A 111,790-nucleotide genomic window follows, 5' to 3' on the forward strand; every position below is an offset into this window, starting at 1 on the left:
GCCGCAATCAGGAATATTCTAGTTACATGACGGCGGCCTGTAAAATAATCAAATCAGGACCAGACAATCTAGTGATTGACATCATGAACATTACCTACGCAATTATCATACATATCAATTGACATCTTGACATGCATCAACCATCGAAAAAAGAATAGTCCCCGAAAATTCTTGAAAAGAAAAATTATTCTGCGGACTGTCGAAAAAAGTGACTTCAACAACATCAAATTGTTGCAAGATATTCTTCTTTTTTATAAATTCATGCTCATAGTTTCAAACAGCTTTGTTTGTAGCTGTAGCTGACAAAAATATTTAATCTCGATAAAAAATCACAGCGACCCTTCCCCCCCCCCCCCCCCCCCCCCCACCCCCGAAAAAAAAATATCAAGTTTCTCTTTACCGCAAATATATGTTGCTCAAGTGCTCAAGACCAATTATAACCCGGATGTTCACGATGATTTGTCAGTGTGGCGTCCTGCAAGGATATCACAGAATTTATGTTCAATGTAGATTTGTTCCATAGATTTGAATTGTTTTCTATTAGTAACATCGCAGAGGGAATGCTTGAATACTATTACACAAGCCTGTCACGTGTTATCAGGGACAGACAAACACCGACCAAATCTACGTCTTATCGGGGTACGATGACACACTAGGTCGGTCAGCTAGTGGTTACTCATCCAATTTATAACCTTCTATGCTGCCTCCGCTTCAACAACCCTTATACCTGGGGCCATCTTTATTACTTTGTGAATGAATGAGTTGGGTGTAACGCCGCTTTTAACAGTATTCCAGTTATATCACGGCGTGTCAGCTTAATGTGGGAGGAAAGCCCGAAGTGATGCAGGTGCCCCCTTTTACTTTGTGTGTTTGGGAGTCTACAATCCAACGAAAAAGCCAACACTTATTTGATGTGTGTTTGTTTATTTGTTGTCTAAAGCCGCACTCAGCAATATTTCAGCTATATGACAAGGGTCTGTAAATAATAATAATCGAGCCTGGACCAGACAATCCAATGATTGATATCATGAGCATCGATCGACGCAATTGAGATACGATGACATGCATCAAACAACTAAGCGAGCCTGACCACCCAATCCCTTTAGTTGCCTCTTACGACAAGCATGGCCGACGTGAGAAGAGAAACAAACTAAATCATACGTACGGCCCTTGCAACAAGTATGCGTTGCTAGAGTTGACACAAGAGCCCCAACACATACGGCTTAATAGTTATGCCTCATAGATGGATGACACACCACGTGTTCTGGTTCGTTAGTACGAGTCTACGGTACCCCATGCAACTCGTAAGAGTCATCTGAAGGATCGGATAGCGACAATAGTTGACTAGTGCCCTTGTCCACGCGGGACCCTCAGCGGTATAGCTGTTGTAAGTATCTGTTAAGTCCTGATCGTCTTAGAGCTTTAACTGTTTAACATATCTAATGTGTCTAAGAGTCAAAATCGTCTGAGCGCTTTAACTGACGTAAATATCTGTTGTTAAAGAGTTACGATCGCTTAAGTGCTGTAGATGTTGGAACTTGTTAAAGGGCCCTGTTCCACGAAGCGATCTCTGTGCTAAGACGACCGTAACTCCCACACAAAAACATAGTGAGTGAGTGAGTGAGTTGGGTTTAACGCCGCTTTTAACAGTATTCCAGTTATATCACGGCGTGTCAGCTTAATGTGGGAGGAAAGCTCAAAGTGATGCAGGTCTCAGACGTTTACCACTTCGTTGAAACCCACGAGCACGGGTATGGTGCTGACAAACCTAGAAACATAATTGGGGCGAACCGGGATTCGAATCTACAATCATAGGTTTCTGGCGTGCCCAAGGGACGCAACTCTGCACAGCGAACATAAACATAACGACAATCGTAGGGCTTAGATCGCTTTGCAGAACTTCTGTCTTAGCGCCGCAAGTATATGTGAAGTCTGGGCCCACTTGCACAAAGCGATCTTAGCGCTAAGATAATCGTAACTCCCATACTTTAACATAGGCTTACACTAGTCGATCGTAACTCCCATACTTTAACATAGGCTTACACTAGTCGATCGTAACTCCCATACTTTAACATAGGCTTACACAAGTCGTAGCACTAAGATCGCTTTGTGCCATTGGGAGTTATGATCGTCTTAGCGCTAAATGTGTTGCAAGTATCTGTACGTCCGGTATCAGACTGCGGATGGCACACTGTTCTTTTTTCTATCAACCATTATATATCCGTTATTAACATGGATTGTTTATGTATTATTAAACAAAAAGACGATTTTGAACAGTCATCTTTATTGGTTAGGGAACATGGCTGGGATATTGCTCGATGTGACGTAAAACAACATTCGCTAACGATCCACAGAGATTCGACTTAGTTGGAACAGACCTCATAGACGGTAATGAACTAAGCCTTGTTCGTATCAAGCGACACAGCGACATAACGGCGACCCTCAACTTGCCCTACATCCATACCTCGACCTGTAATACTGAGTACATTAAACAACGGTTATAGCGAACACGCTTATAACGAACTGACGGATATAACGAACTTACTAATTTGGTCCCGACTATTTGCTGTAGTTATTCTGTATATATGCTTATAACGAACTACGGTTATAACGAACTGACGGATATAACGAACTACGGTTATAACGAACTGAAATTAGTAGTCCCCACGAGTTCGTTACAACCGTAGTTTACTGTATTTCAGGGAACCAGCACCTCCTGTAGATCGTGGGATTAACGTCGTGTAAAAGAGCCTCATTCATCATACGTAGGTCGCGTTCATTGCTGTCATCAACCAGATGCTTGTAAACAATAACGGGACAAGCAAGGTAATTTGAACTGCAGACTCATTAATACTATTTAGGCAAATGGTTTATAATGCCCCGTCAAGGTGATCTACTTTCCCCCGAGTTATTCCTGTCCAAGTAACGACGCTGATGTTAGGTTTGGCGCTGTTGTTTGATAAGTCGATAAGGCCTCCTAAGGTCATACATCCAGCTAATAATTCTGTAACAAGCATTACTTTATTTCTGACAGCAACGTTAGATGCAGCTTGTTAACTGCATACACAGGCGGGATTGGTGGAATGACACGCAGTCCCATGGCCACGCTTTCGTGATGGTTGTTATTGTCAGGATACCCATCTCCATGACAACCACTCGTGATAGATGTTGCTACCAGGAAATCCTTCTCCGTGACAACCGCTAGAGATAGATGTTGCTGGCAGGAAATCCATCTCCACGACAAGCACTCGAGATAGATGTTGCTGGCAGGAATTCCATCTCCAAAACAACCGCTCGTGATAGATGTTGCTGGCAGGAAACCCATCTTCATGACAACCACTCGTGATAGATGTTGTTGGTAGGAAACCCATCTCCACGACAAGCACTCGAGATAGATGTTGCTGGCAGGAATTCCATCTCCAAAACAACCGCTCGTGATAGATGTTGCTGGCAGGAAACCCATCTTCATGACAACCACTCGTGATAGATGTTGTTGGTAGGAAACCCATCTCCACGACAAGCACTCGAGATAGATGTTGCTGGCAGAAATTCCATCTCCAAGACAACCGCTCGAGATAGATGTTGCTGGCAGGAAACCCATCTTCATGACAACCACTCGTGATAGATGTTGTTGGTAGGAAACCCATCTTCATGACAACCACTCGTGATAGATATTTAAGGCAGGAAACCCATCTCCATGACAACCACTCGTGATAGATATTTCAGGCAGGGAACACATCTCCAACTATTTGTGTCAGTGTTACTGATAGGATGTTGCCGGTTGAAATGGTAGTGAGTGTATGTTGTGATATGCCACAGTAAATGTTGGTTGGATGTCCATCTATAGGGCTTTCTTCCCGTGTGTTGACGTTTGTTTGAAATAGACAAACGTATGGAAGCCTTTAAGGGCCATTTTGTATTTTGGGTTTTTATTTCAACATAATGAGCAGCCTCGGAATGAGTTAGTATCTTGAAATTTCAAGATCATTATCTTGAAATTTCAACTTATTATCTTGAAATTGCAACAAAGCATCTTGAAATTTCAAGAGAAAATTTTAAAAAAACAAATGGCCCTAAAAGGCTTCCGTACAAATGAGTTTTCGAAGCTTGACTCTTGTGACAAACTATGTTTAATCCGAATTTTTGAAGTTCAACTGATAATGTCAACTGATAATGTCGGAAACATATGTTTAGACATGGTAAGTTTGCGCTAGTTCTTTCAATAACACACAGTCCATTACACTGGCAAAAAACTAAAACAACGGGTTCCAAGAATTGAAATAAATAATTTAAGTGTCTACGTGTTTTTGAAGCATACGTAATAGTTCTGTTCTCTTATTGCTGTGTCGAATGTGACAGTGTATTTCGTTTTGGAAACTGATCCGAGTACAAGCCTTGTACTGGTGACATTTCCAATGTTGGGTTACGTGTAGGGTCACCAGTGCGGGAAGCGGCGTGGACACGGGTATTATGTTTACCTAGAGCGCAATCCCTTAAAAGTGGAATGGTCAATACTGGGTTTCCGAAAAGGAAGATGAATAGTACCCTTCATTTTGATTATTAGCATTTTTGGTTCTAACACTGCAAAATTTTGAACTTCTGACTTTATGGGAATTAAAGCAGTGGTGAGCCGGCGTTATTCTGACACCATGTGCACCATACATAGGTGTCTCACAGTCCCTAAACCATATTATTTTCCTTCCGCGCAGCCCTTTTCTGTAATAATATAGCCCGAAATGTAAAGCAAATCTAGATTTTCCACAGGTTTAGGTTCTGAATCTCACTGTTGGCTCTTTTTCAATTTACTGAAGTTGTTTGTTTCTTTAATTATGATCTCTAAATTTTGAGAGACCAAGCTATAGCCTACACCGCACTACTACCAAAAAGCCTCTCTGTACAAGCACCGAATCGCACAGATCTCGATGTACAAAACCGATAGCTATCTTGTTCCTTGTAAGGATACCCCCAGCTCATCCCTGTTTAGTCAGAGAACTATTGGGCTGTTAAAGCTTTCTGCGTAAATTTCTAAAGTTTACAAAACTTGGTTTGCTATTTTTACACATCTATCAAGCAGACTTTGAAATGTGTTCTGATATCCCTTTTATTCTCGAATACAACTTTGAAACCTGAACAAAAGAACATTCTGGATTGGCTAAAAGATGGTCTAGACTGTATGGATTCTGTTGTTTAACCCGTAACTATAAAATACCCCGTGATAAGGTTTTCGAGGTTGCATGATTAGAAATCACATTCCTACTGTCACTTTCATAATCTGGTAAGCGAAGCTCTGATTAGTCGGATGAAAGCTCGTTCTGACGTGATCCCTAATGGGATGTCTTCAGATATTTGTTTAGTGTTCCCGATAACTAAGGTCTGATTTTAATGAGAGTGGAGACTGCCGAATGATCAACAACAATATTTTAGAGACGCTTCAACATATCAGTTGCCTCTCTTTGACCATGTACCGTTTTGATGCTTCGCCGTCAGCTGATTTTCGGTCAAGGGCATTCATTCAATATGATGAAACTTTTTAATATGAAACAGGTATAAGAAACGGGTTTTTGTATTTTGTTCCCAAGTGACATAACTGAATTTAGCCGATAAGGAATTATTATAATATTTGTGAGATTCAGCCAGTCATTTATCCACTGGAATAGCCACTACGCTCCACGGGGGTGGCGTGCAGAGTTGTGTCCCTGTGCACAGTTGCGACCCAGATCCGCTCTGATTATATTCCAAGGTTTGTCAGCACCATACCAATGCTCATAGGTTATACCAGCGTGGTAAACGTCTTAGACAAGCACAGAAGAAGAAGCTGCAGTGTTGGGGAGTCTTCACATTCTCCGAAAAGTTCTAGGAGAAGTTCCATTCGCTGTCTGGGCTGCGTGTAGGAGGGGGGGGGGGGGGGGGGGGGGGGGGGGCAAGGGCCCTGGGCTGATGATGAGCCTAACAAGCCCGACTGTGCCTGGATCACCCAAACCCTCTTTGCTGCATTTATTTCTTTTCATCATCATCATCAGCAGCAGCAGCAGCAGCAGCAGCAGCATCATAATAGCATTATACTGAGATCAACTGTGACTACTACTGTAGTATCGAATGGAATGTGTCAACGTACAAAGATATGAAAGTAGTGCTACGGAGATAGTAATTTTTACTGTTCATGATGCTATTGTCTGCTACATCCCCTGTCATAGCTGTATCATTACAAATACTGACATACATGTAGCTGTATGCTATGGTGACCTAATGGGAGATTATCGGCTTTTGTCATATTGTTTTACCGAGAAACACAATCAGGGCAAAAGGGGCGGTTTGGTAGCCTAGTGGTTAAAGCGTTCGTTCGTCACAACGAACACCCGGGATCGATTCCCCATATGGGTACAATTTGAAAAGCCCATTATTGGTGTACCCCGCCGTGATATTGCTGGAATTTTGCCAAAAGCGGTGTAAAACCATACTCACTCACCTACTTACTAAGGGCTATACATTTGATGAAAGAATTATGAGCATATGTGGCGATGAAGTAAAATGAAATCACTATTTCAATATCGAGTATTTTCCGAGGTATTAACTTTTGGATTTAAGCTTGGAAATATCTAAAATTCGATCATACGATTAATCACTAGATGATAGTGATGTGTTTCAAAGGTGCAGCCTCCAATGACATCATCGTTAGTGCATGCCCTTTTAGCATTTGTTTCAACCGTGGATAATCCGGGCCATCGTCTTTGCAATAAACTGTCCCGTCGTGAAATGCTGCCTACTCCTGCCTAATTTTGGATTTTTCTCATTAATTCATCTCAAACTACGTGATAGAATTAACATATTATTGAAAGCGTGGGTTAAGCTAACTTACGTCATTCATTTACAGCCCCTGTAGGAGGCCCAAGTCAACCCCCGGCACAGATCACTCCAGATTGATTTGGGCCTAGGCTGTGATCACTCCAGACTGACTTGGGCCAAGGCTTTGATCACTCCAGACTGACTTGGGCCTAGGCTGTGATCACTCCAGGCTGACTTGGGTCTAGGCTGTGATCACTCCTGACTGACTTGGGTCTAGGCTGTGATCACTCCAGACTGACTTGGGTCTAGGCTGTGATCACTCCAGACTGACTTGGGTCTAGGCTCTGATCACTCCAGACTGACTTGGGCCTAGGCTCTGATCACTCCAGACTGACTTTGGTCTAGGCTCTGATCACTCCTGACTGACTTGGGTCTAGGCTCTGACCACTCCTGACTGACTTGGGCCTAGGCTGTGATCACTCCAGACTGACTTGGGTCTAGGCTGTGAACACTACAGGCTGACTTGGGCCTAGGCTGTGAGCACTCCAGACTGACTTGGGTCTAGGCTCTGATCACTCCTGACTGACTTGGGTCTAGGCTCTGATCACTCCTGACTGACTTGGGCCTAGGCTCTGATCACTCCAGGCTGACTTGGGCCTAGGCTCTGATCACTCCAGACTGACTTGGGCCTAGGCTCTGATCACTCCAGGCTGACTTGGGCCTAGACTGGGATCACTCCAGACTGACTTGGGCCTAGGCTCTGATCACTCCAGACTGACTTGGGCCTACGCTCTGATCACTCCAGGCTGACTTGGGTCTAGGCTGGGATCACTCCAGACTGACTTGGGTCTAGGCTCTGATCACTCCAGACTGACTTTGGCCTACACTGTGATCACTCCAGACTGACTTGGGTCATCTCGTGTATCTATTACTGATAGGTGCCAATGGTCTGATAACAGATTCCAGGAGCCATTATTGTGTGTTTCCAAAGAGATCATCGAGACTCATCACAAGATCGTTCGTTGTCATGTAGTAAACCTTCTCAAAAAGCAGGTGCGGTGTTCTTAAAAATATATTCTTTCAGTGCTAAAGAGGTCTTAAGTCTGAGAAAATTCGGATAATGTTTATACCGCCCCATAAATACTGAAGTCAATTCGAGAACACACACACACACACACACACACACACACACACACACACACTCAAGGTCATCCAGACAGTGAAGAATATGTAGACGCTAGTGGCAAGGACAAGAATGGCGTGCTTGTCACAGTCAATGAGATCGTTGCTGTGGCGTCACTGTTGAACACACATGTTGATATTCACACAGAAGATCGTCGAGGACAGAGATGGATGAAATTTAGCCATGTGTGTTGTGCCACCTTTCAAGAAATGGAACTCTGTCTCACTGACTCTAGGTGTGGTGACTGACTGAAGTATTTGGGAATTTGAGGCACATGTTTCAACATTGAACGCTTGATCACTGAGTGGTAATTTTGTTGACAATGAGCGAATTGTTTTTAAGTATGCTGCCTAAAACTCCGTTGACAGACAGAACTCTGTCCTTCGTTATATTTTTTTGGATTGAAACATGTTTTTTTATATGATTGGATGTTTGGCATTGAAAAAAACAAAATGTCTTGCATGATATTCACATTGTCCCCCTTGTTTCCCATGCAAGTGAAAGTTATAGCGAACCAAACGCAATTGTCCATCGGATGATACGAGCGTACATTCCATGCATTTGCATAATTGGTTTGTTTGTTTGTTTGTTTGTTTGTTGATTAACGCCGCACTCCAGCAATACTCCAGCTATATGAAAATAATCGAGTCTGGACTAGACGATCCAATGATTGATGTCATGAGCATTGATCCACACACTTGACATGACATGCATCAACCAAGTCAGCGAGCCTGACCATCCGATCACGTTAGTCGCCTCTTACGACTCTTAAGACCATGTTAAGACAAGCATAGTCACCTTTTACGACAGGCATGGGTTGCTGAAGACCTATTCTAACCCGGATCTTCACGGGTATAATAACTGGTGTATCCATTGATGTGTGTGCACAAGAAGAATGTCCTCTTTTTTTAGATAGGTTTTAAAACTTTCTGCTGCTCACTTTTATTTACAGACCAAGCATCATTCTGTGTTAAATTAATACACAATAATCTGTGAACTATTACATAATATTTAGGGACAGTATTGCCGTTTTTATGACCAAATATCGAGATTTCATTTGTAACATGCCATACATTTAAAAACAATATGCAATAAAAGGTGTCACAGATCTTCTTAAGTTGACGACAAAATATAGTTTTAATGCGTGCACATTGTATTACCTTTAGAGACATCAGAAATTTTATATTTCATATAGAATAAAAACTTATATAAAAATCAATCAAATGACACTACAAGACACACTAATTACTTCATATGAAACTGTATTTAGATTATCTTATTTGAGTGAGTGAGAATGTTTTTTCGCCGCTTTTAGCAAAAATGAATATTCCAGCAATATCACGACCGTGGACCCCAGAAATGAGCTTCACACATTGTACCCATGTCGGGAATCGAACCCGGATCTTCGGCGCGACGAGGGAACGCTATAACCACTAGGCTACTCGACCGCCCCTACCTCATTTGAAACATGAATACTTTTGACAGATGATATTTGTAACCGTGAGACGGTGTTGGAAATAAGCGAAACGGGGATCAGCAGAAGATTGAAACTAGAGACGGTACTGGGTCTTGGGTAAGCAACGGAGGCAATAATATATTCACACATTTCATAAAATCATAGCTCCAATCTGGGAGAAGACAGCACAAGTAAGCACATCCTGCTGCAAGAGTTGGTTACAACGGTTATAGGGCGGTTATTATCTGTGTCCGGGCTAATCGTCTTTCAACGTACATCACACATGCCCATGCTATCAACCACTGGTTTGTTCGGTCAATACTTCATTGTTTAAAGGCCTCCACGACACACACCTGGCATTGTTTTCGCTGTCATATATTTAATGTAAGTAACGGAATAAGCCGAGTGGACCGGACAAATGGGGAGCATCGTAGATTTTCACCTCATCACTCAGCAGAAATGAGATTAAACTCGAACTATTAGATGTTGTGGCCTCTCCTTTATCGATATTGACCGAGTGAATGAGTGAGTGCAGTTTTACGCTACACTATTCCTGATATAGCAAGCGCGGGAACATTTTTGAAAGGGTGGAGATACAACGTCGTGAGGTGAAATGGGGTTTAACGTAGTGCTCAAGGTGAATATAATTATATCGCACTTATATAGCGACGTACTAGTTCGGACTTCACTTCACTTTATTCAGTACTTGTAGGCCACGAGCCTGTTTGTACAAACGAAATATAATTTTGGTGCAAGCATTATAGAATACAACACATTTCTTTGCTTTCTTTGTAGCAAAAGCAGTTTTAACATAATTGCATATTATCAAAGTTGGAGTATTTGTGTTCAATTCATTTTGCTGTATTCATTAGGATAATGACGTCTTGCCATGGTAGTAATGAATTAAACTTCAGAATATTTGGAAAGATGTAAAATTTATATTTTATGTAACTTTGCCTAAGATGGCCATAAGCTGGACAAATTAACAAAAAAGTAATATTTAGTTTCGATATGGTTTAAGTTACAAACTTCACATTTTCTAAATTCACGAGGAATATTAAAGGTCGTCCACGTTCAATTTCTAAATTGTGAGAACTAAGCCGAAAACAAGTCAATGTGGTCCGGCATTTATTGACAGTAAAACTACTCAAATAGTTCTCTCATGAAATGAAACTAATAAGCCAATTTGGGGCTTCCGATCAATCGCAAGGCCAAACGTGAAAAAAGCTTTTAACCGCTGACGTAACATATTTAAAAATACGGTTTTATCACCACAGTTTGAAAGTGCCAGGCATCAGCAAATCCTAATCTAAAACTACCAGTTTTAAGTTTCGTTACTCCGAGCCGAACAGTCCCTTTACCACCAGGTACACCCTTTTAACATCTTTTGGAGCAACGCAGCCTAGGATTGTACCTCGACCTTCCCATCTCCGGACAGACGCTCTACCCACTACACCATGGGGGGGGGGGGGGGGGGGGGGGCGGTCGGGTAGCCTAGTGGTTAAAGCGTTCACTCGTCACGCCGAAGACCCGGGTTCGATTCCCAACATGGGTACAATGTGTGCAGCCCATTTCTGGTGTCCCCCGCTGTGATATTGCTGGAATATTGCTAAAAGCGGCGTAAAACCATACTCACTCACTCACTCACTCACAAAGACATAAACTCACTCCACCATGGAGGCGGCTATCTTAATTTTTAAACAGCTAGATGAATGCAAATAATGTGAGAAACAATTCTCCTTTTCAGCCAATAATTGATCTATCAGTTATTTCTGTTGAAATATGTCACTAGCGGATTTACTTCTTGCTGTTGGGAGTCAACCTATTGGAGGACGTGCCCACCCATAATGTGCAGGCTTTGTTCTCAACAAAATTCCATTGAGCGTATTCAGAAAATCTGTGTAAACGTTTCATCATACGTGAACCTCGATGACTGTTTAGCGACCGTGCAGGTATCAATGGTCTGTATCAGCACGGTCTGGCCTACACTGAACAGCCTGTTACACACACGTCCACTTAGGCGTCTCCACGGTAAGGAACGAGAACAGACTCCATTCGGTCTGAATAGGACAAACAGGTAGGTTCCTTACTCTGTGTGATTTTAACGTGTTTTATGCAAAATACACGCAGGGCTGTTTTGTTTTTGTGTAGTTGTTTTTCGTATGCGTTTGCTGCAAAATCATAGTTATGATCTGCACAGCTGTTACTATCAGACATCCACTGGTCGCTATGTACTGCACCATTTTTAGTATCAGACATCCACTGGTCGCTATGTAATGCACCGCTTTTACTATCCGACATCCACTAGTCGCTATGTACTGCACCATTTTTAGTATCAGACATCCACTGGTCGCTATGTAATGCACCGCTTTTACTATCCGACATCCATTGGTCGCTATGTACTCTACCGCTTGTACTATCAGACATCCACTGGTCGCTATGTACTGCACTGCTTTTACTATCAGACATCCACTGGTCGCTATGTTCTGCACCGCTTTTACTATCAGACATCCACTGGTCGCTATGTACTGCATTGCTTTTACTATCAGACATCCTCTGGTCGCTATGTACTGCACCGCTTTTACTATCAGACATCCACTGGTCGTTATGTAATGCACCGCTTTTACTATCAGACATCCTCTGGTCGCTATGTACTGCACTGCTTTTGCTATCCGACATCCACTCGTCGCTATGTACTGCACCGCTTTTACTATCCGACATCCATTGGTCGCTATGTACTGCACCGCATTTTCTATCCGACATCCACTCGTCGCTATGTACTGCACCGCTTTTACTATCAGACATCCATTGGTCGCTATGTACTGCACCGCTTTTACTATCAGACATCCACTAGTCGCTATGTACTGCACCGCTTTTACTATCAGACATCCACTGGTCGCTATGTACTGCACCGCTTTTACTATCAGACATCCATTGGTCGCTATGTACTGCACCGCTTTTACTATCAGACATCCACTAGTCGCTATGTAATGCACCGCTTTTACTATCAGACATCCACTGGTCGCTATGTACTGCACTGCTTTTACTATCAGACATCCATTGGTCGCTATGTACTGCACCCCTTTTACTATCAGACATCCATTGGTCGCTATGTACTGCACTGCTTTTACTATCCGACATCCACTCGTCGCTATGTACTGCACCGCTTTTACTATCCGACATCCACTCGTCGCTATGTACTGCACCGCTTTTACTATCCGACATCCACTCGTCGCTATGTACTGCACTGCTTTTACTATTCGGCAGCCACTGGTCGCTATGTACTGCGTCATTTTTAGTATCAGACATCCACTGGTCACTATGTAATGCACCGCTTTTACTATCCGACATCCATTGGTCGCTATGTACTGCACCGCATTTTCTATCCGACATCCACTCGTCGCTATGTACTGCATCGCTTTTACTATCCGACATCCATTGATCGCTATGTACTGCACCGCATTTTCTATCCGACATCCACTCGTCGCTATGTAATGCACCGCTTTTACTATCAGACATCCATTGGTCGCTATGTACTGCACCGCTTTTACTATCAGACATCCACTTGTTGCTATGTACTGCACCGCTTTAACTATCAGACATCCACTGGTCACTATATACTCCACCGCTTTTACTATCAGACATCCACTGGTCGCTATGTACTGCACCGGTTTTACTATTCGACATCCATTGGTCGCTATGTACTGCACCGCTTTTACTATCCAACATCCATTCGTCGCTATGTACTGCACTGCTTTTACTATTCGACATCCACTCGCCGCTATGTACTGCACCGCTTTTACTATTCGACATCCATTGGTCGCTATGTACTTCATCGCTTTTACTATCCAACATCCACTGGTCGCTATGTACTGCACCGCTTTTACTATCAGACATCCACTGGTCGTTATGTAATGCACCGCTTTTACTATCAGACATCCACTGGTCGCTATGTACTGCACCGCTTTTACTATCAGACATCCACTGGTCGTTATGTAATGCACCGCTTTTACTATCAGACATCCACTGGTCGCTATGTACTGCACTGCTTTTACTATCAGACATCCACTAGTCGCTATGTAATGCACCGCTTTTACTATCCGACATCCATTGGTCGCTATGTACTGCACCGCATTTTGTATCCGACATCCACTCGTCGCTATGTAATGCACCGCTTTTACTATCCGACATCCATTGGTCGCTATGTACTGCACCGCATTTTCTATCCGACATCCACTCGTCGCTATGTACTGCACCGCTTTTACTATCAGACATCCATTGGTCGCTATGTACTGCACCGCTTTTACTATCAGACATCCACTTGTTGCTATGTACTGCACCGCTTTAACTATCAGACATCCACTGGTCACTATATACTCCACCGCTTTTACTATCAGACATCCACTGGTCGCTATGTACTGCACCGGTTTTACTATTCGACATCCATTGGTCGCTATGTACTTCACCGCTTTTACTATCCAACATCCGTTCGTCGCTATGTACTGCACTGCTTTTACTATTCGACATCCACTCGCCGCTATGTACTGCACCGCTTTTACTATCCAACATCCACTGGTCGCTATGTACTGCACCGCTTTTACTATCAGACATCCACTGGTCGTTATGTAATGCACCGCTTTTACTATCAGACATCCACTGGTCGCTATGTACTGCACCGCTTTTACTATCAGACATCCACTGGTCGTTATGTAATGCACCGCTTTTACTATCCGACATCAACTGGTCGCTATGTACTGCACCGCTTTTACTATCAGACATCCACTGGTCGCTATGTAATGCACCGCTTTTACTATCCGACATCCATTGGTCGCTATGTACTGCACCGCATTTTGTAGCCGACATCCACTAGTCGCTATGTACTGCACAGCTTTTACTATCAGACATCCACTGGTCGCTATGTACTGTGTCATTTTTAGTATCAGACACCCACTGGTCACTATGTACTGCACCGCTTTTACTATCAGACATCCACTTGTTGCTATGTACTGCACCGCTTTTACTATCAGACATCCACTTGTTGCTATGTACTGCACCGCTTTTACTATCAGACATCCACTGGTCGCTATGTACTGCACCGCTTTTACTATCAGACATCCACTGGTCGCTATGTACTGCACCCCTTTTACTATCAGACATCCATTGGTCGCTATGTACTGCACCGCATTTTCTATCCGACATCCACTGGTCGCTATGTACTGCACCACTTTTACTATCAGACATCCACTTGTTGCTATGTACTGCACCGCTTTTACTATCAGACATCCACTGGTCACTATGTACTCCACCGATTTTGATATCAGACATCCACTCGTCGCTATGTACTGCACCGCTTTTACTATCAGACATCCACTGGTCGCTATGTACTGCACCGCTTTTACTATCTGACATCCTTTGGTCGCTACATACTGCACCGCTTTTACTATCCGACATTCACTGGTCGCTATGTACTGCACCACTTTTACTATCAGACATCCATTGGTCGCTATGTACTCCACCGCTTTTACTATCAGACATCCATTGGTCGTTATGTACTCCACCGCTTTTACTATCAGACATCCATTGGTCGTTATGTACTGCACCGCATCCAGTGCTTATGTGTTAACGACAAGTGGACACTGGGTGGAAGAAGCGGAACTACCATTTCGCAGTAGAGTATACTAAAGAGTATAGAATTCATTCTTCCTTCACCTGGGACTTACAACAATCATTGGGACCTCATATATGACATGATATCATATATCAAATATATGACATCCGAACGAAAGCAATAAAGACATTAGTGATCCATATATGTGTTGAAAATTGGGAACGGATCATAATTAGAACATAGAAAAACCTCAAGTCTTGCGAATTTCAAAATAAAGCCAACTGTGCCAATTCGTCTGAACATCGCAAACTTATGTCAAAGGAATGTGTCATTGGAAGTTGACAGCTCCGGAAATACCATCATCATCAATTGTTTTAGAAATTGAAATCTGGTAACTAATGTTGCTATATGGCATATCTCTGTCAAACAATAGAGTGGTGCAATTCCCTATTTTGACTTGTACCATGTGTTCCCGGGATATCTCAGGTGAAAATTTGACTAGCCTTTGCAGGTGTTTGTGATCGGTGTCACAGGTGGGACAGGTTACGTTCACATTTTCGCGCACACCTGGTATCATCACCATTTGATAGTGATTCATAAACACAGTGGAATCTACTTTTAGCAGAGATTTCTTATCCTAATGTCGCTCATATTTAGATATATAGCTTTTTAAGGATCATAATTAAGATGAAATTGATATCAAACAGCCGCTTGTCCTCCCTTTCTTTTATATGGCAAACTGTGAAATATGAACATTATCTCAATATCGACAGTTGATATGATCATAATGTGCCAATCTACTTAATTCAGAAGATGAACATACTCTTGTCAGTACAAAAGTGTTATCTCTAGATTTGATTGCGCAAAATTGAATTTGAAACCGCTTATCGCTCAAGTGTAAATATCCCTTGTAATCTCTCTTATTAAATCCTGAAGCTGTGTTTATAAGGCAATTGCATGCTTTTCACTGTCCAACCCCCTTCCCCCCCCCCCCCTCTCTCTCTCTCTCTCTCTCTCTCTCTCTCTCTCTCTCTCTCTCTCTCTCTCTCTCTCTCTCTCTCTCTCTCTCTCTCGCTCTACCTCTCTCTCAAATTATATATATTTAGTCCCTTGGTGAGGGCGAAGAAGGGACTGCTAGTTTTATATCTTTAATAAAAAGTAAAATTCATATATCAGTCACTTTGTGAGGATGGAGAACAGATTGCTTTTTGATTCCATGAGATACCTTAAACAATAACGTAACTCTAGCTAACCTTGGTCATGATCACCCATTTTTGGTTTGTAGTTGCGCCTCTGAACCCGCAGATGGGTTATGCAGTACCCATTGCCCGGCATCGCCGGACAGTCATATATGCATGTTTGGCCGTCATCATCGTGTCCCTGCTGGTCGCCTTCTCACAGCAACGATGGGCTCTGGTGGACATATTTGACACGACCCCGAGAACCATGACGCCATCACTTGGAGTAACAGGCCCACAGAAACACAAACTCAGGGTCATTGCAACCTCCAAAGGTAAAACCGTGTCACTGTCGCCAATACAAGCAATTCAACCGGAGCCGACGCAGACGACACATTGCCTGGATGTTCTAGGTCACATGACCCAGGGAAGATGGCGGACGTCGGTTCTCACAAGGAAGGAGAGCATCGCGATTCTTGTGTTCCTCACCCACCCGGAAGCGCGGTATCGCTTTCCTCCCGAATATCAGCGGAGGGATGCCAAGTGTGGTAACGTGTCTCACGATAATCCAAAATATGTACCGTGGATCCGAGCTCTGTGTAACCCACTCGGTCAGACGCCATGTTGTTACAACAATCATTGTGAGGAGAGGCCTGTCCACGAGTGTTTCTGCCCCAACTGCATTGATGTACGACGGGAGAAACATGCCGAGTTTTCCACGTGGGTGCCCTCGGACACGCGGTGCAAGTACAAAACCTATTCCGCCAAGGAAGCTTGCCGTGTGTTGACAGGAACCGTCCTTCATTTTGTGGGCGACTCCTTCATCAGACATCTCCACACAGCGATGTTGTTGCTGCTGAGCGGGAACGTTCAGACTGGTGCTCTCAACGCAGGGGTACCAACAGGTACGTACACGACTTTATCTTATAATGATGAATGGTATTGCTGCTCTAAACCAATCCGATAAAAATGAAAATATGGTCAACTTGCAGGAAGTACTTTTAAGCTCCTTACATCAATGCAATGTCTGGTTGCGCAATAAACTATTGACTAACGTCCTCGATGAGTAAAGACACGGGTTTCCTCGTGTGTCGGTGTGAAATGTGTCTTTTCGTCATGGGTGAGTAAACGAGTTTGGTTTCTGTTGTTTAGTTGAACAATATTCCAGTTATCTCGCGAAACGGCAACTTGATATCGAAGGAAAGCACAATGTACCGATCTCCGACGTTTACCACTTTGTTGAAATCAAAATCGCAAAGTGTGCATTCAGGTTTATGCGTTTATACCCGCATACACGTAGGTCAATTCTTATAAATAGATTCGTGAAGAATAACTTAATAGACTGCGTTTTTAATCATTAGCACAGACGAAAGTGTTGTCAGCCAATCCGAAAACAGTGGTCCACTAGCTAGTGAACGTGCCCTTCTGGGTTCTTTTTAAATTTTTGGTTCATAAACGCAATAAACTGTGCTTGGTTAGCCAGTCAAATGTCATAAAATCCCCCGCTATTCATTCATTTCAGCATAAGCCTAAATTAAAAGAGACCCTGAAGATCCGTGTTACAAAAGGTCTTCACAGCAACCCATACTTGTCATGAGATGAGTCTAACAGGATCGGGTGGTCAGGGCTCGCTGACATGGTTGATGAATGTTATCGTATCCCCGTTGATCGATACTCATCACATCAATCACTGGATCGTCTGGTCCAGACTCGTTCATGTACAGGCCGCCGTCATATAGCTGGAATATTGCTGAGTGCGGCGTTAAACAAACAAACAATAAATCCAAAGAAATGCTCCCCACACATAGAGTTTAAATACGTTTCTCAAGTTACATAATTTAGGATCACTTTTACGGCGCCGATCATTTCCTTTACCGAAAGGAGGGCGATGTAGTTCTTTTTGCGGAACAGAATTTGCTGGAAAAATATAAAGGATTCAGGTTGTACAAAATCTTAATAATCGTTCACTGGACATCAGCTATTCCACTTCCCAGATATCCTTGGCAAGTGCTCGGGTTGGTACATGTTCACGGAGAAGACATGCCGACATCACCTCAACTACAACTACGTCGGCTGCGGCGGCAGTGTGCGCGTCGTCATGAAGTACTACTACAATAGCGGGACGGGCAGGCGGCTGAAGGAGGAGACGTTGCGGGAGCTGAAGACGCCGCGGACGATGTTAGTGATGGGAATAGCAACCCACGACGCCCATAGCTCCAAGAGGGTTAAAGGAGGGTTCCTAAGTCCCGTTTTGAATGCGATGAAGAATATGTCCCTGACATGGCCTAAGTTGCTGTGGGTGGATCAACACGCCCCGGGTTTAACGAAGACACCCTGGGATCTGGAAAAAAGCAGGGAAAAGGCAAAAACTTTTAATTCCGAGATGGAGCCGTATCTTAGAGAATGGTCTGTCCCGATACTTAAAACTTATAATTTAACAGACGGGATGTGTAGTTTTGATTCCGAACACTATGGGAGGGGGATTAACATGGCAAAGGCAAATCTTCTTTTGAACTACATTGAGGAGATACAACGGAAGGGGGAGTGGTCATAGCTTACGCAACTGACAGGGCAGTGTTAAATTATGACGATCTGTAAGTATTACATATTTTTTTGCAAAATGGGAGTGTTAAAGATCAGACCAATTAATATTCAGAGTGTGTGTATATGTGTGTTTGGGGCGGAGGTGTGTGTGTGTGTGTGTGGGGGGGGGGGGGGGGGGGGGGGGGGAGAGAGGAGAGAGAGTGGCTGGATGTGTGTGTTGGGGGGGGGGGGGGGGGGGGGGTCGGTCCGTGCAAACGCTAACCAGTAATTGTATGTTTGCACTGCTTTTAACTGTTGATCACAAGTCGTCTTTGATGTTTACCCAGTATAAGGTTGGTTCCACACCTATACGGTATTTGTTGGGAGCTCACCTTTTCGCAAACACTTGGTATTATCACAATTTGATAGGTATTTAGGGTTTTTAGTTGTTTGTTTTTTAAATTTCAGGTAGTCTAACTGTAGATTAGATACATCTTATTTTATTTTGACACAGAGCGCCTCAGCGCGAGGTTTCAAATGTGTACTTGTAAATAAGAGGTATCAAATCTAGTTAGATAACCACAAATTTAAAAACACAGACGGTTTATCTCCATTCTACCACGACGACAGGAGCTCTTTAAAATAGTGCTCTCTTGGAACCCGTATACGTACTGGCACATAGGCAAATAGGCCAGCTATCTTAGAATTTGCCGAAAAGGTAGCGACAAACGTAAACAATATAACTCAAGTTCAAGCTTCATCACTTATATTCTCGACTAGTTGGTTACAGCAGACATAGTTTTTAAAGAATTGATGAAATAGCCCCACAGATTTACATATTTCATTTCTTCGCAACCGTTTGCACACTTGCACCGCTGGGAATCAACCAAGTCAACAAGGCGTATTCCATTGTAGAAATTGACAAAAACGCTAAATGAATTTATTTCTCAAATTACTCAAATCACAATTTATTTTGAAGTTGTAATTATGTACCAGTTGCTTTATAATAACTCCCCTGTAGCACTCATACATATTCAGAATGACTATATCTCCACCCCGAACTTCGGACCGTGAAGATCCGGAGTAGAATAGGTCTTCAGCAACCCATGCTTGCCGTAAAAGGCGTCTATGCTTGTCGTAAAAGGCGACGAACGGGATCGGGTGGTCAGTCTCGCTGACTTGGTTGATGCATGTCATCGATCCCAATTGCGTGGATCAATGCTCATGACGTCAATCACTGGATGGTCTGGTTCAGACTCGATTATTTACAAACTGCATATAGCCGGAATATTGCCGAGTGCGGCCTTAAACAGCAAACAAACAAAACCCCGAACTTGAACTTCCAAATGGCTGGACTTCGCCCTTCATTGCTCTTGGTTGCTCCAATATTTCTACCCGGTGACAGTGCTAGCGGACAACCCCGCGCTGTAATTATGTTCACAATAAACGTGATGATTTACTGATGGAAGTGAGCCTGCAGGCCTGCAAATACTTTGAACTATGCCTGAATACCACCGGTTTTAGCTGCAGACGAATCGGCATTGTACGACGCGAGGTGACCGCCTCCGTGATCTAGTGGTAGAGCGTCCGCCAGGAGAGCAAAAAGGTCCGGGGTTTGATCACCGGCCGCGTCATACCAAAAGACGTTGAAAGATAGTATTTGTTGCTTCCCTGTATGGCGCTCGGCATTAAGGGGCTAAAACAAGAACTGGTCAACATACAAGAAATGTATATGAATTATATTTATGGTGTTAATAAATATTAAACATGTATCATGGCTATTGATCGGTTCATTAAGAAGCTCGTCACTGTGGAGGTGTCTTTACAGTTTTGTGAGTACGTTCCACCACAACACTTGTTAGTTTGTTATTTAACGTCGCACGCGTTGTTATTTAACGTCGCACGCGTTATTTTACGCCGCGCGCGTTGCTACCCAGCTAACGCATAACATTTTCAAAACATATTTCAAAGGTTTCATTGGAGTTATTCAAAATCGTTTTCGTCAAAACATCTTATTAACGTTTTAGAAATGTTATACAACTCATCAAAATGTTATTCAAGAACATCATGCCATAACATAGGCGATACTGTTTCATAACATGCTATTGCAATGTTTTCAACTCATTGTAGAAATGAACAAATGCTAGAACAAATTTCATGAACACTTATCACCATGTATTAAAGTGTGTACCGATTACGACCCCAACAGCCTATAGTTGAACACAAGTGCCCCAGCTAGCACACGCCGTTTTCATAATGTTGTGGAATGGTAATGCAGTAATATACCATTTTCACAACAGTTACAGTTTTATCTGAAGACTAAATGTCTAAAGAAAATATAGCAGATATGAGTATGATTTGTTTGTCGCTGATCACAGATAGTGTCACAGGCAATTACATATTTTGAGAGAGACCGTTGAGAAGTGAATAAATATAGATCTATGGTAAAGACGCATTCTCTCACATTTAACTATTTTTCATGACTAGTTATTAAAATGTCTTTGAACGTTTTTGAAAATTTATCACAAATATAAATGTTTTTGACATGCTCTTAAAACGTTTGTTGTTCGTTTTGAACATTGGCAGCAAATTAGCTTTTCCATCAAACTGGTTCGTTTTCAGAACATTTTGGAAACGTTATAACCAAATGTTCACAGAAAACGTTCTTAAACGTCTCCGGAACCATACAAATTCACGTGAATAAAACGTTTACAAAAGTATTTCTGGGATATTTTACATAAAAAAATCATTTTTGAAACATTATAACCAAATTTCTCCAAAACGCTTTTGGAACTATACAAAATTACCCGAAGAAAACATTTTTTAAAACATTTCCATAACGTTTCGTAAACTGTTTTAGGGATGTTTTATAACATTTTGGTGTTAGCTGGATAATTAACGCCGCATGCATTCTTATTTAACGCCGCACGCGTTGCTATCTAACGCCGCTAGCGTTGTTATTTAACGCCGCACGCGATGTTATTTAACGCTGACGGTTTTGTTAATGAAACAACATGGTGTATAGACTAATCACAGATATCACATGAAGCATATATCTCCGTCATAATTGTTTGGTTGCAGTCCACACAGTCGCCGAATCTCCATCTATATCACTGCCACCTGAATACGAAAACCGATGGCTGATAGCTTCAATAGCCGTTACAAATACACATAATCAGCACATTCCCGGAGTCTGATCATCCGATCAACACTTTAATTGTTAAACATTACGTTTTAGTTACATTTTCTGTCACGGATTCCCTACGAGGCTATCAATTTTATGACACAGGGCTATCTTCTTTTTCATGATCATTAGAAATGCTTCTTACATACGCTCGTACGTATCAGTTATGTCAAGGTCAGACCTAGTCTCTTATACTGCTCTGAAACAAATATACCCAATCATGCCCCTGCAAGTCTATACTATTTGGTAAGTCAAGAGGCAGTATCAGGTATCTGAAAATGAATAATGTCTGTTGGCTCTTTTTTATTATCTCCCGCCAAAACGAAGTTGGCGTCCCGAAATCGTTTCCGGAGCATACCTCAGAAGCAGTTAAATATTCCTATACGAAACTTTGCATGTCTATCAGACTTATGCTGAACTGGTGCCTTTTGCTGTTTAGGAATTTTAGAATTTTATATTTTTTTACGTTTCCATGGCAACAAGTTGGACTTAGTTTCTATAAGGGCGGTGTTCGTTTACGAAGCGAAACTAAAAAACTGTTAAATACTTTCTTACAAAACGTTGCATGACAACCAGGCACATACTGAACTGGTGCCTTTTGCTATTTAGGAATTTTATAAATTGTCATATTTTATGTTTCCATGGTTACAAGTTGGATTTAAGTTTTAATATAGGGGTTCACTTATGGAGCATAACAAATAAACTGTTAAATATTTCCTTGCAAAACATTGCATGTCTATATATAAAACACATACTGAACTGGTGCCATTTAATATTAAGGAATTTTAAAAATGTTTATTTTAGAATTTCCATTGCAGCTATTTTGACATGGGCTAAGAGAAATGTTTGGTCAGTTACCTGGTTTGGGACCATAACGTGTTAAATGGGCAGGGGATATAGATGACTTCGTCGACTATACGCTTGTTATATTTTATAACTTAGTTTAACAACTGTATGTTTTCTGTAAAATATGTTCATTTTATCTAGGTTAGACTAGGTTGGCCCCTAACGAAAAGTATTCGGAGACGGCAAAAGAAACGCGATTGTCATCAGTAAATGAAAAGCGCAATTTAATAAGGTCTTGAATGAGGTCCTTATCATATTGAATGAGGTCCTTATCATGTTGAATGAGGTCCTTATCGTGTTGTATGAGGTCCTTATCATGTTGAATGAGGTCCTTATCGTGTTGAATGAAGTCCTTATCATGTTGAATGAGGTCCTTATCGTGTTGAATGAAGTCCTTATCATGTTGAATGAGGTCCTTATCGTGTGGTATGAGGTCCTTATCGTGTTGAATGAGGTCCTTATCATGTTGAATGAGGTCCTTATCGTGTGGTATGAGGTCCTTATCGTGTTGTATGAGGTCCTTATCATGTTGAATGAAATCCTTATCATGTTGAATGAGGTCAAATGAAAGTCAGTAGTAAAGTGTGTGTGCACAGTTGTGTTACATGTTCTTTTCTTGTGGCCCAATTCGCTGTTCAGGGTTACGTCTCTCAGACGCGCCAGAAACCCAGAGACGACCCTGATTGTGCTTCTTGCCTTGTCGGATACCCATGCTCGTGCGTTTCACCAAAGTGATAAACGTCCGAGACCTGCATCCCTTCCGGTTTTCTTCCCTCAGTAAGCTGACACGCCGCGATATAACTGTAACAAGCGGCATTAAACACTCACACACTCATGTACTCACTCACTCACTGCGATGTAAGCGGAAGACAGATAGCATGTTGAATATAGAGGTGATATGCTTTGATGTCTATTGAATGATATCTTGGAGTTAAATGACTTAAGTACCCATATCCATTGGCATTACGTTTCAAATGACCCCTGAAGATCCGGGGTAGAATACGACTTCAGCAACACGTTTGCCGTAAAAGGCGACTGTGCTTGTAAGAGGCGACTAACGGGATCGGGTGGTCAGACTCGCTGGCTTGGTTGATGCACAAACAAACAAAAACAAAAATATTTTCCATTTGTATGCTTCGTTACACATGCCCTTTTATTAAACTCGTTTTAACACCACCGCATACACCGTAATCAGCTTTTACTGCTATATGCCATTAAGACAACTACACCCAAATACAGTAAAACTTCACTCACTCAAAGTCCATGGACAATCAAAGAGCTATCGATAAATCCATTTCTCGAGACAGACAGTGCATGAAGTTCGTCAATGAGGTTTCACTGTATTGCATATCAGAGTAACACCAACTACCTTTAATCCACCACGTCACACACATTTGGCTACATCGACAATAGGCACACGTTTGGACACACGGCGTTCATCCGTCATGGCGGAACGAAGTGTGTACACAGACAATAATGGGAACTATTGAAGATGAATTGCTGACAAAGAACAAAGTGCAAAGAAACTACACAGGATATGTCAGTGTTTTTCGATCATTTTCAAATTGTAGAAATAATGAATTTGAACTGTGCACAGGCTGATGCAGGCATTATCCATTCTTTTCTTGGGATAAAAAAACTGTCCATGACTGTTTTGTTTCTGTTTAATGTTCCTGTCTACACAAGCCAATTTCACCAGTCAAAATGGATATACTATGTTCTCATGTGCAGCAGTATGGAGAATTATATGCCCGTTAAATCAGTCAAAGAGTAAAATCAGTCAATGTATGAAACGACTGAAATTTTCACTTATGCAATTTACAAAACGACTAAATATTTCAGTAATTTTACAATTATTTTTCCATTGATGTTACTATTATAACAAATTCCAAACATTTTTATGCTGAAAAAATAGGATTAAACGAAAACGAAAGTCAGTGCATATTTATTTACTGTGGCTTCGGAATCCAGCACAAATAGTTTATTGTGTACGTTTTAGTCTATATGTCAAATAAATGAACAGATGTTTCAGTCAATTTGTAAAATAACTGAAATACTCAGGTACTTTGTAAATTGCCAAAGGGAATCACATTTTACACATTGATATATGTTTCCTACCTATTTTCATAAATGAATCTTTCCCACAGGTTACAGAATAATAATATACACCCCGAATGTGATAATTTACATTACATTAACACGGTGACCCTTTCATGGCATACTCGCGAAACTCCTTGCCTGGAATCGTTGTTGTCATGTGAGTACATGCGAGGTGAATAGTTGTGTCTACTCTATCAGCCAGTACTTTATGACATTGTAGTCAATACATTCATGGTTATACAATTGTACAATTGTATTTGGATCTTTAGGTTATTTACAGTAACCTCAATGACTTAAGGAAGAGGAAAATTTGCCTTATTTCTCGTAAATTGAGCGATCAAAGTGAAAATAACACATGTTAAAACATCCCTTTCGTCTCGAAAATGTTTAAAATGACGGAAGTGATGAAGATCAGCTGTCAGTACCCTAACTGACACAAACTTTGTAATTACAAATGTTCATTTTGTATAGACAATTGTGGTACTGGTAATGCAACCATCTTAGCCTATTGTGTCGACGTTCCTGTTGACGTTACCGACCTGTTGAACAACAGCGCCTGTCAAGCATCTTCTTCCCGTTGACTGACTACAAGAGTCCAGTTTCCACCCTTGCCGAACTAGGCTGGAATTCCGAAGTTACATTTTGGCTGGGCTGACGAATCTATGCAAAGGGCAATCAAAACGCGTAACGAGCTAGACATCCGGTTCGTAAACAACATGGATTTCAACGTGCAGATTTCGGTCGACTGCAGGGTTTACAAAGCATGTGTACTGTCAAGAGCGTCGACAGATATTATGCATAGACTCGTTAGTCCAGCCATTACATAACTCCATAATTGCAGCCTAGTTCGGCAAGGGTGGTAACTGGACTTTTTACTGTCAGTTAACTCCCTTGCCTCGGGAAGATGGACTTTCATAGTCAGTTAACGCCCTTGTCTCGGGGTGATGATCAAGTATCAAGATGTTTGATCGGATGAAGACAAATATCCCATGTTCCCTTGAAGAAAGTGCAGTAAAATACTTTGTGGTAAATTATGTGAACTTTCCTCACGCTGATTGATTTACAATATCTAAGTAAATAACAGGATAAACGGCATTAACATTGGCAAACACATTGCGGTAACATCGAAGTGGCACTCAACACGCCCTCACACATTCGAAGATATAAGCACACGTGCAGACTACAATCTGCGTTAAGTTTCACAGTCTATGTGTTTTCATCTTCCTCCACACGCTGACGTCATCTGTGCCTCTGTTGTAATGCTCGCCTACACGTACACGTATTACTTCGTCAGCCATTTTCAAATTTGTTGAACGTCACATCCGGCATGGCATTTAACTCGGGCAGCGTCTTCAGAAGTTTTTCCATACTGGAAGATAAGGTAAAAAACAATAAACAAAAACTAATATTCGCCTACAAACACACATATTATCTATTCTGACTCGTATATATCTAGTGCAGGTTACAATGAAGAATTGGAGGGGGTTTGGGTGATAGGTTTCAATTGTTTCACAATGACGTCACATGTGAAACGGTATAGGGGATAAGATCCTGTAGCTGATAAACTGCAACAGCTGCTACTGCTGAACATGGGTTTTATAACCAGGTGCTCATCAACAAAAGTAGTCTCTATAACATTATTTGAATTTGGTTTATTACAAAACATCTTAAGTAAATTAGACTGGCAAGTCACAGCTTACCTTTAATATTAGAATGGGGTGAAGGTATTGGTAAGACTGCATAAAAAAATGTTTTTCAGGCACATTTTTGTTCTCAAAAGTGAGGAGAGCAGAAGGACCTTATTTATTCAAATTGTTTAGCGAAAGAAACGTATTTCTCGGCACTTTAATGCAATATCAGTATGCTTCTTTTGATGCTGGATATTTGAAAAACATTTTTATTGGCTTTTGGTTGGTTGGTTGGTTGGTATGTTGTTGAACGCCGCACTATAGCAATATTCCAGCTATATGACGACGGTCTGTAAATAATCGAGTCTGGACCAGACAATCCAGTGATTAATATCATGAGCATCGATCCACGCAATTGGGATACAATGACATGCATCAGCCAAGTAGGAGAGCCTGACCACCCGATCCCGTTAGTCGCCTCTTACGACAAGCATAGTCACTTTTTACGGCAAGCATGGGTTGTTGAAGACCTCTTCTACCCCGGAATCTTCACGGGTCTTTTTATTGGCAATACAAATGACTGGCGAACATGATTTAAAGTGACGCGTAGATAACGCGAAAGGTTTCTTGTTGTAGCTTAATACACCTGACATTCTGATCATATCAATTGGAATAAGCATTTTGCTGTACCGCACATTTGTAAAAATGATCCGTAGGCTGACTTTGATTCGTTTTTGTTTGGTTAATTTGTACCAGTTCACGGAGACTCGGACAATATTCTCCTTCCCCAAACTGTCCTGACTCTAAGAGAGCCACAAGCTCCTCGCAGCGATAGCCCGTTCGCGGAGCTCTCTATACTATCGCTGCCAATTGTCATAACTCCCCACTGTGATAGGTGGCCCCAACCATGCTTGGAGTTGAACTCGCAACCGAATGACCGTTATATTTACAAACAAGTGACGACTGTCGTGACTCCGAATACACTTATCGCTGCTAAATTACTTTCTTTGTTTGTCAATTTGAATTTCTGTTTCATTAAAACTATCATGTTATTAATATAGTAAGAATGTAAGGGAGTAGTGGATTGATTTTCCGTTTCCGGGGCGGTCGGGTAGCCTAGTGGTTAAAGCGTTCGCTCGTCACGCCGAAGACCCGGGTTCGATTCCCGACATGGGTACAATGTATGAAGCCCATTTCTGGTGTCCCCCGCCGTGATATTGCTGGAATATTGCTAAAAGCGGCGTAAAACCATACTCACTCACTCACTCACTCACAAAGACATAAACAAAAGTATGAACGTTACTACATTTGGGGTTAGAGGGCAAATTTCAAGATTCTTGTAATGGCCGCGCCCACACTGGTGGCAGCGATGTTACCGAGAGTGTAACGAAGGTGTCACGCGCTGGGAAGGAGCGTGAGAGAGAGCCATACTAAGGGGAGGTAACACATCTCCGTTGATCCTACCTGTCCCTGCTCTCATCTGACTCCTTCATGACGCGAAGTGAAGCGCCGCCATCATCCGACGGGACACTGGAATGTAAACGTGACATAATATGTTTATCTAGATGAGTTTTGTTTCTTTGTTTGTTTCTTAGCGTCACAGTCAACAATATTCATGCCTATAATAATAATCGACATGCTTGCTGTGAAAGGTGACTATCGTTGTCGTAAAAGGCGACTAAAGGGATCGGGTGGTCAGGCTGTCTGACTTGGTTGATGCATGTCATCGTATCCCAATTGCGTGGATCGATGCTATTGATGTCAATCACTGGACTGTCTGGTCCATACTCGATTATTTACAGACCGCCGTCATATAGCTGGAATATTGCTGAGTGCGGCGTTAAACAACAAACAAACAAACAAAACATGACTAATCGAGTATGATCCAGGCAAACCAGTGATCGATATTATGAGTAACATATCACGCCGTTGGGATACGATGGTACTCTATCGCCTAAAGACAAAGAACCAAAACGCCTTAAGATGTCTAGGGTGGTGTTGACCCTCAGAGAGACTGCAGCAGTACCACGACAGCCTGTAAATAACAGAATCTTGATCAGACAATCCAGTGAAAGAAAACGTCATCACTGATCTTCGCAATGGGAACTGATGGCATGCATCAAACAGGACAGCGAGCCTGACCAACCCCGATCCGTGAGTCGAAAACGAATGGTTTGATGAAGACCAAATCTAACACGGATCTTCACAGAACCTATGGTAAGCATGTCTTGTGTCACCAAATTATGGCAGCCTAACTAAGCTTTGCTACAGCATAATTACCCGAGCCGCAAACTGCTGATCTGACTCGTGACGTCACTCCATGCCCGTCCACTGAAAGCACCGATCTAAAACGGAAAGAGAAAACTCATTCAAAACGACATATCAACCATCATTAAACTTTAATAACTTGAATTAAACCGTTGGTAATGGCACCTAGACGAGTGGTACTATTTACATCTTTATTTATATATGTTTCCGCCAGGTGTATCATGGAATTATTAAACTATTGAGTAGCCTTGCTCCATTGCTGCACTGAATGGTAAATCGATGGGTCTAGAGCAGTTCTATCCTTATAATAGCAAGTCTAGATGAGCGGACAGTACCTCCAAGGACGCCAGTGTTTTATAGGGACAACTTGCTCTAATTATTTGTGTAAACTAGAAATTATGATTTAAACTATTTTAATAATTGCCTTTGAGACTTGTGCAAGTCCACAAATCGAATAACGCAACGTGGAAGAAGTTGGTATGACATATTTCCAACATCTGGTTAATACCATATCATTTTAGTGGAATTTAGTGTATTAGTATTTACTAGGTTTCATAGTGCTGGCCCACTGAGATACCATGCCGCAGATAAACATGAATACCCCACTCAGACAAAGTATACTGACTCCGAGCCGACCAGTCCTTTTCTTATCTCCTTAATGCCGAGCGCCAGGCAGGGTAACAACACGTACCATCTTTTGATATGACTGGCCCGGGAACCTCCCGCTTTCCGGACAGAGGCTCTATCCACTAGACCACGGCGGCGAGTCCATGTAAGTATATATTACAAACACGCCATACGCGACACCAGTTAAGTCTGTATCAATGTATTGACATGTCATGTAGCTCACCTGAATAAGCGTTGCATCCAGCTTATCTGCTTGCTCTTTGACACTAGACAGGGTCTTCCTCACGTCCATCAGATTCATCTGAATACTGTGGAACATCCTTTCAGAAGACACAACTATCTTTAGTGGCATGTCTTTTGAATATGGAGTAAAACGATGCTGTGGTAGTGAATTACAGAATGGAAATAACATACACTGGTTTAGTGAGGATGGGAATGTATTCAAAAGGTTACCACTGAAAAATTGCATTACACAGCCCACGGAACAGACAACACAATTTTTGTTATAGGGATTAGTTTTGGTCAAAATCATAAGACAAATATTGTTTTAAGAACAAATGTTGTCATGGATGATTCGTGAATGTTTTTCGAAAATAGAGTAGACTCGTCCACAAAAAAGTTTTGTCAAATTCTAATTCCCACGATTTCCAGGTAAAAAAGTTTATCATAAAATTTACGAATTTAAAAAAAAGCTGACACAAACTACATTTTCCAATAGAAGTCATATGTTTCGTTGCATGTGACGTGCAAGAAACACAAATGTCGACATTACTTACTGGCTACGTTTTCCGAAAGCAGTCATGTGTTTCTTCACGTTGGGAAGGCAATGGTCTTGATACAGCGACGTGCAAGACGAGCATAGATCTTCCATAATCTTCCTGCAAAATATAATTATCATTAACAGACTGCATCTCATACAACATCTCAACTTGCAAGTAATAAATATACTAATAGCAATGGATGGGGAAATACAGTTGGGCTGGGGATTAGAAATCAAAATATGTACAAATCTTCAGGAATGAACTGCCCCATGCCGATATGGATAAATATAAAAATTAAAACAATAAAAACACAAAACGTCAGGGTAATGTTTGGCTGGATCACAGCAACCACAGCATGGCGGGGTACACAAGTCATATGCTTTTCCCTGTATGGATTCGACCCCGTTCATGGGCCATTACGAAAATATACACTAGCAACTGAGCTATGCCACCACATCGTTACTTCAAAATTATTCATGTGAGTAAACGATAACGCAAACATCTTAAAATTGACCTCTAACCTTTAACCTCACATTGACCTGACGGAGCCAACCTTGACCTTACCTGTCTCGAGTGTGTTGCAGTTGCTGCAGCTCCGACAAGGGCAGACGTTTCTTCCTCCCGTACATCCTCCGCCAGCTTTCCCGTCCTTTCATGGACAGAGTCGATGCCTTGTCAACACTGAAACATGGAGATACGCAAGATCAAAACCTGTATCTGCCACGGAATTACCGTCGACCGAGACGATGCGGCATCCCGGAAGATCTCTGCAGTTTGTATCTGGACAGTGACATATTGACAGAGTGATAGTGACAAGATAAAAATCACAGTGGACCAGGTCATCCTGGACCTATCCCTGATGCCCATTAGACCAGGTTATTTGTAGTGGTATAACACATCCTATAACGTAAAGAAGTCATCCTTGCTCAAATGCCGAGCACCGTGAGTATCTGAAAAGAGTATATTGTCAGGTACGACAAAAGCTCTACGTTTGTCACATAAAATTCAAGTTTCACTTTTTTTTAAAAAACTCACTCGAACCATTGCAAAGTAACAAAAAACAACGTTGACCCTGGGAACTTGCGACATATTTAAACCGGAAGTGTCTGTCATGAGTAAGATGGGTCTTAGAGAAAAGCCAGGAAGTAGTTCTAACTCAAGTAATTTGTGGATGAAATGTGACAAATCTCTGCAGCTCACAGCAGCCCCGTGTGTCATCGGACATAAACAATAGCCGTAAACAGAAGCATATGGTCTGGAGTGTCACTGGTGTCCATGTGGCGACAAGAAGCCTCACCATGTGGGCGAACACCTGTAGTTGCCCATTAGCCGTACAGCAAGATTAGGCATCTGTTGTTTACAGTTGGACAACTCTACGTTCACCTTCTGGAGCTGTTCCTTGAGCTGGAACAAAGGTAGAGCAACACCTGTCATATTTCAACCACAACACACGTCTACCACCTTCATGTCAAAACATGTAGTGATAGAGTCTGAAAGGAAAACGTTTCTAAGGTCTGCGCGTCACTTAAAATCCTCTGCGTTGGATAGCTCTATTTTTGTCTTAACGTTTCATTTCCTGCACCGTGTTTCTTTCATCTGTTCAGAAGCATTAAAGATAACATTTACCTAACTAAAATGTTCTGTTAAAGCAAATCCTAAAAATGCATAAAACTTGCAGTCGTGTCCAGCAGAGGACATAATTGTTCAACGATAACACACTCAGTCACATAGTGATACACAGATAGTCTTACTTTTGGTACTGAGCTCCGGACTTTGCGACATCTGTGGGAGATTGACGAGTTGTGTTCCAAGGTGACCTGGACCCTCTTGCTTTCAAGGTCAAGCATGAGTTCTAGTTTGGCCCTTGTGTTTTCTAACTTCGTGCTCAATTTCCTTGAAGCCCGTTCCAAATTGGACTGATGCTTCTTCAAGTGGTCACTGCAGGATAAAGTGTACGGCACTGATTTACAGGGACAGTCATGCAGACTCGGGGTCCTATTAATTATGATGAAATAACATTTGGCCACTTGTGTCACATTTCGTCTCGATATTACCTGAAGTCCTTTCTGTGGTCTAAGATGCTACAATATGAACTCATTTCCGAACTCCTCCGTGGTCTAGAGGTAGAGCGTCCACCCGGAGAGCGGAAGGTCTGGGGTTCGATCCCCGGCCGCGTCATACCAAAAGACGTTAAAAGATTGTACTTGTTGTTACTCTGTCTGGCGCTCGGCATTAAGGGGCTAAAACAAGGACTGGTCGGCTCGGAGTCAGTATACTGTGTCTGAGTGGGGTATTCATGTTAAACTGCGGCATGGTATCTCAGTGAGCTAGCACTATAAATCGGCATCAGTCCGGACTAGTACAAGCAGCCACACAAACACACACACGTACATGCACGTCGCGATATAAGTGCAGTAATCTTGGACTCGACGTTAAACCCCATTTCACCTCACCTCACTTTAGCTGTGCCACAATCCGCTAGACGGAGGTTTGAATCTCAAAATTCGTCCCAATTAAACTCCTGGGCCCACTTGCACAGCTACAACTATTGTAAGCCTATGTTAAAGTATGGGAGTTACGATCATCTTAGCGCTAAGATCGCTTTGTGCAAGTGGGCCCTGGTCATCACTACAGCCTCGTGGGTTTAACAAGTACATGCCGCTGTGAAGAGTTGTGCCCCTTGATGATGCCAGAGACCTGTGACTGTCGGTTCGAAACCCAGATTCGCCCTGCTTGGATTGATAGCACCATGCCCGTTCACGTGGCTTTCACCAAAGTTATAAACTTCTAAGACCCGCTGTCGTGCAGACGCCTGAGGCCTGCATCACTTGGAAAACTGTTCAAAGCGGCGTTGAACCCAACTCATACACTCTAAGACCTGCATCGCTTTGGGTTTTTCTGCCACGTCAAACTGACACTCTACTGTTCAAAACGGCATTTCACCAAACTCTCTTATTCATTTACTCACTACAAAGACAGAAGTTAATCTGGAACCTAAATCGTGAGAGATACGTGGTTTAGGAGGAACAGGTATGGCAATCACCTCATGCACGTGTCTGCTTTCCCCATGCATTCCTCAATGTCAACGAATGACGCTATCCTTTCCTCCACTCCTGACAGAAACACCGCCATCTTGTGGGCCACGTGGATGTCCTTCGCCAGCAGTGAACCAGGCGGAAATGTAGGCGGCGATTCTGAGGGAAATATTATACATCAGTGATAACATCAACATAAAATAACATTGAATTGAAGTTTGCCCTTAATGACGGCAAATACTCAAGTATCTCAGCCTTAATAGCCCCCGGGGACGTCGTCACGGGGTCACGTGATCTGTACAGAGTTGTGTCCCATAGGCGTGTCATGATGTAATGATCTTGAGTTCGAATCCCAGTCTATCAGAATTGGAGCATCGGAATATCAGCAGCATACCCGTGCTGTTGGGATTCAACAAAGTTGTAAACGCCTGAGCTGCATTACTTCGGGCTTTTCCCCCACATAAACACGCCGTGTGATAACTGAAATACTGTTCACTGCACTTAACAACCATATAAAACACATCATATTAAATCGTTGAACAGTAGAAATTGACAGCCAAAACACTTCTATTTTGTGAATGCTGATAAACAGATGGAAAGGTCGTTAGAAATGAGATCGTACCCAAGGTTTTCGGATCTCTCATCACACAGTCTGTCTCATTCCTCGCGATCAAAATAACTGGTTCCCGGAAGTCACATGACAAACAACCGACGGTGGCGTCATCCACGAGAAGATCGGACAAACTGAGGCCCCGGTGAAAGAGCAGCTGATCTCCGGCCATGATGTCCGTCCTCCCTGCAACATCGTCTTTAAACTCCGCCAGGCTGGGAATACAAACAATTCAGTGGGAATACAGGTTTGTAATCGTGCGTTGATGCAGATACATACACAACCGCAGAATACTGGTGTTAGGCGCAGATATTTTCTGTGAAGAGTTGCGTCCCTTAGCCGTAACCGGATCCGTTGACTCGAATAACAGAATAGTGCTGCTTATGACCGTTGTTTTATTTATCCAACCTCGTTGGTTTCATCAAAGTGGTAACGTCCAAAATTGGCTTCACTGCTTGCTTTTGTCCCACACGAAGCTGACACGCAGTCATTTAACTGCAATACTGTTGAAAGGGGCTCAAAACACAACTGGCTCACAAACTTGTCGCTGGGCAACACGAGCCAGTGTTTAGCATTGTAAACACATAACCATGACACGGTACTAACCATCCGTTGTGACCATCCAATTCCCATTTAGATACAGGGGCGTAGGGGTAGCCTAGTGATTAGAGGGTTCGCTCGTCACGCCCAAGGCCCGGGTTCGTTCCATACAAAGGTACTCATTTCTGCTGGAATATTGCTAAAAGCGGTGTAAAAGCCACTCATTTAGATACTTCCCAACAGAAGCTTTACTCTTTGTTAAGTCTTTGTTAATCTGGGACTTACCTCGAGCTTGGTTTGATGTAGATGATGATGAATGTGACGTCCTCAGCGTTGAAGACGACGACCATGACGTAGTGTATGATGACCTTCACGTGCTGGTAGAACTGGTCATGTGAAAGAAGGCGTGCCTGGTCCTTCTCCAACAGCCCGGCTATCAAAGACCTCAGTTTCTCTCTCAGTGGCCTTGAATAAAAAACAACAGTAAAATGGAAGTGAGTATTGTTTTACGCCGCTTTCAGCAATATTCCAGCAACATCACGTCAGGGGACACCATAAATGTTTCATGTTTTGTTTTTATGTTCAAACTATTCTTCTGTCAGAAACCACTATTTGCCTTGGTTATCCAATGTCCATCATGATAACCACAGTTTATGTAATCTACTCGACTCCAAAAATATCGACATTGTAAAGGCTTTGGCCTTATACTTAAATCATGTATTTAATGTGAAATAAGACTACTTGTATTTATTTTCTTGACATCACGCGACGCAGCAATTATTGTAGTTGCAATTGTACTCTAGGCCACATGGCCCAAAATACTGAATAAAGAATCTTGACACCATAAATGGGCTTCACACCGTGTACCCTTATTGGGATTCGAACCCGGGCGGGCGGGCGAACGCTTCAACCACTAGGCTACCCCACTCCCACGGGACCGGGTTTTTAGTAGGGAGCCAATAATACTCCCTTATTTAAACAAATCTATCCAAATTAATAACTACTTTACAGTGGTTCGAAAGTAGATATCAGCAGCTGGACTATTACCATCATGGCCAGCAGAAGGTCGGGGGGGGGGGGGGGGGGGGCGTTCCTGAAGCATGACATTGGGGGTGAGATGTGGGATACTGCATGGAGTCTAAATACGTCTTTGAAAAGTCACCGTCATGTATTTGTTTGCAGTTTAACGTCGCACTCAGCAATATTTCAGCTATATGACGGCGGTCTGTAGATAATCAAGTCTGGACAAGAAAATTCGGTGATTGACATCATGAGCATCGACCCACGTAATTGGAATACGATAACATGCATCAACCAAGTCAGCGAGCCTGACCACCCAATCCTCATAGTCGCCTTTTGTGGCAAGCATGGGTTGCTGAAGATCTATTCTAACACGGATGTCTCCCTGATGTATCATAATATGACAGGTGGCACTCTAACAGTGATTTCGAAGGTAGTTGAAGTTAGAAATTGAAGTTTGTGTTTGTCAGGATTTGACCCTGGGATCCCATCCACGCCCACACCTCAGTCCCAGAAACAGTTATCTTTCTCTAAAAACATAAAAAATCAACAACATATAAAATATATCCAAACGGAGCCCAGAACAATCACTTTAAGGCTGAGGCATTCTAGACTTGCCAAATCATTCTTAACTTCTGAGCTGGATTTATTTTTTAATTAATTCTCTTGGGTCTGGGAGACAGACCAACCCACACGCCTTTAAACGTTGCAGTCACTATCATGTAGCTATATAACATCGTGGCGGACTGAAAGTGTTGTGGATTCATAGATGGACCTATTTAACGCCCGGATACGTATCTCTACCTGACTCATTTGAACGTGTAACAATATGCATTCAGGTACGAGTACAGATGCTATCATCGTATCCTCTCAATTACCTACCTGTAAATACGTATGTTTTGTAATGGAAACCTTGACCTACTTGCGTTCCTTATCGAAAACGAAACCCGTTAACCGTTTTGAAACACAAAATGACAACTCTCACCAAACCACTTCCGGTTTTCTTTTCTGACACTTAACCAGATGTGGTTGCGGTTCAGAAAAGAGTGTTGAGGTGAAGTTTGTTAAAATAATTTTTAGCCAAAGTTGTAATTAGAAACCTGTGAATTAGTTAACAAGTAGTTAGAAACAATGGTGAACATATTGGGTGGCCATATACATTCATCCTTGCTATATTTCAGAAAATCACAATCTGAATAGTTTCAGGTAAATTCGAGAAAAACGAATTGCGAGGTGTGCTTATTTTGAGGAACACGTACTGTGACAGCTTGCACGTGCTTGGTATGTGTTTTTCCCACATGATCTGCCCGTATTCCGTTGCTTGGTAACCCGAAATGGAATCAGATGGTTTCTCTGCAATCATCTGAAACCTAACAAGGAGGAAAATACATCAACATAGTGGATCTTGTTTCAAATGTAAATGAATTTTAAAACCGACGATATGCATACTTCAAATCTGGAATTTGTTTATGAGTGAACAAGCGGTTCGTGTTTTCGGAACGACATTTGCAGTGAGTGAGTTTGTTTTAAAAAACTGGTATTAGATTATGATATTTCAGGAGGAAGTGTAGCAAGGAGCTATTGAACTACAATGTAGTAGTAGCAGTAACAGTAGTAGTATTAGTAGTGTAGTATTAGTAGTAGAAGTAGTAGTGTAGTGGTAGAAGTAGTTGCTGCAGTAGTAGTATCGGCAGTTGTAGTAGTAGAAGTAGTGGTGGTAGTAACAGTAGTAGAAGCAGCAGCAACAGCAGTATCCGAAATCAGTAGTAGTAGTAATTGTAGTAGCAGTGGTAGTAGAAGTAGTAGTAATAGTAGTAGTAATAATAGTAGTAGAAGGAGTAGTAGTAGTAGTAGTTGTTGTTGTTGTAGTAACAGTAGTTGTAGTAGTAGTGGTAGTAATAGTAGTAGTGGTAGTAATAGTAGTAGTGGTAGTAATAGTAGTAGTGGTAGTGATGGTAGTCGTAGTAGAAGTAGTAGTTATAGTAGTAGTAGTTGTAGTAACAGTAGTAATAGTAGTAGTAGTAGTAGTAGTAGTAGTAGTAGTAGTGGTAGTAGTAGTAGTAGTAGTGGTAGTAGTAGTAATTGAAGTAACAGTGATAGTAGTAGTAGTAAGAGTAGTAGTAATAATAGTAGTAGTAGTAGTTGTAGTTGTTGTTGTTGTTGTTGTTGTAGTAACAGTGGTAGTAGTAGTAGTGGTAGTAATAGTAGTAGTAGTGGTAGTGATGGTAGTCGTAGTAGTAGTAGTAGAAGTAGTAGTTATAGTAGTAGTAGTAGTTGTAGTAACAGTAGTAGTAGTAGTAGTAGTAGTAGTGGACTAGCAGTGGTAGTAGTTGTATATTTCTAGATATTGTAAATTCCTACAAGTTAACCAAATATTTCACGTGACTGACATGATGGCCCTGTTGGTCCTGACTCCCCCGTGGGGCCGGAAGGGGATCTGACACGTGACTGCCTGGTACAGGGTGCAGCCCACACTCCAGAGGTCAATGGAGGAGTCGAAGCAGATGACGGCACCACGGTCCACGAACGCCTTCTCGTACACTTTGGGGTGCTGATCCAATAGAAAACATCTGTGGCTATAATGATGTATACAGAAACGTTATTTGTACATAAAATATACGCTTCAATCACTGAACGTTCTATAAACCTTATTACAATTATATACAGTTATGTTAAATCTGTTGCCATGACGATTGTAGATGTACATGATAAGCAAAGACAAACTTTCCAATGTCTGTCTGTTAGTTTATTTGTTGATAAACGCCGTCATTCAGCAACATTCCAACTATATGACGGCGGTCTGTAAATAATCGAGTCTGGACCAGACAATCCAGTGGTTGATATCATGAGCATCGACCCACGCAATTGGAATACGAAGACATGCATCAACCAAGTCAGCGAGCCTGACCACCCGATCCCGTTAGTCGTCTCTTAAGACAAGCAAGGGTTGCTGAAGACCATGTTTAACCTCACGGGTAACTTCCTGTTATGTTACTAGTTTCTGTTTGGATATCCCTGTCTCCTTCTCCCACAAAGAGGCTGCACGGTTTATTGTAAGGATATGTATCTTGCGAGGGTCACGTTTTAGACTTGAAGCAAGTCCCAGTTTAGTGCAAATGAAAGAGAGAATGATATGCATCAAGAGTCAAGAGTATTTTACCAGATATTCTTCAGTTCCCGCCAGAGACATAAACAAGTCTTCCTCTTCTATCAATCGACTGGCTCCGAAATCAGACAACTTGTATGTGCAACTGCAAAAAGAGTGAGCGAGTATGGTTTTACGCCGCTTTTGGAAATATGTCACGAATGTCACGGCAGGAGACACAGCAAATGGGCTTCAAACATTGTACCCATGTGGGGAATCGAAGTCAGGTCTTCGGCGTGACGAGCGAACGCTTTAACAACTAGGCTACTCCAGCGTCGCGAACTATATCACACATGAAATCCTGCGCTAGTAAAAAGCCTGGATACTGTACACGTACAACAGATACTATGTTACACAAGTGCTTCGCATGAGCATATGTAACTCTCATTTCAGTAACAACATTGGAGTGAGTGAGTGAGTATGGTTTTACGCCGCTTTTAGCAATATTCCAGCAATATCACGGCGGGGGACACCAGAAATGGGCTTCACACATTGTACCCATGTCGGGAATCGAACCCGGGTCTTCGGCGTGACGAGCGAACACTTTAACCACTAGGCTACCCGACCGCCCCGTAACAACATTGGTGCTAAGGGCAACACAACACTCTCCTGTAACGCGACCCATTCACTTTTTCAAGGCTATTATCAACCATATATGAGATGTCAGTCATATGTATGTTTAACTGGTCATAGTCATCACTATTCTGTGCTATATGTTTTCCAAAAAAGTCACTTGCCCAAGGAGACGCCACATGTGTTACATGTGCTTCAGCATGGGGCAGGACCGAAGCCCTAGAAACTCACAGGAGCCAACGCGGTCAACCACCCCAGGACTCGCCACGACAGACGTTGCTCAACATAACCTGGTTTGTGACCACGTGCCTACACACGGTGGTATGTCGAATAATCGAGTCTGGGTCAGACAAACCAGTGATTGAAGCTTTAGGGGCGATCCACAAGCTAAGTCACCAGAGTATGACCACCCGATTCACTTTTGTCGACTCTTACGATCAGCATCGGACACTGAGATGTATTCTACGCTGGGATTCCGATTAAAGTTAAACTACTCATTGGTTTCCAATCAGTATCAGGTCGGTGTTAGCATTACCACACGACTGCAGATGTGATAATACAGTCATGGGAGGTATACAGCGGAAATAGGTTTACCTTCCGTCGTTGTCGATGTGGCGCAGAATGTTGCCGGGTTTGATGTCCCGGTGCACGTACTTCTGTGTATGAAGGTAATGAACGGCCGAACCTGGAAAACAATCAACAGAATCTCAATGTCACCTCTCAACACACAACAATGTTGACTCTCAACATACAACAATGTCGCCTCTCAACACACAACAATGTTGACTCTCAACACACCATGTCGACTCTCAACACACAACAATGTCGACTCTCAACACACCATGTCGACTCTCAACACACAACAATGTTGACTCTCAACACACAACAATGTTGACTCTCAACACACCATGTCGACTCTCAACACACAACAATGTCGACTCTCAACACACAACAATGTCGACTCTCAACACACAACAATGTCGACTCTCAACAAACAACAATGTCGACTCTCAACAAACAACAAAGTCGACTCTCAACAAACAACAATGTCGACTCTCAACACACCATGTCGACACTCATCACACAGTGTCGACTCTCAGCAAACAACAATGTCGACTCTCAACAAACAACAAAGTCGACACTCATAACACAATATAGACACTCATCAGACCTTTTTGACTCTCATCACACCATATCGACCCTCGACACACACCAAGCTCGACTCTCATCACACCATATCGACCCTCGACACACACCAAGCTCGACTCTCATCACACCATGTCGACCTTCATCACATCATGTCGACCTTCAACACAACAATGTCGACCTTCAACACAACAATGTCGACCTTTATCACACCATGTCGACACTCATCACATAATGTCGACTCTCAACACAAAACAATGTCGACCTTCAACACAACAATGTCGACCTTCATCACACCATGTCGACCTTCAACACAACAATGTCGACCTTCATCACATGGCAGGTCGACCTTCAACACAACAATGTCGACCTCCATCACACCATGTCGACACTCATCACATAATGTCGACTCTCAACACATAACAATGTCGACCTTCAACACAACAATGTCGACCTTCAACACACCATTTCGAAACTCAACACATGTCGACCATCATTACACCACGTCGACCTTCATAACAAACATGTTGAACCTTAACACAGCATGTTTAAACTAGTGTCAGCTGCCCAAAGTCATAAGACCGACAGAGGGCACTGAAGACCTGGATCTGACCCCGAATACCCACACAGTAACATGAAATGAATGCATTAGATTAGTTTAACACCGATTTGAACAGTCAGTATTTCAGTTATATCACAGTGTGCCTTAATGTGGGAGGAAAGCCGGAAGTGATGCAGATCTTAGACATTTACTCTGCTGAAAAAAAAAGAAACATAATCGGGGCGAATCTGGGGTTCGAACCCACGATCACAGATTTCTGGTACGCCTAAGAGAAGCAGCGAACTGCAGCGTCTTATATGAATGTGCCACTGTTCCCCCGGCGTAACATGAAAAAGGTCCAGTCTACAGCAGATCATCTTACCGAGGCAAGCGAATCAACTGACTGTAAAAGTCCACTTTTGCAGTCAGTTAACTCCCTCTCCTCGGGAAGAGGACCGCAGATCTACTCACCGAGATGCTCCAGCAGTAGCAACGTCTCGGAGTCCCCCAGTCCCCGGCTGTTGTGGGGTTCCTGCAGGAAGGTGTGTAGACTCTCCTCACACAGCTCCAACACCAGCAGCGTCCTCCCCGCACTCGCCTGGAACATAACACGAACATTTAGACCCAGAAATAACCTTGTCTCATTTCAAAATATATACATTTATCTCCAAAAACAACAAACTCCAAATGGAGCCCAGGACAATGCTTAATTTCAGCTGTGGCAATCTAGACTTACCAAATCATTCTAGACTTGAGTTGGATTTCTTTCTTACTATATTTTCCAGGGGCTGGGAGGCAGACATGTACCATCACTGTTAGGTATTTGATATCCTGGCGCGAAAATGTTTTGAAACAAGTGGATAAGTCATTGATATACCCCGCAATTGAAAATAATTGTAGTGGATAAATATAGTAAACTTCCCAAAGTATCTCAAGGGACCAGTTCACTACTAGAACTATCTATATGCCAAGTTTGGTTAAGAACATTTATATTGCACTGTTTTCAAGATCTGCTCTAGAAAGAAGCACTACCCCCATTTTCCAATAAATGTACCAAATTTGATTCGAAAAGAAAACGTGTACGGTTTTCAATATCTGCTCCGGAAACGAGCAGTTTTCAGTCTAAGTCGCACAATGTTTCTCAATTGCGCGCACGTTTGTGTGTGTGTGTATGTGTGTGTGTGTGAGAGAGAGAGAGAGAGAGAGAGAGAGAGAGAGAGAGAGAGTGAGAGAGAGAGAGAGAGAGAGAGAGAGAGAGAGCTTGTACGAGTCCCGACTGATGCCAGTTTTATAGTGCTTACTCGATTATTTACAGACCGCCGTCATATAGCTGGAGTATTGCTGAGTGCGGCGTTAAACAACAAACAAACAATCATATCTCGGTATGAGTCAAACCACACGACGCTAGAAATAGACGCCTCAACAAATTTCGCTCATGGGAGAGGAGGCGTTCTGTGGAAAGTCGCGAACCACTTTGGTGAAATCAACTGGCACGGGTATGATGCCGACAAACCAAGAAGCATTAAAAAATCTAGGATTCGAACCCACGATTATAGGTGTCTGCGAACCTAAGGAACGCAACTCTGCACAGCGAACTGCCCTGAATACTAACGCCCCAAGAATGGCATTAAAATCAGATCACATCACAGAGCAAGACCCTTGTGCCTTGTACCATGGGAACTCACCTCTTCCTCTTCGCCAAAGAACTTGATGATGTTGTGGTGGTTAAGTTGTTGCAGTGCAGATACCTCGCGTCGGCGTTCTTCAGAGCGTGCCCACTGTGCGTCTTTAAATATTTTCAAAGCGTGTTGTTCCCCTGTACCCTGTCATCAGCAGAACATTTTATGTTATTAATATCCCAGCTACTGAGTTGACTCAGACAGAACAGTATTGGAGCAAAGATCATCCGATTCACATTTTGTAACCACCCGATTCACATTGCAGTCGACTCTTTAAGTCCTGGAGACGCATTCTGCCCGAAATCGCCACAGACTGTTCACTGTTCCATTGGCTTGCGTTTTACGCCGCACTCAGCAATATTCCAGCTATATGACGGCGGTCTGTAAATAATCGAGTCTGGAAAAGACAATCCAGTGATTGACATCAAGAGCATCGATCCACGCAATTGGGATCGATGACATGCTTCTACCAAGTCAGCGGGCTTGACCACCCGATCCTTTTAGTCGCCTTTCACGACAAGCATAGTCGCCTTTTACGGCAAGCGTGGTTTGCTGAAGACCTATTCTACCCCGGATCTTCACGGATCTATCACTGTTCCATGTTAACTAAAAGTCCACTCTAAAGTAAATTGAGGAGTAAGAGAAACAATGCCTTTGATTTTTCTGTTTGATTGATTGAAAATGTCTCAAGTTAGCGATATTATATCCAAAAGGTTAAATGCATTGACGCTTAGTCAGCACTCTAAGAATACTTCTACGTGGTTTTAGTTTTTAAAATATAATTTGGTTTCAAACTTTTAGAAATTCAAAAAAAATAATTCGCATAATACAGAGCTGGTAGGTACTAAGACATAGTATCTTTGAAAATAAATATGAAATGCCTTTTCAGCACACATTTACAACATCTCATACATGGTAGAGGCCATGTGGTTGCAAGTTCATTCAATCTCATCAAAATCAGATCATAGTTCTCGCTACCGCTAAACAAAGATCTGAGGACATCCCTTTACGGGTCACGTCAGACCGACCTTGCGCGAACTTTGACCGAGAAATGGAATGACCAATCAGAAGGCAGCTTTCTCGTGCTTTACGGCACTAATTTCAAATTGGCGACTACGCTTCGAAACATATTTTTGACAAATTCTCGATAACAAATTTGAAACCTGAACAAAAGAACATTCTGGAATGGCTAATAGATGGTCTAGATTGTATGGATTCAGTCGTTAAACCTGTAACTATCATTCGGAGTTAAAGTTTTCGATGTTGCATTATTAGAAATCCCATTCCGACTGTCACATTCATAATCTGGTAAGCGATGCTCTGATTGGTCGGATGAAAGGTCGTTCTGACTGTGTCCCCTAATGGGATGTCCTCAGATCTTTGTTCAGCGGTAGCAAGAACTAAGATCTGATTCTAATAAGATTGAGTCTCCATTGAACCAATGTTTTTTTACACAAAAGTAACCAGCCTCATATTACTTTTGTACAAACGGCACAGGAATGAGTGATGGATAGACATAAACAGTTCTTTCAATTTTCAATTATATAAAAAAAAAAAACTTGGAAAACATGAACCTTTTTTTGCACCCCCCCCCCCCCCCCCCCCCAGTTCATCTTGTGCTGAATCAGCTGTTCTTCAACTCGATAGTGTATAGATCCGCGTTAGAATAGGTCTTCAGCAACCCATGCTTGTCTTAAGAGGCGACTATGCTTATCGTAAGAGACAACTAACGGGATCGATTGATCAGGCTCGCTGACTTGATTGATGCATGTCAACCTATCCCAATTGCGTGGATCCATACTCATGATATCAATCACTGGATTGTTTGGTCCAGACCGCCGTCATATAGCTGGAATATTGCTGAGTCCCCTTAGTAAGACATGATGCTATTAAGTTTAAATAGATTCTTGCACACTTGTAATCTAGAGTGTATATCACATAATATCATATTTTAGATATAAAAATGAAGTGAGATTCAAATAAACTAGATGTCTGTCTGTCTATATTAGAATTACAAATGTTGTCTCGATATATTGCTAATATTTTGAAAACCATGAACTAACATTATTATACAACAGCTGCTGTTCATTATCTGTCCGTGCGATCCTTAAATTAAATTGGTATTATTGGTACGCTTCATATATACTAGTAATTGAATTACCTGAAGCGGAAATAAAGTTTACTTCAGGTGAGTCAAAACCAATTGATATTAGTCAATGCTGGAAATCAGTCTGGGGTCAAGTCTACATGACCATGAGACTTTTGATCTTTCGTATTCCAATAAGCACACCTTTATATAAGCTAGGATGAGAGAAAACTAGTAAACATGGAGCGTATCTAACGATACCTGTCGGTTCCAAAGTATACAATTTCCATATTTTTTAGTAGGACTGGGACTGGTAACTCAGGTACTATGGTCTTCACGTGCTTCTCAAATTTTTCGTTCTACGACTAATGTGGGATGAATAATTCCAGTATACTATAGTCAGAGCTCCAGATAAGCTTTTGGTGTTGTTGGTATTTTACCCATGCATTTTAAAATCATTGGGTATCAGTAATTCTATCTGGGTATTCAAATTTCTGTTACCCACTAGTTTTTACACATGTGAGTATTTAAGTTAAATATTTAAAGACACTATTCATCAAGTCCCTGCAAACTGGTGTCGTGTGGTTTCGAGAGCCTTATAGGACTCAAAAATACCGCGATACTTCCACAAGAAAGTGTGATGGCAAATGATCATGATGTACCTTCATCGTGGCAAGGTTGACGGAATGCCCGGTTATAATTATAAGTTGCTGATTTGCTAATCGAATACGTAGAGTTACTTCACATTATTTTGATGATATGCACAAGTTATATTTGTGTAGCGTATCTGTAATGTTCGTTGCGTATTTGATACGCTTGGATTTTATTTTACTGCGTATTTCTGCATGTCCGATGCGTATTTTACGCAGATACGCAGCTTATCTGGAGCTCTGGTCATTTACATGTAAAACATTAAGGAAGCATGGGAATTAGTGAGTGAGTGAGTGAGTTTGGTTTTACGCCGCTTTTAGCAATATTCCAGCGATATCACGGCGGGGGACACCAGAAATGGGCTTCACACATTGTACCCATGTCGGGAATCGAACCCGGGTCTTCGGCGTGACGAGCGAACGCTTTAACCACTAGGCTACCCGACCGCCCCTGGGAAATACCTTTTGTAATCCAATATAGACATCGCAGGACGACCCTGTTCCAAGCAGATCTTTTTTCGTATAAATGTGGGTTGTTGTCTTTTTTTCGCCTTCTCCATCAGACGCCGGATGAAACATCACCTAGCATTGCCAACGCCTTGACGTCAACTTCTGAAAAATATATATAGAACAGGATACTTTTAAATGGCAATTATTTTTCCGTGGAGATCGACATCCGGCTCGTTCGACCCGGTGGTTTCCCTGCCAAGTTTGGCTGCTGCTTTCACAACGATCTGCAGGTTTTTAGAGACGTGTGACGTGGCAAAAACACACCAAAACAGGATCCGTTTAATAATGCGCCACCGCTTGTATTGACTCTTTACTTTAATGGAAATACCCCAGCTTTACTTTCAACTCCCAAGTTGATGGAACTATTCGGGTTCCACATTGCCAGAACTGCTCAATGCCAGAGACAGCGAATTTTGCCGAAGAGCAGCTGCCACAAGCGGGGCTTAATCTAAACATATATAGTCTGAGACTGGGTGACTGTTGACGTCATGGCAATATTGTGCACAATTAAGCATGGATATACGTTCTGATTTTGTATCAGATATTGAAGCGTATGCTTCCTGGTCCAGACTCGATTATTTACAGACCGCCGTCATATAGCTGGAATATTGCTGAATGCGGCGTTAAACAACAAACCAAAAAAAAAGCAAATTCTGTATTTGTGACCCCTGTGGTGATTCCGGGTTACAACTGATCACAGGAAACCGATGTTGGCTGTAAGAGGCGAATTAATGGATCGGTAGTAGGGCTCGGAGACTAGGTTGATAGCGTGTCATCGTACCCCTGCGACATGGGGCGTGGCTCATAATATCAATCACTGGTTTGTGTGGTCCATACTCGATTATGTACACGACGCCCTCATCTAGCTAGAATATTTCTGAGTGCGACGTAATACACAAAGTAATATTGCTTTATGTGTACATGTATCAGATTGAAATATGATATCGCGTAAATAGTGAGTGAATATGTTTTTACGCCGCTTTTAGCAATATTCCAGCAATATCACGGCGGGGACACCAGAAATGGGATTCACCCAGTGTACTCATGGTGTTCGGCGTGACGGGCAAATTTCATCCATTTCCCTAATTGAATCCGTCCTGAAAATGTCCAATAAGTATTCATTAAAATCACAAGGCTACCCGAACGCCCCTCGCGTGAATAGCATCGGTCAGGCAAATTTCATCCATTTCCGTAATGGAATCCGTAATCTGAATATGTCCAATAAGTATTCATTAAAATCGATAAATGATCAGTTTATTCAGAATAGTAAATAAATAAATTTGTCTAAATATATTTTTCGTTTAAGAAAAAAACGTAGACTTGTTGATTATGTTTCAATGTATTACACTACATATTAATAGACTCTAGGTTAATTTAGAGATATAAGACGGAAAGACAGAAGATATTGATGCCAAGCAATCTGATGATAAGGCATTAGCGTAGTTATTTTTCCACAGCACGATGTAACTGGTCGGCATAGAAACCGGTATCAGAATCGGAAATCGGCACCTTCGACGTCAACCACGTGTTCCATAGACACTCAAGGAACAAACCAAACCAAAAACCAAATCCTGTATTTATGACCCCTGTACCAGTTCATATATAACTCACTTACGTGTGTCGGACTCTACGAAACCTCATATCGTCATATCCGAGTTATCGTTCACGTTCAAGTAATCGCACTGAGCATACCATCTCTCTACGCTGGAAGGTATTCAAATTCCCCCATGCGCAATTCTACGTATACCTTGGCGATCATTTGTGAAAAGTGGAAATCCTCCCTTTCTTGGAATAACTGTGTCGTTCCAGCTGACTTTCTTCCTGGTATAACAGTTTACATATTCCCACGAAAGGAGCGATGTATGGACAAAGACATTAATGGGACACCAAGAGATGGGACACCAAGAAATGGGCATCACATATTTTATCTATGTTAAAATCGAACCCGGGTCCTCGGCGTGACGAGCGAATGCTTTAACCACTAAGCTACCCCCTTGAATGAATTCACACGTGCAGGAGGTCATAATAATATAACACTGGCACATGAAATACTGGTTGAATTATAAGCCAGCGATATTTGATGCAGAGTTTGAGTGTAGAAACGCATATGCAAATAATAGTAATAGTAATGATAATAATGATAATAATTTGTAGGGCGCCTTCTCAAGTGAGCCGGATGACTGATCAAAGGCGAACGAACAGCTCTGATCTGTGGTTCAAAGGTCTAAAGAACCGAGACTTTACCTGAATGGCGTGTCTTTAATGAAGGGTATGTCGCTTTCTCTGAAGAAGTCATTGACCTACCATGATCGTCACCTCAAGGCTATAAATATGTCACGTAGAAACACCTCTTTAGCCGCTACTTTGACTAGTAACAAAGGGAACATGCCACGCCTCGAAACGAAAGATACATTCTACTTTAATTCCGCGAAAGGGCCTGCCCCCCTGTTCCAGGAAATAGCAACCTTCAGTTTCTATCGGACCAGGCAATCAGCAGTTCAGCGATTTTAGCGCGCTCTTTAACCGAAGCACTCCATTAGGCCGTCAACGCGATGATCCATCAGCGTTTCTCTGACTAAATACACACTTGTGAAAATATATGTGTGGACACTGGTTTGGTTTACTGTAATCTCAGTAAACAGCTCTTAACATGTTTTATAGTCCTGCGATAGGCCTGGACTTGGAGGTATCCCAAATAGCCATACATTACATTACATTTTCTCGTCACCTCCGGCATAAGTGAAGGTTCGATTCTAGGGAGAGTGCATAGGTGGTTTAGTGGTGTACAGAGTCGCAACACGACGGATAGTTGATTCGAATCCAAGCGTCGACCTTTAGAAAAGCCCACTTTTCCTGTCTGTCAGAATCATAATCATGTACATGGGTTTCACATTAGGCCTTTTAAACATTAAATCCAACTCCGTGATTCCAGAATACACTGCCTCACTGGATTGTCTGGTCAAGACTTCGTTATTTACAGCCCACCGTCATAAGGCTGTAACAGTGCTGAGTGGCGTTAAACAACAAACAAACAAACAGTAGTTGTTTAATAAGGGCTTGTTGAATGAGACGGATTAAACATCAAGCAAAAAACAAAATGAATGTTAAGATGGAGCACAAAAAATCTGAAGCTGTGATTATAAGGAAATTGCATGCTTTTCACTGTCAAACACCCCTCTCTGTATAAATACTATATATAGATGAGCGTTTGGTATTAAAAACATCTGATTAAAATAATGAAAATTGTATGTCTTTGTAATATCGACAGTGATGTTTGATAGTTAAAAAGGCATAGATTTTCATTATTTAATCAAAATGTCATATTCCCGTGATAGAGAGGGATTTCAGTAGTAATAGTTAATTATTCGGGGAGACATCCTCTTCTTGATTTTGGAGTAGCCTCCCCTGTTCGAAGCAGACGACCAAATCTACAGAAAGTCCAAATATCTACACATTTTGCCATACGTACGGTTTTCTGATGTTGCAGTAAGGCTAAAAGCATATGGTAGACAGAATATGGTCCAACATTATATCATCTTATTCAGTTAAGTTTACAGAGGCTAACATTGAGGTCAAAGTATGTGAGAATATCAGTTACGTGCATCGTAATCTCTAAATATATGTACAATGTATATCTATAAGTCAACGTCATGACTGACTTTGATGAAATAGTCGAGGCACCAGTGGGGGTCACAGTTGGATGTGCTGATCCTTGTCTCATAACCAGTTTGATGTATAAATAATCAATATATTACGTTTTACACGCTGTCATATACGATAGTGTTTTTACTCAAGTTCATTGCATGGCATCATGTTTGTGTTTTCCTATCAATAGTATGCATTTTCCAGAATCCAGCCAATAGCATCGGTGATAATATACTACTGTATCACATAAAATTGACTGGTACATAGTTTGAAGTACTAACGCCACACAAACATCACCATATGTGTTACAAACACTCATTCCTCCATTAGTCACGTAACTTGAGGTTTCAAACATAACTAAAACTGAAACAGTTTCAGAGTACGAAATACTCATACCTGTTGGCTGTCCGACCATTTCAGTTCGCTGACGAGAGACCTGGATTTCATCATGAGTGAGAATAGATTCAGAGTCTATAATAGAAATGATACACATTGGTTTCCCCTTAGTAAGCTTAAGGGGGGACAATTATTTTTAGCGTCACAAAACATACACCAAGTTAGGATATTACTTAAAAACATTACCGGTACACATTTTCAAAATGACCAACAAAATATTAATATTAAGCCTTTAATATATTGATTCAATACATTTTAAAATAACCCAAACAAGACAAAATATATAAATAAAAGGTCAGTCGTCAGTTCTATTCTAGTTTCCCAAATACGTCGCAGATTTCTTTCATCATTAAGCATTTAGAAAATAAACATTCGTCATAATAATATCAAGACATCTATACAAACGCATAATACACAAACATCCCCGTTGAAAACACTTTGTTTTCAAAATGGCGTACTTTTATTGGTTTAAACGTACAATTCAAACGTTGGAGACGTAATTGTGTTATTTCCCACCAACGCGCAGTGGTCTTTTTATAGACCAACTTTGCTACGTCATTCCCGTTTATAAAAAGATATTTACACAGGTATTATGCGCGCCACAGTGTCAAAAGACCTTATTTCACTGAAGAAAATACCAAATCCTTTGATTTTGCAGAATATCTACAAAACGGTATCCTCATATTTAGCCAGCTGATATCTAGATTGATATGATGATATAGGCAAGAGACAGAGTCACCGCTTGCTCGACTTGCATAAGTCTATATTCAGTTAATACACCACGTATGGTCTAACAGAACACAGGGTCACGCTATCATCTTAATGTAGGCTGCGCTTGCATTACCTGTATACGTGGTATAGAAAGACTTATTGATAAACGTATCACACTGACTGATCATGCATATGAAAGGAGCTCCCTGCACTGATTCCTTATCAACAATCATTAACATTTTGTGGCTCTGTTTCTCACAATAACATCCTTACGCTGAACGAATACATCGCTAGTATGTTTTGTAAAATGCATAATGCCATTCGACGTTCGTAGAAAAAACAACAAAGGCTCGATCTTTCTTAACTAGGTCACTCGGTCCTATCCCGGACAATTTGCAGTGTGTTTCGGTTGTCAAACAGTAATTGGTGCACATATTTATGTATCAGATATATTAGCGTCAAATGCACCGATACAAATGGATCATATTAGCGTCAAAAGCACCGATACAAACGGATCGGATATTGCCAAATTGTGTGAATTTTGCATTGAACGTGAGAGGCAGATACTTACTTGACTGGCGGTGATCAAGGAAGTTAGTTGTATGAGGTGGATCTATAATTAGATGTGGAATTCCCGAGGTGTGTGGATTCTCCTAAAAGAGGCCTCCCTGTACTGCCGCTTACACACCAGTAAACTGTTTGGGTTGTAAAGTGGAGTATGTAACTTCTCACTTTTGTCTGTCAGACAGTCAGACATGGTCGTTTAATTGAATCTCCTGTCCTGTCACATCTGCCACACTCAGCGTAACCTACTTTCGTTTTGCATGTATTATATAGTTCCAAACTCCCAGCCACCATATTTGCCACACTATTCGGTGTATCAAGTGACCACCCTATTCTCAATATTAATATCAATGCTGTCATTATTCTGTAGATGGGCGCAATGTGTATCAGGAAGGATACATGTTTCGGCTCGCAAAACACAAATGACAAAAGTAAACCTACATGTCAGTATGTGTCAAATTCACAAACAGTTCACGACAGTAAAACAACCAAGAAGGAAATGTAGGTCGTTCGCGTCATCAGGATATTGAACGCATTTTCCTGGGTGTTTTTGACGAAGGAACATTTCAGGTATCTACACGCCAGGGGTGTTCAACTATAAAATAATAAAAAATAATTATGCTGCACTAAAACATTTTACGGCAGGGAGACTAGTTGCAACACGACTGTGTAAGCAGTTTTATCTCATTTGTTACACGTCTCATATGTTATCTTACTACATGAAACTCAAGACAGATAATCTCTGCAACGTCATGTAGCCAAATATGGGTGTTGGAGACATATTTTAAATTCTCATGATTTTATCTTCTTTTGCGAAAAAAAATTGAACATTATGAAATAGCTCCTTATATGCACATTTCGAACATTTTAATAAAAAGGAAGGAAATGGTATTCCGTAGAAGTAGATATCTAAAATTGTGAAGATCCGGGTTAGAATTGGTCTTCAGCTAGGTGAGTTTAGTTTAGTTTTGCCTGTTTGTAATTTGGTTATTGCCCGGTCGACTTTTTTGGTTTTACGATTGATTTGGGTTTTCTTAGTGGCTTTTGTAGCAGGTGTTCGAGTTTGCTCAGTTGCATCTGGAATGAACCATTTTATACTCACGTTGGCCGCTTTTTTGTCATGTATTGCACGTGCATGGGTTAAACCACTGGTTGCGTTCTGTCGTGGGTTGTGGGTAGGTTTTTCCATCATGTTCAGTGTTGCCCTTTGTATTGTTTTCTATTGTCGTCTATTTTTTTTAAGTTTCACAAAAGCATCCAATCAGTGTGACATAGGAAAAAACAACATGATCTCCACCCAGACCTATTGACGCTGGTTTGCATGTGTATATGTTTGAACCAACAAACCTAGCTGACCCTTCAACAATGACGCTGAGTATATATTGGTAATCTGTTGTCCTAAACAGGGTAGTTTTACAGTTTAAGCCGCCTCCATGGTCTAGTGGATAGAACGTCTGCCCAGAGAGAGGAAGGTCGATGGTTCGATCCCCTTGCCGCGTCATACCAAAAGACGTAAAAAGATGGTACTTGCCCTGCCTGGAGCTCGACATTAATGGGATTGGCTGGCCGGCTCTAAGTCTCGACAAGACACACACACGCACGTCACTATACCTTATATAACCGCAATAAATTTGAACGACACGTTACACCCCCATTTCACTTCACCATTTTAGTTTCACAGGAGTGTGTAACTGGTTCGGGCCTCAAAGCAAAGAATGTCAAGAGTATTTCCATCTGTGTCTAGAAATGCATGATGTAAATGTCAACATTAAATGTAGTCGACATAAATTTGGAATAATCCGGTAAACCATTTTTTTTCATACACTGACCATTAAAAGCATTAAATAATCTAACTCAAGTGCTGAGTTATTTTAGATCTTAAAATGTAAAAGTTATTTATTTGGTGTTTCTCTATGTAAAAATACAGGTTTCCACAACAAGCTTAGTTTCTGTTCTTTTTGTAGAAAATAGGCTCAGCCATCAAGAGGTAGGAGATTATACTTGCATTCATGATTCATCCATGCCCGGTGTTGTTTTAATGTGTGTAACAAAAGTGGGAATATACCATGAAAGCCAAACCACTCTCCTACCCCCAGGACAAGGGTAGAATAGATCTTCAGCAACCCATGCTTGCCATAGAAGGTGACTGCTTGTCGTTAGAGGCGATTAACGGGATCGGGTGGTCAGGCTTGCTGACTTGGTTGATGCATATCATCGTATCCCAATTGCGTGGATCTATGCTCATGATATCAATCACTGGATTGTCTGGTCCAGATTCGATTATTGACAGACCGCCATCATATAGCTGGAATATTGCTGAGTGCGGCGTTAGACAACAAACCAACAAAACAGATCTCCTACCGGGTGTTCCCTGGGGCCAGCCTGTGTCAATGGCGAAATGCTGCGCCAACGGGATCGGGTGGTCAGACTCGCTGACTTCGTTGATGCATGCCATCCCATCCCAATTGCATAGATCGATACTTATGATGCAACCACTCCACTGCCTGGTCCAGACTTATTATTTACATATCGCCATATAGCTGAATGCAGGGTTGAACAACAAACAAACAAACAATCTCACGTTCGACTTTTTTCCCTCAAGTCTAGAAAAGAGGTTATGCCAGCGCCCTCTCTTGTGCCACCAGTTTGAATCCAAGCTAGATTTAAGCTGGGCCCCGTCTCTCACTTCGCAATATAAGCTAGGCGAAAGTTGACGACGCACACAAGGGGAGCAATGGTCTCCAAAGCATTGTGATGCAATTTCATCTCCTAGGAGAGATTGTTTGTTGTCACCCATGCCAGCCAGAGCTAAAATTGAAGACATAGAGGATATTTGTATTTTCATTTCAGAGGAAAGTTTAACTCTTCGTGTGACCTGACGTGGTCAAGCAGTGCAGCTATATTCATATCTTGTTTTGTTATTCTTTTATCAATTATGTAATATCACATATAACTTTTACTAGAAGGTGAGTGAGTGGAGTTTTACGCAGGTTTTAGCAATATTCCAGCAATATTCCAGCAATATCACAGCGGGGGACACCAGAAATGGGCTTCACACATTGTACCCATGTCGGGAATCGAACCGGGGTCTTCGGTGTGACAAGCGAACGCTTTAACCACTAGGCTACCCGACCGCCCCTTTAGTAGAAGGTAATGAGACATTTGACTGTGTGTTCTATATGTTAAATGATTACATATGGAAATTCATTTTAAGAGGTACCAAATTATGAAATGGCAGTATCCTTTCCTCAACATACACACACATGTTCTGCATTCCAGTATATTCCAGTGCATGCACTCTGACAGTGTGCATCCAGTTCTTTGCATCCAGTTAAACATTTGTATACATGTAGGACGCAGGTTTTAAAGCCTTTATATGCACGACTCTCGGTTGAATATACCTGTAGAAAACGAATACAAACTAAGTGGGCGAGGGCATTGAGGGTATTGAAGTATTGAAGTATTGAAGTATTCCACAACACCCCAGTCACATGCTGGAATATCACCCGGTGGATACAAATAAACAAGTTCAGTAACAACAGTAAACACTTTATGTGCAAAAAACAATATAAAAATAACATTCTGACTTCAGGATGTATATATGAAACATTCGAACAAGACAACATATTATATCAATTTTTATAGACATTCTCATCATTATCACAATTTTCCATGATTAAATGTGTTCTTACTAATATGCGTGAGTCAGTTTCTAATGAATGTATACCCCAGAAAAAAAGTTTAAGAACACATTCTTTTCATATGACTATAGTTAATTGTGGCATGACAGAGTAACTACAGTCATAAGAAAAAATCAGGTGTTCTTTAACCATTTTTTGAGTACATGTAGCATAAAAAAAAGGATTCAAGTTTGTGTGTTTTGAATCAAAGGCTAGAACATCCATTTCCCTAGTGTGGTTGCCTAATTTTTGGCTAAAATAATGTTCAGTGTTCCCTAAGCTGTGTTCCTCATCCCCTCGAGTGGATGTACAAGTACCATCAGCTGCAAACAAAAGCTAATCATTCACCTGGAAAAGCTACAAGGGATAGCACTGAGCTAACTAAAGAAGTGGTGGGAGGGGTCAGAGTTTATGGAAAATGCTGGAAGGAAAATCTGTCCTCGGAAATAAGAAAGGTCTGTTAAGAACTACATCAGTAAGTCAGTCACAACGACCGCGCGTTGTAATACATTTACAACAAGGAGAAGACGTCAAAATGGCCAACACGACCAACGTGACGGGAGAGATTTCAGTAGTTGTTTATGAACCTGTGGCTATGAAGTGTTACTCATCACTGATCAATTGGCCGATCATTGAAGGTGATTGTTTAGATGTGTTTAGATTCAAAGACTGCTGACTGTCCCTGTAGTCTAGACACGGATCATTCTGATACTACGGTACTTGTTCTCTGGGAATGGTTGTAGCGAGGATATCCTTGAACGGGCATGGAATCAAACTCTCTGACTTATCCCAATGTACGCGAAAACGTTAATGTCCAAAATGATGAGAAACAACACTTCTGTATTTATTCATGCTAGAGAATTCCCAGGAATGTGGAAGTATTCCGTCAGTGTTTACGTCATTTTAAAAATAAAGTCTCGTGAAAAACATATGAACGTCAAAATGTGTCGTTTATACACTTATGAACTTCAGTTTCGCGGTCATGTGACCGACATCTTGTCCAATGGAAGAGCTGTATATCATGTAAACTTCATACTAAAATATGAATATAAAATACACTTTTTGTGAGTTCATTGGAGTATGAACCTTCTTAGAGTGAGGGCCAAACTGTATGAATGTCGGAGATTGGTAACACAAGCACCAAGGTAACAAAATGGTGACCCCCATTGATTTATAGGGGGAGGGGAGGGGGGATTGCTGGCATGTTGTATGGAGACTGTATATTTTTTCCGCTACAGATGCAAAACAATATATATATGTTTATAGCACAAAATAATTTAAAACAATGTAGTTTTTGTGGCAGACAATTAATTATATTTCATCAGCCTTGAAGTGCACTTACTGATCAAAATGAGATTGTTATTACGTGCCCTGTATTTTCTCTACCTATTGCTGGATGAATTGATAAATTCAAACCAGTAAACAGACTTCACACGACACACTGTAATTAATCCCAGGTCATAACCCACCATATCCTCCCTTACCCTGGTGCAGCATGAGTAGAAAAAACTAAAGGTGCTCAGCCCTCATCAGTGAAGCACCCCTACCATGACTGCATTTCACTTGTGCTTTGAAACAATAACAGAACTCAAGAGTGAGTGTAGTTTTACGCTGCTTTTAGCAATATTCCAGCAATATCATGGTGAGGGACACCAGAAATGGGCTTCATACATTGTACCCATGTCGGGAATCGAACCCGGGTCTTCGGCGTGACAAACAGAACTCAAGACACCTTTGACAATTTTTCATATTATAAAAAAACGATACAAAAATAAAACTATCAGAACAGGATTACTTCTGAGTGTAAATATTGTAGCATGTGGTAAATAGGGTTATCGCCATGTATGTTTGTGGCAAGTATTGACAGGTTCATTGCAAATACTGTACCACTGACACTGGTCCAAAATGGAAATCACATCTGCTTAATTATTTCAATAATTCCTAATCAATATAACCACAAACAGGTCCCATAGATCAATATATCACACATTCTGCAACACATATTCACACAATCTCTCGCTTGAACGTTTACAGACTGCCATATCTACATGGAGCTGAAATAATGCTACAGGTAAAAGTTTGTTCATCATCCAAGTATATTTAACATCTAGTTTCTGAAATGGAAATATTTTACAGAAAAAAACAGTTGTTACGTTTTCTTAAAAAAAATATATTCAATAGGAGAGTAACAGCGTGATACTGCAGTAATCTAGACTTGCCAAATATTTTAGACTTGCATGGGCTGTATTGAATATATTTGTTTCAGGGTGTGTATGACAGACTAATATTAAATATGTTGCCCCTAATGAAAGGATCATATTTTAAACACAAAGGATCAGATGTCGGTGAGAAAGCAAGATGGGTGTAATGCTGCAATTGCAAAGTCTGTTGGCAGGGGGACCCCGACAATGTTCACAATGAACCAAAGCGAGCACCCAAACTGGGATCCTCTTCTGGACAAGCAAACACACTGACCACAAGTCTGCCATTTGTCTTGTCACTGGAATGTGTCCAGATCTGTCCTGCTGTTTGAGTTGATGGTATGGCCGTCTTCAGTCCCACAGGAACACCATGGCTTTGAAAACAGCTTCTCCACATCCTCCAGACTCTTTCCTTTAGTCTCCGGCAGGAAGATGATGAAGAAGATGAGTGCCAATACTGCAACCCCCACAAACAGCCAATATGTTCCTGAAACAACAGCATGTGTCAGAGATAGGAAATTCTTGGGGGTTTGGACTTAAAAACAACAACTTTGTTGACAAAAATGATGGAAAAAAATAATTTTGCATCAGGTTTTACAGTAACAACAAAATATTACTGTAAGGATTGCAAAAAATGTGCTGTTGGGCCTCCAAAATTGTTTGGCTCCTTTCAGAGAAATGTTTTTTTAATTTTTTCATGCAGTCTCCTACAAAAATCTCCTTCCCCTTTATTTCACAACTTTCAAGGCCGCAGCAAAGCTTTCAAAACGTTTTAAGGCAGACATGGGGAGGATATGTTCCCATGTTTTGACTTGCCTTTGCATGTGTTTGTGACAGATGCCACAAAAGCTGTATTAAACTCAAAATGACTTGCAGTGAAACACACAAGTCTACATGCTCTAAGGCAGACACATAAGATGTTTTTCAGCATCAATACTAAATCATCTCAAAATACATGTTGGGCCCCTTTATTTACTACAAATATATTCGATTTCCCCTGTAATTATTATTCTTCTCAAATAGGATGTCAATGTGCAATTTTGAATTTACATTATCAATTTCATCCTTGCATCCTTCATATCTGCTGAAAGATTTCTGATAACGCTGCAAAGCTTCACAATTTAGCCCACAGGCGGCGCATTACCAAGTAACTGCACACATCATTACCATATTTGGTCAGCTTCTCAGTCATGGTAAGAAAGGTCATTGACACAAGCAGGTTACAAATCCAGTTGGTGGCTGCCGACAAAGAGTTGCCCGTGCTTCGCGCCCAGAGCGGGTAAATCTCAGAGTTGATGGTCCATGGCATAGGACCCATACCTGCAGTAAATATATCATTAGCAAAGCAGAACAAGAGGGGTGTGATCAGACACAGTGTGTGTCATCTGTGTGAGTCCCTCGTCATCGTCGTTGTCAGTTTGTTGTTTAACGCCGCACTCAGCAAAATTCCAGCTATATGACAGCAGTCTGTAAATAATCGAGTCTGGACCAGACAATCTAGTGACTGACATCATGAGCACCAATCCACGCAATTGGGATACTATGACATGTATCAACCAAATCAGTGAGTCAGCATAATCGCCTTTTACTTCAAGCATGGGTTGCTGAAGACCTATTCTAACTTGAATCTTCACGAGTACAGTCCCACGTCAGCCATCATGTGTTTTGTTCCCTTCACGACTTACGCTGCGTGTCATGACCTCATCCCCCTTTTGTCCGACACTTATATGTCATCTGTCAGTCCCACATCAGCCATCATGTGTTTTGTTCCCTTCACGACTTACGCTGCGTGTCACGACCTCATCCTCCTTTTGTCGGACACTTATGTGTCATCTGTCAGTCCCTAATCAACTATCATATGGTTTGTTCGCATGCATGTTTGTATGCATGCACCTCATGACCACCACCCCACACCACCTTTTTCCGATTATAACAAAACTATACTGATACCACATACAAGATTGATCTCTCCAAACCAATAGACATCAAACAAAAGTTGAAGAAATATAAATGATTATTTGCTGAAATTTTAAGGGGCCTTTTACCTGAGATAAATTCAAGCTTGAATGGTTTTATTAAGGTTCTAAATCTGCTATTGTAACTTGAATGTCCTATTGAAACCTTATTAACCATTGTTTTAAAGGTCATATCATGTCATGTAAGAAAAATAGAAAACAAATGGAAATTTCAAAAACAATTCTAAATATCTCCAAACAGGGAATTTATCACACATTTCATACCTTTTTGGTTTTGTCACAAGGGTGGAATTTGTTTGATATAACTAAACACAAGAAAAACAATTTAACAAACTTTGCTGTTTTAAGGGACTGATGATTTATCATGGGGAGGGGGAGAAAGGATTGGTCTGTGGACTGTATCATTTTTTGCTTCAAGTAACATTTATCACGACCCCTCCCTCCCAATAATAAATGGCAGTCCTTAAATAATGTTAAAATTATTATCTTTTTTACTTGAAAAAAATAGAATCGTGTCATTCTTTAAGCACCCAGGCCCAACCTTATATTTTGGCGACCCTTCCCTTCACTGGGTAATTCTTGCCTGGTCCCCTCCCCTCTAATAAATGACCAGTCCCTAATCTCTCCATACCTTTCTTTATAGATAAAAGTTAATGTCTGAGAAAAGATTACGTTCTGTTAATTCTTTGGAAACAAAAAACATGGATATGCCTAATACCAACCTGGCGCAAAGAACATGAGGTATAAGGCCAACCCAAGCGTTGACATCCATGCATAGGGCGTGGGACAGAAGTTGTCTGCCCATATATGGCCCTGGGCATCTGTCTCATTACAGGGACCTAAGGCAGCATGTGATGTATCCGAGCTGCTGAAGGTGGGCACACATGACCCTTCGATGGTGTTGTTGTTGCCATAGCTGTAGCAGTAGCCACAACTCAGGTCCTCAATACAAGCCTCACACCATCTGGGGATACATAACAGGGGATACATGATACAAGCCTCACACCACCTGGGGATACAAATCAGGGGATACATGATACAAGCCTCACACCACCTGGGGATACATAGCGGGATACATGATACAAGCCTCAAACTACCTGGGGATACATGATACAAGCCTTAAACTACCTGGGGATACATGATACAAGCCTCGAACTACCTGGGGATACATGATACAAGCCTCGAACTACCTGGGGATACATGATACAAGTCTCACACCACCTGGGGATACATGATACAAGCCTCACATCACCTGGGGATACATGATACAAGCCTCACACCAACTGGGGATACAAAACAGGGGATACGTGATACAAGCCTCACACCATCTGGGGATACATGACAGGGGACACACGATACAAGCCTCACACCACCTGGGGATACAAATCTGGGGATGCATGATACAAGCCTCACACCACCTTGTGATACATAACAGGGGATACACGATACAAGCCTCACACCACCTGGGGATACATAACAGGGGATACACGATACAAGCCTCACACCACCTGGGGATACATAACGGGATAAACAATACAAGCCTCACACCACCTGGGGATACATAACAGGGGATACGTGATACAAGCCTCACACCACCTGGGGATACATAACAGGTGATACGTGATACAAGCCTCGAACTACATGGGGATACATGATACAAGCCTCGAACTACCTGGGGATACATGATACAAGTCTCACACCACCTGGGGATACATGATACAAGCCTCACACCACCTGGGGATACATAACAGGGGATACATGATACAAGCCTCACACCACCTGGGGATACATAACAGGGGATACATGATACAAGCCTCACACCACCTGGGGATACATAACAGGGGATACATGATACAAGCCTAAAACTACCTGGGGATGCATGATACAAGCCTCACACCACCTGGGGATACATGATACAAGCCTCACACCACCTGGGGATACATGATACAAGCCTCACACAACCTGGGGATACATGATACAAGCCTCACACCACCTGGGGATACATAACAGGGGATACATGATACAAGCCTCACACAACCTGGGGATACATAACGGGATACATGATACAAGCCTAAAACTACCTGGGGATGCATGATACAAGCCTCACACCACCTGGGGATACATGATACAAGCCTCACACCACCTGGGGATACATGATACAAGCCTCACACCACCTGGGGATACATGATACAAGCCTCACACCACCTGGGGATACATAACAGGGGATACATGATACAAGCCTCACACCACCTGGGGATACATAACAGGGGATACGTGATACAAGCCTCACACCACCTGGGGATACATAACAGGGGATACGTGATACAAGCCTCGAACTACCTGGGGATACATGATACAAGCCTCGAACTACCTGGGGATACATGATACAAGTCTCACACCACCTGGGGATACATGATACAAGCCTCACACAACCTGGGGATACATGATACAAGCCTCACACCACCTGGGGATACATAACAGGGGATACATGATACAAGCCTCACACAACCTGGGGATACATAACAGGGGATACGTGATACAAGCCTCACACCACCTGGGGATACATAACAGGGGATACGTGATACAAGCCTCACACCACCTGGGGATACATATTAGGGGATACGTGATACAAGCCTCACACCACCTGGTGATACATAACAAGGGATACACGATACAAGACTCACACCACCTGGGGACACATAAAAGGTCATACACGATACAAGCCTCACACCACCTGGGGATACATAACAGGGAATACGTGATACAAGCCTCACACCACCTGGGGATACATAACGGGATACGGGATACAAGCCTTACACCACCTTGGGATACAGAACAGGGGATACGTGATACAAGCGTCACACCACCTGGGGATACATAACGGGATACGTGATACAAGCCTCACACCACCTGGTGATATATAACAAGGGAAACACGATACAAGCCTCACACCACCTGGGGATACATAACAGGGGATACACGATACAAGCCTCACATCACCTGGGGACACATAAAAGGTGATACATGATACAAGCCTAACTGCAGCAACTCACCTGAAGGAAGAACATGATGAGTTATCTCCCCTTTCAGTGAAGGTCACACGAGGCGAGTTGAAGGCCGCCAACTGGAACCCAATTGCAAGGAATGCTAGACTAAGGATCACACCTGATGAAAAAAAAAATCAGCTTAGTTCTCAACAAAGATGGGAGAAACATTTCAATGAAAGCTATATAAACCAAAGCAATATCAGTGTGTGAGTGAGTGAGTGAGTGAGTGAGTGAGTGAGTGTGTGAGTGAGTTGGATGTCATGCAGCTTTGAGGGAGTGAGTGAGTGAGTATGGTTTTACGCCGCTTTTAGCAATATTCCAGCATTACTGTGGCGGGGGACACTAGAAATGAGCTTCACACATTGTACCATTGTGGGGAATCAAACCCAGGTCTCCAGCGTGACGAGGGAACCCTTTAACCACTCGGCTACCCCACCACCCCCATGCTGCTTTAAACACTAGTTCAGTTATATTGTGACATGTCAACGTATTGTGGGAAGAAAGCCCATATTGATGCACATGTTCAATATCTTGGTTAAACACACAAGCTCAGATATGATGCTGGCAAAACAAGAATCAAAATCAGAATGATTCTGGACTTCAATTCCAGGACTACAGGAGCCTTGCACACATAAGGGAGACAACTCTGCATGAACACCAACTCAGTGTTTCCGGTGTACTGGTAATTACCTGTTTTTGACAGGACAATAGTGGTCTTTGCAATCGAGATTCTTCAGTTTGAAATATTTTAAGTGAGTGAGTGAGTTGGATTTACTGCCACTTTTAACAGTATTCCAGTTATATCGGGGCATGTCAGCTTAATGTGGGAGGAAAGCTCGAAGTGATGCAGGTCTCAGGCATTTACCACTACGGTGAGCACGGGTATGGTGCTGACAAACCTAGAAACATAATCAGGGGGAATTGGGATCCGAAACAATCATAGGTCTCTGACGCGCTTAAGGGACACAACTCTGCACAGCGAATCACGGCGCCTTAGACGATTGGTGAAATATTTTAAGACATGCATATTATCCACAGGTGTAGATACAGCATTTTTATAAGGAGGGGTCCTAAATATCAAAATCCTCTCTCTACATAATTTTACTGCCTACAACATACTACATTTGGTTTCCAAAAGGTGGGGGGGGGGGGGGGGGGGGGGGGGGGGGGTATGATCCGCACACAAAACTTAACTTGTTTTGCATGGTCATATCATATATATCATTTTAACCGGACAATTGATATAAATTGTTATACTCCCCCTCATGAGTAAAATGTGTGATGCCCATTTGTCACAATGAACATCTTGTGACCACATGCCTAATGGGTTTTGGGGTGTTTGTGGATTACTTTAGAAAAATCCAGGTTGGTAAGTGGGAAAAATATATATCAATAAGTGTTTTTTTTAACATATGTTATCTGAATTGTTGCATTGTTTACAGCACAAAAAATGAATTTGGTGGAAAAATACAATAGTGCTTTTCAAATTTTTATTTTTTTCTACTTGTCACTTTTTTAGATCATAGGAACCCATGAGCTAATAAAATAAAATGTTAACCTTATCATACCAAATAAGGACAAGTGAAACAAGGCTGTATGTAAACTTTCAGCTTCCCCCGAGTTCCCCCTAGACAGATGAGGTCATTACCAAAACTGAAACTTAAACTTCCTGTTTGCAAGGGCAGCATGTATTTTCAGGCGTACTTTTTTACAAAAGAAAAAGATATAAAAAGACATGATACCATTGATTAAAACAATAACATCATACTCGACTTAAAAGAAGGCCAACTTATGACAGGAAGTATCCCTTTGACTGTCAATTATATTTTAACAGATTGACAATTGTCAATTGCCATATTTAAGAATTGGATGTGAACTCTTGAACAAACTGCGGTGTTATCATGGCTGGGAACACACAAACATGTGAACTTTCAGCTTCATTGGTCCAGTGGCTGCTGAGAAGATGAGTTTACAAATATGCATCTTAAATGAATTTAAGAGCATGTTCAAATTTTAATATTGCAAAATTTGGAATATATACATTGAATCCTACTACTAACTAAACAAAGTCTTTGAAAGAAACTTAGAAGTTGGTATAAACACTATGCACATACTCAGCATTCACCTGGTGAAGTAGCGAGGAGTAACTCTGAAACGTCGTGACAAGAAATAAAGACCTTAACATAAGACATTACATTTTGAACAAAATGGCTGAGCTATGTCCATAAATAGTTTTTTTCAATATGGCCACCATGGCAGCCATATTGAAAACATGTTTTTCTACCTCTTGAACAAATTATGGTTACATTGAAAAAATGTGAACTTCAACTTCATATGACCACAGGTTTCAAAGGAGGCATTTACAACCGATGACTCACAGCAGACGTTGGACAAACAAGCCACGGCATACACTTACTTCACTTTCAGTTTAATTATTAATGGGTCTGTGAGTACGAACATTCAAATTTAGTGCAAAGCTCGTTTCCCACATGTAACTGTCTCGGACATGCACACAAGAAGAGACACAGCACAGAGCAACTGCCGACCTATCAGGCTTCCCAGCAGGAGTTTCTTCCGGCCAATCCTCTCCACCAGCCACACTCCAATGATGGTGAAGATGAAGTTACATGAAGATGTTGCAGCTGACAGCCATATTGCTTCATGCTGGTCTGAAATCCCGGACATTTTGATCACAGATGCACTGTAATACCTGAAACAGATGCCATTACATAGTCAAGGTTCATATTAGGGCTGGGACGAGTCCAAATTTACTGCCCGGGTATGCAACCCCCCTATTACCAGACCCTACCGGGTACCCACTGCATGTCTCAAGAGTAGGGAACAATATGTCTGATTGGGAATAGTTTAACTGTAGCCCTGGCAAAAACTGTTTAGATACATGTATGAAACCAGAGACCATATAATAGATATATGGTACCTTATGAAACGATCAAATCATGTGTACACTGAAGTTGACTGAAGCTTCATCTTTACTCAAACAAAGTCAAAAGGAATGTGTGCATCATCATAAAGAAATGGGAACATTAGCGACTTGTAGTGTAACCACTGAGCTCTAGTGAGTTTTGGTCATTACATGATTAAGCAATATGTCACATGACTAACCACGGGGCCGGGTTATATACGGTAAGTACTGTGGGTACCCGGGTCCTACTCAGGACCCACCCGACCTGAGTACCCGAGTTACCTGTCCCAGCCCTGGTTCATACACTATTAGCATGACAACTCTCCACAGTCAAGGTTCATACACCATTAGCATGACAACTCTCCACAGTCAAGGTTCATACACCATTAGCATGACAACTCTCCACAGTCAAGGTTCATACACCATTAGCATGACAACTCTCCACAGTCAAGGTTCATACACCATTAGCATGACAACTCTCCACAGTCAAGGTTCACACACCATTAGCATGACAACTCTCCATAGTCAAGGTTCATACACCATTAGCATGACAACTCTCCACAGTCAAGGTTCATACACCATTAGCATGACAACTCTCCACAGTCAAGGTTCATACACCATTAGCATGACAACTCTCCACAGTCAAGGTTCACACACCATTAGCATGACAACTCTCCACAGTCAAGGTTCATACACCATTAGCATGACAACTCTCCACAGTCAAGGTTCACACACCATTAGCATGACAACTCTCCATAGTCAAGGTTCATACACCACTAGCATGACAACACTCCACAGTCAAGGTTCACACACCATTAGCATGACAACTCTCCACAGTCAAGGTTCATACACCATTAGCATGACAACTCTCCACAGTCAAGGTTCACACACCATTAGCATGACAACTCTCCACAGTCAAGGTTCACACACCATTAGCATGACAACTCTCCACAGTCAAGGTTCATACACCATTAGCATGACAACTCTCCACAGTCAAGGTTCATACACCATTAGCATGACAACTCTCCACAGTCAAGGTTCACACACCATTAGCATGACAACTCTCCACAGTCAAGGTTCATACACCATTAGCATGACAACTCTCCACAGTCAAGGTTCATACACCGTTAGCATGACAACTCTCCACAGTCAAGGTTCATACACCATTAGCATGACAACTCTCCACAGTCAAGGTTCATACACCATTAGCATGACAACTCTCCACAGTCAAGGTTCACACACCATTAGCATGACAACTCTCCACAGTCAAGGTTCACACACCATTAGCATGACAACTCTCCACAGTCAAGGTTCACACACCATTAGCATGACAACTCTCCACAGTCAAGGTTCACACACCATTAGCATGACAACTCTCCACAGTCAAGGTTCACACACCATTAGCATGACAACTCTCCACAGTCAAGGTTCATACACCATTAGCATGACAACTCTCCACAGTCAAGGTTCATACACCATTAGCATGACAACTCTCCACAGTCAAGGTTCACACACCATTAGCATGACAACTCTCCACAGTCAAGGTTCACACACCATTAGCATGACAACTCTCCACAGTCAAGGTTCATACACCATTAGCATGACAACTCTCCACAGTCAAGGTTCACACACCATTAGCATGACAACTCTCCACAGTCAAGGTTCATACACCATTAGCATGACAACTCTCCACAGTCAAGGTTCACACACCATTAGCATGACAACTCTCCACAGTCAAGGTTCATACACTATTAACATGACAACTCTCATGACTTTCGCAGGGTAGGGTATTTTGTAGGTATGTGTATTGGCCATAAGATTGTATTGCAAAATATTGTGATACAGGTATTCTGATATGTAATATGATGTATTGGGAACTGAAGCGTTTGACAGTGATTGACACTGATTGTGCATGCAGATCTTATTGCAGTTATGTCAGCATGGTCAGTCACAACCATTTTCAAGTCAAGAACATTTGGGAGAGAAAAATCAGTTCTGTGTTTCTGCCATTTTGACAATCAATTTCAAAGGGAAACACCACTTTTGAATGAATTTCTGTGTAGGTTCTAGATTAAATGATACAGGTAAATGCAACTCGTTTTTATTTTTTACCCAATGTACCAGAACACAGAAAAAGTACTGCAATTTGTTTAAACATGTATTGTAGTACATCGGTAATAGTGTGCAGTCCTGGGCCCAATCCTCAAAGCGATCTTAGCACTACGATGATCGTAAACCTATGTTAAAGTATGGGACTTACGATCACCTTAGTGCTAGGATCGCTTTGAGGAACGGGGGTCCTAGTATCAGGCCAGTTTTCCATGATATTATATCAATAAAAATCACAACAAAATCACAACGTTTGGGAAGCATCAACAAGGAAAACAGCGGATGATTAAGTTTTCTTTACTTCCCTGTCGCTGATTCCCACTTGACAAAATTACTGGTATACAAATGTTAGGATGTAATGATACGGAAGGCCATGTAATCAGTTGTCAGAGCAACAACATGTGCACAGGAACTGATTCCATCACAAAAAGTTACAGGGAAGCCAAAATGATCCCAAACACGTTTTTTGTAGGACGATGTCAGCAGTAAATGATGTTTACGATAGACGAATGACGGTGGACGCCGGAATAAATGTTTAATAAAACACTGACATGATGGACGAAGGAAATACAACCTCTGTCAACCGCTGTTCATATACATAGTCTGTATTTGCATCCCATTTGAGTTTAAATCAATGATGGTGCCCAGATGTTTATACTTGTCTACAACTTCTATCACTTCATTATCATTAACAAGGGGATTAAAACGTGACGTATCTTTCCTAAAAATCCATGACCATATCCTTTGTTTTCTTGACATTTAAAAACAGATAATTATCCTTACACTAAGATATAAAATTAGAAATTTCATATCTGTGCTCTAGTTCTGAGAACCTTTTTACAAGACCTGCAAGAGCAGCAGCATCTGTTTACAGATAAACAATTAACAAAAGTGCCAATAAGCTCACTTGACTTTCAATCAGGCAAGCCAAAAAGGAAAAGAGCTATTTGATATAAATACTTGTTTAACATATTTTTATTATGTCTGTTTGTTTTGTGGAAAGTCACCATATATGTGGACAGTAAGCCAATAAAAGAAACATGTTTTCTTTACTTCACAATATATTTGACAATTCCTTTCAGAAAAAATATAAGCACAATAAGGCTAAAAAAAAATAATAGTCTTGGTAGTCAGGAACCACCCACATCATCACAAAGTTCGCTGCTCATTTCATTTTTATTTTCATTGTAAATATTACAAGATCAACAGTAGTCAAAAACTTTATTCCCAATCTCATTAAAATCAGATCTTAGTTCTCGCTACTGCTAAACAAAGATCTGAAGACATCCCATTACAGGTCACGTCAGACCGACCCTGCGCGAACTTTGACTGACCAATGGAATGACCCATCAGACGGCAGCTTTCTCGTGCTTTACGGCACTAATTTCAAATTGGCGACTACGCTACAAAACATATTTTGACAAATTCTCGATTACAGATTTGAAACCTGAACAAAAAATGGCTTATAGATGGTCTAGATTGTATGGATTCAGTCGTTAAACCTGTAACTATCGTTCAGAGTTAAAGTTTTCGAGGTTGCATGATTAGAAATCACGTTCCCACTGTCACTTTCATAATCTGGTAAGCGATACTCTGATTGGTCGGATGAAAGGTCGTTCTGACGTGACCCCTAACGGGATGTCCTCAGATCTTTGTTTAGCGGAAGCGAGAACTGAGGTCTTATTTTAATGAAATTGCATTATTTCAGTAGTTAACTCATCAAGAAAATACATATATGTAGCGAGGCCTTTTCCGAGGTTGATTTTATGCAACTGTTTATTTGGTTTCATACTAGTTTGAACCAGAGATCCCGAAATATTTTTTTGACAATCGGACCTTTGCCTTTTGGTCGTGCCCACCTCATATCTGTGGTTCTGGATGTATGAAGAAAAAGAATAAACTCAAGTGTTACTTTCATAACATATATAGTGTTCCCTCGCTATTCCGCCCTTCAATACCTCGGTTATAGTGCAGGGTAACAATTAGCTCCCAAAATTTACTTACAAACTTTGAACAATATCCCTCCCAAAACAAACGCCCGCCCGCACTATTTTTTCAAAAGCCATTGCCTGAGTACCAATTCTTTTATCTGTTAAACCTAATCTTGGATGTGACATTAAACTCCATTTAACCACTACCTCAGAAAAAGATTATTTGTGGAATTATTAGTGGCATTATTTTATCAGTTGTATGGGAAACACCATCCTCCTGTCAGCATGGCCATGTTACTCACATGATGGTGTTGATTCCTGTGAGTTGTTGAAAGAGCTGCAGACCACACCCTACAATGACAGCTCGGCGAGTGTACGGAGTAGTCATCAGACGGATGATGGTCGATCTGTCACCTGAATAACAAGGAGTTTCTGAATCATTACCCAGAATACTTCTGAAGGTGTGTTCCACGTGGGTATGTATATATCTGAATGAATTTTAATCATGTGATATTTGACTCCCTCAGTCATATGGAAATTCACTAAATTCGGAAAACGTTATCCAGAAACTAGTCCTAAAACTAAGTCATTGTAGTTGGAATTTGACTTTGCTAATTTGACCAATTTCGTTGGTTACCATATTATAGTCATGAAATTATAATATTTATTTAGATAATTAGTAATGAAGTTTAAATCATAAAACCATGAAATTAAGAGAGAATATGTCACAAATAATAATAAGAATTGCTAACATTGTTGAGTAGGTATATAGTGCTTTAAGGTGAGGGCCTAAGTGGGACTGGGGCCAACGGAAATATCACATATATGAGAGTAATAAGTTAGAAATAGCATCCGAACTATCAGAAATAGGGCAGTCCTCACCAGATACCTTACTACAAATAAAATACGGTCTTGGGCGATGAAAACCAAATTCCTCAAACCATGGAATCCACCTAAAAGACGGCCAAATAAGGTATCAGGGTAAGAAAGACAAGAGGGGTGGAATAGTCAGTTGCAAGGACAGCTTTCCAACCAATGGTAAATCAATATTGATAATTGTTGTGACATAGGAATTTAACCCAGGTTTTTAACGTAGAGTTCGCACCAAGCTCTCGTCTTACTGTCACTAAACCTCGTACTAAGAAGAAATCTCAAGGCACCAGAATGTTGACTGAGACTAAAGCTTTGCGGCCGAAGTCTCTTAATTAAGTGACAAATAGAGTGGGTTGACCAGCAACAGAAAGTGTGAATAAAAACTGTTAAAGGAAGAACATCCTCTTGTGATTGCTGGGGGAACTACGGTAAAGGTCCAAGGGCCCTCGGGTACTGACACTGTACCAATCTCATCAACATCAGATCTCAGTTCCCGCTACCGCTAAACAAAGATCTGAGGACATCCCATTAGGGGTCTCATCAGAACAACCTTTCATCCAACCAATCAGAGCGTTGCTTACCAGATCATGAAAGTGACAGTCGGAATGTGATTTTCAATCTTGCAACCTTGAAAAATTTAAAACAGGGTATTCCGAACGAAAGTTACGGGTTTAAGGACTGAATCTATACAATCTAGACCATATATTAGCCATTCCAGAATGTTCTTTTGTTCAGGTTTCAAATTATTAATCGAGAAATTGCCAAAATATGTTTCGAAGCATAGTCACCAATTTGAAATTAGTGCTGCAAAGCACAAGAAAGCTGCCTTCTAATTGGCTTATGTCAACTTCTTGTCAGTCCTTCAAAAGGTCGGTCAAAGTTTGCGCAAGGTCGGTCTGACGTGACCCGTAATGGGATGTCCTCAGATCTTTGTTTAGCGGTAGCGAGAACTAAGATCTGGTTTTAATGAGATTGGACACTCTACCTCGCATACATCCCAAACCGCCAGAACCGAAGAAAGAGGGTGTACCATGGTTTAGGTCAGGATACATCAATACAGGAGTTTGTGATGACTAAGCCGATCTGCAAACGACCTTCTAAATACCGTAAACCAACATCCTAGAATACATGTACATTGAACAACCAAACCTGAATTATGTGATGAAAAGTCTAACACCTACATTTGTCTGGACTTTGCCATGGTTATTCAGCCCTTAACAACTGAGTATCCAGGAGAAAGAAAGTGGAGATCATTTTGTACTTTTATTGATTTCCTTAAATCTTTTGTTCCAAGTATGGTGATTATGGCAACAATTACTTAAGTCTAATATACAAGGAAACGTTTTAATTTGATACATAATATGTACTGGTGTAAGGATTTGAAGTCTTGCATTCCCAATGAACATCTGGATAAGGAGCTCTCAAAATGTGATGAAATGTCATTTCTTGGATACCTGAGACAGTCAAAGCTTTTGAGAATTTCCTCATTCTCTCTCCAATGTCTTTTTGGTTGAAGACAGCATTGTATTACACTTAATAATGAGGATGTACTTAGAGGTGTATATCTTATTGCCGTTTCTTCTTCTTGGCGGCTGATAGTAAATAAGCCGCACTCGGTTACCTCCCTTGAACGCACGCGAACGGCTTGCCCACCAATTCCAACACATTTCTCCTGCTTTTGATATTTTTTCGCAACCGCGTTACGCATGGAAGTTGGCGAAAAACATCGCGTTACAGTGCGTTATAGTGTTCCTTAAGCATTTGCGATTCTAATGATATAAGTTTTATTACAAATTTCATCAGATGAAGTTTGCAGTTACCAATTGAAATTACCCTACTGTTTTGCATCATTTTTTTTAACAATTTCCTTTTCTAAGTCAAGATTACAGTTAAAAAAAATTTAAAAGTACATTAATACAAACATAATGAATGTATGTTACTATTTGTGTCTTTCTTCATGCAAGTTAATACTTTTTTTTATAAGAAAAAGGGGAAAAAAATGTAAAAACAGGCCAAACTGAATTTCTACACAGAGTTATGGGAATTGAATTGCCGCATGGGCAAGAGGCCACCCTAACTGATGAAGTGAATAATTTCACTTTCAATTGTAAAGTTGTCGTTGTTTGCTCGATCTAGAAGACTACTTGTATAATAATACATGTAATGGAATAAAAATATAAGATGACCATGCTATGGAATTATGTAAAAATATCATATTACTTCCATATGCTGCTAACAACATATCGTTTGCAAAACGTGCTTCACATTACAGCATGACATAAATATTGACTGCTGATTACTGTCAAACCTGAGAATTATGTGTTAATGTAGATAAAACATGAGCTATCATCTAGGGATCCAAACAGTCCAGGGATAACTTCATTTTATGAGGTTATACTTTAGAAATTGTTAACCAGTACAAGTACTGTATTCGACGTAATAAGCACCCAGGGCGCTCTCAAAATTACTTTAACTCACTCACTCAAAATTAGAAATAGGGGGCTCTTATTAGAATATTATTTTGGTGGAAAAAAGAGAGTTGAAAGATAAATTTCGTGGTTTATGCTGACACACTGAAATGTTTATATGCGACTGATACATTTTTCCAGAATTTAATTGCCCATTATTAAGAATGTATATAACACACGAGTGCGTATTATACACGAATAAATAAGTCCTGTGTACATTGATCAATCGGAATGGGTGCTAATTGGGATTCTTCAATAGCCAATATATTACCAAATATCGCCGTGGCCGCTTATTAGAGCGGGGAGCTTAATACGTCGATTACGGTATCTTGGAATTGTATTAAAGAAGTCATGTTACTTTCTAACAGCAAAAACTGCACTTGCAGCACAGACCAAACAATCTTTGTATTTGACCAAATAGCTGTACCAATGATAACTATTGCATTAGAAATATTGGGTTTTGGAAAAGTTATTTAAATTTATTTTAAAAAAAAGGTCATACATATTTTCATAAATCTATACTTTAATTAAAGAAAAGTTCTACTAATTATATGTTATATGGTGATTTAGAGAGATGGCCATATTATCTGCTGTATTGTATAGAATTATTTTCCAAGATAAAGTTTTTAAATATAACTGGACTGAACACTTAAGAAACACTCTCAATAATCTTGTTTAATGTTATGTGTGGAATGAGCAATCCTTTCCTTGTCTTCAATGGTTAATATGTACTATCAAAGCTCCAGATATGCTGCGTATCTGCGTAAAATTCGAATCAGAAATGCAGAAATACGCAGTAAAATAAAATCCAAGCGTCTCAAATACGCAACGAATATTACAGATACGCTACAAAAATAAAACTTGTGCGTAACATGAAAATATTGTGAAGTAACCCTGCGTATTCGATTAGCAAATCAGTAACTTATTTTGAAATTATTAACAGGCATTCCGTCAACCTTGCCAAACTCCACGATTACAGTTATATCATGATCATTTGCCATCACACTTTCTTGTGGAAGTATTGTGGTATTTGTGAGTCGTATAAAGCTCTCGAACCCACACGACAACAGTTTGCAGGGACTAGATGAATAGTGTTTATAAATATTTAACTTAAATACCCACATGTGTAAAAACTAGTGGGTAACAGAAATTTGAATACCCAGATAGAATTACTCATACCCAATGATTTTAAAATGCATGCGTAAAATACCCACAACACCAAAAGCTTATCTGGAGCTCTGTACTATTCAGCAAGCTGTTACTGATCAGTTTAAACAGCTGTGGCTTCTAATGTAACAGACTCTGCTAAAGAGATATGTTATAGGCTCTTCAAAGAGAATGTCCCTACTTTCAACTACACAGAAGTGGATATATCCATGCTAAATATACAGCAAGACACGATGTTATTACGTTTAAATAGCTTCTTGCACATTTGTAACGTAGAGTGGTATATTATATACCTCAGTGTGAAAGACTGATTTTTCTGAAGTTGAGAAAAGTGATGTTTTCATTGTACTGAACATAACACTTGATATTTAACTGCAGTGAACATAACACCTTAACGGAACTATTGTTATATAAGTGTTACCCCCCCCTTAACTTGTCTCCCTTTATCGCAAGTATCTGGCCTGTTTGTCTCCCTTTATCGTAAGTGTCTGGCCTGTTTGTCTCCCTTTATCGCAAGTGTCTGGCCTGTTTGTCTCCCTTTATCGTAAGTGTCTGGCCTGTTTGTCTCCCTTTATCGCAAGTTTCTGGCCTGTTTGTCTCCCTTTATCGCAAGTGTCTGGCATGTTTGTCTCCCTTTATCGTAAGTGTCTGGCCTGTTTGTCTCCAATTATCGCAAGTGTCTGGCCTGTTTGTCTCCCTTTATCGCAAATGTCTGGCCTGTTAGTCTCCCTTTATCGTAAGTGTCTGGCCTGTTTGTCTCCCTTTATCGTAAGTGTCTGGCCTGTTTGTCTCCCTTTATCGCAAGTGTCTGGCCTGTTTGTCTCCCTTTATCGTAAGTGTCTGGCCTGTTTGTCTCCCTTTATCGCAAGTGTCTGGCCTGTTTGTCTTCTTTTATCGCAAGTGTCTGGCCTGTTCACAATCTCATTAAAATCAGATCATAGCTCTCGCTATCGCTAAACAAAGATCTGAGGACATCCCATTAAGGGTCACGTCAAAACGACCTTTCATCCAACCAAACAGAGCGTCGCTTACCAGATCATGAAAGTGACAGTCGGAATGTGTTTTCTAATCAGGCAACCACGAAATATTTAACATGGGGTATTCCGAACGACAGTCATGGGTTTTATGATTATATCCATTACAAACTAGGCCATCTGTAAGCCATTCCAGAATGTTCTTCTTATCAGTTTTAAATTTTTAATCGAGAATACGTCAAAATATGCATAGTCGCCACTTTGAAACTAGTGTCGTAAAGCTCGAGAAAGCTGCCTTATGATTGGCTAATATCGATTTCTTGTCAGTCATTTCATTGGTCGGTCAAAATTTGCGAAAGGTTGTACTGACGTGACCCGTATCGGGATGTCCTCAGATCTTTGTTTAGCGGTAGTGAGAGCTAAGATCTGGTTTTAATGAGATTGGGCCTGATCACGAACTGTGGACCTCCTTTTTTTGTTAGGTACACATTGACAAATAATGACAGATAGTCATTTATTGAGTTTATATCACTTTTTGCCATTTGTTATTCTCTCGAAAATATTTCATCATAAAATGTATAATATTTTGTTATTAAACTTGTCAATTGAGATTGTTCATTTTGCAAAGTGACATTTTTGTTCCTTGACCCGCATGTATTCTTTTGCTTCCATCAGCGGTCTCCTAATCGTCAAGGATATTTTTTGTCAAAGATGTTTTTGTATATAATCATATCTAAATGTATGAAAAAGAATTTTCGTGAGCCAAAATATTTTTTGATACTTTTTAGTTTTAGTAATATTGTTTAAGATTTTGCAAACATGAAACTACTTTTTAAGTCGCCAATACAAGGGGTGGTGAACAGTCACTGTGTGTGAGGTAGGGAGAAATTAATTTTCCGGTAGATATCTACATAATCTACAGAAAAAGTGTATAATATATAGGATATTCCATATGCCTCATGAAATATCATGTTTCTCTCATCTCGTGACGGGGGAATATCTCCTTCCCCTCCCCCATCACTGAATGAGAGAAACATGATATTTTACTCGACACATGAAATATCCTCTATATATCATGTTTTATATGTAAAAATGAGGTGAAACTCAAATAAACTAGATGTCTGTCTGTCTATATTAGAATTAAAATGTTGCTTCGATATATTGCTAATATTTTGAAAACCATTAACTAACATTATTATACAACACCTGCTGTTGATTATCTGTCAGTGCCATCCTCAAATTAAATTGGTATTATTGGTACGCTTCATATATAATTGGATTACCTGAAGCGGAAATAAAGTTTACTTGAGGTGAGTTGATTCAAACCTACGGGTAATTCATATTTTAATTAGTCAATGCTGGAAACCAGACTAAGGTCAAGTCTACATGACCATGTGACTTTTGATCTTTCGTATTCACTGTTTAAGAGCCCTTCTCCAATCAGCACACCTTTACATAAGCTAGGATGAGAGAAAGCTAGCTAACATGAAGAGTTTCTAACGATACCCGCCAGTTCCAAAGTATACAATTTCCATATCTTTTAGTAGGACTGGGACTGGTAACTCGGATACTCTGGTTGGAAGCATCCTGAGTAGGACCTTAGTACCCACAGGGCCCATGGTTAGAAAAGTGATATACTGCTTAATGACAATAACAATAAAACATGGTTACACTACAAGTCACTAATGTTCGCATTTCTCTCTGACTATGCACGCATTCCTTCTGACTTATATATGTTTGAGTAAAGATAAAGCTTTAGTCAACTTCAGTGTATGCATGATCAGATCGTTCTATATGTGTACCTAAATAGTTTTTGCCAGGGCTGTGGTAAAACATTTCCCAATCGTACATTTGGGACCCAACTCTTGTGACCAACAGCAGGTTTTGTTTGTTTGTTTGTTTGTTTAACGCCGCACTCAGCAATATTCCAGTTCTGTGACGACAGACTGTAAACAATCAAGTCTGGTACACAGGATCCAGTCATTGACATCATGAACATTGATCCACGCAATTGGGATACAATGACATGCATCAACCAAGTCAATGAGTCTGAACAAACAATCCTGTTAGTCGCCTCTTACAACAAGCATAGTCGCCTTTTACGGCAAGCATGGGTTGCTGAAGGCCTATTCTACCCGGATCACACAGCAGGTAATCAGGTAGTAAATTTGGACTCATCCAAGCCCTTTTTGTAGCATTTTAATTCAGTACATACTCATTGATGGTGAAAATAAACTTAAACCTTAAAATAATTACATCATTATCATTACAGTGATCTCATTCATATTCAGGGTTGTACCATGTTTCCTAAATGTTGCATCCTAAACGCATGTAAAATGAAAATGGACACAATATTTGACAGAGCAAGTCCTGGGGGACACAAAATAAGCATGGCAAATTTAAATCGTCACAAACTAATCAAAATTATAGATCGCTGCATGTTTATATAACTGGCATTTCTATTCCTGTATGAAAAATCAGGGTGTCATTGGTAGATGTCTTCAAGCTAACACTGACATCCTATCGATTACAGGCTTTGGGGCAATGATAGGACTCTTCGTGTTCACCTTTATGCCGGCAGCCTGGGACCCAATATTCATGCCTTGCAAAAGACTCCCTTACCAAAGCATTTCCAAGAGTTCCATGGACCCAATTAGTTAGACCAAGATAAATCCCTACATTCTGATTTTACTTGATACAATGTCCATGACGATACACATCCAAAGTCTGACCCTTCAATGACTGATAATCCAGTATGTACACGCAACACACCTTGTACCCTTGCTCCTAGGCTGTATTGAATGCCAAGTCCATTGATGAATGCTAATTCCATCCTTATATTGGCAAGTCTAGATAAGCCGAAAGTACATCTAAGGCGCCAGTCTTTATAGGGAATACTTGTTCATATTACTTATATAATCTAGGAATTATGATTTAAAGTAATATTCATTTGATTCGAGACTTGTGCAAGTCTACAGACCTTGTTGCCGCCTGAGTTCTTCATCCTCTTCACAAACCCGCCTCAGAACCTGGATCTCCTCCTCCACATCCTTCGTGCCTCGTATGTCGGCCAGCACAGCGTACGCCTTCTCCTCGTACCCATTCTTCATTAGCCATCGGGGGGACTCCGGGAGGAACAGGAAGCCAATCAGTTGAATTAAAGACGGCAGTGCTGCTAGACCAAACATATATCTGTAAAAGGTAATTTTGGGGAAAAATGTCATTATTTTGAAATTGCTTTATGCGTAATTTTGTTAGAAATATGTTAGATTTTTTAAAATGTTATATCACAATAATTCCCATGATGGATTTCACTTAACAGTGAGTGAGTTGCGTTTCACTTAACAGTGAGTTGGGTTTCACTTAACAGTGAGTGAGTTGGGTTTCACTTAATAGTGAGTGAGTTGGGTTTCACTTAACAGTGAGTTGGGTTTCACTTAACAGTAAGTGAGTTGGGCTTCACTTAACAGTAAGTGAGTTGGGTTTCACTTAACAGTGAGTTGGGGTACACTTAACAGTTGGTTGGGTTTCACTTAACAGTGAGTGAGTTTGGTTTCACTTAACAGTAAGTGCGTTGGGTTTCACTTAACAGTAAGTGATTGGGTTTTACTTAACAGTGAGTGAGTGTGTTGGGATAAACCTAACAGTGAGTTAGGGTATGTTGTTTAATGCCAGTCATCAATATTCCAGCTATATCAGATGGGCCTGTAAATATTCCAGTCAGGACCAGTTACTCAAAACAGAAGCCCATTTCTAGTGTCCCACGCCGTGATATTGCTGGAATATTGCTAAAAGCAGCATAAATCCATACTCACTCACTCACTAAAGCAGAAGCAACATTCAATATCATTGGTCTTAATTTCCAATATGATAGCACGTCATCAGGAAAATCACAGAGCCTGACCAGCAATCCCCATATTAGTCAGCTCTTTCAACAAGCATGAGGCGGTGGTGACCTACTCTACCCCAGTAGGGTGGCGCTTAAAGTCTCTAACATAGTTTTCTTAAAATAATAAAAGTGGTTTACCTCCAGCCACCCTTCTCCACATAGCTGAAGGCACCGTCCATCACGCTGGCCACAAACTGACCTCCCGTGATGAAGAGAACGTTGAGGGTCACCATGCGACCTCGTAGATGTGAAGGTGAACACTCTGCGATGTACATCGGCACTGTCATTGATGCTAGTCCTGGACGAAATATGTTTATTCTCTGAGATTACTACAAACTATGTCACAAGCATTACTCAATCTATCTTCCTGAGGCAAGGGTGTTAACTGACTTTAAAAATCCAGTTTTCACCCTTGCCGAACTAGGCTCGATCGTAGCGCCACCAGTGGTTATTACAAGTTATGCCCTTGTTATGTCCCTCCTTTTGACCAATCAGATTCCATCTCTCATATCTGATCGATAAGCACCATCTTTATTGTATAAAATGGGTCTTACCTCATAAAATACAACTTCACTTGAGCACCTTCATTATAAACAAGAAAAGATTTGGAAAATATGCTGACGCCTAGTTGGCGGTACTCATGCTTTGCAAATCCTGCAGTCAACCGAAATCCATGTGGTTTACGAACCGGATGTCTAGTTCATTACGCGATTTTTATTTAACTATGCATAGATTCTTTAGTCCAGTCAAAATGTAACTCCTGAATTCCAGCCTAGTTGGCAAGGGTGAAAACTGGATTTTTATAGTCAATTAACACCCTTGCTTCAGGAAGATGTACTCAATCCTATTAAAATCACACATTTCACTCCAATACGATGTCTCTAAGCGTGAAGCTTCATCCTCGATCATCCAGTGTATTGCATCTCCTTAATATTATTGACCGCCTCCGTGGTCTAGTGGTAGAGCGTCCGCCCGGAGAGCGGAAGGTCTGGGGTTCGATCCCCAGCCGCGTCATACCAAAAGTCGATAAAAGATGGTACTTGTTGTTACCCTGTCTGGCGCTCGGCTTTAAGGGGCTAAAACAAGGACTGGTCAGCTCGGAGTCAGTATACTGTGTCTGAGTGGGGTATTCATGTTTAACTGCAGCATGGTATCTCAGTGAGCTAGCACTATAAATCGGCATCAGTCCGTACTAGTACAAGCAGCCACACAAACACACAAACAAACATGCACATAAACGTATAAGTGCAATAATCTTGGACACAACGTTATACCCCATTTCACCTGACCTTAATTTTATGAAATATACCCTTGACCATTACCACAAAGATTCATGTCAGGAGTGTTGTCACCACGCTGATGACAACACTCCTGACATCACAGTATTCCAGCTATATCAGATGGGCCTGTAAATATTCCAGTCAGGACCAGTTACTCAAAACAGAAGCCCATTTCTAGTGTCCCACGCCGTGATATTCATGTTCTTAATCATCTGCTCACGTGATTTGATGCACTTCGCGAAGTAAGACTAATGCATGTGATATGAGAGGTGGAATCTGATTGGTCAATATGAGGGACATAGAAGGGACATAACTCGCAATAGCCAGTGGTGATGTCACAATTGAGCCAAGAAATTCAAGCCTAATTCAGCGAGGATGAAAACTGGACTGTTACAGTCAGTCAACTCTCCTGCCTCAGGAAGATGCCCAAGTTATTGTTATGATATTGAATTGTTATGTCTTTATATACAATCAAACATCCCTCCCTTTATTGTTATAAACTACATATGACTGATTAACTATAGCAATACATGGGCGGACACAGCTTTTTTGAAAAGGGGGGGTGCACAATTAAGATCTATTCATTGTCTTTGGTGGTAATTTATACAGAAATAAAGATTTTTTTCAAAATAAAAAGGGGGGCTTGCGCCATATTCCACATGCAACAAACTTACTGTGACTTATATTTCACCAAAACAATACTTGCAAAATTGAGAAGTTTAAAAATCTTATCATTCTTGCAAAGTTTCAGCTGTTTGGCCTTTTGGTTTCATAGAAGTCCAAAATGTAAAACTTGAAATGAAAGTTAAGGTGAGCTAGAGATCAATTATAAAACAATTATCAATTAAAAAATGTTTACTGTCTCTAGGACTAAGTACAACTTAGTTGTCCTAAGTAGTTTAAAAATCAGTATCCCTTTTGAATATTGATATCATAAGTAGTTTCTATCAAAAAAACAAATTAGTGGATTTTTTAATCTGAACTAAATGGCAAATATTGTTCAAAGCTTGATCTATATTTTTTAGGTCTGCATCTGAATTGTTAATATAATAATTTAAAGACATCACTATGATGTTGTTGTTTTCTATTGTTATTATTATTGTTGTTATTATCATTATTCCAATCCGATTCCAATTATCATCATCATCATCATCATACCAATGCCAATCCCGAGGATGAGTCTGCCAGTCACTAACATGGCCAGGTTTTGTGCGGCTCCAAGTATCACACCTCCTATAGTAAAAACCAAGCTTGCTAAAATAGTTGTTGACTTTCTCCCAAATCTATCATTGAGAACTCCACCACACAGCGCTGCAACAAAAGCGGATCCTATCGTCACACTCACGACAACTTCTTCTCCGACAGATGTCAATGAAAAGTCATTTTTGACTAATAGCATTGCTCCCGACACAACACCAGTGTCATAACCGAACAGAAATCCACCGATTGCTGAGAAAAATGCCAGAACCCATATGAACAGTGTTGTTTTCGGCTGTTTAGTGCCGATCGAAAGGCCGTTTTCGTGTTTTGCCTCTGATGGGTCCATTTCGGGACGAAGACGTCCGACTAAGTTCGTCGTCTCCGAGGTATCTTCCAGACTCATCTCGTCAATATCGGTATCTCCCGTGAACATTATCTCGGATGACCTAGATCATGCCAACAACTGTCCGCAACTGTCAACACGAACCGATACAGCATTTTCTCTTCACAACAATCAGAACGTACTGCGGGTGCGTTCTGTCAGGGATGTGATTGTTTGGGCCTATGTCCGCATGAATGAGCGTGTGTAGTCGTTGCAGAGTTACGCCCCTTTGAAAAGTTCGATTTTATCTGTAACATAAATATATATTTAAATTGGACTGAAGGTGAATTCTTTAATAAAATTAATTCGTAGCCATGGAGAATTCGTAGCCACTCTACTCGTAGACATATATTTACAGTGAACTCGTGGACAAAACAAACTGACATATTTTACTCTTTATTCACAAAAAAACCTGCAAAAGAAAACAATCGGAAATATGAACGAAACTTGCAAACAATGAAAATGTGTCTTTCAGTCAGGAAATGACCAAACCCGTCATATGCCTTTTGGTAAAACAAACCCCTGTTGTTTAGGTAAAACATGTCAATGTTCCCCTAAGTATCAATGATATTGATAATAATAAGCATATTAATTATTATCATTCAATTCAAATAGTATTTTTTCAAAATGTGACTACGAATTCACATGGTTTGTCATGGGTACAATATGTGAAGCCCGTTTGTGGTGTCCCCCGCCTTGATATTGCTGAAAGCGGCGTAAAACCGTACTTATTCACTCAATTTAAATGGATGAGGGTGAAATATGGGGTCGCGTCCAAAGGTATTGCACTCATATAGCGACGTACATGTGTGTGTTGATATATACTTGTACTGATCAGGACTGATGCCGATTTATAGCGAGATACTAAGCAACAGTTTAACATGAATACCCCATACTGACTCCGAGCCATCCTTGTTTTGTCCCTTTAATGCCGAGCACCAGACAGGGTAACAACAAGTACCATCTATTAACGTCTTTTGGTATGACGCGGCCGGGGTTCGAACCCCGGGACCTTCCGCTCTCCGGGCGAACGCTCTACCACTAGACCACGGTGGCGGTCGAATAAGATTGGTACTGAAGGAGTTCACCCTCGTGGATTGTAGCAATGGCAATGACTGATTAGTGCACTGTCACATTGTCCTGATCGCAGAGAAGTCCTATTCTCAGCTTAAAACGTCTCGTAGTCTTAATTTCACCCCTCAGTTTCTTAAAAAATACAGCAGAATATGCTCTGTTTATTTTCTGGCCTTTGGGAAAATAGTAACTGACTCCGAGCCATCCTTGTTGTGTCCCTTTAATGCAAGCACCAGACAGGGTAACAACAAGTACCATCTTTTAACGTCGACGCGCCCGGGGTTCGAACCCCGGACCTTTCGCTCTCCCGGGCGGACTCTCTACCACTAGACCACGGAGGCGATCCATTTTAACTTGTACAGATGAGCAGGGTCTCGTAAACATTTTTTTGAAACGTTCGACTCATTTTGGGAAAATTTAGAAATGAAAGTTATAACTTTAGAAAAGCAGGCACCATAAACCAAACTGGTTACATTGTTTCAATGTATCGGTATAAAACCCTTCGGCATGAGTACACTTTGATGAAACTTATATATTTTCAGAAACAACAAAATGCATCGTTAATTAATATGTGCCCCGCCGAAACATCCTCTACCATGAGAAGCAAAAATAAAATATGAAATCAGAGACCAGAGAGACAGACAGACTGACTGACTGACTGACTGAAAGACAGAAAAAATATATTGTCTGATTTTATTTTAATCAAGGAATCGAAATAATGGTCTAGGAAACCAAAACGTGATTGAAATAATCCTTTTCATGTTTTTTCAGGTTCCCCCGTGTATTCGGAATTAAGTGTATATCGACGGCACAATGTCATTATTCGTCTGAATTAAATTTGATTATTGTTCTAAGGGAACGAACAATAATTCGTGGGAATAAAATAACCTCTTTTCTTTCCATGTACTTGACAATACGAAAAAGGCACGAATATACAATGATGTTTCATTGTACGGGTATAATTGCTACCAATTGTCATCGCCACACGAACTGCCCTCGGGACATGGACTATTTTAAGAGACGGTTAGACCCTTAATAATATACTATGTCCTCGGCAATAATTATTGTCGCCAAACTGGTTTATTTCAATGGTGAGTGAGTGTGCTTGCGTAACCGCACCGTTGGCGTTAATCGCCAGCAATTAGGTGATGCATACATGTTCACATGTGTAGGCCAAGCCAAATTAATCGAGTATGTACATTAAATACACGTTAACGATCAAGGAGTGTGGGCCGCTTGCATACAACACGTATAGTTGAACTGTGAGTATTTTACATCTTTGGCCAACTTTTTGAAAAACTTGGTTTAGGAATGCGCCAACTGCTAAAAAAACTTGAAATGTGAATAAAGTGAAAAGCAGACTTTGTAAAGTCTCCCTGGATATAGTCTTGGTATCGAGATCACAGACCGCTATTTGTACCTCAGACCCTTGAGAATAAATTAGAAAAGGACTCCAACTCAAGTCTAGAAAAATTTGGCTCGTTTCAAAATTAAGCATTGTTCTGGGATTCATTTGGATTTGATTTTTTGTAATAGAAACATATTTTTAAATAAGATAAGTTTATTTCTGGGACTTAATGTTAGTCTGAGATGCTATGGCGCCCGACAGACAAGACCTGACCCAACATAACGACCCGTGGCATTGAGAAGGTCATGAGTTGACTGTCGGACCCCACCGCGGCTCTCGACAATCTAAATGTAAGGTTATTGACGTTAATCAATATTTTGTTGTACAGCTGCGTATTCTTGTGGATCAATATACATATACAACCTTTGTTTTAAGTGCATTCGTTGCCATGGCAGCGGATACTGGATACCCCATTATCCGTTTGCTATCAGCTGTATATATAAATCGACACGTGAAACAGCTGGTAGAATTCCATAGAATACAATAAACCTAAACAGTTTGACAACACAATGATATAGACCATCATTAAATCTGTGAGTCACTCCATTCTTCTTGCAAAATACAACATTATATAATTATATTTTGATAATAATTATATAATTATATATTGATAATATTTGAAGTTCATATGCATTTAGATTGGACATTTTTAATTTGGCTAGAAATAGGGATATTCTGAACCATATGTATGAATAGTGAGTGAGTATGGTTTTACGCCGCTTTTAGCAATATTCCAGCAATATCACGGCGGGGGACACCAGAAATGGGCTTCACACATTGTACCCATGTCGGGAATTGAACCCGGGTCTTCGGCGCGACGAGCTAACGCTTTAACCACTAGGCTACCCGACCGCCCCTTATGAATGAATAAGGCTAACTGTATTCGATGTAGAAGTGTTAGCTTCAGCACATGTCTCCGTATTAATTTTTGATACTATATCCAATCGCAAGGGTGCATCTGCATGGCCCAGTTGTGCACTCTGGTCGCCGTATGATCCCGGTTGCGCATTCCTGCACACACACACACGCACGCACGCACGCACGCATGCACACACATACATACACGAACACACCCCCGAAACGGCGTATATATTATATATTCTGTATTTCCTCGCGATAGTTACATTGATCAGTTATATCATGTATCGCATGGCTTAGTTTTAGACTAACATCTAGTCTCTGAAAAAAATAGTTGTTAAATTATAGTTAAAAAATATAATAAAAGGGAGCCCACAGACTTTCTTCATTTTCAGAGACTAAATAAACAAATCTGCAGAGCTATAATTGCTTGGAAATTCACAACACATACAGATTGCTATCACCCATCATTGACATGCCACTGAAAGTGGGTGTGACAGGAATATCTACTGCCCCTACTATCTCTCCCCTAGACTAACATCTAGTCTCTGAAATGACCTTATTTTACAGATGAAAAGCGGTTGTTAAATTATAGTTAAAAAATATAATAAAAATGATCCGAGAGACTTTCTTCATTTTCCTTCATTTTCCTGCGTCCAAGATTATTGCCCTTGTATTGCGACATGCAGTGCACGCGTGTGTATATGTGGCTGCTTGTACAAGTCCGGACTGATGCCGATTTATAGTGCTAGCCCATTGAGATACCATGCCACAGTTTAACATGAGTACCCCACTCAGACACAGTATACTGACTCCGAGCTGACCAGTCCTTGTTTTAGTCCCTTAATACCAAGCGCCAGACAGGGTAACAACAAGTACCATCTTTTATCGTCTTTTGTTATGACGCGGTCGGGGATCAAACCTCGGACCTTCCGCTCTCCGGGCGGACGCTCTACCACTAGACTACGTACGGAGGCTGTCAAAAGATAAATGAGCATTAAATTCAAGGTTAAGTCAACTTGACCATGAAGTGAGAACACAACATGTAACTCACTAATCTTGGCATGAATATCAAACAAAAATATCTGTCAGAAAGACAATTCAATGCAGATTACATAGAGATGTCCGCATGTTCATTGCAATACTGTATTCATCATTACGTTTCGCTTGAGCCCCGTGAAGATCCGGGGTTCAATAGGTCTTCACCAACCCATACTTGTCGAAAAGGGTATGACGCGGCCGGGGATCGAACCCAGGACCTTTCGCTCTCCGGGCGGACGATCTACCACTAGACCACGGAGGCGGTCTACTGAGATAATGGCTGACAGGGGAGGTGGGGTAGTCAAGTGGGTAAAGCGTTCGCTCGTCACGTCGAAGACCCGGGTTCGATTCCCCACATGGATAAAGTGTGTGAAGCCCCTTTCTGGTGTGCTCCGTCGTGATATTGCTGGAATATTGCTAAAAGCGGCGTAAAAACATTCTTACTCACTCACTTATGTCCGACATGTCATAAAATACCAGAAAAAAATAAATGCCATTTTGCATATTATTGCAGTGTCATGAATTGATATAGGCTCGGTACTGGGTCTAAATGACCTACTGTAAAGCACACTTACAATCTCCATTTCATAAAAGTTTCCCACAGGTGTGACCTTGTTATGTATAAGGTCATGCGGTACATCACGTGATCTCTTATTCAACAGTTAGCGGGCCTTGTGGGACAGAGCTGATTGAGTGAGTGAGAATCACAAATATACTATTATGACGTATGTTTGTTTACCATAGTATGCATGCACATCACATCAAAACCGACTGACAACTTAGTTGATATCTATTTTCTTAAACACGTTTGAAGACGTGGACATCAATACATATTCTGAAACCGGTTTCTTCGGCGTTACAAACGTGTTTCCACAAAACCCTGTCAGGAGTATTTGTTGACTGGGCCCCGTCTACTTAAATCAGTCGCGTACGAACAGTGGAACCAGTTTAGAGTATCTGCATGATGCATATGCGCAGAAAGCTTTTAGCCCCGGAAGTGCAGACGCTAGTGTGTTTACTTGTAAAGATGTTTGTTTCTCTTCCACGTTGTGATTAATAACAGGGAAGATGACGAGTGTTGATTTATCGGAAACCGCCAACTGGCAGAACCACGAAATTGAGAGTTTACTGAATATTTGGTCGAAGAAGGATATTCAAAATGAACTGGGTAACATGCATCAAAACTTGCCAGTCTACGAGAAAATTTCTTCTCAACTTTCCTCAATGGGAATCAATCGATCAGCAATAAGTTGTCGAGATAAAATCAAGAAACTTAAATTCAAATACAGACGAATAAGAGAGAAAAAGGGCTACAGGAAAAATAGTTTTAAATTCTTTGACATTCTTCGGTCTGTGTTGGGGGACAGCGTAGAGGAAGGTGGGGATGGGTACCCACAGCACGTGCCTCATCAACCACGCCCACATTCGCACCATGGTGATCACGCCAATGGACATGGATCACATTACTATCCTCAAGAATACGACAAATCCAGATTCAGTCCAAGTGTTGTAAGCAATGACAATAACAGCATGATCTTGAGTGATTCTGAGTCAGACAGTGAATATGATTATGTGAAAGGTGATTTATCTGATGATGATTACCTACACGAAGAAATGTCTTCGCAGTATAGTGAGGCTCAACCGACACCTAGTGCAACACAACAGACAGCAGGTCCAATGCATGACAGTGGAGGAGCCGGTAGCTACAGTAATATGTTTATGCATGGAGGACCTAGCAGATTTCCCAAATCAAATAAAACAGACAGTGTACCTAAAGATGATCCTGCCTCATTTTGGCAGCAAATGAACACAGGGCCACTTAATGCTGCTCGAATGGCAATGAGTAGACGGGCAGAATGTATGAGAGGAGGATCTGGGTTTGATAGAGGTTTTGGAATGATGCACCATCATCATCCCTTTATGGGCCGCGGACATGGGTGGCGGAGAGGAGGAGGAGGAGGGGGACGAAAAAGAGCTCGACTCGAGCAGACGTTTGATATGATGTTGAACAAAGTATCTCAAATTCAGAAAGACATGCAAGATCGCTTCCTATCAACCCATGAGAAACAACATCAGCAGCATCTGAATTTTGAGCTGCAGAGACAAGAGCTTGATAGTAGGCACAGAGAGATGGAGAGGAAACATGAGATGAACATGTTCCAAATGATGGTCAGTTCTCTTCATCATGATGGGAACCATTTAAACCATGCGCTTGGAAATGATATGGCTGTAAATTACTCCAGTACTCCAAACTCACCACAAACATCTTTTCCAGGGTATGGCAATATCTTCTTAAATTCTTTATTGATACTGTTATTCAATCTTGGTAATTTTCCAGATTATGAGTTAATGATAACTGACATATATTAACCATGTTTACATGGTTAACAGTGATGCATATTATCCTAAACACAGTGGAATATTGATTCATGCCAGTTGTCATGATTGTCATGCAGACTTTGTTTAACATGTCAGTGGCCCAAGCAGTGGTTGAGTTACATTTGCTAAGATCAATTGGTTGTGATATACACAACATGCTATTAACATTCCAGGTATTGAGAATTGCACATTCTACCAAATGACGACGAAATATGTGTGAAAATGATAAACATTAGGGCTGCAATGAATAACCCATGAGGTGAATATGATTCGTATCACGAATATAGGGTAATGAATACGAATATTAATTCACGAATACAATAATAAGTCAGTAGTTGATGTATTATTTGTTATATTCAGTGAAACATTAACAACATAAATTGTCCAGGGGACTCCCTAAATTTGATTTCATGTGTTTACAGGCAATATGAGGGTCCTGTAAAGTAATAAAATGAAGTTGTGTACTGTACTGTAAGATTTGATAATTATGTTAATTACATTGACTTTATGTTTCTTGTCAAGAATTCGATGAATGTTTCTGATCTTCATGAGGGACACACTATATATGTATTCCCCTTCACAAAGATAAGTTAGAGAAATGAAATTTTACCCACTGATGTTACTGGTCATGATCTAAAATGAGTTTGGAAATTGACGCCGTTAGTCAAGAGTTATGGCCCTCACTCTGTTTTTAAACATAGTGCATACTGCGTGAAATGGGGTTTTCAAAGAATCTGCTAAAGTTACATGAATGAAAGTTTGTGTGCTTATCTAAGAGACACTTGTCAAGACTGAGTTAGAAAATTGGTGCCGTAAATTATGTTTTTCCAGAGTTACATACTTTGCTACATATTTCAATATTGTGAATACGCAGTTGCCAGCGTTACGGCCCATGTCATTATATATTGTGCCTGCAATGGGGAAATAAAAATCAGATTTTCTCACATCTTCCCGAGGCAAGAGAGTTAACTGACTTTAAAAGTCCAGTTTCCACCCTTGCCGAACTAGGCTGGTATTATGGAGTTACATTTTGGCAGGACTAATGAGTCTATGCATAGTCCAATCAAAATCGCGCACCGAAATCGAAATCCGGTTTGTAAACTGTTGTGCAGATTTGGGTCGATTGCAGGATTTGCAAAGCTTGTAAACCGCCAACTCGTCAGCAGATATTTTCCAAATCTTTTCATGTTTTAAATCAAAGTGCTCACGTGATTTGATGCATTTCGCGATGTAAGACCGGTTTTATCACGATATAGAACTTGATTATCGATCAGATCGTCCTGACTGGGCGCCACCATTTTGTGTGAAGCAAACGCAAGTGATACGAGAGGTGGAATCTGATTGGCCCATAGGAGAGGTTCAGAAGGGACATAACTGGTAATAGCCACTGATGGCGCTACGATCGAGCCCAGGAATTCCAGTCTAGTTCGTCAATGGTGGAAACTGGACTTTTAAAGTCAGTTAACTCTCTTGCCTCGGGAAGATGATTTTCTCATGACATAAGGCCACCGCAAAGCCTATCTCCTTTTAAGCATATATCAGACTTTTCTTTATAGTTAACATTTCTGTTTGTGTACAACCCTGTCCTTGCATATATTTTTTTTAAGGACATGCATTCACTATTTTCTAAAACATGTAAAAGGCTACCCGTTTAAGAATACAACATAACATTCCTTCAAGTACCTCGACACGTTTTCCATCAAGTTGAACATGTTGAAACATTGAATGGAATTAGTTTGTGTCAAGCTGTTCTCAGGGTAAAGTGAATCACATCCATCTCATAGTCAAGAGCTGTAGGTCCGTCCTTCGTACACTTGATGTCAGCTGCTGATCATTGTTATGATCATGATACTCATGATGATGGTTATTACCTTGCTTTTGAGATATGTGTCACATAGTCATAAAACTGACAACTGGTTACAGGACCCATGTAGATCCGGGTAGAGAATAGGTCTTCAGCAACCCATGCTTGCTGTAAGAGGCAACTATGTTTGTCATAAGAGGCGACTAACAGGACACATCATGAAACTCACTAATCTTGGCATGAATATCAAACAAAAATATCTGTCAGAAAGACAAATGTATGCATATTACACAGCGATGTCCGCATGTTGATTGCAACACCGAATTCATGATTACCTTTCGCTTGAGTTCCGTGAAGATCCGGGGTAGAATTGGTCTTCACCAACCCATGCTTGCTGTAGGCAACTCTGCGACAAACGGGATCGGGTGGTTAGGCTCGCTGACTTGGTTGATGCATGTCATCGTATCCCAATTGTATGGATCAACGGTCATGATATCAAGCACCTGTCTGGCCCTGACTCGATTATTTACAGACTGCCGTCATATAGCTGGAATATTGTTAATTGCGGCATTAAACAACAAACAAACTGGTCGCAGCCGTTATTACGATCTCTTTTTCTGTCAGAACCAGTGTCTCAAGCTGATATAATATGTTTACATGGTGGCATGGCACATGGTTAAGCAAAGTCAGTCACAGTGAGTAGTTGGATGGGTTGCCGTATTTGGCAGCTTGGCTTTTAGAGAGTTATTATTATTCAAAGGTTGTTCAAAGTATTTCGTTCACTCTAGTTCTAGGAAGCTGCACACAATGTCCCAGGAGGAAGTGAAAGCTACATGGCGGACGGCCGATATCGTGTGTTTTGATGTCGACTCAACCGTATGTAAAGATGAGGGTCTTGATGAGCTGGCAGCATTTTGTGGCGTTGGGGAGAAAGTAGCAGCATGGTACCTCTTTGAAATTTCTTCACCTTATTACTGTAAATCGTGAAATTAGCGCAAGAGTGAATTAAATTCGAAAAATGCGCGCATTTTTAAACATCGCATTTATATCAACAGTAAGACAATTTGGATAGCAGAAATACCAACTTAGACATACGCTGAAAACTAACAACTGTGTATTCTACATCACAGTTTATTGAGCGGCACTTGTAACAAGTATATAAACAATGTCATTCAAACACTAATTATATCCTGTGAATTGTTACTGCTGAGGTCAAGACAAGAGTTCTACTCACTTATGTTATCCCTGATCAAACCTGCAAGTCACAACACAAAAAGTTTCTGTTGTTCTTAGGAAAACACTATGTATTGTTTTAGCGGAAGTACTCTATTCAGTGCTAATAAGCGGTGCCATTTGGTGTGTGATAAGATTAAGGTAAGGTTGGATACAGGTGAGGATTCTGCTATAAACCTAACAGCAGACATTTCCTTTAGATATAAATCCACTGACGCTTGAGAGGAGGGGGTCGTGGCATTCATATTGAGTCACATTTTTGGCCAGGCGCAAGTGGTTGCATTCTTTTAAAAACGTATTTATTTCACGATTTACAGTATTTTTTAACATGTTCAATACATATTTACCTCACCTTACAATGCAGGCTTTTGACACCAAAAATTGACACTGACAACTTCCTATTTTCTTAGATTTGCCATATCAGCATGAACAGATTTTTTTTTTCCCAATTTGTCATTGTCCTAACCCTTATGTTTACTGTAATGTTTCTGTGGTGGCATGTGCACAGTGCTTAGGTCACAAATCAAGAGTCCCTGGATGGCCGTCCACGTTTCGGCAGCTTAGTTCCTGAGAGTTTCTAGGGCTTTGGTCCTAGCCCACACTGGAGCACATGTAACTCATGTGGCGTATCCTTGGGCAAGTGACTTTGTTCAAAAAGATGGTACTTGTTGTTTCCCTGCCTGGTCCTTGGCGTTAAGATGATAAAACAAGGACTGGTCGGTTGAAGTCAGTATTCTGTGTCCGCGTGGGGTAACCATAATAAACTGCAAAGCATTCAATCATACACACACATGCATGTCACTAAGTAAGTGCAATAATCTTAAAAGGACGTTAACAACTCTTTCAAAATCGATTATTTATCACAATGTTGTAGGACACGGAAGGCCATGGGAGGAGACGTGTCATTCCGTGTGGCACTGAGTGAGAGGCTGAATATTGTCAAACCATCAAAACAACAGCTCAATGATTTTGTAGCCAACCATCCCCCTCAACTTAGTGATGGCATGAGGTAAGAGAGCCTGTGGTTACATTAGGAATAGAAATGTAGTCGTTTTCATGTGTGCAACAGGACACTCAGATGTTTAGGTGTGCCCTTTGGAATTAAAGTGTGCTCATCAGAATTAAAGTGTGCCCTTTGGAATTAAAGTGTGCCATTTGGAATTAAAGTGTGCCCTTTGGAATTAAAGTGTGCCATTTGGAATTAAAGTGTGCCTTTTGGAATTAAAGTGTGCCCTTTGGAACTTGTTTCAACAGTGCACTAAAATAAGACAAACTGTAAACAAAGTAAAGCTAGACTTGTCCAATCTCTTTGGTCAAAGTCTGTTATCATGTGATAATTGGTTCACCATATAACAGCTAAGATTAACATTTACTTCCAGAAATGTTATTTAAAAGTATGTAAATACAAAAAAAACAATCCAAATGGAGCCTAGAACAATGCTTAACTTCAGGCCAAATCATACTGGACTTGAGTTGGACTCTTTAATGTATTTTCTAAGATCTTGGAGACAGATCAATCATAGCTATGTGATGTCAATAAATTCAAGCATAAATCAACAAAAACAGTAAAATCTATCTAACATAAATGGGTGTTTCATGTATTTCTGGATTTGTTATTTCAGAAGCTTGCTTGGACATAATATTGACAGATTACTGTAAGTTTTGAGTTTTTTACATCTATTTATGACAATTATTGTGGTACTTTCAGTGACTTGGTGCGTGCACTGAGACAGAAGGGTCGAACTGTGTACCTGGTGTCTGGGGGGTTTCGGTCCATCATTGAACCTGCCGCTGATCTACTTTCTATTCCTGCTGAAAATATCTATGCCAACAAACTCAAGTTCTACTATACAGGTGAGACTTTTCCAGGATTAACATAGCTGGGGGAATTCGGAGCAGTGCTGGGACGAAGGGTTTGGGGTGGGAGGTTCAAACACCATGAACCTTTGCCTTCTACCTTTGGAAATTATTATTGAGATACCTTTGTGCCATGTTGTGCATCCCTATCTGATTGTCAAGTGGACAAGGCCCTCGGTACCTCATATTTGTTTGTTTGTTGTTTAACGCCACACTAAGCACTCCAGCTATATGGCCGCGGTCTGTACGTAATCGAGTCTGGACCAGACAATCCAGTGATTGACGATGTCATGCTCATCGAACCATGCAATTAGAATACGATGACATGCATCAACCAAATAAGTGAGCACTACCATATAAATCCTGTTAGTCGCCTCTTTCGACAAGGATAGTTGCCTCTTACGCCAAGCATGGGTTGTAGGAGACCTATTCTATCCCGGATCTTCACGGGGCTCATGCTTGTTGTAAGAGATAACTAGGCTGGGGATTACCAGTACATGATATATTAAATTTGTAAATTATAATCCTTTAAAGTTTCTTTTCACAAACACCTGGTATCATCACTTTTTTTGTTATCCATTCATATAATTTTCACTGCTGTTTTGCCTTTTGTGAAAATGGAATCTGTTCATGCTGTATTGGTGGTTAATAGAGACTAATTATTATCTGGTGTTAACGTTTTATATAATCATATTTACTTTGTTTATCATTATTACCAAATTCTTACTACAGGGGAGTACGCTGGATTTGATGAAAGCCAGCCAACATCTGACTCCGGCGGCAAGCCCCATGTGATGCAGATCATCAAGGATTGTCATAAAGACAACAAGCTGGTGATGATCGGGGATGGCTCCACGGATCTAGAGGCAGCACCACCTGCTGTAAGTGTCTTCTTAGCTGTAGCATGATGAGGAGTGAGTTGGGTTTAACACTGGTTTGAACTGTACTGCAGTTATCATTGTTATGTCATGGCGTGATGTGGAAGGAAGCATTTACTGCTTTGGTGAAACACACAACCACAGGTATGGTGCTGACAAAGCTAGACACATCATCAGGTGAACCTGAATTCAACTCCTGATTGTATGGCTGTGGCATGGGTAATGGATGCAACACGAACATGCAACACGAACATGCAACGCGAACATGCAGCGCGAACATGCAACACGATCATGCAGCAGGAACATGCAGCACGAACATGCAGCACGAACATGCAGCACGAACATGCAGCACGAACATGCAACACGAACATGCAGCACGAACATGCAACACGAACATGCAACACGAACATGCAACACAAACATGCAACATGAACATGCAGCATGAACATGCAACACGAACATGCAACACAAACATGCAACTGGATGCACAGCAAACTGAGGCGGCTTTGAAAACTTGGCCACCCATGCCCTCATCATTTGAATGCAATAATATCCTATTTCCAAAAGTAAATATGTACCAGAAATAATATATTCTAGTTTCCTTTTTTTCAATTAATGCTTTTGCTGTATATATGTATTATAGTAATAACTTTAAGCATGGTAAGAGAAGCAGTTTGGTATATTAATGGTTATCTTTTAATATGCACCAGTTTGACCTATAACCATTTGAGTTCAACCAATCAGTTATTGTAACTAGCTGCAGTTATCATATCCACTTATCTTTTCCTTGTTTGATATCAGCTTTGTTTCATCAAAAGTGAACAAAGAATAAGGATTCCAAATCGGTCAGGAAAAATAATACAAGTTTTGTGAAACAGGATGGAGACAGCCTTGAAAACTTCTTTTTTTTCTTGAGTGTTTTTGATCTGGAATCCTTATTCAGAGTTCATTTCCGATGGAGTAAAGACAACATATTGGCTGGTAAGTGATTAAGGAAGAGACTGGTATACTGATTATTAGAGCCAATCAGAGATGTGGGAGTGTGTTGCAAATCCCACCGCGCAAATCTGCTAATTTTTCTTATGCCATGATCCGTATCCCCCAGTAGTGTCATACAGATGGACAGATATTAGACAAGAGACGGATGAGGTGATGTGTTAACCGTAGCTACATTCGCAACATGAAGGCCTCCCACGGTCCTGCCATTTTGATCGCAAGACAATATATGGCAAGACAACAATCATATAACTGCTGACTTTGTATGAGTATGGCATTGATGATGTATCTGTGGTTTGTGGTTGGTGTAGACTATAGGAGTTGGAGTCATCTGCCGACATGTTATCACTCGATTAATATTAACGCTGTTGAATGCAATTTTCAATAAAATTGGGAAATAGTTTGAACACCTTTATAACCAGATAGTGTAACAACCCTCCCCCCCCCCCCCCCCCCCCCCCCCCCCCTTCCTTTCCACCCCACGCAACCCACCCACACACACCCTGAATATCACATGGTTCATCCCTTATTAATGGACGCAAGGAACCACACACCTCTTTGTTTCATTAATGTCATGATTACCAGTCATCCACCCGCTCACTTTGATCCTGTGTTTCCAGGATGCTTTCATTGGCTATGGAGGGAATGTGGTCCGAGAGAGTGTCAAGTCCAGAGCCGCATGGTTTGTTACAGACTTTCAGGAACTAATCACTGAACTCAACTCATCTAGCTAGTGGAGAAATATGCTTGACATCACTTTGTATCACACGGCTTTGGCACGTTGTCAGTCTCATTAAAATCAGACCTTAGTTCTCGCTACCGCTAAACAAAGATCTGAGGACATCCCATTAGGGGTCACGTCAGAACAACCTTTCGATTCATCCGACCAATCAGAGCGTCGCTTACCAGATCATGAAAATGACAGTCAGAATGTGATTTGGAATAATGCAACCTAGAAAACTTGAACACAGGGTATGCTGAAAGATAGTTACGAGTTTAACGACTGAATCCATACAATCTAGACCATATATTTGCAATTCCAGAATGTTCTTTTGTTTAGGTTTCAATTTTTTAATTGAGAATTTGTCAAAATATGTTTCGAAGCGTAGTCGCTAATTTGAATTTAGTGCGGTAAAGCACGAGAAAGCTGCCTTCTGATTAGCTAATGTCGACTTATTGTCAGTCCTTCCATTGGTCGGTCAAAATTCGCACAAGGTGGGTCTGATGTGACCCGTAATGGGATGTCCTCAGATCTTTGTTTAGCGATAGCGAGAACTAAGATCTGATTTTAATGAGATTGGCACGTTGTGTATCACTTCTTATAATTGTTTGAATGGTTGGTATTGGTGAGAGTACTTGAAAACCGAAGTACTTGGACCAAATTATACAAATTGTCAATTTGGGAAATGGTATTTCAATGCAAAGAAATCCCCGATTGTAATTATGAATTAAAATGTACGAAATTTAATTGTGCAAATTTGTGATAAGGTTTTGGGAGCTGTGCCATTGCAAAGGATAAAATGGTATTTGTGTCATGATTTGGTTTAATCATAAATGTATTGGCCAGTATGCCACCAGCTACTTCATCATCTGATTTCTTTCTACTAGAGAGACTATTACCTCTTTATTTTTAGCATGATCTGCAAGATATTAAAATATTAATTATACTCTTTTAATATACCTGATTAAAGTTTTTATCTACTTTTATGCTGAGCAAGTGGAATGTTGAGTTTTTCCAGATATAATTGTGTTTTATTTTGTCACTGTTATTTTATTATGTTGTTAATGATGTCATGCTAATCAGAATTAATTCCTATTTGTAACATAATGTATAAATTGAAAAATATATTGCACATTAGGAATGTAAATAATACATTGTATTTGATAAATGATAAAAATGAATATGTTTTGTCATTTTCTTTTGTACACGGAAAACATCAACAAAGGTTAATCATGTTAAGTAGCAACAATTTTAGAATCTGAAAGCTTGTGAGGAAAATGAAGTGAATTGTCAATGCTTAACTTGAAGGTTAACACATATCATGTGAAAGAACAAAGAACAGCGTGGAAAGAATAGAATGGGGTTTACAGGGTAGACAATGGCATGGTTACTGCACTCATCTGTATTCCCGTTATATATGATGGTGGTCTGTAAGTATTCCAGCCTGGACCAGACAATCCAGTGATACTAAGAGCAATGATCCACGCTGTCAGGGAACGAGGACACTCCATCAACCAAGTCACCGAGCCCGCCTGCCCATTCCATTTGGTTGCCAGCATAGGTTCCTGTGGACCAGTTCTAATCCAGAATTCCTACAGGGGACCAGTCGATAAGGATCTGGTGGTTGCAATGTATGTCCTGCCTGGCTGTGTATCATCGTATCTGACAGCGTGGATGTTGCTCATGTTATCAACCAATGGTCTACCTGGGACTCTATTAATTAGTCAGCCATTGAGTGTTGCTGACAACAGCGTAGAAATCATTAACTCACCTCATTTCTTTAGCAGTACACATTTTATTTAGAAGCAGTAATTTGATCAATTAACCTGTAGAGAATGTGATGGATGAACACCATTACATTCCATTCATGAGTCAAATAAAATATACATGTTAAAAAATGATAAAGACAAGACAAAAAGTGAGCAGGGCTCACTGATACGTCCAACTTCAACACCAACATATTTCTTAGTTCAAAACATAAAAACAGCAATAGTTTCTCGGAAACTCCACTTATCAAAATCAAACTTTTCACTGCTGTACCCCCAATCGGAAAAGAATCCATGAAGTAGTTGTAAGTTGTAGGACGCACTAATGTTCACAACATGAAAAACATAATATTTTTATCAGAAAATACACATGTGAAAATCAATCTGTGCACTGCATCTCTTCTATTAGTGTGAGTGAGTTGGGTTTAACACCGATTTTAACAGTATTCCAGTTACATCACGGCGTTTCTATTAGTATGTAATCATTCTTAAATTTGAAAAGAATCCATGTAGTAGTTTTCAAGTTATAGGTTGCGCAAATGATTTAGTAACAAAATTCTAAGTAAACAAAATAATAAAGCTGTATTTTTTCAGAAAATACAAATATTGAAAAAAACCTTCGCACTGCACCTCTCCTATTGGTATAGAAACTGTACCCCTAATTGGAAAAGAATCCATGCAGTAGTTTTAAAGTTATAGGTCGCACACATGTTGGAATAAACAAATTCTAAGTTCACTACATGAACAATATCATATCTTTCTGAAAATTAATCTTTGCCCTGCACCTCTTCTGTTAGCATGGAAACTGTTCCCTAAATTTGAAAAGAATCCCTGCAGTAGTTTTCAAGTTATAGGTCGCACCAATTTCAAGAGAAAATATGTCCTTAGGAGGATGGACAGACTTCCTTGGTATAGCTATATTCCTCTGCCCTTCAAAACACATTTATGCATGGCCTCCCGTCTTTACAGCAACCAGGTGCCCTCCTCAGTTTAGATATCTGTGATATCTGTCCTCGTGTTGTGTCATATGGGCCTTGTTTATCAAAAGAACCACCAGACGTTTGTTCACGCTGAAAAACAGAGTGAGTGAGTGAGTTGGGTTTAACGCTGTTTTTAACAGTATTTCAGTTATACCACGGCGTGTCAGCTTAATTTTGGAGGAAAGCTCGAAGTGATGCAAGTCTCAGACGTTTACCACTTCGGCGAAACCCACGAGCACGGGTATGGTGCTGACAAACCTAGAAACATAATCGGGGCGAACCGGGATTCGAACCAACAATCATAGATTTCTGGCGTGCCCAAGGGACGCAACTCTGCACAGCGAATCGCGGTGCGTTAGACGACTAGGCATTTTCCCGAAGCAAGAGAGTTAACTGACTTTAAAAAGTCTAGTTTCCACCCTTGCTGAACTAGGCTGGAATTCCTGGGCTCGACCGTAGCGCCACAAGTGGCTATTACGAGTTATGTCCCTTCTATGCCTCTCCTATGGACCAATCAGATTCTACCTCTCGTATAACTTGCATTTGGGTGTTTGCAGACACTAGGTGATAATAGTAAATTTGACATTAATTTCAGGGTCACGAGAAGCATTTGACCAATTTGTTGTTTGTTAGCGAGATATCTGAATAAACACTGATGACCTTTACCTTATATATCTCAATGTAACTGAAATATTTGTTCCTGTTTGCTGTTTTTGAAATATCTCAAGCTATACTTCACAGAGGTCTGCAGATCCCACTTAATTATGGTGACAGTGAGCATTTTTTCAAAGTCACAGAGAGAATTTGACTGTTTTCTGTTTTGGGTTTTGTACATACATTGTATTTAGTTCACTGATCTCTTCTTCTTCATCATCATCATCATCATCATCATCATCAGGGACGATCGGGTAGAATAGTGGTTAAAGCGTTCGCTCGTCACGCCGAAGACTCGGGTTCTATCCCGACATGGGTACAATGTGTGAAGCCCATTTCTGGTGTCCCCCGCCGTGATATTGCTGGAATATTGCTAAAAGCGGCGTAAAACCATACTTACTCAGTCACTCATCATCTGTTTTTTCTCTGCCAATATACCCTGTGCCGTTAATACAAAATGGGCTGCGGATACAGATGATAGATTTTTGACACACACACACACTCTTTAACTTTCAGTGTTTTGTTGTTGTAACTAGGTCCATACGTTCTCATCATAATCAGGATGTGTCTGGGACGTTTGCTATAGATCATTATGTCCATTCTACTGGAGATTCTTTGTCATTCCATTCATAGGACTATCAGCAGCAGAACGTACAAAACCAACAGAAGAACGAAACCGGATATGTAGAGATTCCTCTGAGCCCGGAACATTTCGGCCCTTGTCGACATAATCACCTCCTGCTGCGCGTTCGTAATCTTCTATGGCAATAAACCTCTGCACTTCTTGTACTCAAAGACAGCATCTGTAGGTGGAACCCGAGTGAAATCATTGCAACGCAATTTCTATATTCGACGTCCTGGTTTTGAAATAAAACTGTGTCCGTTAATAACATAGGTGCAAAAGATGTTTATATTATATCTTCATAGTAATAAAGTATTCAGACGCTGAACCGAGTTCAAATGACTTGGAATAGGTAGGCATAATGTAAGAATTGCGGAAAATGCTGAGAAATTGTAAAAAAGAAAGTTATCAGATATGTTTTTATGAGTGGGAATTAATCTTTGTTTCAACACTAGTATGTTTTGGACTTGAAACAATTCTAAACAAAGACGTAAATATACTTAATGTTAAGATTTGTTCTTAACGTTCATTCATTTTCATTCATTTTCGCGATGCATATGTAGTTGATCATGCCACACGTCCTATGAGAAAGAAAGTCTAGCTGTCAGCCATTTCAACATGTGTGATCATTGTCATGCCAATCTGTCAAAGAATTCCGTAAAATTTTTAAAATTGGTAGTGGGCCAACAACCGTCCTTGTACTACCCCGTCCTTTGACAAGAACAACAAGAAATACTTTTTTGTAATTAGAAGTTTACAAGATATATATCCGGCTTTTCCATTGGACGAGAGGTCGGTCACATCACCGCGAAATTGACGTTCATAAGTGTATGCACGACACAATTTTACACTCATACGTTTTTCACGAGACCGTATTCTTGAAATGACGTAAACACTGACGGACTGCTTCCACATTCCTGGGGGAACCCTAGGGCATTCCCTAGCACGCATAAATACAGGAGCGTTGTTTCTGACCATTTAGACCCTCAATCTTAAACTTAACGTTTTAGTATACATTGAGAAACGTCAGACAGTTTGACTGCATGGTCGTTCACGAATCTCCTCACTACAACCCATCCTAGTGAACAATACGGAGAGGCACATCCAAACTATTGTAGTATCGACTCGATCCGTCTCTAGGCAGACAATTACAGTCAACATCAATTTACGAATTTACCTTAGTGTCTATTTGACACATCTTCAATCACCTTTCAATGATCAATTGATCAATGATGACCGCCACAGGTTCATTAACAACTTCGGAAATGTCTCCCGTCACGTTTATCGTGTCGGGAATTCTGTCGTCTTGTACTTTATGGGAATATATTAGAATGCGCTGTGATTGTGACTGACTTATCGAGGTAGCTCTCAACAGACCTTTCTCATCTAATGATGATCTTATTTAAATACTTGTGTTGTGTCAGATGTTTCTGAAGAGCAAGTTGTGCATTTTAAAGCTCCTGTCATCTCTCTTTTTTGGGAACCATTTTATTCCGCGATACAGCTGGTTGCTGTATGGCTGTCAGTGTAACTATGTCACACGTACTATAGACATTAAATTGTGTATTCGATCTAGGCCTACATCCTTTGAGGTAAACAAATTGTGATAAAAAAATGATAAGAATTGACTTTCACTTTTGGTGAGTTCATTTGTAAGCTCCGACGTTCATAGAGTTTGGCCCTCACTCTATGAAGGTTCATACTCCAATTATAGTCAATGTTCATATCTAGATTACGCAATTTATAAACATAATACTTAGAAGCATTTTGTCCTGGATAAAAAACACTATAGTGATCTCACGTCCAAAAGCAACACCAAGCGTGAAGACTGCACTCCAAAACATCATCTGGAATTTCCTATGAGCCATTGAAACGGAAATGACGTCAAGAAGAAGCCCCACCTGGATAGATAAAAACAAAAAGACATTGGCACTGTAGCTCAACAAAATAGCAACAGTTTTGGGGAGAATCAAAATTTTACAAATTCAAAATCACTGTTGTCCATTGTTTTCGAAAGGATAAATGAATCATTAATTCAAGTTATCCAACACTACTTAACATTAAAAGAACTACAGGACATAAAGCGGTTAAAGCGTTCGCTCGTCACGCCGAAGACCCGGGTTCAATTCCCGACATGGGTACAATGTGTGAAGCCCATTTCTGGTGTCCCCCGCCGTGATATTGCTGGAATATTGCTAAAATCGGCGTAAAACCATACTCACTCACTCACTCACTCACAATGTACCTGACATGTTTACAATGTAGCTGACATGTTCACAATGTGGCCGATATGTTCACTATGTAGCCGGCATGTTCACAATGTAGCCGGCATGTTCTCAGGCCATTGTGTCTTGTGAATATTAACAGGTCAATTAGTATCACACCAGTTCGGGCCTCTATATGTGTTCGATGGCCGAAGCCAATTCTCGGTGTCTCCAGGTATGGTATGGCTTTAATATTGCTATAAAAAAAACCGAGAAAAAACAAGCTTACTCAATTTGCAGCATTAAATAGTCAAAGAGTAGAAGCTAACAAATACGGCATGACCTGAATCGATATTCTTCCTGGTTTGATCTTTATGTCGGATCTGTCAACAATAGCGTAGCTAACATCATTTGTTTGTTTGTTTGTTGTTTAACGCCGCACTCAGCAATATTCCAGCTATATGACGGCGGTCGGTAAATAATCGAGTTTGGACCAGACAATCCAGCGATTGACATCATGAGCATCGATCCACGCAATTGGGATACGATGACATGCTTCAACCAAGTCACCGAGTCTGGCCACCCGATCCCGTTAGTCGCCTCTTACGACAAGCATAGTCGCCTTATACGGCAAGAATAGGTTGCTGAAGACCTATTCTACCCCGGATCTTCACGGGTCAGCTAACATCAAGAAAAGAAATACTAGTACTTGAATTGTGCGACGTATAAAATTCGGTAGAGATGGCCCAATAGCATGTATTTTCTACGTCCATCTGAACATGGGATGGTGAGAACAAGACTATGGCCACCGCGGCGAGATCTTTGTATCGGTGCATCTACCGTCATTGTTTTGTTTGTTTGTTGTTTAACGCCTCACCCAGCAATTATCCAGCTAAATGACAATGGTCTGTAAATAATCGAGTCCGTACCAAACAATCCTGTGATTGACATCATGAGCATCGATCCACGCAGTTAGGATACGATTGACATGCATCAGCCAAATCACCGTGCCTGGCCACCCGATCCTGTTATTGGCCTCTTACGACAATCATGGGTTGCTGACGACCAGTTCTAACTGGGACCTTCACGGGACCTACCACGAGTGAATCACTGTGGTTCAAAACACTACTTTTATGTATCGGTGATCACCAATCACCGCTCAAATTGGCGACTACGCTTCGAAACATATTTTGACAAATTCTCCATCACAGATTTGAAACCTGAACAAAAGAATATTCTGGAATGGATAATAGATGATCTAGATTGTATGGATTCGGTCGTTAAACCCGTAACTATCGTTCGGAATACCCCGTGTATTGTTTCGAGGTTGAATGATCAGAAATCACATTCTGACTGTCACTTTCATGATTTGGTTAGTGACGCTCTGATTGGTCGGATGAAACGTCGTTCTGACATGACACCTAATGGGATGTCTTCAGATCAGCGGCAGTGAACTAAGGTCTGATTTTAATGAGATTGCGGTGATCACCTTTAAAAGTGTTGTTTGCGTTAAACATTGAGATTAACTTCATGAAGATTCAAGATTCTTTATTAACGTATATTTATGCCACCTAAAATACAATATAAATATATATCTGTATCCCTGGTTAGAACAGATGAACAACTGAGACAAACTATTTGCAAAGATTCAGCTTTTAGGTAGATTTCCAACGTCCAACGTGAACCAGCGACCTTCCGAGTGGACGCTGTCTAAGGCGCCGCGTTTCCATGTGCAGAGTTGCGTCCCTTGGGCACGCCAGAAACCTATGATTGTGGGTTCGAATCCCGGTTCGCTGACATCGATATCATTATGTTTCTAGGTTTGTCAGCACCATACCAGTGCTCGTGGGTTTCACCGAAGTGGTAAACGTCTGAGACCTGCATCACTTCGGACTTTTCTCCCACATTGAGCTAACACGCCGCGATATAACTGTAATACTGTTAAAAGCGGCGTTAAACCCAACTCACACACACACACGTTAATTCCATCGTTAAGTCCAAGTTTCCTTTCAGCAACCAATTCAGTGTTGTTTCGTGTCACAAACAAAGATCCAAATATTGATTTCACCAAGACTTGAACGCTCTTTATACTTGCACTATACATAGTTTATTCAAAACCTGTCTGTGAAACTTACCTTCAATGTATTGACATTAAGAACATATAGACAGATGTATCACAATTCCGTTCAAAGGTTTGTGACTTGAAGGGAAATTCCGTTCCGAATTTATTACATGAGAAGCCACTTTATTCCCCAAAAGCACATGTTCCATCTAAAAATATATATGTTTTATTGTTACCAACCACGAATATTTGATAACTTGAAAATGTTCCTCCATTTATTAATCTTGCCACTCACAGTCGATATAGATCTCCTTCTTTTCTGACCCTCACACGTTAACTGCACCCTCACGTCGTGCGTGGGTTTTGTATGCTCCCCTCCCCTCCCCCTCCCCACCCCTCTTTCACCACCCTTGATCCGCCTCTGCCATTGTAAACAGGAAATGACATTGTTGAGGCACAAATGTCTTCGACCATGGGCCTATGGACGCCATTTATGATGAGTAAACTGTAATATAAGGTCACAAAGGGGGATAATGAAAAGCTCATGAACATTTTAAAGTATTGCATTAGGTAATAATATGTCATAGTTTAATATAATTGGAGATTTTATTTCATATTCCTTCTAAGTCTAAGAATAATACTTGCCAAATTAAACATCGTTAACGGGGCGGTCGGGTAGCCTAGTGGTTAAAGCGTTCGCTCGTCACGCCGAAGACCCGAATTCGATTCCCCACATGGTTACATTGTGTGAAGCCCATTTCTGGTGTCCCCCGTCGTGATATTGCTGGAATATTGCTAAGAGCGGCGTAAAACCATACTCACTACAAAACCGATAATGTGACTATCGTCACCGTGACGCTCTACCCAATATACTTCAAATAGCAAACAGATATAATTAAACTGTTTGTGACAGATACGGAAATCCTTTTTGTCCAGGAAAGTCTACTATTAGAAGCCTCGGTTCGTTGTGTTCTCTCAACTGGACCTGACGTTCAGCTACAAGTTACAAGCAGTTAATGAACTTTAAGAAATCATATTATGATGGTAAACTGGTGTTTAAGAAAGAAACTTATTAAACAGGATGCAGTTTCATTGATAGTCCTGTCACAGTGCACCAGACGTTAACCCTCCACTGTGTCAGTAATCCGTCTCCTCGCTGTTGACGACTGGGACTGCCGTAACTGTTGCTGCTGAGCGTTGTTGGACGCCATATTGGTATCTTCCCTACTCTTAAGCCTGTTGATCATGTCAGCGTTGTCAGAAAGTAGAACTACAAGACGTCCGATCACACTGCGAACATATAAGCCAGTGCTTATAATATAAACATCGTGGCATTTACATGAGGATTTAATAGAAGTAACCAAAAGCATCTTTCGCGCAATAGCAATGCATTCCCAGTGATCACATAGCCAGAAAGTTCATCTGGCCCGATGACGTCCTTCGTCAGCAACAGATTCTTTGTACAGCTATATAGATTATGCAAGGGAGTCTATATAAAGACTCCCCGATTGAGCTGACACTCTGTAGGTCTTCCTGTTCAGCAATTGCTTAAGATCGATGCATTTAAACATTAACAATTTGTTAAAGAAATGTTGAAAGAAACTGAAAATTGTACATTATCCATGGCAACCAGAATGACGAGAACGTCGTGAAGTGACTGATTTGGGATAAAAGCCGCTTTGGGCAGTTATGATCAATTACATCATTGTCACCCAAAACTGATACGAGAGAGGTTATCGCCTTGGTGAAACCCACAAGCACGGGTATAGTGGCAACGAATCCCATACGGGTCGGAGGCACAGTTCTGCAAAGCGAAATGTGTCGCCTTGAACTTACGCCTATGGCCTAAAAACGTTTCTGAAACTGTGTATGAATGCCATTTGACATGAAAAGCTTCAGATTTGATCTCCGTGTTAGGGAACATTTTATATCAGACCTCACACCAGAGAAACAAGTGAGTTCCTTACAATGCCAAGACAAGAACAAATCCAGATATGTACAGATTTCGTTGCGCTCGAAACATCTTAGACTGTGCCAACATCCGGGTCTCTGTGGACATCTTCAACTCCTGACCCCTCACGGAGCCACTGTACTTCCAGTTGTCGAGAAGAGAACCTGAGGACATAGAAAACTATCCTTACTCGGCGTCATTATTGAAGGGTTTGTAAGGTGACAGACATGAACATATGCCAACAAGCGTTGAAAGGTCTGGGTGTGTTGACAATGTGATTAACAGTTGAAGAACATGGTGTTTATGCCTATGTCACGATTGGATGCTTTTGTGAAACTGGAAAATGGTCAAGGACTGTAACAAACAATGATTGGAGAAAAGGCTACCTAAAACACACGCCTGAACGCAACCAATGGTTTAGCCCACACAAGTGCAATAGATGATAAGTAACAGTCAGTGTGGGTATAAAATGGTTAATTCCAGATGCATCTGAACTCCACTCTTGGAAGCTGAAAATGCGACGTTTTTTACCAGTTTTATCTGTTATTATCTGAGTGACCTTATTGCGTGATCTTTGCTTGTTTGTTTGTTGTTGTTTAACGCTTCACTAAGCAATATTCTAGATATGTGACGGCGGTCTGTAAATAATCGAGTTTGGACCAGATAATCCAGTGACTGCCATCATGAGCATTGATCCGCGCAATTGGGATACGACTGCATCAACCGAGTCCCTCTCTCTCACTCACACACACACGCACACGCGCACATACACACACGTGCATGCACGTCGCTGTAGGAGTGCAATAATCTTAAACGCGACGTTAAACCCCATTTCGACCCGTGAAGATCCGGATGAGAATTGGTCTTCAGCAACCCATGCTTGCCTTAACAGGCGACTTTGCTTGTAAGAGGCGACTAACTTGATCAGGTGGTCAGTCTCGCTGACGTGGTTGATGCATGTCAATCGTATCCCAATTGCGTGGATCGGTGCTCATGATGTCAATCATAGGACTGTCTGGTCCAAACTTGATTATGTACCGTTATATAGCAGGAATATTACTGAGTGCGGCGTTAAACAACAAACAAACAATTAACAGGTATGGGTAGTTATGGCTATGTCACCGTGCATGTGTGTGTGTTTAGAACAGGCTACTGCAGTCTTGGTAAGTGTATTTCGTCGACTATGTCTTTTCAATGGATATCCTACCTATAAACACAAAGATAAGGACCACAACTGCAGCCCAAAAGTAATATTTGGCATATTCTGTAACCACGAATAACCACCGGGACCGAAACAGTCTCTGCCATCTGCAATAAAACAAAAGTTCAATTAACTTCAATCATGAAGTATTTCAATTTCATCTTCAGCTGTGGAGACGTAACACTACTTTACCGTTTCACTCCAGTGTTGGTTCTAGTTTGGATAATACAGTTTCGTATCCAACACATATAACTATGAGCATCACTCTAATATATCAGTTATGTATTTGAGATTGTCATTGAGCGTTTTCGCCATAGTCTAAAAGGTGGGTGAGTTTCCTTTAACTCCGCTTTGAACAGTAGAGTTATAATCATTACCGTTTGTCAACTTCATGTGGGAGGAAAGCCAGAAGTGATGCAAGTCTTTGACGTTTAACAAGCACGAGCACCGGTATGGAGCTGACAAACCAAGAAATGTCGTTGGATCCATAGTCAACAATACTACCCTCTACATGGTACCGACCGTCTCTGTGGTCTAGTGGTAGAACGTCCGCCCGGAGAGCGGAAGGTCCTGGGTTCGACCCCGGCCGCGTTATTGCACAAAGGGGTTAAAAGATGGTACTTGTTGTTACCCTGTCTGGTGCTCCGAATTAAGGGGCTAAAACAAGGACTGCCGGATCGGAGTCAAAATACTGTGTCTGAGTGAGGTATTCATGTTAAACAGCCTCGTGATATCTCAGTGGGCTAGCACTATAACATCGGCATTAGTCCGGACTAGTACAACATACACACACGCGCGCGCACGTCGATATATAAGTGTAATAATCTTGGACGCGACGTTAAACCCCATTTCACCTCCCCTCACATGGCACCAATCCAGCAATGGTGTCACTGAACGTTGCTCTGAATTACAATCCAATATGAGGAAGCCATATTAAAATATACAAACCAACTCCAACAGTCTACACGAGCGTACAATAACGCAGTCGTTTTGCAGGTGATTTCCCATATGCAGAAAATGCCAGTTAGCGTTAACATATGTAGATCATTACTTTTACCGTAATTAACCTTTATCAACCTTTGCTACTCTTTCATATTACTACAGTTCATCTGTTATGCCATGACATAGCAACTATAGAAAAATACAAGAACTGGGTGGCCCCGATTACACATCGTTATTTCAGTCTTTTTAGTTTGTTGTTGAAATATCAAAAAATTCAGATTTACGAAGGCCCGTTTACTCAAGTCACTGTTAACGGGGTTTAGGGTACGTAAGATCCTGTGTACATAGAATTTGTTTGATGATGCATATGTTTGATATAAAAAAAAAATATATTATATAATATTATTAAAATACAAATTAAAGGACAAGGTCTGGTACATGTGTTAGCTTAATTCAAAAGATTTGCTCTTGTTCACTTATTAAAAAAAATTCTTAGCGAAAACCTCTAAGCTCTTTTCGACACAGTTTAGCCTCACATATGCATTTAGTGTTGTGATAAATCTAAAATATACTCCCGTTAAATGAACAGTTCTAGTCTAGTTCTCATTCATATGAAGGCATCTGATACCTTTCATTACATTATTAAAAGGTGTTTCTCATTTCTAAAAAAATGCGAATCTCGTGGGCCAAAGGGGGGCCCTTATCATACCAAGCCCTTCCAAGATGCTATTATTTATCAAGTGTAATACTTACAGCGTGGGGGAGATCCATGGACAAAGAAGCAATACGGTGACTCCAATCTCCACGTACAGACATCCAGCGGTCAACGTCCATTGCAGAGTCATCTTCGGACCTATATCTGCGTTGTAAAATATGCGTTTGTTTGTTTGCTTCGTTGTTTACTAATAACGCCGCTCTCGGCAATATTCCAGCTATATGACCGTGGCCTGTAAATAATCGTGTCTGGACCAGACAATCCAGTGATTGATGTTGTGAGCACATATACACACACTCTGGGTACGATCACACGACATCAATCAAGTCAGACCCTGGCCACCCGACATTCATGTACGTTGCTGAGACTCATTATAACCCGGAAACCATGAAACGTATGAAAAGTATGAAACGGAGACGCGCCGTTTAGGCTTTCAACACCAATACAACAACCCAGGCACTTCGAATACAGAAACAATCACATTCAAAATGTGAACCATTCTGCATATATCTTATACAACAGACAACATCTAGACATTCTACCAAACGTTTTTGTTCAAGAATATAAGAAACACACAATATATCAATCTTCCCGAGGCAAGGGCGTTAACTGACCATTGAAGTCTAGTTTCCAACCTTGCCGCACTAGGCTCGATCATAGCGCCACCAGTGGCAATTACGAGTTATGCCCCTTCAATGTCCCTCCAACAGACCAATCAGACGGGTCTTACCTCGCGAAGTGCCTTAAATCATGTGAGCACATTGATTAAGAACATGAAGAGATTTGCAAAATATCTGTCGACGCCCAATCGGCGGCACACATGCTTGGCAAATCCTGCAAATCCTGCAAATCCTGCAGTCGACCGATATCTGCACGTTGAAATCCATGTTGTTTGCCAACCGGATGTCTAGTTCGTCACGCGTTTTGATTGGACTATGCACAGACTCGTCAGTCCAGCCATAATGTATCTCCGGAATTCCAGCCTACTTCGGGAAGGGTGAAAACTGGACTTTTATAGTCAGTTAACGCTCTTGCCTCGGGAAGATGCAATATATCATGGCTGGGAGAAGGCCTCGATGTTAGGATTGTTACACTTGAGTGGCCTTCGATGTCTTCTCTGGACAACGACACTACGATGTCCTTCTTTGATTTCAAATCTACTTTCCCAATCTACAGGTAAAGAGGATGTCAGCTTCACTTTCAAAGAATGGTAGTTTACGTTCACTGTCTACTATGGGAAACAACGCTACTTTCACTTTCTGTGACTATGGAAATGTTTCCCTAACAGCCCAAAGGAAAAGAATGAAGGAACTATCACTTTAATTAAATGGCTTAAAACAACCCTACTTTCACTTTATGTGACTACGAGGAAAAAACAACTTTTATTTGCTTTATTTCAAGAGAAGCTTGTTTCCACTTTCTACGATGTAAATCAACACTTTCCTTTCGCTGTAAATATACCTTTACTTTTCAGTTTCGTTAAATGACATTTGCCTTTGTGGATTGCATTGTGAAAGAGCATACTTTCATTTTCTTTGGGTATATACAAATCAACTTCCACTTTCGACAGGAATAGTGCATAGCTACTTTCACTTTCTTATACATCTATTTTCATGAATGAGATATTTGGACCTGCCTGCTTCTATATATTTTTCGGAGTTGTTTGTACGGTTTAAAAAAAATTGATGGTACCTTGGGGGTTTAATTTTGAACTCTACGAAAAATATAAACTAATTTAATCAGACCTAAACGCCATGAAAGATAAAAACATATTTATTCCAACACCCTAAAACAAAACAAATATCCATTAAAACGCCTATGATGTTAGGTTTTTTTATCTGAAATACTATTTCTCCAGTAGTAACAGGTGCCTTAGTGACACTAGAGGACATTGTCATATGAAAGATAATATTTAAAACAGCTTACCGTGAGCGTCCAAACTGACTGTGTTGTCAAGCCACGAGTGAAGTACGAATCGATTACTGACTGAAGTCAACAGCTGTATATTAGGTCTGAAAGAGACTTTTGTCTAAGTATTGGCTATAGCTCAATAAGGCTATCTATAGCGCTGGGTATTGCACAGTCACATTGCACAAGTATAAACATGACGAGTCAAAATATACATGTACATATTCAGGGAAGTGGAGTTGTTTTTGTTTTTGTTGTTTTTGTTTGTTGTGGTGTGGTTTGTATGTTCCTTGAGTAATTGAAGAAATTGCTTAGAAACCACTGTGGCCGGTGTGAGTGATAATGCTTAATACTTTTCACGTCCAAAAATGAAATCTCATTGTGGTCACATTCCATAGTGAATGAAATCAGAGGATGGATCGAATCCAGAATCTTCCGGAAATTGTGTAACTCTTTCACTATTGAGCACCAAATAATAAAACAGTCGTCCAGATATCTTCTCCATGTTTCACTAATATCTTTAGCTGTATTTTCATCCATCAAATGTTCTACTTTGGAATATAACATTTTTTCAATGTATCCCATTACCAGAGTGGCGTATGTGGGTGCTACTTTTGTTCCCATGGCTGTCCCGTTTATTTGCTGATAAAACTTGTTGTTGAAATAGAACGTATTGTTCTCTGGTATACATTTCAAAGATTCCATGATGAACCTATGCGTGAAATTGCAGTCAATGGCATCTGACTGCTAATTCAACCAATATTGCACCGCTTCAAGTCCTAGATCATGGGGTATATTAGTATACAAACGTTTCACGTCAAAGGTAACTAGAACAGCATCCGTTGGTATGACTTCCAGTATGTGACTTAAAAAGTCTATATCATCTCGAACAAAACTTGGACCTTCTTCGTGAGATGTTTCAGAATTATATCTCTGAAGTTGCTCAAACGTTGAGTAGGACTATTGGGGCCTCCAACAATAGGCCTAAATGTCTTTAGGGTTATTGATTTCCACATATTCACAATTCTGTTCCTTACTGCTGAGTTTATCTCTTGACTTTTGTGTATTTGTGGCACGCCATAAACGTTTTCAGTCGAAGGATTGTAATTACATAAATAATCTTGTTCCTTTTCGTGGAGCTGATCAGAATAATGTTTTGTGTGCTTTTGTTAGTTTCCCGATAGAATTCCCGGTCACGTAACAATTCATTCACTTTAGTTTCCTTGAAGGCAGAATCCATAATGACCACCGCTCCACCTTTATCAGCCTCTTTGATTACAATAGAATGATCATTTCCGCTAGTGCTTCTCTCTCCTCAAACGATAAGGGGGCACGGGTGGCCCAGTCGTCTAAGGCGCCGCGATTCGCTATGCAGCCTTCTCCATGTCTCCTTCCTACTCCATATTTCCACGGACTTCATCTCTTCCTTGACAGTATCTT

General features: G+C 40.9%; 5 protein-coding genes across 5 annotated transcripts; 2 read left to right on the forward strand and 3 right to left on the reverse strand.

Moving 5' to 3' along the window:
• Positions 1 to 11,461: 11,461 nt before the first annotated feature.
• LOC139446705 (uncharacterized) lies at positions 11,462 to 18,842 on the forward strand. Its single transcript, XM_071227984.1, has 3 exons — positions 11,462 to 11,499; positions 16,316 to 17,113; positions 18,203 to 18,842. The coding sequence occupies exons 2-3, from the start codon at positions 16,336 to 16,338 to the stop codon at positions 18,760 to 18,762; spliced, it is 1,338 nt and encodes a 445-aa protein (XP_071084085.1). The 5' UTR covers positions 11,462 to 11,499; positions 16,316 to 16,335; the 3' UTR covers positions 18,763 to 18,842.
• A 6,914-nt stretch (positions 18,843 to 25,756) lies between these two features.
• Positions 25,757 to 51,020, reverse strand: LOC139445607 (serine/threonine-protein kinase TBK1-like). The gene is made up of 20 exons (XM_071226769.1): positions 51,004 to 51,020; positions 49,722 to 49,796; positions 45,633 to 45,782; positions 42,441 to 42,578; positions 41,227 to 41,353; positions 39,663 to 39,753; positions 38,511 to 38,601; positions 37,741 to 37,901; positions 36,610 to 36,720; positions 34,616 to 34,795; positions 33,803 to 34,005; positions 33,189 to 33,339; positions 31,897 to 32,083; positions 31,443 to 31,549; positions 30,710 to 30,826; positions 30,161 to 30,262; positions 29,608 to 29,704; positions 28,770 to 28,834; positions 27,954 to 28,019; positions 25,757 to 26,230 (listed from the first exon to the last, which is right to left on the reverse strand). Exons 3-20 carry the CDS (start codon positions 45,747 to 45,749, stop codon positions 26,152 to 26,154), a joined length of 2,190 nt encoding a protein of 729 aa, XP_071082870.1. The 5' UTR covers positions 45,750 to 45,782; positions 49,722 to 49,796; positions 51,004 to 51,020; the 3' UTR covers positions 25,757 to 26,151.
• A 3,577-nt stretch (positions 51,021 to 54,597) lies between these two features.
• LOC139444914 (proton myo-inositol cotransporter-like) lies at positions 54,598 to 81,269 on the reverse strand. Its single transcript, XM_071225923.1, has 9 exons — positions 80,673 to 81,269; positions 78,373 to 78,532; positions 77,326 to 77,537; positions 69,166 to 69,277; positions 64,447 to 64,610; positions 61,907 to 62,018; positions 59,576 to 59,817; positions 58,045 to 58,197; positions 54,598 to 57,364 (listed from the first exon to the last, which is right to left on the reverse strand). Exons 1-9 carry the CDS (start codon positions 81,145 to 81,147, stop codon positions 57,174 to 57,176), a joined length of 1,821 nt encoding a protein of 606 aa, XP_071082024.1. The 5' UTR covers positions 81,148 to 81,269; the 3' UTR covers positions 54,598 to 57,173.
• Positions 81,270 to 86,465: 5,196 nt separating this feature from the next.
• On the forward strand, positions 86,466 to 96,404 carry LOC139445077 (uncharacterized). Its single transcript, XM_071226158.1, has 6 exons — positions 86,466 to 87,753; positions 90,449 to 90,604; positions 91,768 to 91,902; positions 92,602 to 92,747; positions 93,483 to 93,631; positions 95,245 to 96,404. The coding sequence occupies exons 1-6, from the start codon at positions 86,546 to 86,548 to the stop codon at positions 95,356 to 95,358; spliced, it is 1,908 nt and encodes a 635-aa protein (XP_071082259.1). The 5' UTR covers positions 86,466 to 86,545; the 3' UTR covers positions 95,359 to 96,404.
• Positions 96,405 to 104,068: 7,664 nt separating this feature from the next.
• LOC139446221 (B-cell receptor-associated protein 31-like) lies at positions 104,069 to 110,440 on the reverse strand. Its single transcript, XM_071227549.1, has 5 exons — positions 110,369 to 110,440; positions 108,481 to 108,586; positions 106,792 to 106,892; positions 105,601 to 105,748; positions 104,069 to 104,923 (listed from the first exon to the last, which is right to left on the reverse strand). The coding sequence occupies exons 2-5, from the start codon at positions 108,570 to 108,572 to the stop codon at positions 104,755 to 104,757; spliced, it is 510 nt and encodes a 169-aa protein (XP_071083650.1). The 5' UTR covers positions 108,573 to 108,586; positions 110,369 to 110,440; the 3' UTR covers positions 104,069 to 104,754.
• Between the last annotated feature and the right edge of the window lie 1,350 nt (positions 110,441 to 111,790).

Source organism: Haliotis cracherodii, unplaced genomic scaffold (genome assembly GCF_022045235.1).
Source record: "Haliotis cracherodii isolate W230 unplaced genomic scaffold, xgHalCrac1.p SCAF_6, whole genome shotgun sequence".
Lineage (NCBI taxonomy): Eukaryota > Metazoa > Mollusca > Gastropoda > Lepetellida > Haliotidae > Haliotis > Haliotis cracherodii.

What these genes read in the sequence shown, in the direction of transcription:
- LOC139446705 (XM_071227984.1), top strand. Translation starts at nt 16,336, where the DNA reads ATGGGTTATGCAGTACCCATTGCCCGGCATCGCCGGACAGTCATATAT. An exon ending in CAACGCAGGGGTACCAACAG is followed by an intron (nt 17,114 to 18,202) that starts GTACGTACACGA and finishes TCCACTTCCCAG; the next exon opens with ATATCCTTGGCAAGTGCTCG.
- LOC139445607 (XM_071226769.1), bottom strand. Translation starts at nt 45,749, where the DNA reads ATGTTTCATCCGGCGTCTGATGGAGAAGGCGAAAAAAAGACAACAACC. An exon ending in AAAGCAGACACGTGCATGAG is followed by an intron (nt 32,084 to 33,188) that starts GTGATTGCCATA and finishes TTTATCCTGCAG; the next exon opens with TGACCACTTGAAGAAGCATC. An exon ending in TCAGATGAGAGCAGGGACAG is followed by an intron (nt 26,231 to 27,953) that starts GTAGGATCAACG and finishes CTTATCTTCCAG; the next exon opens with TATGGAAAAACTTCTGAAGA.
- LOC139444914 (XM_071225923.1), bottom strand. Translation starts at nt 81,147, where the DNA reads ATGTTCACGGGAGATACCGATATTGACGAGATGAGTCTGGAAGATACC. An exon ending in CCTCATGTTCTTTGCGCCAG is followed by an intron (nt 58,198 to 59,575) that starts GTTGGTATTAGG and finishes TATTTACTGCAG; the next exon opens with GTATGGGTCCTATGCCATGG. An exon ending in TGAGAAGCTGACCAAATATG is followed by an intron (nt 57,365 to 58,044) that starts GTAATGATGTGT and finishes CTGTTGTTTCAG; the next exon opens with GAACATATTGGCTGTTTGTG.
- LOC139445077 (XM_071226158.1), top strand. Translation starts at nt 86,546, where the DNA reads ATGACGAGTGTTGATTTATCGGAAACCGCCAACTGGCAGAACCACGAA. An exon ending in GGGGAGAAAGTAGCAGCATG is followed by an intron (nt 90,605 to 91,767) that starts GTACCTCTTTGA and finishes ACAATGTTGTAG; the next exon opens with GACACGGAAGGCCATGGGAG. An exon ending in ACTCAAGTTCTACTATACAG is followed by an intron (nt 92,748 to 93,482) that starts GTGAGACTTTTC and finishes TTCTTACTACAG; the next exon opens with GGGAGTACGCTGGATTTGAT.
- LOC139446221 (XM_071227549.1), bottom strand. Translation starts at nt 108,572, where the DNA reads ATGACTCTGCAATGGACGTTGACCGCTGGATGTCTGTACGTGGAGATT. An exon ending in CCTTATCTTTGTGTTTATAG is followed by an intron (nt 105,749 to 106,791) that starts GTAGGATATCCA and finishes CTATGTCCTCAG; the next exon opens with GTTCTCTTCTCGACAACTGG. An exon ending in TTTGTTCTTGTCTTGGCATT is followed by an intron (nt 104,924 to 105,600) that starts GTAAGGAACTCA and finishes ATATGTTCGCAG; the next exon opens with TGTGATCGGACGTCTTGTAG.